Raw genomic sequence first — 144,179 nt, forward strand, 5'->3', positions numbered from 1 at the left:
AATGGGCCTTTTTAATTTTTTTAGCCTCAGGCCCATTTTCTCCACCACTTTTGGGCTGATTATGACCTGGTGCACCCAGAGTCGAATAGGGCTAACATCTGTGCATGTGCCCCTGTGGACGGCACCCTTATTTCTATGGGGATGAGCATGGGGCCCTCAGTGTGACTCACCAGATCATCGGAGTCGGAGTCCATCCCGCTGTCATCCGTGGTGGTCGGAGTTCCCAATTCACCCTGGTTTCGGGGAGCGAACTCAACGACTTCTCCTTTCAGGGCGGTTTCGTGAGCTTTTGCGGGTGCTTTGTCAGCCTTCTTTGGTCCCGAGCCGGTAGATTTTGGCACTGGCTTGGAGAAACATTTGGTGGCCCGATGGCCTTCCTTTCCATATTTGAAACACGTGAAGGGCTTCGATTTTGGTTTGAATTCTGCTCTCCCCGCGCCACCTTTGGCACTCCTTTGCAGTAGAAAGGGGATGACGAGTCCCCTGCATGGCCCCCTTGGAGTCGGCTTCAGGCCAGCTCGATTTCCCCATCCTCAGCTACTACATACCAACTCTGCAAGTCTTCGGGGACCCCCCGTGCTCTACAGTCTTTGTATATGTCTTCATTCAGTCCGTCCTTGAAACTCTCCAGTAGGGCTGCTTCTGACCACCCTGTCATGTAGGGGGCCAGTTCGCGAAATTCTTGAGTGTATTCTGCCACCGATCTCCAGCCCTGCTGGATACCCTTCATTCTGAGTCTCACTTTCTGCTCAGCTAGGTGGTCTTCAAACCGCCTCCTAAGAACCCCCATGAACAGGTTGTAATTCCTCAGCAAGGGAGAGTTATTATTGTGGAGAACCACCATCCATTCAGCTGCTACTCTCTCTAAGACATTTGTGACGCATCTCACTCATGACGCATCTGATAAGTAATCCTCCCCCCAGTCCTGCATGTGGTTCCACACTTGGGTCAAGAAAATCCCCAAGGTCTTTGGGTTCCCATCATATTTTCTGGTTAGGGGGAAAAATTTTGTATTTTTGCATCTGTGGGGTGGGGCCTGCAAGGTTGGGGGTCCCTGGGTTGCTGCATCCCTCGCTTGAGCTCCAGAAGCCTGAGATGTTTCTTCCCCAGCTTCCTCTTCCTCTCCCCCACAGGCTGTCTCTTCTGGATCCACCCTGGGGTAGTCTCCTCCCTTCCCCACAGGGAATACATAAGTCTCACGGCTTTTCCAGCTTTCCTCGGCATCGCGGAGGAGTTGCATCGCCTGAGTGATCATGAGGCTCTCCTTTTGCTCTTGCAGCCACACCGCCTCTCCCTTATGAGGTCTGGAGCTGGTTACTCCTTGGGGGGTCCTCCCCAGGTCCGGCAACCTTCCTACTCCCCTCGACCATCTAGCTTCCTCTGGCTCCTCTCTCAGCCGAATTTTTTCCATCCATTCTGCAGCTTCCTTCTCCACTTGAAATGAAGTTATAGTAGAGCCAGAAGCTCCCATCTGGTTTCCTTCTTTCTCTTGGTGAGACATATCTTGGGTTCAGCCCCCTCGGTGTTTATCCGGGATGGCTGGAGATGTGATTCTGTTTAATGTCAGGTGTGCTTCCTTCAAAGTCCAGGAAAGAATGACCCAAACTCCATTATTTATAGAGAAAGGTACTTTTACTATAAGATGAAGTGAACGCAACCAAAGGAAAGCAGAATCTAAGGCAATACCCGCAAAAATTGCATATAGAAAGCATCCCCTCCCACTGTCCACCATAAATCATCCAATCCAAAGGTCTCCCAGGGGTCAGGTGGAAGCACACATCTGGCAGTGTCATCAATCAGGAATGCCATGACCATTGGCCCAACGGCAGCTTCAAAGATACAGTCCGGTGGCTTAACTATTGGTTTCATTTTCCTCCAGCACGCTTCCCCCCTCATGCTACCTGCTCTCCCCCCTCCCGTTACTATGGCAGCCAAAGCAGTAAAGGTGGAGGCTGACACCATGCTTTAAGTTCTTGTCAATAAAATCCCATAGTTCTCCCAGCTCCTGGGGGGTCATGGGGTAGATTTTTGGCTTTCTTTGCCTCTGGGGTAGTGCCTGCCCTCCTGGGGGCCCCTGGGCTGCAGCAGCAACTGCTTGAGTTCCGGAGGCTTGAGCGGTTCCTTCCCAGCTTGCTCTCTCTCTCTCCCATAAGCGGCCGCCTCTGTTTCATCCCTGGGACGTTCCCCCCCCCCAGCAGAGTATGCATACCTTTCCCGGCTTTTACAGCTCTCTTCTGCTTCCCTCAAAAGTTGCAGGGCCTGAGTGACCAGGAAATTTTCTTTCTGCTCCTGCATCCAGGCAGATTCTCCCCCTCGGGGTCTGGTGCTTGTTACGTTGTGGGGGGGGGGGTTTCTCCAGCTCTGGAAGCCTTCCCACCCCCATCGACCATCTGGCTCTCTCCGAATCTTCTTCCAGCCATAAATTAGCCATCCAGTCCACTGCCTCTCTGCCTGGTTGGGATGATGAAGCTGCTGAGCTGGCAGCTCCCATCTGGTCCAGGTCGCTGTCTTGATCAGACATTGCTTGTTCAGCCCCCATGGTAGTTTTCCCGGGATGGCTGTTAAAAGTGACCTTGCTTAATGTCACGACAGCCTCCTTTCATTACCCAAGAAAAAAAAACCCTGACTCCATTTTCATAGAGAAAGGTATCTTTTACTGAGTATGAACTGAATGCAGTCAAAGAAAAGCAAGGTCTGAAGCAAAGGCGCGAAAATTACATATAGAAAGTATCCCCCTCAATCTGTCCAGTGTCCACCATCCAATCCACAATGTCCCCAGGGCAGGGGTGAAATCTAAATTTTTTTGCTACCGGTTCTGTGGATGTGGCTTAGTTAGTGGGCGGGGTTTGGTGATAAGGTGACTGGGTGGGCGTGGCCAAGTCAATGTCACTTCTTTGCCCTTTTTTAACCTACAAAAAACAACACAACACAACTGGCTCACCCACAATGTAAAAGCAGCTGTGCTAGACTCAAAATGGCCCCGCAATAAGCAGGAACCTCACACAGCCACAAAAAGCCCAAAAAAACAACTTTCACACTTTACACACACAAAATTCCATATACAGCTTTGTGAGATTTTGTGTGTTTGTGTAGTTAGAGTGAAACACTACAGAAACACACTAAATCTCAGAAAGCTGCACAAATATTATTTTATTTTAATTTATTTTTATATAAAAGCAGCTAAATTTAAAACTTCCTAAACTTTAAATAGCTAGGTCTAAAAAAAGAACAACTAAAAAAAAAAAACCAATTAACTATTTTTTTTAAAGCTCCCAAAGGGGAAAAAAACTTACCCAATAGAACAGGGGTCTCCAACCTTGGCAACTTTAAGACTTGTGGACAAGTCTAGGCAGAAAGGCAGGCAGGCAGAAAGAGCTGCTCACCGATGAGCTTGATTGCAGGCAGGGAGATTCAGTTGCTTGCTGATGCATGGATTGCGATCGTCATGCGATCAGCAGCTAAGGTAAGCAAGCTGGAGGCTGTGGGGGGGGGGGGGAGAAAAAAGGAAACTTTTTTTTCTTGTACATGGCTCTGGGGATCCAAGCTGAGTTGCCTGATTAGCAGGCAACTCAGCTGGGATGTCAGAGCTTGGCTGGTCAGAGCCATTTAAAAGGAAAAAAAGGCTCTGATGATCGCGGGGCTCATCTGGGCATGGGGGCGGGGGCAGGGATTTTTGCTACCAGTTCTCCGAACTGCCCGCCACCATCGCTACCTACTCGCCTGAGCCGGTCCAAACCGGGAGCATTTCACCCCTGCCCCAGGGGTCATGTGGGTGCCACGTCTGGTGGTGCCATCCTCCTGCTAAGCCATGACTGTTGACCTTGAGCCGTTATCAACTTCAAAGAAGACGCTGAAGCAAAGTTTTCCCCTTCTTCTTCTCCAGCTCTCTTTCCCCCGCTCAAGAATCCCAATAGCTGCCCCCTCCCCCCGTTTCATGGCAGCCGAGTAATAAGCAATGAAAGAGCAGAGGCTGACAGGTGCTTTTTCAGGAGGCAACTGGACTTTCTGGTTTTTCTTTGAAGACGTTTTGCTTTTCATCCAAAAAGCTTCTTCAGCTCTCCACCAGCCCACCATCCAGTCACAGCTGAAGAAGCTTCTTGGATGAGAAGTGAAACATCTTCAAAGAAAAACCAGAAAGTCCAGTTGCCTCTTGAAAAATCACTTTTGGGACATCCATCTCTAAATAATTCAGGCAACTGCTGGAGGCTGTTTTGCTAGGCAGGAAGACTGGAGCTGGTCTCTGCCTTTAAGAACATGTTTTCTCCATTTCTCCTTTGGGGAAATATAATATTCAACCTCTTGAATATTCCCCAAAAGATTTCATTATCTAGAAGAGAGGGGAGGCTTCCCACAGTAGATTTAAATTTAGGGGCCTTTGTAAAGAAAGAGTTCAATCAATCATTAGAAGTGGCCAGGTTTAGCCTTCAGTCTCCAATCTGAAGTTTCTATATATTCCTCTATGATTCAAAGGCACACAGAATGCCAGTGTAGAAATTGTCATCCCCTTTACAAACATGTAGGAAAGACGGAAATAGTTCTGCATCATGAGATAATTAGACAGAGAAATCTGAAATCTTTGAAAATAAAGTTATGTGCTACAGGGCATAAATGGCACCTCTGAGCTGTTTGAGAACACAGTAGCTAAATTTCAGCAGAACTTTCCTGGAATTCTTTTAAAACTATTTTTTTGGCAGGGGAAGAGCTGGGGAACATTTAATTATTTCCTCCTGCAGATTTACCACTCAAAATAGAATAACAATATTGGTGTGTTCCTGGAGATCCAATTTTTACATTGTTAAATATTAAGATAATTTTAGTATTCCTGAAATACTGTTTCTTGTCTGTTCTAACAGTTTTCTGGAACGCTTTGTTAATTTTTTTCCCTCTTGACTTTGGCTTCTTATCTTTGCTTGACAATTCCCATGGTTTGTTTGTTCTGACATGCAGTTTGCTTTCTTCTGTTTGGTTGTCTTTGCCCGTCTCATCTCACATTCATCTGTAACAGCTTCTATAAGTTCATCCCAGGCTGTCCCTGGTTTTCTGTCAATGGATTTCAGAATTGTTTTTAAAAAATCCCACCCCCCTGATGTTCTTGAAAATGTTGGCTCAAGATTGTATTGTGGAAACTGATTGGTTTTCTTCTCCTTTGACTTAAGTTGAAACAAAGATATATGTAATTCATGATAAAGGAACATACTTTAAAGGCATATTTGAATTGGAGAGCAGCACACCATAAGGTTGAAGCATGAATTGTTTAATGGCAGGTCTGGTACCAGAGGCAGAGCAGAGAAGTCTGATGCCCTCTTTATAGACTTAGGCAAATTATCCTTTTATTAGATAGGTTGCAATTAAAACTGCTCATACTCATGAATCAAGCAATGGGACATAGCGGTCAATGTGAGTGAGAAGATGAACCTTACTGATTGGATTAATTTACATACATATTGGGTTGTGTAATAAAGAGGTAGAGAGGATAAGATAATGCACAATCAATTCTTTAGGTTAAACAAAAGGGTTTAAGAACTGGGGTCTAATGTTATTTCAGCTGAGCTGCTAAGAGAAAACTTTAACCTCCATTCCTTCAGCTAGCATTTTTCTTTCTTTTTAAAGCACCTTTTAACTACCTTTTGAGTACTCCTGGCACCTGATTGCTCTTTTAGCTGAGTTACAATATTGCTTATGCAAAGAATATGCATCACTAGAGCCCAAATAACAGAATAACAATGTTGGAAGAGACCTCGGAGGTCTTCTAGTCCAACCCCCTGTTCAAGCAGAAAACCCCATGCCATTTCTGACAAATAGTTGTTTAATCTCTTCTTAAAAATTTCCAGTGTTGGAGAACTCACAACTTCTGGAGGCAAGTTGTTAATTGTTCTCATTGTCAGGAAATTTCTCCTTAGTTCTAGGTTGCTTCTCTCTTTGATTAGTTTCCATCCATGAATCAGACCCTTCAAATTTTCTCTAACAGAGGTTTGTTCCATAGTAAACTCCTGGTCATATCTTTGTCATTATAACTGACTTAGTTGCATCCACGTATATAGATGTTGTTTTGGTTGTTTGAAGCAAGGAAGGAAATCACTGGATTGGCAGAAATTTATAACTCCTTGTTCTTCTTGTCTCCGGAGCTTCTCAATCATCCAGGTCGTGGTTGTCCCAAAAGTGTTATTCAAAAGATACCTGGACTTTCTTGGGTTTATTTATTTTTTTCTTCAGTTCTGGCTCAGGTTTCCTGCTTGAGCCCCCAGGGGGTTGGACTAGAAGGACTCCAAGGTCCCTTCCAACTCGATCTTTCTGTATTCTCCAGCAAATATGCTTTCTGAGGGAAGGCCTTTGGGGCTAAGTATCAGCCCAGCCAGGTCATCAGGAGAGCTTCCTTTGAGGCTGCTCTTTTTTGCCAAAATTGAGCTTTTGATATTCAAAGATGTCTTTTCCTGATTTGGTCGGGGAAATATGGAATGCTCTGTCCAGGGAAATACATCAGCTCCTTATTTTCATAAAAATGTAGGGGAAAGGCCAGAAGGCATCGTTTCCCCCCAGGCTTTCACTAATTGTTGTAATGTTATTTTGTTGCTCTTGTTTCTAATGTTGATACTGACCTTATGGAAATATTTTGCATTTTGCATCTGGCCTTTGCTTTCATTTGATCAATGGAAGACTCTTCCATAAACAAATGTGGTTATAAATTCAGTGATAAATGCAATTGACAAAACAGAAGATTCATAGAAAGCAGCAAATCCATAGCCCCTGTACTGTTTTCCTACAGACTGTACAATTTTGAAAAAAAACACATCTATTGAGGGATCTTTGGTGCCTTCTGAGTTCAGTTTATTTTTTTTACAGATATTTCATCACCCAACCAAGTGGGTTGGGTAATATTTCATCACTGCTCGAAGAGAGTGGGGCAAATTCAGTGGGTAATGAAACATCCAACAACCATCTTGGAGTCAGTTTCTTTATTCAATCTTTAGGTATCGGATTTTCTGTGCTGCAGAAAGTGAGACTGTCTTCTTTTCTGGATTTTTTTCCTGCCTCCCTGGGTCAAAGAAAACGCTGAGTGAGTTTCCATCAAAAATCAAAGCAGGTTAAAATGTGACACCAATCTTTTGTGTGCCATTCTGAAGTGTTTAGGAACGAGTCTAGGTTCACTAGGCTGTAAAGTAAAAGAAAATTGTCCAGAACACAAGACAGTTTAAAAATAAAAAGTTTTATGCTGAAGAAAGCAGCTCTACATTCTCAAGAGTCCAGGAAAAGATTTTCATTGAGCAAAGACCATCAAATTCCATCAGGCACATTTGGGAGTTGAAAGTTCTCCAAAGACATTCACTTGAATTCAAATGTACCCATATAGCAGCTGCTCCCTGGCAGTAGCTCAAACAACATTCAGCTACGAATACACAGAGGGGGACCTACTATAATCTTCTCTGCTTGTGAACCTCTGAATAGGAAAAGTTAGTATCTCAGGGTTTGTAACTCAATATTTGTAGCTCAGGGTTTAAATTTGAGGTCCTTGGTGCTCTCAGAGCTTGCTTGTTTTCTTGCAGAAATTTCATTACCCAACTATGTAACATCATCAATGCTAGAAGGGAATAGGGTTTGCTCTCTGTTTATACACTAGTGGCTTGCCCTGTCCGTGTTGGTTGGAATGTTCTTGGTGGCTCCTTGATTAGGCTGTTGTTTAGTGTTATTTTTTGTTTGCTTCTTGAAAAATCCGGATGGTTTTTTGAACATCAGTACTGTAGGTGGGAGGGGTAGATATGGCGGGAGCAGGGGGCCATATTGTGTGAGGGGAGTGCGCACTCGCTGTCTACGAGCGGTGGCGTGCTCTGGCCCCCAAGGCTCTACTCGCTCCTCAGGTTGCATAGACCCTCAGGACCCAGGCCTTCGGCTGATACTGTGCAATGCCAGGTCCGTAGTAAATAAAGCCCCCCTCATCTGTGAACTTGTTCAGGAGGGGGATGCGGACCTGGCAGGTGTTACGGAGACCTGGTTGGGCCAGGAGGGGGGGTTCCCCTCGTTGAAATGTGCCCGCCAGGTTTCCAAGCATTCCATCAGCCGAGGTCACAGGGGAGGGGCGGGGGGGGTAGCGGTTATCATTAAAGAAGGTCTGAGACCGAGGGAGGCCACTATTCCTCAGACGGCCGGCTGTGAATCCCTTTTTGTGAAATGGGGTCATGGGGTTCAGATGGGTTTGCTGATCACGTACTTGGCTCCCTGCCACGTGGCAGCAGCCCTGCCCGAGCTACTCAACGTCATCGCCGCGGTGGCGGTTGATACCCCTAGGCTTATGGTCATGGGGGATTTCAACCTGCCATCCATGGGTGAGACGTCTGAGATGGCTCGGGAGTTCATGGCTTCCATGACAGCTATGGACCTGACCCAGTTAATTCATGGCCCTACCCACACAGGGGGAAACACGCTGGATCTGGTTTTTGTCTCTGGACAGTGGTCAAGGGATCTTGAGATAGGGGATATAGTTACTGAACCCTTGTCATGGTTAGATCACTCTCTCCTTCGTCTCGACTTTCGAACCGCTGCACCCTGCCGCAGGGAGGCAGAGCCGGTAAGATGGTTCTGCCCCAGGCGCCTGATGGAACCTGACAGATTCCAGACGGAGCTTGGGCCATTTCCTAAGGTTCTGGCACACGCCTCAACTGGAGACCTGGTGGCTGCCTGGGATAGGGCAGCTGCTGGAGCTCTGGATCGGGTCGTGCCTTTGCGGCCTCTGACCCGGCGCCGATCTCAATTGGCTCCTTGGTTTACCGAGGAGCTGAGGGAGTTGAAGCGCTGGAAAAGACACCTAGAGAGTAGTTGGAGGGCCAGTCTTTCTGAATCTGACCGGACACTAGTAAGATCCCACATTAGGAATTACTTAGTGGCGATAAAAGCAGCGAAATATAGTTATTTTGCTGCTCTTATTGCATCATCAGATAATCGCCCGGCTGCCCTCTTTAGGGTGACCCACTCCCTGCTCCACCAGGAAGCACGGGAGGACCCCTTGGAGGGTAGAGCCAAGGATTTTGTTCAGTATCTGTATGACAAAATCACTCAGATTCGGGAAGATTTGGACTCCGACTGGGTAGTCTCAGGGGGAGAGACAGGGGCAGGTCTTGAGAATGTTATCTGGGATGAGTTTGATCCTGTGACCCCTGAGGACGTGGACAGGATTCTGGGTAGACTGAACGCGACCACTTGTTTATTGGACCCGTGTCCTTCCTGGTTAGTACTGGCTTCCCGGGAAGTGACACGAGGCTGGCTCCAGGGGATTATAAATGCTTTGCTGGGTGAGGGTGACTTTCCCGCCACCTTGAAAGAGGTGGTGGTGAGGCCTCTCCTCAAGAAGCCTTCCCTGGACCCGGGAATATTGGTAAATTATCGTCTGGTCTCCAACCTTCGCTTCGTGGCGAAGGTTGTTGAGAGTGTGGTCGCGCAACAGCTCCCCCAGCACCTGGATGAAACGACGTATCTGGATCCGTTCCAGTCGGGCTTCAGGGTACAGCATGGAAACGGCATTGGTCGCGTTGGTTGATGATCTCTGGAGGGCTCGGGACAGGGGCTGCTCCTCTGTCCTGGTCCTGTTAGATCTCTCAGCGGCTTTTGATACCATGACCATGGTATCATGCTGCACCGGTTGGAAGAGTTGGGGGTGGGACGCACTGTGTTGCGGTGGTTCTCCTCCTTTCTCTCTGACCGGTCGCAGTCTGTGTTGACAGGGGGACAGAGGTCGACCCCGAGGCCCCTCATATGTGGGGTGCCGCAAGGGTCGGTCCTTTTGCCCCTTCTGTTCAACATTTATGTGAAGCCGCTGGGCGAGATCATCCGTGGTTTCGGGGTGGAGTACCATCAGTACGCTGACAACACCCAGCTGTACACCTCCACCCAGGATCACCCCAACGATGCCCTTGAAGTGATGTCCCGGTGCCTGGAGGCCATACGGATCTGGATGGGGAGGAACAGGCTCAGGCTCAACCCATCCAAGACCGAGTGGCTGTGGTTTCCGACATCCCGATATAGTCAGTTGATGCCATCACTGACTATTGGGGGCGAATCATTGGCCCCCACGGAGAGGGCTCGCAACTTGGGCGTCCTCCTGGATTCACGGCTGTCTTTAGAAGAGCACTTGACAGCTGTGACCAGGAGGATTTTTCATCAGGTTCGCCTGATTCGCCAGTTGCATCCCTTTCTGGATCGGGACTCGTTACGCACGGTCACTCATGCCCTTGTCACCTCCTGCCTGGACTATTGCAATGCTCTCTACATGGGGCTCCCCTTGAGGAGCACCCGGAGGCTCCAACTGGTGCAGAGTGCGGCCGCGTGGGTGGTAATGGGAGCGACATGTCGTTCCCATGTAACACGCCTCCTGCGTGAGCTGCACTGGCTCCCGGTGGTCTTCCGGGTGCGCTTCAAGGTTTTGGTTACCACCTTTAAAGCGCTCCATGGCTTAGGACCTGGGTACTTGCAGGACCGCCTACTACCACCAATAGCCTCCCACCGGCCGGTACGCTCCCATAGAGAGGGGCTCCTCCGGGTGCCGTCAGCCAAACAATGCCAACTGGCGGCCCCCAGGGGGAGAGCCTTCTCTGTGGGGGCACCTACTATCTGGAACAAGCTCCCCCCAGAGATACGGAGGATCCCGGATCTGCGCACCTTCTGCCGTGCTTTAAAGACCTTACTATTTCACCAGGCCGGCCTGGCCTAATTTTCCCCCTCTTTTATAAAAGATTTTTAATTTTTAAATATCTTATACATTCAATTTTAAATTGGTTTTAAAAGTTTGGGGTTTTAAATTTGTCGGGGCCAAAATTATTTAATTTGACTTTATTCTACTTTTAAATTTTGTATGTATGTGTTTTATTGTTTGGCTGTGCATCGCCCTGAGTCCTTCGGGAGTAGGGCAGTATAGAAATCAAATAAAATAAATAAAATAAATAAATAAATTGTTGATCTAGTATTAATTTTGGTGTTATTCTCTGCTTATCTGGCTGCTGATTGCTGGAGAGATTGTGTTCTGTCTTTTTGTTGCCTTTTGGGTTTCCTGTTTGTTTCTTTTGATGGTATGTAGATGTTGTTTATCTCTATGTGCTTGTTGATGGCCAATTTGTTTAAGTGCAGTCTTGCAGACATTCTCTAGCATTTTTAGGTTTGGCTTGGTCTAGGATGCTCAACAGTTTCCCAGTTGAAACTCGGGTTGATTCAGTTCATCTGTTGTGAAATTAAGGAGAAATAGGAAAAGTTTAGTATGTGATGGAGACTGATGCACATGGAAAGTTAAAGCTTGGTGAGACTTGTTTCTCACACTAAATGTTGACATTAGATGGAACAATGATCTCCAACAAAAATTATTATCCACAGTTAAGTCTGTGAGAAATATAAACAACTGTCTTTTAGCCAAGTGAAATCATGCTAGGGAAGAAATTCAGAAACTCAGTTCTCATTCTGATGTCTGCTTTGTAAGACAAAGCAACGCATAGATCTGAGAGCCTCCTTAAAGGCCTTATTGGACCATCAGCCATCCATCAAAGATAGCTGTCTTACAGAATTCTACCACTCGGGGTTACCAAACAGATCATACTGATCATGTAGTGAACGAAATAATTTTTCCAGCAAAGCCATTATTTTCATGGCATAGGACCCGGGTACCTTCGAGACCGTCTTCTGCCACCAATAGCCTCCCACAGGCCAGTTCGCTCCCACAGAGAGGGTCTCCTCAGGGTGCCATCGGCCAAGTCATGTCGGCTGGCGACACCCAGGGGGAGGGCCTTCTCTGTGGGAGCCCCAGCCCTGTGGAATGAACTGCCCCTGGAAATTTGTAAGATTTCTGACCTCCGGGTATTTCGCTGCGCACTCAAGACCCTATTGTTCCGCCAGGCTGGGTTAGCAACATAATTTTTAATTGGATGTTTTAAATTTTGGGGGTTTTTAAATTAAGCCAAATTTATTTAATACTTTTAAATTATTTTAAATTGATGTTTATTCTGTTTTTAAATAGGCTGTACACCGCCCTGAGTCCTTCGGGAGAAGGGTGGTATAGAAATAAAATTATTATTATTATTTATTGGTTAATCGTTAGTGAGATTTACAGCCTTTGAGGCTGGTTAATAGCTCAGCAGCTCGAGTCCTAACCAAGGACCTAGGAACTGTTAAGGTATCGTCGGAGGATGTAAGCTGTTCCGAGTAAGGTGGTTTTTTGTAGAGTCAAAATGTTCAAGTCCGGCAAATTTAGAATTTCTAAATATTATTATTATTATTATTATTATTATTATTATTATTATTATTATTATTATTATTATTATTATTATTATTATTCAGAGAAAAACATATAAACTTGATAACATGAGTAGGAATAATAGGTTCAATAGAAAGTCCTGAAGCACTTTAGTAATCTTCTAAAAGTGCTTTTTAGTTGATTATGTGCCTTCTGAGTTAATTCTCAGAAGCCACAAAGATAGACTTTCTACAAGATGATCTGAACCCAATGTGGTCCTTCAATGGTTCATCCATTGTCACTGCAACCAGGTCTGTCTATTTTTCTGCTGTTATCCTGTTCTTCTCTTTCCTTCTATCTTTCCTAGTATCATATATCTTTCCAGAGACCTATGACATTGTATAATCTGTTCAAAATATGATATTAAAAGTGCTTTTAGCAATCTGATAATATCAAAAATAGATTCAAGGTTATATGCATTCACATCTGTATAATGTCGAGCAGTTCTGGGTAGGTGAAAGGACTTTTTCTGCATATCTATTCACATTCATTTAAATTGTAATATTGGTGTGACCCCCTTTCTACCCACTTTCTCTACTTATTACATATTACACAATATTGAAATGATCTTATTTTAACGGTGAAGAAGTTCTTGGAACAAGTTTACCGTTTGGTGACTACCTCTATACACGTTCCCTGACAGAGTTACGCAAGTGGTTTACTATTGTCTTCTTCAAGTAAGGACTTTTTTGACATCCCAGTCTATATAAATGGTTTACAATTCTGGGATTTTCCAATGGCCTGCTATTGAAGTGCTAATCAGGATCAACCTTACTGTATTAAATATTTAAACACACAAACACACACACTTTGCAAAATGGATTCTTCACGTTATCTGAGTGGTTTCACCTTGCTTTTAAATAATTCAAAGGAGCTCAGAGTACCAAATTCCATATTCAGTCAAGGAATGGACTCTAACTCAAGTGCTGACCCGACTCAAGCATGACAGAGTGCCATTTCATCTCACCAGGCTATGCAAGAAACATTTTGAGAGTGATGGGACCAGAAGACAGGAACATTAAATGATAAGAAGAGCTGTTTCAATATCGCAACATGGCAGGATTTTGCTTCATAAAAATGACAAGTCCTTCACTTATGGTTAAGGAAGAAATATATTTAGATCCAGAATTTTGCAGATAAATAACACTTCGCCATTCCCCCCCCCCTTTTCTTATTTAAGATCACAGAATTGTGGTGAAATATATTTTAACTTGGTTTTAGTAAGCGATGAATGGTTAGTAAAAATGATGGGATTTGCAGAGATATCTAAACTGACTCCTTTGATTAGAGAAAAGACAATATCTATATTTATGGCTGACTGGAAACTCTTTATGGTCTTTTTTATATGAACCTGGAAACAAATAAGCTTTTGATTTGTAGTCCTGACAGGAAAACATTCAGTAATAGAAAAAAGAGAGTTTTTTTGAAAACATAAGAGTAAGGGATAATTATGCAATCAAAATTACATATGCTGCAAAGGAAATTGGAAACTTCTTTTTATTTCTTTTTATGCCTTTTTTGCAATTGTGTCATTTCCTTTCTTCCACATTATTTCCTTTCTTCTCTTTTCTTTGTATTAGTTTATATTTCTTTAAGAAAGAAAGAAAGAAAGAAAGAAAGAAGAAAGAAAGAAAGAAAGAAAGAAAGAAAGAAAGAAAGAAAGAAGAGGGAGGGAGGGAGGGAGGGAAGCTAGGGATACACATGGAAAGATTTCTACTAGTAAGAGCTTTTGATCAATCAGGGTCCCACTTCCATGCAGAGGAATTTCATATCCAACACATGCCAAGCATCTGGATGCCGTGGAAATACTAGATTTCTGGAAACCCAGTTTTCATGCATAACTTCCAGGTTGAAACCATGACGATGCCCCATATATTAGAATATCATTGCCCCACCAATGATGTGAATTATGCAACTTCGCACTACCTAATGGTGATGATGTTACAATGATATACATTGATATAGGGGGGCATTCACTCAGGTTCACCTGGTGGCGCCTGTTGCACCCCTATTTGGACCTAGATGCCCTACACACAGTTACTCATCGCGCTTGTCACCTCCCATATTGACTACTGCAATGCCCTCTACATGGGGCCTGCCCTTGAAGACCACTCAGAGGCTTCAGCTGGTGCAGAATGTGGCCTCGCGCGGGTTGTGATGGGAGTATCTCGACACACCCATGTTATACCTCTCCTACGCAACTTGCATTGGTTGCCGGTTGCCCTCCGAGTGAGATTCAAGGTGCTGGTGATTACCTATAAGGCCCTATATGGCTTAGGCCCGGGATATTTGGGAGGCCATCTGCAGCCAGCAACAGCTGCCCATCGCCTGGTGCATTCTCACAGAGAGGGCTTCCTCAGGGTGCCATCGGCCAGACAAGTGTCAGCTGGTGACCCTCGGGGGAGAGCTTTCTCTGTGGGCACACCTACCCCTTTGGAATCAACTGCCCCTGGAGCGCCGGGTGGCCCCCCGACCTCCACTCTTTCCGTCGCAACCTGAAAACATGGCTGTTTCATTTGGCTGGCCTGGACTGATGGGGTTTTAATTTTTAACTTTGTTAGTCTTAATTGCACTTTTAACTGTTAAATTATGAGATTTGGATTTAATTTCTTTTTAACTTTTTCATTAGATGATTTTTACTGTTGTGAGCCGCCCTGAGTCCGGCTGGAGATAGGGCAGCATATAAATCTCAATAATAATAATAATAATAATAATAATAATAATAATAATAATAATAATAATAATAATAATAATAATAATACATGATGTCCTTTGACCCCGTCCTGGCCTCGTCCAGTGCAAGTGGGCTTGATTTTTGAAGGGCTGTTGTGTATCCAGGTGTCAGTGATTTACATGCACAAAAGCTCCTGATCTCAAAGCAGAGGGTCCGGGTTCAAGGTGTGCTTGTGTGCCTTTGTAAAATGCCTTATGGGTGCAAAACTGGATCTAAACTGATCCCCTTATACCTAATGGCCAGATCTTGTTTTGCGGCTGACTTTTGTTTGTTCTTCTAATCAGTGGTGGGTTTCTACTGGTTCGCCCAGGTTTGGGCGAACCGGTAGCAGTGGTGGTGGCAAGAGGCTCCGCCCACCCACGCAGACATCATCACAGACGGTTCTGTGCATGTGCAGAAGGGCTGCACACAAGCGAAGTGAGCGTGCACATACGCGTGTGCTCACAGTTCCGAACCGGTAGTGAAGGTAAGTGAAAACCACTACTCGCTTTTAATGTTTTCCTCCCATGCGTTTTTTTCTGTCGATAGCCCCCTTTCAGGATAGTGTTGGAGGTTGCGGCTGTGATTAATCACCATCTCCGTGTTGTTATGAGTGCAACAATGGATCAATACCAACCAGATCTACAGTTCATTTTCTAATTCCAGGAGGAGATTTATATAGAAGCAAATAAAAAAAAAATGTAGGCCATGATTTTCGGGAACCCAATTTATATCCTTCTAAATTAGAGGCCCACTCTGGATTGTCCAAACATTTCACATTATAAAAAGGCACAATGTAAATGCAATTTCTCCACCATGAGCTTTAGAAAAATATGTTGCATTCTTCCTTTAAATCAGAATAATTGGATTAGAAAGCCAGTTATGTGAGTACAATACTAACTGTACTCTAATTTAATTTTTTTTTTTTTGCAAGCTAGATACTGCCTCTCTAGAGTTTTATCAAGGAGTATTTCCTGTTCCAAAGGCTACAGCCAGAAGCTCATTTACCTGAGAGTAAGCTCCACTGACTTCAGTGCCACTTGGTTCTCAGTCAAGTTTAGAATTGCAAATGCTCAAGACAGTCGCCTATTCATTCTTCATGCATTTTCCTTTTAAATCACAGGGCATCATATACAGGTAGTACTTGACTTACGACCACAATTGAGCCCCAAATTTCTGCTGCTAAGCAAGACACTTGACTTTTGCCCCCATTTTAGGCCTTTCTGGCCATAGTTTGTTCAATGAATCCCCACCATTGTAAGTTAGCAACACAACTGTGAAGGGAATCTGGCTTGCCCCCATTGACTTTGCCTGTCAGAAGGGGGCCAAAGGGGATCATGTGACTCCAGCGGCGGTGCAACCGTCATAAATGTGAAGCTAGTCACCAAGGGTCTGAATTTTGGTGAGGTGACCATGGAGATATTACACGGACATCAGTGTGAAAATGGTCATAAGTCCCTTTTTTCAGGGCCGTTGTAGCTTCGAACTGTCACTAAATGAACTGTTGTAAGTTGAGGGCTACCTGTATTCCTGTCTTATTTTGAAACATTCAATAAAAGGTCTTTACTTTTGCGACTTTTTTTTTTCATCCCCTTCCCTTCCATGTTAAGGAAAACATTGTGTGGGTTAACTTTCCTTTTTTAACACAGGAAAGTGAAAGGAAAGGAAAGGAAAGGAAAGGAAAGGAAAGGAAAGGAAAGGAAAGGAAAGGAAAGGAAAGGAAAGGAAAGGAAAGGAAAGGAAAGGGAAAGAAAGGGAAAGGGAAGGGAAGGGAAGGGAAGGAAGGAAAGGAAAGGAAAGGAAAGGAAAGGAAAGGAAAGGAAAGGAAAGGAGGGAGGGGAAGGGAAGGGAAGGAAGGGAAGGAAGGAAGGAAGGGAAGAGGAAGGAAAGGAAAAGGAAAGGAAAGGAAAGGAAAGGAAAGGAAAGGAAAAGGAGGAAAGGAAAGGAAAGGAAAAGGAAAGCGGAGGGAGGGAAGGGAAAAGAAGGAAGGAAAGGGAAAGGGAAGGAAGAGGAAGGAAAGGAAAGGAAAGGAAAGGAAAGGAAAGGAAAGGAAAAGGAAGAGGAAAGGAAAGGAAAGGAAAGGGAGAGAGGGGAAGGGGAAAGGGAAAGGAAGGGAAAGGAAGGAAGAGGAAGGGAAGGGAGGAAGGAAGAGGAAGGAAAGGAAAGGAAAGGAAAGGAAAGGAAGGAAAGGAAAGGAAAGGAAAAGGGGAGGGAGGGAAGGGAAGGGAAGGAAGGGAAGGAAGGAAGGAAGAGGAAGGAAAGAAAAGGAAAGGAAAGGAAAGGGAAGGGAAGGGAAGGGAAAGAAAGGGAAGGGAAGGGAAGGGAAGGGAAGGAAAGGAAAGGAAAAGGAAAGGAAAGGAAGGAAGGAAAGGAAAGGAAAGGAAAGGAAAGGAAAGGAAAGGAAAGGAAAGGGAGGGAGGGAAGGGGAAGGGAAGAGAAGGGAAGGAAGGAAGGAAGAGGAAGGAAAGAAAAGGAAAGGAAAGGAAAGGGGAAGGCGGAAGAGGAAGGGAAAGAAAGGGAAGGGGAAGGGGAAGGGAAGGAAGGAAGGAAAGGAAAGGAAAGGAAAGGAAAGGAAAGGAGAAGGAAAGGAAAGGAAAGGAGGGAGGGGAGGGAAGGGAAGGGAAGGAAGGGGAAGGAAGGAAGGAAGGAAGAGGAAGGAAAGGAAAGGAAAGGAAAGGAAAGGAAAGGAAAGGGAGGGAGGGAAGGGAAGGAAGGAAGGAAAGGGAAGGGAAGGGAAGGAAGGGAAGAGGAAGGAAAGGAAAGGAAAGGAAAGGAAAGAGGAAAGGAAAGGAAGGAAAGGAAAGGGAGGAGGAGGGAAGGGAAGGGGAAGGAAGAGGAAGGAAGGAAGAGAAGGGGAAGGGAGGAGAGGCAGGAAGGAAGCTCCGGAAAGGGACAGGTCAGCCGGAAGGGCAAGTCGAAAGCAAAAGAAACGAAAAGAAAAGAAAGAAAAGAAAAGAAAAGAAAAGAAACTCGATTGTCCTTTACTCCAACAGCCTTCTGTTCCTTTTTCTATTTTGTCTCTCAATGAAAACACCCAGTTTGTCTTCCTGGAGAACAATATAACATGGTGACTAATGTTAATTACCAGCATGGTTAATTCAGATTTGTAAATGAATAAAGTCATATTTTGTAGACTCGTGTAAGATTTACAATTAAGTAGCTTAAAAAAAAAAACAACAGGAGGGAAAATTGCCAGGAGGGAGTTTACAGTGTGGCTGTTATGAAAAAACTTTTTATCTGTGTTGCTTTTTATCCCTAAAACCTGGCTTGTGTGGGATTGATATGACCTCATTCTAACGAGCACCTTCTCTCTGGGATGTTTTCAGAAACACATCTGTATTCTCTTTTCTTACTCTTCATTTTGATAAATTTGGGGAAATGAAAGTTTGTTGCGGCATCTTTAAACAATGCATTAGAATCAGTGGTGGGTTGCCCCCAGTTCACACCGGTTTTATAGAACCGGTAGTAAAACTGGCGGGAGGCTCCACCCACCGTCCCTGATGTCATGAAAACGGCCCCGCTGTGAATCGGTAGTAAAGGTAAGTAGAACCCACCCGTGATTAGAATGCAAGGATAAGTTTAACTTTAGACTTAGATGGAAATTCCTTGGAGAAAGAAACAGATTTGGTCTTGCTTAGATTTGACCTGACAGGCTGTGATTCTCATCAAAATCACAAGACTGTGTCTCACTTATTTTGGCCATTTCCATGCGGGGGAATTCACTGGAGAAAGCAATTATGTTGGAATAGTTAGCGGTAAGAGGAAACCAGGCTGCCAAAGAACACAGTGAGTGGACACCATCAATGCTGACACCAGCCAGAGCATAGGACAACTCAATGAAGTAGTGCAAGATTGGAAAATATGGAGAGACCACCTGGCCCATAGAGTCAGACACGAATGGATGGTAACCTCAACAGCAGCAGCAACCATCATTCTCTCTCTTTCCTTAGCTTTTGTTCTCTTCCCCAATTTGTTGCATAGACAGTATCGGCCCCACATTCCAACATAGATTAGCCATCTTTGTATTTTAGGCTCTGTTCCTCTTACCTAAATGAACAACTCTTCTCCAGAAGGCCACAGTAACAAATAAAACACAGGGTTAGAATTATCATTTAATTTTCTCCTCCCTGGAATTCCTAACAAAGTCAGAACAGGGGTGAAATGCTCCCGGTTCAGACCAGATTGGGCGATCCAGTGGTGATGGTGGTGGGTAGTTCAGAGAACAGATAGCAAAAATCCCTGCCCCCCCCCCGCCCATGACCACCAATTGCCCGGTCCCCACTTGCCTACTTGGCAGCTTGCTGCTTCTTTCGGGCTCACTCGCTTTTCCTGCCTTGCTTCGGCTGCTGCAATCAATTGCGTCAGCTAGCAACTGAATCTGCCTGCCTGCAATCAATCAATCAATCGGTGAGCAACTCAATCTGCCTTTCTTGTGCCTTCAATTTGGTAAGTAACTGGCGGTTTTTTGTGGGGCGGGGGAGCTTTAAAAAAATAGTTAATTGGGTTTTTTTAGTTTTAGGGGTTTTTTTTAGACATAGCAATTTAAAGTTAAGGAAGTTTTAAATTTAGCTGCTTTTATCTAAAAATATAAATAAAATAAAATAATAAAATAAAATATTAGTGCAGCTCTCTGAAATTTGGTGTGTTTCTGTAGTGTTTCATTCTAACTACACAAACACACAAAATCTCACAAAGCTGTGTGTGGCATTTTGTGTGTGTAACATGTTTAAGTTGGTTTTTGAGCTTTTTGTGGCTGTGTGAGGTTCCTGGTTGTTGCAGGGGCCATTTTGGGTGAAGTGCAGCTGCTTTTACATTGGTGTGAGTCAGTTGTGTTGTATTGTGTTGTGTTGTGTTGTGTGTGTGTAAAGTGTGAAAGTTGGTTTTTGGTACCTCTTATTGTTTTGTGTACTTTGTTTATTATTTTTATTATTTATTATTATTGGCAACGCCCACCCAGTCACCTGACCACCAAGCCACGCCCACCAATTAAGCCACGCCCACAGAACTGGTAGGGAAAATTTTTAGATTTCACCCTGAGTCAGAAGTTGTGTTTTTTGCAACACAAAAAGAAACGATAGATTTTTGCAGCATTTTAAGCCAAGTCTCTTTCAATTGGAGCTTTCATCCATGTTGTTTTTCTGGAAATAGCTTGCCACTACTATCTTCTGGAATTTTTTTTGTTTTTCTTGTCTAGATGACAACCATGGTCATTCCTGAGGTCTCCTATCAAAGTTCTGCCCACTCCTGCTAATGTTTAAGAGTTTAGAGTTTAAGAGTTTATTGGATTTCTATACCGCCCTTCTCCCGGGGGACTCAGGGCGGTGTACAGCCACATTAAAACACATAAATTTATAAAATTTAAAGCCAATTAAAACAAATATATACAATTTGGCCCTCAATTAAAACACACATATACCCACTTAAAATTCATATTAGGCCAGTCCGGCTTGCTGAAACAGGAAGGTCTTTCGGGCACGGTGAAAAGTACGCAGGTCGGGGCTAAGACGAAGCTCTAGGGGCAGCTCATTCCAAAGGGCGGATGCCCCCACAGAGAAGGCTCTCCCCCTGGGTGTCACCAGTCGGCATTGTTTGGCCGACGGCACCCTGAGGAGCCCCTCTCTATGGGAGCGTATTGGCCAGTGGGAGGTTGTTGATGGCAGAAGGAGGTCTTGTATGTATCCCGGTCCTAAGCCATGAGTTTAGAAAGTACATAGTGGGTAAGTTCACATCAAAAAGCAAATACACTTATTTTTTTTTAACTAATTACTAATGTTGACAGGCACCATAAGAACCACAATTTGAACCACAATTTATGAGGCAGCTTGGCAAATCATAGATTATCCACTTCTCCAGAATGGTGCTTTTTTTTCTTTTTCTTTTCTTTTGCTTTTAATTGCTAGTTTTAAATTGTTGAGAGGAAAATTCATTAACAAAGCAAGGGTACTGGCAAACATTAGCATGGCTGCCTTCCACTGAATTCAACTGGGTTGTCTTCAAATTATAAAAGGAAATTTGGAAATTAACACGGTGAATAGGAAGGATAATTTGAAGTATGTGATTCGCGTTTCAGCACAGATAGAAGGGTAGTATTTTTGCAAGTCTACATATACAATAGAAAGTAACAAAATGCTACATTTCTTAGGAGGATAAATATTTAATTTTTAGTCAAATGTTTAATTAATTAGGAAGCAAATTATATTGCGGTAGAATTCATTTTTTTCCAACCTGCACACACAAGGAGTCACACACATACATATATTCTTCATAATGCGAGACCAAACAGTTATAAATAAAAGGCACGGGAAAAACCAAGGTATAGAATATTAATCTTTGTCAGAGAGAAAAAGAGGCAAAATAAAGGAAGTCTCAGCCTGGTGTATTTCTTTAGAAGCACACAAATGCTATTGCATTTCTTTCAATTTTGCCTGCAAATGGAACAACTGTATCTATATACAATACTTCAACCACACCATTGTTGTTTTTCATGGCTTGAAGGAAAACTAGCTCATAAGTGAACTTAGTCAAGAAGCTGAATGCTTCAGTTGCTCGAAATGGATACAAAATGTACTGTAACTTGTGAGTTTGCAGATGTTGCGTCAAGGTGATTTGTTGGAGACTATTCACATTACCAATAAAGGAGAATATTTGTAGCTCAGGGTTGAAATTTGGGGTCCTTGGTGCTCTCTCAGTTTGCTTGTTGAGACGTTTCATTACCCAACTAGGTAACATCATCAGTGCTAGAAGGGAATGGGGTGGTGGTGGAGGAGGAGGAGGACTGTGAGGTCCTTGGTGCTCTCTGTGCTTGGTTGTTTTCTTGCAGATGTTTAATTATCCAACTAGGTAACATCATCAGTGCTAGAAGGGAGTGGGGTTTGTGGACTGGAGGGAGGAGGAGGAGGATTGTTGGCTCCTTGGTGCTCTCTGAGCTTGGTTGTTTTCTTGCCCACTTTTCATTACCCAACTAGGTAACATCATCAGTGTTAGTGATATTCACATTGAAACATACAGTAAAGTGTGCAATTGTGGGAATAGCTGAACGTTTAAAGGTAATGATCACCATTGATCATTTTCTGTTACATTCCTTTTAACCAAGGATTGAAAATTTGTCAGCTACAGTAACTCACAAAGTACAGGTAGTCCTCGACGTACCACCACAATTGAACCCAAAATTTCTGTTGTTAAATGAGATGTTTGTAACGTGAGCTTTGCCCCATTTTACGACCCTTCTTGACACAGCTGTTAAGTGAATCATGGCAATGGATAAGTTAGTCACATGGCTGTTAAGTGAATCTGACTTCCCTGTTGACTCTGCTTGGCAGAAGGTTGCAAAAGGGGATCATATTACTCTTGGGACACTGCGACCGTCATAAGTATGAACCAGTTGCCAAGTGTCTGAGTTTTGATCACCTGACCATAGGGATGCTGCAATGGCCATAAGTGTGAAAAATGGTCATAAGTCACATTTTTAGTGCCACTGTAACTTCAAATGATCACTAAATGAACTGTTGAAAGTTGAGGAATATCTGTAATTTCTGTCTTTCTTGAAATGCAGTGCAAAAGGCAGCCTTGTTCAAAACAGTTTACATCCTGCGATGAGGCATTTAACACAATCAAACAACATCAATGCCTATCCCAGATCCTTGGGAAGGACACAATAGTTTGACAGAAGGGTCAAATCCAGTCAACACAACTTTCTGGCTGTGCAACCAACCCTAATAAAAGCTTTACCTCTTCTAAACTTTTAAGCTAAAGTCAGTTTCCAGTTGCCAAACTAGATAATGTCCTAAAAGCACATTGACATTGGGGTCCCCCCCCATAAATTTCAGCGTTGGGGGATAAATGGAGCAACGCAGATCAAGATGGATGGGAAGAAGCAAAGTTACTTTAATCCATTGTGTTTGTAATTTGTTTGAAATTATGAGGTCCCATGGGTGGGATTGTCAAAACCTTGCAGGATTTAAGCTGTGTTTAATTAACTGAGAGTTGCTGATGCCGTTTAAAAAATAGAAACTCAACAACAATAGTGGCGCGGCAACATTTACAATCTGAAAAAGTGACTTAATCTTGACAAACAGATTGTCAGTTGAACAACCGAGACTGCAGTCTGGAAGGGCTTCTTGCCTTCCAGAGGTCTGAATTGCAGGTAGCCCAGGTGACAAAGAATGTGTTTCCACGTCTATATCTAGCACACCATCTGTGAGTGTTCCTGAGCCAGCCAACCCTATTGGCTATTTTGACCCACACATCCCCTCTTGTGTGCTGTGTTATGCTTTTGGGTGAGCGATTGCTGGGAAAAGTCCAGAAGTTACAACTGGTGAAAAATACATCAGTCACAATACTTGGAACAGGTTATATCTGTGTTAACATATCTGAAATATCTACAAGTGTTTTCTGAGCATGTTTTTTAGTAAGGCAACTAGATCTGGGCTTCAAAAACCCATTTCATAGAATGAATGGAAGGGACCTTAGAGGTCTTCTTATCCAACTCTCTGCCCAAGAGCAAAAATCCGTATATCATCCTGGACAAGTAGCTGTTCAATCTTTCCTTGAAACTTCTAGTGATGGAGCAACCACAACTTCTGGGGGCAAGCTGTTCCACTGGTTAATTGTTCTCGCTGTCAGGAAATTCCTCCTTAGTTCCAGGTTAGATCTCCCGCTGATGAGTTTCCGCCCATTGCTTCTTGTCCTGCCCTCAAGTGCTATGGAGAATAAGTTGACCCTCTATTCTCTGTGACAGCCCCTCAAGTACCAGAAGAGAGCTATCACGTCTCCCCTAATCCTTCTCTTTGTTAGGCTAGACATACCTAGTTCCCTTAACCATTCATCATATAATTTAGCCTCTAGAGCCCTTATGGTCTTCTCTACACTCTTATTAGGGCCTCTGTACCTTTTTCCACTTGGAGAACGAAAACAGAGATTTTTGCTTTCTTTGCTGCCATTGTTTGGCCTTCTGTATTTAAGGTTATGTGTTTCTTTTTAACCTTTAAGATATATTGGAGACTGTTTTCAGGACCACCTAACTCAATACGTTGTGAGATTGGGGAATATCTCTAGCTTGGGTGTAGGATGAGAGTAAAGGTTGGTTCTCTGAACTTGTGGGTTTCGAGCTTGTGGGTTCTAAATCAGCTTCAGCTGGTTCGGACCAGTTTGGGTGAACCAGTTGTTAAGATATTGCACAGTTCGGAGAACCAGCTAATCACACCACTGGCTGGCCCCACCCACCACGCCATGCCACACTCATTCTGCCACACCCTATCTTGCCTCACCAGCCTTGGCCAGTTGCTAGAGTCACTCCCATGCTCAACTACTCTCTGGCTCCTTCACTCACTCGCCCAGATCATGCAGCCCAGCTGATCTCCATGCCTCACCCGCTTGCCTGCCTTCACTGCAGCCTACCACACCATCCACACAGCCCACCTGATCTCCGCACCTCACCTACTCTGCTCACTGCAGCTGCTCACGAAGGTAAGGCACTCAGCCAAAGGGCCACCTCGGAGTGGACACAGCGAGGCTCGCCCACCTTTTGGGCCTGGCTCCTGCCATCCTTTTGCCCACATGCTGCCCGCTCACCCTTCACCTCAGGTCAGGGATGTGCCAGTCCCTGGCTCTGGCCTTTCCTGGGGCCTCAGCCTGCATGCCGCCCACTCGCCCTTCACCTCAGTTTGGGGGACATGCCAGTTCCTGCCTTACTAAAGGGACACCTCCTCCCCACTATCCTGCTTGTTCCCGCAAGTTTCCACTGCGGTCTCACCCTTTTCTACCATGGTCTCACTGAATTGGCTCCCTTACCTCCACCCCATTTCCCCTCCTTCAGAAACCTCTTACTCATTCTCCCTGCTTCTTCCTCCACAACTGCCTCTTTCTTCGTCCTGTGACCTTACCATCCTCCCATGGCAGAGGGGAAGGTGAGCCAGGGCTGGATCATCACCACTCGGCTCCCTGCCAGCCTGCATCTCACCCCCAGCCTGGATTGTCTACAGTTGCCCAGCTTTGGCTTCCGTGGGGCCTTCTGCATGGGAGGCCTGAGAGAAAATGCCTCCCCCGAGGGTCACCTGCTCGCCCATCCACCGGGCTGGCCTGGAAGCGACATGTCCCCTTATCGCAGGCTGGATGTGGGACCCGAAGTGGAGCGGAGGTCGAGCAGGCGGCATCCCAGAGCAGGGATCGAAAGGCAACCTTTCCTCGCCGTGTCTTCCCTTCCATCGAGGCAGCCCTTAGGCTGAGCCCAGCAAGCCTGGAGCGGATCTTCCTTTCCTGCCATCAGCCTTACCTTCCAACCCATGGGGTTCACACCGTTCTCACAGCAATGGCTCGTGCTTGGGCAAAGCTCATGGGCCAGCAGGCGAGCAAGGGAGGGGTGGCTGGCAGAGGGACAATCCGGGTCAGTGACTGTGAGAGAGATCTTGGAATCGTAGTGGACAATCAGCTAAACATGAGCCAGCAGTGTGCAGTGGCAGCTAAAAAAGCCAATGCTATCCTAAATTGCATTAACAGAGGGATACAATCAAGATCAAGTGAGGTGCTAATACCACTCTATAAAGCCCTAGTAAGACCACACCTAGAGTACCGCATCCAGTTTTGGTCACTGCACTATAAAAAAAAAAAAAAAGAGAGAGCAACCAGGATGATTAGGGGACTGGAGACTAAAATATAAGAAGAACAGTTACATGAACTGGGCATGGCTAGTCTAGTGAAGAGAAGGACCAGGGGAGACAGGATAGCCGTCTTCCAATACTTGAGGGGCTGCCACAGAGAGGAAGGGGGTCAAGCTGTTTTCCAAAGCACCTGAAGGCCAGACAAGGAATAATGGATGGAAACTGACCAAGGAGAGATTCAACCTAGAAACGAGGAGGAACTTTCTGACAGTGAGAACCATCAACAGAAGTTGCCTTCGGAAGTTGTGGGAGCTTCATCACTTGAGACTTTCAAGAAAAGACTGGACTGCCATTTCTCAGAAATGGTATAGGGTCTCCTGCTTGAATGTGGGGTTGGACTAGATGGCCTATAAGGTCCCCTCCAACTCTGTTAATCTGTAATCTGTAATCAGCCTTGTCCTCCATGGTTGACCCCACCTGCTGGCAGACGAGGCCCAGCAGTTGCAGAGAATCTGGGCGGGGGGGCAAGATGCGGGCTAGGGGGAGACGATTGGCAACGGCTCAGCTCTGGCTGGCTCGCCTTGCCCTTTGCCACCAGCACGGGAGGAAGGTAATGTTGCAGTCAGTCAGGAAAGCCGAACTGTTGCCTAGCCCAGAGCTGCTGGTGGGATGGGCGAGGCTGCAGTGCACACCCCGCTTTAAGTTCTCAGCCCTTTGTTTAAAAATCTCCCCAAAAGAGGGAGGTGAAGAATTCCCACCACTGGCCCCTTTGTTGGACCTGGAAACCTTGCCTGCTGGCCTTTCTGGGCAACACGGGACCAGGCGTGATCATCCCTTGCCTCCCGATCCCCAAGAGACTGGCCAGGAGCATCTGTGGGCTCGGGCTAGGCAGGCTGGCTGGTTCACGAGGTGGTAGTGGCCGCCAGACCAGTGCTGAGATCGCCGCTCGGGATGAAGTCTGAACTGCCATCTGTCAGAAATGGTGTAGGGTCTGCTGCTTGGGCGGGGAATTGGACTAGATGACCTACAAGGTCCCTTCCAATTCTGTTAATCTATCTATCTAAAGATCTGTTTCACAGATGGATAGAATAAGGTCTTCTGCATGTATAATTTAGCGTATGGCACATCCGATATGGACTAGCAAAATATATTAACATTTCACCTAGATTAGTAAAATACAATAAAATATAAATATTCAAATTTAAAAAATATTATTTTAGAGCAGTGTGGTGACATAGAGGTGGAGTTCTCGTCCTACAATCAGGGGGTTGTGAGTTCGATTCTAGGTAGCGGCAGATATTTCTCCCTTTGGGTGCCATGAGTTATTGTTTGCTGTGAACTCTGCATAGGTGTCAGGAAGGGCATCCGGCCAGTAAACGCTCAGCTCTATTCAGTTGCCTTGACTACGCCCCAATGCAAGGGATTACAAGGTTGTTAAAAGAAAAAAAATATTATCAGCTACTTTAAAAGGCTTCTGGTCAGAAAGATTGAATATAAATTAGATGATGATGATGATGATGATGATTGTATTGGAGGGTGAAAGACTGGAAGTCCCAAGTCTCCTTTACCATCTCTGACTTTGGAGAAGGTTTGGTAATTTTGCTGCCACCATCTATTCTCCAAAGTTGTCTACATTTGTCTGTGAATAAACCCTGTATTGTGTCTGGTAAGTAAAAGATCAACATGCAGAAAGTTATATAAGTTCAACAGTTACCCCCTTCCCATGCAATGGAGAGAAAATGCAAATACTCAATACTGGGGAAAAAAATTACAGAGTTACCCAGATGGCAGGATAGCGCAACTTGTTAAAAAAGACAAATCCAATAAAATTGCAGTGCTCTAGACAGAACTCAAGATGGTGCTAGACTGCTACAAAATGAAGTTCCCTGCTAGACAGCTCCATACAAAAGGACTGGGAGGTTTCAATTTATTATTAGAACATCATAACAAATCATAAACAATATACATATTTATGTTTTTTTTTGTGGAGGGGGGGCTCAGTATCTTCAAGACACTACTGTCAAGGAGTCTTGGGACACTCCTTGACAGTAGGAGATTAATTCTGAGTTCAGGAGATGAACATTTTTAAAAATGGGCCCTTTGTGCATATTTTACATATTGTAAAAATTCTATTATTTTTAACTAATCTGTGACTGGTCAGAAGACTTGTTAAAAATGTACAGGATGAACCCAGGAAGATTTATCACAGCCAATACATTCTATTCACTGATTTGTGGTCTTCCTATGCAGTGATAAGTGTCTATTCCATTTCTTACACTCACTTTGGGGGGGGGAAACCCCACAACTACCATTATTGTCATTTTAGGTAGAACCACTCATGGAGGAGATGGCATGATTCCTCTCACTGTCTGTTTTCAAGCAAAAGCTGGGTAGTCACTTTATGTGTGAAAGGTGGCTGGGTGACTTTGGGCTAATCATTCTCGCTTAGCCCAACACCACTCACTGGGTTGTTATTGTGGGGTCTTGGGTTATTTATAAACTGCAAGATAAAAGAAAAGGTGGACTCTGTGGCATTTCAAATAGGATCCAATTAACAGCTTTGCAAGCTAGGCCATTATTAATATGATTTGCTATTAATTTTCATTAGTCAATCTCGAAACTGATAGCAACATTTAAACAATTGAAGAGAATGGTTCGATCCAAGCGAATGGGAAGTAAAGTTCCAAAGTATTTGGGCTGCAAGTTTTAATTGGTTCAATCAGTAGTTTAATCAGCTTAATTGATGGAGGCCATTATTGATTGGGGAAGGCACATATTTCTAATCAATTGAACGTATTAAGAGCACATATTTTCATTCTGATACACTAGCCCCCAGAAACAGAACAAAATAAAATGTTGCAGATAGTCAATTCAACATAATGGTTTGCAAATGAATAATCCAAAGACATTACACAGCTGTCACTGTCTCAATTAATATACTTTGAGAGCTGAAGTATTGTGAATGCCAAATGTATTATAATCAGGGTAACCTCTTATATTAATATCTGCCTTATTCAGTTCATTATTGTTCACAGTAGTGTTTCACAACCTTCCTTCCTTCCTTCCTTCCTTCCTTCCTTCCTTCCTTCCTTCCTTCCTTCCTTCCTTCCTTCCTTCTTTCCTTCCGTCCTTCCTCCCTCCTTCCCTCCCCTCCCTCCCTCCCCTCCCCTCCCCTTCCCTTCCCTTCCCTTCCCAACCAAATACTCGAGGTAGCAACTTTAGACTCATTATGCAGGTGACTGGGGAACTGGAATGAGATTTGTTTTTTTAAAAAAATTGTTTAGTTGGTAAGTCATGTCCAACTCTTTATGAGCTCATGGATCCCCCGTGTCTCCTGGAGTTTATCCAAACCCATGTCCATTGCATCAATGACATTATCTAACACCTCATCCTTTGCTGTCCCCTTCTCCTTTCGCCTTTCATCTTTCCCAACATCAGTGTCTTCTCCAAGGAGTCCTCTCTTCTCATTCAGTGGCCAAAGTATTTGAGCTTCAGCTTCAGTGTCTGTCCTTCCAAAGAAGGGCTGTTTTCCTTTAGGATTGACTGACTGGATCTTCTTGCAGTCCAAGGGACTTTCAAGAGTCTTCTCCAACACCACAACTCGACAACATCAACTCTTCGGTGCTCAGCCTTCCTTACGATCCAACTCTCCCAGCCAACTCTTCCCATCATTGGAAAAACCATAGTTTTGACTATGTTAGAATAGATTTGCCCTTCATGAAAATATTAATTGTACTTTAAGATTTTAAAGAACAGGTTTCAGTAAGTTTAAAAAAAATCTCATTTTTGGTCATGCCTTTCTGATTTAAATGCAATTGAAACTGCTACTATGTCTTATTTATTTATTTATTTATTTATTTATTTATTTATTTATTTATTTATTTATTTATTTATTTATTATATTTCTATACCGCCTTTCTCCCGTAGGACTCAAGGCGGTGTACAGTCAAGAAAAATATAGACACACAAACATCATAAAATTGCTAATTAAAATTATTACTTAGTTTGGTCAATCAAATAAAACCCAGAATTAGATAACATTTAAAAAATCATTCACATGTTCATATGTTTAGCCCCGCCTGTTGGAACATCAGGGTCTTGAGGGCACGGCGGAAAGCACGGAGATCAGGGATATTCCGTATCTCCGGGGGCAGTTCATTCCAAAGGGTTGGAGCCCCCACAGAGAAGGCCCTCCACCTGGGAGTTGCCAGTCGACATAATTTGACTGACGGTACCCTGAGTAGTCCCTCCCTGTGAGAACGAATTGGTCGGTGGGAGGCTATTGGTGGCAAAAGACGGTCTCGTAGGTACTCAGGTCCTAAGCCATGGAGCGCTTTAAAGGTGATAACTAACACCTTGAATCGCACCCGGAAGACCACCGGGAGTCAGTGCAGCTCGTGTAGGAGAGGCATAATGAGCTGCGCCCATAATCACCCGCGCGGCTACATTCTGGACCAGTTGGAGCCTCCGGGTGCTTTTCAAGGGGAGCCCCATGTAGAGAGCATTACAGTAGTCCATACGGGAGGTAACTAGGGCATGAGTGACCATGCGCAAGGTGTCCCGATCCAGAAAGGGATGCAACTGGTGGATCAGGCGAACCTGATAAAAGGCACCCCTGGCCACGGCCGTCAAATGATCTTCTAAAGATAACCGTGAATCCAGGAGGACACCCAAGTTGCGGGCCCTCTCTGTGGGGAGCAAGATCTCATCCCCTATTGTCAGTGATGGTACTAGCTGACTATACCGGGACGCCGGAAGCCACAGCCACTCGGTCTTGGAGGGGTTGAGTCTGAGCTTGTTTCTCCCCATCCAGATCCGCACGGCCTCCAGGCAACAGGACATCACAGCAAGGGCATCATTGGGGTGGTTTGGGGTGGAGATGTATAGCTGTGTGTCATCAGCATACTGATGAACACTCACCCCAAAACCACGGATGATCTCGCCTAGCAGTTTTACATAAATGTTGAACAGAAGGGGTGAGAGGACTGACCCTTGTGGCACCCCACAAATAAGGTGCCTCGAGGTTGACCTCTGCCCCCCTGCCAACACAAACTGCGAACGGTCAGAGAGGAAGGAGGAGAACCACCGAAGCACGGTGCCCCCTATTCCTAACCCCTCCAGCCGGTGCAGTAAGATACCATGGTCAATGGTATCAAAAGCCACTGAGAGATCTAATAGGACCAGGATAGAGGAGCAACCTCTGTCCCGAGCCCTCCAGAGATCATCCACCAATGCGACCAATGCCGTTTCCGTGCTGTATCGTGACCTGAAGCCTGACTGGAACGGATCCAGATAGACAACTTCATCCAGGTATCGGGGTAGTTGTCGCGCCACCACACTCTCAACAACCTTCGCAACAAAGCGAAGATTGGAGACTGGACAATAATTTGATAATATAGCCGGGTCCAGGGAAGGCTTCTTGAGGAGGGGCTTCACAACCGCCTCTTTCAAGGCGGCGGGAAAGACACCCTCACTCAGAGAAGCATTTATAATCCCCTGGAGCCAGCCTCGTCTAACCTCCCGGGAGACCAGTACCAACCAGGAGGGACATGGGTCCAATAAACATGTGGCAGCGTTAAGCTTGCCCAGAATCTTGTCCACGTCCTCAGGAGCCACAGAGTCAAACTCTTCCCAGATAATGCTCTCAAGACCTGCCCCCGTCTCCTCCCCTGGATCTACCCAATCGGAGTCCAGGCCTTCCCGAATCTGAGCGACTTTATCATGCAGGAATTGTACAAAATCCTCAGCTCGACCCTTTAAGGGATCTTCCCGTACCCCCACCTGAAGTAGGGAGCGGGTCACCCTAAACAGTGCAGCTGGGCGGTTCTCTGCAGATGCAATAGGAGTGGAGAAGTAGCTAGACTTCGCTGCTCTTATCACCACTAGGTAGGTCTTAATATAAGATCTCACCTGTGTTCGGTCAGATTCAGATCGGCTTGTCCTCCAATCGCTCTCCAGGTGTCTTTTCCGACGCTTCATCTCTCTCAGCTCCTCGGAAAACCAAGGAGCTAGACGAGATTGGCATCGGGTCAGAGGCTGCAAAGGCACAATGCGGTCCAAGGCCCCAGTAGCCGCCCTGTCCCAGGCGACCACCAGGTCCTCAGTCGAGTTGTGAGCCAGAGTCTCAGGAAATGGCCCAAGCTCCATCAGGAACCTTTCGGGGTCCATCAGGCGCCTGGGACGGAACCATTTGGTTGGTTCCGTCTCCCTGCGGTGGGTGGAAGTGACTTGAAAGTCCATGTGAAGGAGAGAATGATCAGACCATGACAAGGGCTTGATGTCTATATCCCCTATTCTTAGATCATTCAGCCACTGATCAGAGATAAAAATCAAGTCCAGAGTGTGATTCCCCAAGTGGGTGGGGCCTTGAACTACCTGGGTCAGGCCCATGGCCGTCATGGAAGCCATGAACTCCCGAGCCGTCTCCGACATCTCACCAGCGGATGGCAGGTTAAAATCCCCCATAACAATAAGTCTGGGGCTTTCCACCGCCACCCCGGCTATAATGTCGAGCAGCTCAGGCAGGACTGCTGTTACGTGGCAGGGAGCGAGGTACGCAATCAGTAGGCCCATCTGAATCCCCTGACCCCACTTCACAAGGAGGGACTCACATCCGGCTATCTGAGGAACAGTCTTATAATGCATGACCTTCCTGGGGATGTGCAAAAAAGATTAGTTTACCAAAATGTCCAGGTCGCAGAGTTGATTTCTACATCTCCTTCTATTCTCAAGAAGGCATTCAACTATTATACACAATGTAGCCAAATTCTCTGTGCGTTATTTAAAACCAGGCATGAGCTAATGGCCTGTGATAACTTTAACCATCTTGTTAGTTGCATTACATCTTGTTGGTTACTTTGACAGCATCATTCAGTTGCTAGGCTCTATTTTAGTAGTCTGGGCTTCTTTCATTGCTTCCATTTTTTCCCCCATTTAAGTTTTTCACACTTCACTGTTCCATTTTCAGCTCTTGGTGTTAAAACAGCCGTACAGTTTTACTGCATGGAATAAAATAAGTTGCTGTGAAAGGAAGAACAGAAAATGTTTCCATTCTAGTAAAATACAGAAAGTGGTTTTTCTTTATATACCAGGGTAGAAATTTAATATTTAATTTAATTTAATTTTTTAATTTTTGAAAAGTCTATTACATTTTTACAACTATTACTTTGACTTGAAAAATAACAGAATAACCGAGTTGGAAGGGACCTTAGAGGTCTTCTAGTCCAACTGTCTGCTCAAGCAGGAGACCTTATACCATTTCAGACAAATGGGTGTCCAGTCTCTTTTTAAAAGCCTCCAGTGTTGGAGCACCCACAACTTTGGAAGGCAAGTCATTCCACTTATTAATTGTCCTCACTGTCAGGAAAATTCCTCCTTCGTTCTAGGTTGCTTCTCTCCTTGTTTAGTTTCCATCCATTGCTTCTTGTCCTGCCATCTGTTGCTTTGGAAAATAGCTTGACCCCTTCCTCTCTGTGGCAGCCCCTCTAATATTGGAAGACTGCTATCATGTCTCCCCTGTTCCTTGTCTTCATTAGACTAACCATACCCAGTTCCTGCAACTATTCAACGTATGTTTTCACTTCCAGTCCCCTAATCATCCTTCTTGCTCTTCTCTGCAGTTTTTCTAGAGTCTCAACATCTTTTTTATAGTCTGGTGACCAAAATTGGATGCAGGATTCTAAGTGTGGCATTACTGAGGCTTTATAGAGTGGTATTAGCACCTCACTTGATTTTGATTCAACCCCTCTGTTAATGCAGTTTAGGATTGCATTGGTTTAGGGTTATGTTAACTAACATTTTTCAATTTTCCCTAGGAAAACTTGTAGCAATGGGTGAAGTGTCAAGTTTCTTGTGCCAAACCTTAAACGTATTTACATACTAATTGGTGTATGGACAAGTGGAGAAATGTTTCATTACAGAGAGTCACATTTCATTGGTGTCTTTCCAGATTGCTACAAGGGTCTAAAAGTTCCTCATCAGTACTGATTTAAATCAAGGGTAAAATTCCTACTGACTTTAATGGATTGTTCCTTGTATTATTCATCAAAATAAATGATCTCACATTTATCTGTTTCTCTTAAAGCCCAGCCTTGCCAATAATAATAATAATGATAATAATGATCATCATCATCATCATCATCATCATCATCATCATCATCATCATCATCATCATCTCAAGTACTGTTCTAACACGGCATTGGTTCTCTCACAAGCCCCATTCTTTTGGGGGTGGGCAGGCGGAGCTTAACCCCTGGGCGGAGCCTATCAACTTTAAAAACTCCTTCCAAAAGTGGGAAGTAAATTGTACACCCCTGTCCGAAATTATACGTTTTGGAGCCCCATGTAACATGACGAATAAACAATTTTGCAAGGGTTTTAGCTGAAGGGATTTTAGAACAGAGGATGAAATGCACTTGTTTGGAAAACAGGTCCTTTACCGCCCAAATGACGGTGCAGCCTTCACTTTCTGGTAGGTCCACAATAAAATCCATGGATATTTCTTTCCAAGGGGCATTTGGCCTTGCCACACTCTGAAGCAAACCGGGCGGTTTCCCTGGAGGTCTCTTAGCCAAGGCACACACCGGACAACTAGTTACATATGCCTCTATGTCCTTTTTGAGTGCAGGCCACCAAAATTGTCTTTTAACGAGATGTAGAGTTTTAACAAATCCAAAGTGGCCTGCCGCCTTGGCATCATGAGCGTACTGCAACACTGTTACTCTTAAACTGGCAGGAACATACAATTTCGCCCCAATCCAAGCTAGATCATCACGGAGTGTGCATTCATTTGAGTGGGTTTTAAACCATTCGTCGGTTCTCAAAGCATCTTTCAGTTTCTGAAGTAGCTCACCCGAGAGGGCTGGATCGGTCTTCGCCTGTGCCCTGGTAGTCATTGGCACTGCTAGTTGTGTCGAAGGGATGATAGGACAAACCACTTTCTCCTTAGTGCTGTTGTATTGAGGCAATCTGGAAAGTGCATCTGCCATGAAGTTCTTTCCATCAGGAAGGTATCGTAGAGTGAAATTAAAACGGTTGAAGTGCTGGGCCCAACAGGCTTGTTTTGGCGACAGCTTACGCGGTGTTTTCAATGCCTCCAGGTTTTTATGGTCAGTCCAAACTTCAAAAGGGTGCTTTGCTCCTTCTAGAAACTGTCTCTACGTTAACAACGCCCATCGCACTGCGAAAGCTTCCTTTTCCCATATGGCCCATCTCCTCTTGGTTTCTGATAATTTACGGGACGTGTAAGCACAGGGTTGTAATTCCCCTTTTCCGTTCTTCTGCAGAAGTACTGCTCCCACGGCCATGTCACTTGCGTCAGCCTGTACTACAAAAGGTTCTTCCATGTCTGGATGTTTGAGGACTGGTTCAGCAGCAAACAATAGTTTCCACTACTTTCGGGTTGACTATGCACCTGGTGCACCCAGAGTCTAATAGGGCTAACATCTGCGCATGGTTCCCTGTGGATAGCACTCTTATTTCTATGGGGACAAGCATGGGGTCCTCTGTTTGACTCACCAGATCACTGGAGTCCGAGTCGGAGTCTGTCCCGCTGTCGTCTGCGGTGGTCGGAGTTCCCAACTCACCCTGGTTTCGGGGAGCGAACTCAACGACTTCTCCTTTCAGGGCGGTGTCGCGGCCTTTTGCTGGCGCTTTGTCGGCCTTCATGGGGCCTGAGCCGGTAGATTTTGGTACTGGCTTGGAGAAACATTCTGCAGCCCGATGGCCTCCCCTTCCACATTTGTAGCAGGTGAAAGGCTTTAATTTAGATTTGAATTCTGCTCTCCCCCCCCCCGGCCGCTTTTGGTGCTCCTTTGCGGTAGAAAGAGGATGACGGATCTCCTGCACAGCCCCCTCAGAGTCGGCTTCGGGCCAGCTCGATCTCCACATCCTCAGCTACTATGTACCAACTCTGCAAGTCTTCGGGGACCCCCCTCCCTCTACAGTCCTTGTATATTTCTTCATTCAGCCCATCTTTGAAACTCTCCGGTAGGGCCGCTTCTGATCACCCTGTCATGTAAGGTGCCAGCTCGCGAATCTCTTGTGTGTATTCTGCCACTGATCTTCGGCCCTGCTGGATGCCCTTCATTCTGAGTCTCGCCTTCCGTTCAGCTAGGTGGTCTTCAAACCACCTCCTAAGAGCCCCCATGAACTGGTGGTAGTTCCTCAGCAAGGGGGAGTTATTATTGTGGAGGACCACCATCCATTCAGCAGCTACTCCCTCTAGGATGTTCGTCACGCATCTCACTCGAGCCGCATCTGATAAGTAGTCCTCCCCCCAGTCCTGCATGTGGTTCCACACTTGGGTCAAGAAAAGCCCCAGTGTCAGCCTCAGCTTTTGCCTGCTTCAGCTGCCATAAGAAACGGGGGAGGGATTAGTTATAGGACGAAGGGTGGGGAGATGCAAGATTTGTTTTTTTCCTTGTAGGATGTGTCTTCATGAGAAACGAAAGTGATTCTTCAAAGGGGATGGCTGACCAACTGCCCTACATTCCTGATGAATGACGCTGCCAGACGTGATGCCACCTGACCTTTGGAAGACCTTTGGATTGGCTGATGATATATGGACAAGTGGGGGGGGGGAGATGCTTAGCAGATGCATTTCGCGCGTTTTGCTCACTTCCAGCTTTTCCTGGGTTGCTAATCATTTCATATTCAGTAAAAGTACCAAATTCTTCAAAATGCTTGAGTTTGGGTTTTTCTTTCCTGGATACTGAAGGAAGCATACCTGACACCCAGTGTCTTCGGATTCCCATCATATTTTCTGGTTGGGGGGGGGAATTTTTGGTTTTTTATGTCTGCGGGGTGGGGCCTGCAAGGCTGGGGGTCCCTGGGCTGCTGCATCCCCCACTTGAGCTCCCAAAGCCTGAGATGTTCCTTCCCCAGCTTACTCTTCTTTTCCCCCACAGGCTGTCTCTTCTGGATCCCCCCTGGGGCAGTCTCCTCAAAATTGTACATTAGAGAAAAATGCATGCTAATATTGTGTATGAAAGGATATGGATTTTCACACAGACCTTTTTTTAAAAAATCATAAATTGATTTGCAAATAAGATAGAACGTTTTAGAAAACATTTTGTGCATGAAAGAAATCAGAAGAGACCAGATAGTCCAAGTCAACTCCAATATTCATATCCCATCTTTTTGGTTATTAATCTTAGCAATATCCTTTTTTTTACATTTAAATGCTTTCCCCCCTCTGTTTTCTACATCCTTAACCCATCTGTACCAGTGGTGAAATCCAATTTTTTTTACTACCGGTTCTGTGGGCGTGGCTTGGTGACATGGCTTGGTGGGCATGGTGTGGCTTGGTGGGCTTGGCAGGGGAAGGATACTGCAAAATCTCCATTCCCACCCCACTCTGGGCCATCCAGATGTGGTATCTGCTGGTTCTCCGAACTACTCAAACTTTCTGCTACCGGTTCATCGAACTGCTCAAACTTTCCACTACCAGTTCTCCAGAACCTGTTAGAACCTGCTGGATTTCACCCCTAATCTGTACCCCCATAAAAATAAAAAAGTAAACTATCATTAATCATTATATAGTTCAACTGGAAGAAGAAAAAAATATTTGGCTGGAATGAAATGATGATGTGGATTAGGTTTTTTTCTATGTTGGTTATTGTTTTCCTTTAGTTGTTGTGTTACTGTTGTCTACAGTTGTTATCTATGGCTTCTGCATAAGTGGAACTAAGGAAATGTTATCAAGTCCCACTATTTAACAAAGAGCCATAAAGTTATGGAAATAAATATTTTTTTATCCTAGCAATGAATAATAGTTTATAAATTATACTTTAGCAAAGTGTAATTATAGAGAAAAGGAAGTCTAAGAGATTGAAAGCAAACATGGACTATGTAATAATTATGTCATAACTTTGTGGCCTGCCACAAAGAAGAGGGGGTCAACCTATTCCCCAAAGCACCTGAAGGGAGGACAAGAAGCAATGGGTGGAAGGAGAAAAGCAACTTGGAGAAATTTCCTAACAGTGAAGACAATTAACCAGTGGAACAACTTGCCTTCAGAAGTTGTAGGTGCTCCATCACTGGAGGTTTTTAAGAAGAGACTGGACAGCCATTTGCCTGAAATGGTATAGGGCCTCCTGCTTCAGCAGGGGGTTGGACTAGAAGATCTCCAAGGTCCCTACCAACTCTGATATTTTGTCATTCTGTTATGACTTTAAAAACATCCCAAAGGTGTTTTTTCAAGAGGCAATTGGACTTTCTGTTTTTTCTTTGAAGACGTTTCACTTATCATCCAAGAAGCTTCTCCATGTCAGGGCGTTGATTAATCCCATGTTTGGCTCTGGGACAAATCACCCTGGTTAATTAGAGGATGGATCGTGGCTCCTCCTTGTTGCAATATTCTGAAAAAGAAACGCGAAGAAAAGTTTCTAATAAAACTCATTTATTTGTTATAAAGAAAATAAAACACCTCACTAAGTAAGAAAAGTAATAGCTACATTTTTGAAATAGCTTTTGCCGGCTATCTCAGCCGGACCTTGCTGGCAAGAGAACAAAGGAAAGAGTGTGTGAAGCAAGGTGAAAAGAATGCGGACATGCGTAGTAAAATACTGATAAGGAACTTGGCAAACTACGGTAAGTCTATTAGTCCAAAAATAATGAAGCTCAGCTGGGAAATAAAAAAACGCAGTGACACTCCACCTCTTCAGAAAACCAGAAAGTCCAGTTGCCTCTTGAAAAAGCATCTCTGGGACAACCAAGTGATGACTGAGAATCTCCATAGATGCTTTAAAAACATATTTTTAAACATTTTCCTTTCTGATCCTGTTTTTGAAATAGATCTTGCTTTTAAGGTGTTCTTGTTTAGATTGTTTAAATTAGCAAAAGCAGAGAGATTTGTTTTAGCCATTATAGATCACCAGAAGATTTGGCCAGTGAGAAAGCAAAATACATATTTTAATGACTTAATAACCGTTGGCTACAATAGTCAAAACTCCTGGCTTATTTTCAAGGAATCTTTAATATATATATATTTGATTGCTGGTCACGTTGATTTGCCCTTATCAAAAATAATAACATTTCTTTCGTAGAGCTATTTTCTTTGCTTTCTTCCCTGATTTTCAAATAGAAGCAAAATCAGAAAGAGATTCTGCAAAGCTAGCAGAGGCAGTGATCACGAGACACTATAATTTTACCAAAGGGAATATAAAATAAAATCAAGATAGGAATGGATGGCAAGGGTCATAATTTTCTATGATTTTCTTACTTGCAGTTATCAGAAACATTTAGAGTAGAGAAAAGAGTTGATAATACCAAAAATTGCAAGACAGATTTTGATACAGTAATATATATAAATGATGAACATATAATTACTAAAATATATAAACTTGTATTGAAATTTCAAACAGAAGAAGAAGAACAGGTCTGAGTATGATAAATGGGCTAAAATTGTGGTTATAATATAACAATGGGAGGGCCTTGTAGGGCCTCCTGCTGAGCAGGAGGTTGAACTAAGAAGTCCTTCCAACTCTGTTATTCTGTATAATCTTCAAGAGAATTTTTGTAAAATGATATAGTGCTGGTATGTGACAGCAGAAAATTTATCAAGAATGTTTAAGGGCATTTCAGATTTATGTTGGACATGTCAACAACAAGAAGGGTCATGTTATCACGCTTGCTGGAAGCTAGAAAATAGAAGAGAATTTATGTAGCTCAGGGTTGAACTGTGGAGTCCTTGGTGCTCCCTGACCTTGGTTATTTTCTCACAGACATTTCATTACCTAACTAGGTTACAAACATTTGTAAAAACCAACCAAGTTCAGAGAACAACAAGGTGTCCACAAGCTAGAAAACCTTAAGCTTTGAATACCTCACAGTGATGCAAAGATTAACATTCAGTTAAAAGCAGAACTTTTCCTCCAGAAGCTGATGGATACAAAAGTTATGAAAGAGATGTGGGACACTCGTTTTAATATGAGAATTGCAGTGAGATTATTTTACACATGAAGATAGAAAGATTTGGAAATATCTAAAACAGAGGAAGGATTGTTGAATTGATGACATGGCTAAATTGTCTTGCTTGATTAGAGAAGGTACAGTATCTACATTTATCAGTGGCTGGAGATTCCTCATGGAATTTTTTTGCATAAAAAAAGAAATAAAAAGAAACTTGTGATTCATGGCTTTGATGATTAAACAGGGTAGACTGCAGAAAGGAGTCATGATCTAACCTTTGAAAGAGAGGTTAAAATTTAATTGAATTTATGTAACTAATATGAAGATCAAAGAACAGAAATGATTTTTTATCTCCCTTCCTTCCTACCTTTTTTCCTTCTTCCCTCCCACTTTCTTCCCTTCCTTCCTTGTTCCTTCCTTCCTTCCCTCTCTTCATTGCTTCCTTCCTTCCTCCATCTTTCTTTCCTTTTTTCCTTCCTTCTTTCCTTCCTTCTTTCCTTTTTTTCTCTCTCTTTTTCTTTTTTTGCATTTTAACTTTTTTCTTCATTTTTTCATTTCTCTTTCTTCTTTCTCATTCTACTTTAAGTTTGCATTAGTTATGACTGTTGTTAAAGCTTACACACACCCACACACCCACACACTCACACAGAGCTAGTAAAGGGGAACTGTAAATTGTTAGAGCTTCAAAAAAAATAATAATTTACACACAACTGAGGGAAAACACTTGTATGTACTGTTAAACCTTTACATTTCTAATGCTTGGGCTTCTCAGAGCTTAACTTTAGGATTATGGCATCAATGCAGCTAAAAATCATTTCCAGGGCAATATATTTTCTCAACACTCCTGCAGTTAGTCTTTCATTGATATTACTGTATAAATTATTAAGGCGGCTTCGTACAATGCATCACCTTTATTCATTATTAAGAAGATGGGCCACGGATCTACCAGAGTTTCACTTGGGTGTTTTTAATAGCAAGGAGAGAGTTAACTAAGTCAAGACTAGAGGAAAGGTTGTATGTGAGAATGTGTCAGGGAAAACCTCTCAGGAGAATCTTTTCAGTGCAATTGAAGCATGGATTAATCTTTGGAAGTATCGCAAAAGGTTGTGTCCAAGCTCTTGAACCAGGAATCCCCTACTCCCTCATAAGGATCATTGAATTCTGTTCTATATTAGCCATGAACAATGCTTCTGCATTGGTTAGGGATCTCTGATTTGAAGGGCATAATGCAGTGGTGAAATCTAAAATTTGTTACTACCGGTTCTGTGGGGTTGGTGTGTGGGTTTGGTGTGTGGGGGGTAATGTGATTGGGTGGGCGTGGCCAACTTTTTTTTTTCTTTTAAAACCATTTTTTCTATCACCTCTTTGGCGAAGAGGTTGTAAAAAAATGCTTTTAAAAGGCTCTGACGATCCCAGCTGAGTTGCCTGATCGGCAGAGGATTTTTTTTTCTTTTAAAAGGCTCTGACGATCCCAGCTGAGCCGCGTGAACATCAGAGGGTTTTTTTTTTTACTTTTAAAAGCATTTTTTCTGCCAAAGAGGTTGTAGAAAAAATGCTTTTAAATTTTTTTAAAAAAGCTTCTGATGATCGCACGGCTCAGCTGGGCATGGTGGGGGCAGGGATTTTTGCTACCGGTTCTCTGAACCACCCGCCTCCATTGCTACCGGATCGGGCGATCCAGCCCGAACCGGGAGGATTTCACCCCTGGCATAATGTGATTTGGAAGGACCATATCACACCTGTTGGGAATGCCTTAAAGCAGCTAAATCTTTCTTGGACTATTATGGTTGCTTTGACAATTTGCTCACTAAGAAAAGACCTGTCAACTTATGATGGTCTTGACTGGTGCTGCATATGGGTCCACGTATGCTATGAATTTTTCCCCCCTGGTATCTGCACAGGTCTACTGGACACAAACCAAATGTAATCAATACAATACAATACAATACAATACAATACAATACAATACAATACAATACAATACAATACAATACAATACAATACAATACAATACAATACAATACAATACAATACTGTGCTTTTGTTGCATGGACATATTCACAAGCAAAGCAGTGTTTTTGACTTGCTTTTTGACTGGTTTAGAATGGAAGTGTTCAACTGGAAGTGTGCAGCTGGGGCATGGTTCCCAACTGGTTTCCAGGTCAAATTCAAGATGTTTGCTATCTGTCATAAAGATCTTCATGGTATGGTGCCCAGCTCCCTGAGGAACCACCTCATTGGTCTCATGGCATGGGTTGAACATATAAAGACAGGTAGTTCCTCAGGGAGCCTGGGCAGGTCCTGTGCATTAAGGGAAAAAGAGGAGGAGGAGGAGGAGGAGGAGGAGGAGGAGGAGGAGGAGGAGGAGGAGGAGGAGGAGGAGGAGAAAGAAGAGGAGGAGGAGGAGATACTCAATGATCTTGAATATAATTGCAGCCCATATGTGAAGATCAATGTGGCCTGCCCTTACTGTCAGTGATGTTTACTGATGTATCAAGGCAGACAAAACCCTGAATAATTATTTTTCTTGTCTTTGGATTGGCAGGATGCCAAATAAGCTACTTCATTATTGTTTGGCGGGCAGTGCTGGACATTTTAGACAGTGGTCTGAATAATTTGGCTCTAGCATGGTATTCAAATCTCCACCTAAGAGTTTGGGAAGGGCCAGCTGCCAACTTGGCCATGTCATTTATTAAGTGAGGCCATAAATCTTTGATCTGAAAAAGCTCAAGGAGGAAGGTAAACATTTCTTCCGTGCTTAAATTGAATTAATTTTGTTCAGTGCAGACTTTTCAAAGGCTCTGATGCAACTGTGGGCTTCCTTGTGCTCGCTCCAGATGTGTCTCCACGACATCCTTCTAACAGCTGGATCCTTTGTAGGAGCAACCAATATATTTAAATAATTGCTCATCTTTTCATCTGTAGAGTCAGGTTTCAGCAGGCAACATTGAATGAGATCAAGGTGTGATTGTGACTCAGAATGTGACTCAGTGACCCAACTGCTTCAAAGTTAGGTTTCCCCCCTCATCTTCCTGTTCAGAGCAATTTTCAAAAAGTTTTGATCTGATACCTGAGTTGCATTCAGTTTTCGGAATGAGGGTTGAGACAACATCAAGTACGGCTTAATGGTGCCATGAAAGAGATGCCGAATGCTAAGATTTATGTAAGAAGATTGAGGATAACTCTGTGTTTATTTTATTAATATGTTACAAATTTCAATCAGGTTGGCATTTGGTCATGTTTCATTTGCTCATGTCTAACAGTGAGAACAATTAACCAGTGGAATGACTTGCCTCCAGAAGTTGTGGGTGCTCCATCACTGGAGGCTTTTATGAAGAGATCAGACAAGCATTGGTCTGAAATGGCATAGGGTCTCCTGCTTGAGCAGGAGGCTGGACTAGAAGACCCTCATGGTCCTTCCAGCTCTATTCTGATTCTGATTACATGTTTAAGGAAACAGAAGGATGGATGGAGAAACAGACAGAAAGATGATAGATATGCAGATAGGGAATTGGAGAGAGAACAGAAACCACAACAAATTGCTTTTTTCTCACCCAGCCTTCCTCAATCCAACAAGAGCTTTGGACATCTTCTAGTATAATGAAATCTGTACTCATCTAATACAAGCAGTTGAAACGGTATCCTTGCTATGAAAAAGGAAGTAGTAAATTATCATTAGATTAGGTAGTGCAATGTATAAACTTTTGTTCAATGTAGAAAAAAGTAATAATCTAGGCTTTTATACTGCGGGGTTCATTCCAAGATATATCAGACAGGCTCCTGAAATGATGCTACCTTCAGTGGTAAGTGTCAGCACAGTAAGATTCTAACAATTAAATTATTCCTCTATTTTTTTTTTCTTCACTGAGTTTATATGATCACCAGTTTCATATAAATGATCCTAGGTAGGTCACAGCAATCAATAAAACCAAAAGTGTTCTTTGCACTGTTTTGACTCTTCTCAACTTATTTTGAAGTTTCCTTGTGTGTATTTGTGTGTGTGTGTGTGTGTGATTGTGTGTGGTTGTACTATGCACAGAAGACTTTTCACCCATACTTTAGGATTATAGCCTTAAATGAAGGAGATGCCAAACAGATGCCAGAATTCTGTAGTCACTAAAATTTTCAATGCTTGTTTGATTGGGCAGATGGCACCAGGCTGAAGTTGCTTGGACACCGAAGCTAAGCAAGGTTGGATCTGATGGTTTATCACCATAGACTTTGAGAACTGTAGAGCAGGTTGGGAAAAGGGAAGCACCCCAGAGGAAGCCATCTGCAAAATGCTCCATGTTGCCAAAAATCTAAATGAAGATATTCCTGAAATCATCGGTTCAACTGGTGATGGAGAGCTTGCTTGAAGTGCCTGTAAAATTGCTATCCTAGCTTCACAACCTATGTCCTAATTGCCTGGAGATCTTAGAACTGGACTGCCTTAGAGCTTTATCCAAATTGGCTAAAGTAGATTTATTGGGATTGGTCAGTATTTCATCTCACCAACCACAGTTTCCACACTGCTTTCCTGAATCCTTTATTGTAAGGTCTTTAATGGAACACAAGAAGCTACATTACACTAAACTGGCCCATTGATCTGTTTCATTCACCGAGGTTTCAGAGGGAGTGGATCTCCCCACCCATAGCAGGAGATGACAAGAATCGAATATGTTTGTCCACGGACCTAATGAAAGTGAATTCACTCCCTGTGAGCAACCTCAGATGGTGATAAAATTCCAATAAAGAGGAATATTGAGTTTGTTTGAGGTGATAACAGACCTCGACAGGTATTCGTCTCTACATGGGGTTTCCTTGGCAAAACATTCAGGTCCTACTTGATCACTAAGTCAATGGAGAGGGAGATTTCTAAGCAGAAAAAGACAACAATACAAACCACTGAAATTATTCACACTCCTGCTATTCATTGATTTGATGGAGTCACCTTCAAAGGATAAAACATATATCCTTTTGCAATATAACCTGAGGGAAATGTAGACTATGAAAGGCCTGATATTATTGACAAGTTTCCCAGATCTATAGATGCATTTCATATTTTATAGTACCATTCTCTGTCTTTGCTTCTAAATGTGTTCATTATTCTTTATTACGGAGCAGACCAAATGCTGCAGGTGAAATAAGAAAGAAACATGAAAAAGCAGGCCTTCCTTTCAATTCAACACCCTTTAAAGCACAACACAATTTTGTTTCAAAATTATGTACTGGAGCGATTCAACCATTCCATTGAAATTTAAGATAAGATAAGATATAAACTTTATTGTTACTTTTCTGTGTCCACAATGGCACACATTAAAATGAAATTCCGATGCAAATTCCAAATTCCATTAAAATTTAAAATAAGCTTTGACGTTTCTATTTTAAAAACATAAATTTGGCCAACAGAAATTATGCAAAAAATGACATTTGAAGTCCTAGAAGAGGAGATGCTTTCTGTAATATCTCAATTTTATTTTCAGCATGCTTTTTCTAGTGTGCTTTTACCCATATCCATTTTTATTAAATGTTGACTTTTCATTTTGATATCTCAAAAGTTATTTTTATAAGTTTATTATTTATTTATTTATTTATTTATTTATTTATTTATTTATTTATTTATTTATTTATTTTATTAAACTTGTATGCCGCCCTCTCTCCCAAAGGACTCAGGGCAGCTCCCAACAATAGAAAAAACACATAAAATTCAGTATTCAAATATAAAAACGAATAAAACCCATGTTTTGAGGTCACGGCGGAAAGAGCGAAGGTCAGGGGCCATCCGGAGCCCCAGGGGGAGCTGATTCCACAGAGTAGGCGTGCCCACAGAGAAGGCCCGCTCCCTGGGAGTCGCCAGCCGACACTGTCTGGCTGATGGGACTCCAAGGAGGCCCTCCCTGTGAGAGTGCACCGGGCAACGGGGAGCTGTCGCTGGCCACAGATGGTCCACCAGGTACCCCAGGGCTAAGCCATGTAGGGCTTTATAGGTAATTACTAGCACCTTGAATCTCACCCGGAGGGCAACCAGTAGCCAATGCAGGTCCCGCAGGAGGGGTGTAACATGAGAGTGTCAGGGCACTCCCATCACTACCCGCGTGGCCGCATTCTGCACCAGCTGAAGCCTCCGGGTGGTCTTCAAGGGCAGCCCCATGTAGAGAGCATTGCAGTTATTCTATTATATGTTCATTTGTATGATTAATAAAGAGAAGGTTAACTTCTTTTCAAACTTTGCTTTAATCAAGATGGGTAGATATTAAAATGTCATGTTTATATCTATGGTTTCTATTTACCAATTTTTGTAAATCCATTTTCTTGTGGGTTTATTTCTGCATTTGTGGCTGGACTCTTATCGATCAATTGCCCAACATAACCCTTTGCTGGCTTCCTTCTACATACAGCAGAGATAGACGGCTGATATCTTGAGTCCAGCAGCATCTGAGATAGCCAAAGGGCAGGATTTCCACACCACCGGGGTTCTGTTTTGTGGCTTTTCTCCTGCAAAATGTAGGAAATTAATTCAGTTTTATAGAATGCAAGAAATTGGTTCTTTCTGTCGAGCGTCAAGAAGCACTCGACACCATGCACGAGACCACTGATCCATGGACGTTCGTCCTACCTGCTAGGAGAAGGGATGGGATGGGATGCACGGGTGTTGGTGATGGGGACAGGCTGGCGATTAGGCGTTATAATGCACGGGTGTTTATAGGGGCTCGCGGGGGTGTAACACGCGCACGGAGACAAGCAGTGTGATTGGAGCAGGTCGGAAGAAATGACGGCATTGATGTGCGCGCGTGAAGAGAGGCGGGAAGTTGAAAACCTCCGCGCAGCTGCTTGTCATTAGAGAAACCTCTATAAAAAGACTCTGTGTGGGGCGTGGGGTAGCCGCGTCTTTGAATTGCATTGCAGTCCGACTTCCGTACGAGCTGTTTGTCACAATAAACCAAGTTGCATCAAGTCTCCGAGTGCGTTGCTTGTGCTTTTCGTGAACACAGACCGGGGGGAAGCCGAGAGGAAGACGCGGCTCCGCTTTTTATCTGGAGTCGGAGCTTCGACTCGATGGCCGAAGGCGTGACCGAGGATGTGCTGCCCATAGAGGCGCTGCGAGACGAGGAGGCGCCGGGGGACGCTGCCGTTCCTGACGCACCCGAGATGGATGAACAGCTGGTGGTACGGCCGAAGAGACGGGAGCAACCGAAAGGCAGTGGAGCCGCGGAGCCGCAGCCAGAGACGGGACGTGAGGAACAGGAGTTGCAAGAGCCGGGGCCGACTGGGGCGCGTTCACAAGCCCCACCCTATGCAGGCTCCCAATTCCTGGGCTGGAGGGAACGGCAGTGGGTCGAAGAAGAAGAGGGGGAGTGGAGTTACTCCACGAGCCCAGGGACGTCCACTATGGACGTTTTGCGTGATAGATTTGGAGAGGCCAGCTTTCGCGACGCATCCTCTTGGCAGCCATGGGCACCCGCGGTGGACTCAGCTGGTTCCTGGCCTAGTGGAACGGCGGGAGGCAGCTCAGGCAGCAGATTCCGTCTCGCCAGCCCGAAGTTCAAAGCCGAGCGGCGGGAACAACGCACACAGCGGGTAAGCGGAGAACGCCAGAGCACTAGCGCCGCTCCGACCGTACGTGGGGATGGTGTGCACGCCTCCACGGGGACCGTGGCGCAACCGCGCAGGGAGAGGGGGGTGACCCATGGTACAGGCGACCAGCAGAACCTGCCGGGTCCGGGGCTTAGACCACCACAGCCACCCCAACTAGACCCTGTGCCGATATGGGGCCATGGGCCATGGACCCCTCGCCAGACACCCTGGGGCTTACCTCCCATACAGGCGGCTTTTGATGGTACTGCAGGAAAGGTGGCGCTCTTCCTCAGCCAAGTGATCAGCCATATGGACCTATATGGCAGGCTTTATCCCTCGCAGTGGTCAATGGTGGTTGCAGTGACGGCAGTGTTAACGGGCGAAGCCGCTGATTGGGTCGCTGACCTGCACAGCGAACATGCCCGCGAATTAACGGATTTAGGGCTTTTCCTGGAAGCATTGCGGAACCGGTTCGAGGACGAAACCAGAACGCAGGTTATTGAAGGGGAATTGGTCAATCTTAGACAACGGGGTCGTCCAGCAAAGGACTACGTCAATGAATTTCATAATTTGGCCAGGAAGCTCCGCTCTTGGCCAGAACGCCTCCTAATTCATCAATTCCAGGCGGGGCTTGATAGGGACATTAGACAGGTCTGTGTCTACCGGGGCCTGGGCCCCTGCCTATCTGAGTGGTACAAAGCGGCCGTTAGTTTGGATGTCGGGTTGCGGGAATTCAAGCCCCGCAACGTAAATCTAAATCTGCGACGAGGACCAATGGGCCGGTCCGGTGATAGGAACGTTGCTCGAACAGCCCCATTTTTTGGGTCTGCAAGCGGTGAGGTAGCCAGACGGCCGTTCCGTTGCTTCAGATGCAATCAGGAGGGGCATCGAGCAGCGGAATGTCCAGTGCCGCCACCTCGGATGTCTACTCCATGCCCGCCACCGGCTACCACACCACAGGACCGGTCTGCACGGACACCAGAACGATCCAGAGCGGTTACGCAAACATCCTTGGTAGAGGCAACACCTCGTTCCATCACGGGTGGTCCGCCGGGAACAGCCCGCATGCCCGAGACTCCAGAGGAGACTGACACCGAGGAGGACATACACGATCCTATGGTGAGTGATCCCATTCATCCATTCCTGATTCCAGTAACCCTTAGACACCCCGCAACCAACCGGGAGTGCGATCAAGACGCATTGATAGACTCTGGATGCACCCGTTGCCTTATCTGCCGGTCCATAGCAGAGGCTTTAGGCCTCCGGATACTAACATTACGCGACCCCAGTAAATTCGAACAGGTGGATGGTACTACTCTGGGGGGTGTACCCGCCAATAGCGTAACAGAACCTGTAGTGTTAAAAATAGGGGCCCATCAAGAACGCATCCGGTTCATTGTCATAACACAAATGATAGAACCAATCATTCTGGGTCTTGCCTGGTTGGATAAGTGGCAGCCCCACATCTGGTGGGAGGGGGGTTTCCGTAAAGTAAGGCTTCCGATCACAGGTGAACCTTGTGTTGCACTCCAGTATGAGGCAGCGCCCCAACAGAAGTACCCTTCCGTGTATTCCGATCTTGCTCGGGTGTTTAGCGAGGACGAATGCGATGTGTTGCCGCCACACCGGGATACCGACTGTGGTATCGAGATCATCCCCGGAGCTCGACTACCGAAACCCCGTATGTACTCGATGACTCCAAAAGAGTTAGAGGAATTACGCGCATATATAGACAAAAACCTGGTGAGAGGTTTTATCCGCCCTAGTAGGTCACACCTAGCAGCACCGGTACTGTTCCGCGAAAAGAAGGACGGGGGGCTACGATTATGTGTCGACTACCGGGGACTGAATGCTGTCTGTGTCGAGCCGCTATATCCACTTCCGCTGATAACCGATTTACTGACAACCTTGAGCACCGGAAGGATCTTCAGGAAACTAGACCTACGTGAAGCTTATTATCGGGTGAGGATACGGTCGGGGGACGAATGGAAAACTACGTTCAACAGTCCCCTCGGTAGTTACCATTTCTTAGTGATGCCATTTGGTCTGCAAGGTGCACCAGCTGTTTTCATGCAGCTCATAAACGGAGTGTTACACGAACACCTATATCGGGGGTACTAGTCTACCTGGACGATATACTTATTTATTCAAACACGATGGAAGAGCACGTCCAGCTCGTTCGACAGGTACTTACCAAATTACTGGAAGCACACCTCTTTGTTAAACTCTCGAAATGCGAATTCCATCGGAGAGAAATAGATTACCTTGGATTTCGGATTAGCGATACGGGAATTCAAATGGATCCGAACAAAGTAGCAGCGGTGATGGAATGGCAAGCCCCACAAACACGTAAGCAGTTACAGAGCTTTCTGGGGTTTGAGAATTTTTATCGACAGTTCATCCCGTCCTTCGCGAAGATAGCCTTGCCTCTAACCGAGCTCTTACGAACGAAAGGTATAGTAGCACCCGGAGTAAAACCCAGGCCGGGACATGCGCTACAATGGTCACCCGCGTGCCAACAAGCATTCGAAAGTCTCAAACGTCTCTTTGCTAGGGAGCCGGTGCTTAAACATCCAGACACATCACAACCATTCATTGTGCAGGCAGATGCGAGTGACGTGGCCGTTGGAGCTGTGCTACTACAAAAAGATCCAAATGGTGAGCTACGGCCCTGCGCGTACACCTCACGTAAATTCACGACAACAGAGAGGAATTGGGCCATATGGGAGAAAGAGGCATATGCTGTGAAGCGAGCCTTGCAGACATGGCGACATCTACTAGAAGGAAGTACGAAGCCTTTTGAGGTCTGGACAGACCACAAAAACCTAGAAGCGCTTCAAACCCCTCAAAAGTTGTCCCCAAAACAAATTAGATGGGCACAATACTTTCAACGCTTCCGGTTCTCTCTCGTCTACAAACCAGCAGGTAAGATGTTTTTGGCCGATGCATTGTCACGAATGCCCCAATACAGAAGCAGAAGGGATGAGGTTTTACAGGCGATGATTCCACCCATAAAGGTGTATACGCTGGGGACTCGCCAACCCACTGACTGGTTAGCGACACTACGAAAAGAGCTACTAATGGATAAATGGGTACAGGAAAACCACTCCTCTGTCACCCACCGAAACGGCTTGATATGGTGGGGGGATAGATTGTATATCCCGGTTTCCTTGAGGCATCGGGTGTTGACTCAATGCCATGATAATAAAACCGCAGGACATTTTGGGTTCTTAAAAACATTGCATCTCATCCGGAAACAATTCTGGTGGCCCAAAATGAGAAAAGACGTTGACCAATACGTCCGCGGGTGTCACATATGTGCTATATCCAAACCACGTCCTGGAAAACCGTTAGGGCTACTACAGACAGTGGCAGAGCCAAGCAGGCCGTGGGATGAAATCGCCATGGATTTCATCGTAGAGCTCCCTAACAGCAGGGGATATACAGTCATTTGGACTGTAGTCGATCTTTTTTCGAAACAGGCACACTTCATCCCTTGTAAAGGCTTACCATCCGCAAAACGACTAGTCCGGATGTTTCTTCAACATATCTATCGATTACACGGAGCACCCAAACGAATCATTTCAGATAGAGGGGTGCAATTCACTGCCAGGTTCTGGAGAGGTTTCCTTCATGATATTGGAACAACACAAGGCCTAAGTTCAGCTTATCATCCCAGCACGAATGGAGCAGCCGAACGAGCGAATGCCATGGTGGAACGGTACCTACGTTCCTATGTATCATACCAACAGAGGGATTGGGTGGACTATTTACTGTTCGCTGAGACAGCATATAACAATTCGGTGCATAGGAGCACCGGATGTACCCCTTTCCACGTTGTTATGGGACGGGATTTCCCAGCTATTCCTGACCTGGACCTCCCCACTCCACCATCAATGACTCCCCAGGAGTGGGCGGCTAACATGCGGAAAACATGGCCTCAAATAAAGAAAGCACTACTTAAAGCAGCCGAGGAATATAAAGAGCAGGCCGACAAAAAACGAACCACGTGTCCTTCTTTTCAGGTAGGGGATTTAGTGTATGTGTCCACTAAATACATACGGTTACGGTTGCCCAGTCGAAAACTAGGTCCTAAATATTTAGGCCCATTCCCCATCGTAAAGATCATTAACCCGGTGACATTTATGTTAAAACTACCCTCTCTGCTTGGGAAAATTCATCCTGTTTTCCACTCAAGTCTATTAAAACCAGTTACCGTACCCCCTAAGGCAATACAAACACCCCCAGGGCCAGTAACAGGGGCTCACTATGAAATCAAAGATATTCTCGACACGAAAATACGAAGAGGCCATCTATACTATTTGGTTCGGTGGAAAGGATATCCTGATACAGAGGCCTCATGGGTTCACAGAAAAGATGTAAATGCCCCGCGGTTGGTGGGGAAATTTCATAAGAAGAACCCCCACAAACCGAAACCATTATAAGAACACTAATCACTGTTTCTTTTTTGTTCTCCTTTAGGCGGACACCTGGTAGGGGGAGCCACCTGTCGAGCGTCAAGAAGCACTCGACACCATGCACGAGACCACTGATCCATGGACGTTCGTCCTACCTGCTAGGAGAAGGGATGGGATGGGATGCACGGGTGTTGGTGATGGGTACAGGCTGGCAATTAGGCGTTATAATGCACGGGCGTTTATAGGGGCTCGCGGGGGTGTAACACGCGCACGGAGACAAGCAGTGTGATTGGAGCAGGTCGGAAGGAATGACGGCATTGATGTGTGCGTGTGAAGAGAGGCGGGAAGTTGAAAACCTCCGCGCAGCTGCTTGTCATTAGAGAAACCTCTATAAAAAGACTCTGTGTGGGGCATGGGGTAGCCGCGTCTTTGAATTGCATTGCAGTCCGACTTCTGTAAGAGCTGTTTGTCACAATAAACCAAGTTGCATCAAGTCTCCGAGTGCGTTGCTTGTGCTTTTCGTGAACACAGACCAGGGGGAAGCCGAGACTTTCATTGTTGTTACTGATAGCTGCTGGAAAATCGAAGCTTTCTTCGATCAATAGACATTTAAAATGGGGGGGAACCGCAGAACTGAAAAAAATTAACACAGCAACAAAAAACCTTTAAATGAATATAGCATCAGTCTCATTTGGCCTCTGGTTGTTTGTTTGTTTGTTTGTTTGTTTGTTTGTTTGTTTGTTTGTTTATTTATTTATATAATTTATATGCCACCCTTCTCCCGAAGGACTCAGGGCGGCTTACAGAGAAAACATTCAACAGAACGAAAAATTATATAAAGATTAAAATCCAATTAAAAATTGATTAAAATTATTCCAATGTAAAAATCATCCCAGCGGATCAGTCCATTTGATGAAAGAGCCACGTCTTCAGTTCGCAGCAGAAGGAGAGGAGGTCAGGGGCTGTCCTAAGCCCGGTGGGCAGCCCATTCCAGAGGGTCAGCTCTCCCACAGAGAACGCTCTTCCCCTGGGGTCCACCAGCCGACATTATCTGGCTGACGGCACCCTGAGGAGGCCCGCTCTATGGGAGTGCACAGGACGATGGGAGGATGGCAGGAGATGATCCTGCAGGTACCCCGGGCCTAAGCCATGTAGGGCTTTATAGGTGAGCACCAGCACCTTGAAACGGACCCGAAGGACCACCAGCAGCCAGTGCAGCTCATGCAGGAGAGGTGTCACATGGGAGTAATGAGAAGCCCCCGTAACAACCCACGCGGCCGCATTCTGGACTAGCTGTAGCCTCCGGGTGTATCCCAAGGGCAGCCCCATGTAGAGGGCATTACAGTAGTCCAACCAAGAAGTAACAAGGGTGTGAGTGACCGTGGCAAGGGCATCCCGGTCTAGAAAAGGGCGCAACTGGCGCACCAGGCGTACTTGTGTGAAGGCCCCCCTGGTCACGGCTGTCAGATGATCTTCTAAAGATAGCTGTGAATACAGGAGGACATCCAGATTGCGCACCCTTTCTGAGGGAGTGAGTACCTCCTCTCCTATCACAAGTGACAGGACCACTAGATCACAAGATGCCGGCATCCACAGCCACTCAGTCTTGGATGGGTTGAGTCTTGAGTCTGTTTCTTCCCATCCAGGCCTGTACTGCTTCCAGGCAGCTGGACATCACAGAAAGGGAATCCCCAGGGTGGTCCGGGGTGTTATACTAAGAATGTGATCCCTGGTCAATGATCTCCATCTACATGAATGTCTTTTCAGACAGAAACACGGAATGCGTACAGTAAAATTTTTGAATCTCTCTGAAACTTTATAAATGTAAAGTGCATACTTATATGCCTCAACATTAGATGCTGCAGCGGGGTCAGAAAGGCAAAGATGGCAGTCACAACAACACAGTTGTATGACATAACAATTACGACACAATTGTTTCAGGCAGAAAAAATCAAAGGTACAAATACTTATTAGGTGAAACTTGGCTTAATGCCAGTAACTTTGAGAGGGACCTTGGAGTCATAGTGGACGATCACTTAAACATGAGCCAGCTGTGTGCGGCAGCAGCCGAAAAAGTCAATTCACTCCTTGATTGTATAAACAGAGGCATAGAATCAAAATCACATGAAGTATTAGTGCCGTTTTATAAAATCTTAGCAAGTCCACACCTGGAATACGGCATTCAGTTTTGGTCACCGTATTACAAAAAGATGTTGAGACTTTGGAAAAAGGGCAAAGAAGAGTAACTAAAAGGATTAAAGGACTGGAGACTAAAACTAATGAAGAACTGTTGCAGGATTTGGGTTTGGCCAGTCTAGAGAAAAAAAGGACCAGGGGGGACATGATAGCAGTCTCCCAGAGGGACTGCCACAAAGATGAGGGGGTCTACCTCTTGTCCAAAGCATCTGAAGGCCGGACAAGAAGTCCGGCCTTCAAAGAGAGAAGCAACCTGGAATTAAGGAGAAACTTCTTAACAGTAAGAACAATTAACCAGTGGAACCAGCTTGCTTCAGAAGTTGTGGGTACTCCATCACTGGAGATTTTTAAGAAAAGACTTGTCAGCCAACTGTCTGAAATGGTATACGGCAGTGATGTTGAACCTTTTAGAGACTGAGTGCCCAAACTGCAACCGAAAACCCACTTATTTATCACAAAGTGACAACATGGCAATTTAACCTGAATAATGAGGTTTTACTACCTAAAATGAAAACAATGAAGAGGTCAGATAATTGTTCTAAGAAAAATGTGATAAATGCACTTTTATGCCCCTTCATTTTTTTCCTGCTATTGAAATATTACATTTAGCAACAATAAAAAAAGAAAAACTTTTGTAATACCATTTCTCTTTTCCACCCTCTCTCTCTCTCTTTCCCTCCCCTCTCTCTTTCCCTCCCTGCCTCCCTCCCTCTCTTTCTTTCCCCCCTCTCTCCCTCTCCCTCCCTCTCTCTCTCTCTCTCTCTCTCTCTCTCTCTCTCTCTCTCTCTCTCTCAAACCCCAACAAAGCCAGGCAATTGGAGGACAAGCTGAACTGTTGTGAGTGGCTGCAAACTTAGGAGAAGGGAAGCAAACTGAGTCTCTCTCACACACTCACACAGTCTCTCTCACTCTCACTCACTCTCTCACTGTCACACACACGCACACACCACCCCCGTGATGGCTCCACCGTCCTCATCCCTGCACCGGGTCAGCCAAATCCTTTTGGCGAGGGAAGGTCTCGGCATCTGCGGGGTTCCTACCACCGCTCTCCCCTCCCCAAGTCAGATCTTTTCCAGGCACCCTGCCAAAGTCCCAGGGCAGCCCATCTCTCTTGACCTGCTGCTGCCGCTGGTGTGGGGAGCGGGCGGAGGGTAAGAGGAGGAAGCAGAGCCCTGCTAGCCTTAGAAGGGAGATCAGGCAGGTTCCCGAAAGGAGACGGGGGAGCGGTCCTCCTGGGAATGCGGCAGGGAAGCGGGGTGAGTGTGAAGGTTTGCCGTGGCACAGGGAGGGAGCCGGACTAAAGAAGGGCGAAGCTAAAGAGTCCTCCTCTCCTCCTCTCCTTTCTATTGTTCTGGTGAGGGCTGAAAATTTGCAGGGGTTGATTTGAAAGGCACTCTGCACATGAAGGCACATGATCCAAGATAATCCTGCCACAGGAAAAGAACACACCAAGGGGACCAAGCACAGGGTGAGGAGGTGGGCAGCGTGGGATCCATTATTGCTGCAGAGATAGAGAGTGATGTGCAAGATCCCTCTAGTCTAGTCTTACACACACACACCCCATTCTTTGCAATTAGGTCTCATCAGTACACAGGTTATTTGCTTGTATATCTGTGTAATTTTTGAAAGAAGGCAGGCAAATGACAACTACTCAAGGGAATCAGGGGTGGAAAAAGCAAAAGGCCAGGGAGGGTGGCTAGAAATAGAAGGTGTTGTGACTCCAGCTCCCGAGCCTGTCCTCACAGAGGAAGATGACTCTGAAAGTGATGGGGAGGAATGACAAGGCCTCCCTCTCCAGGACCCTCCTTTCTGGCAAAGCCTCAGGTTCCAGCTGAAGGCCAGGAGGAAAGCATGTCGGGGCACCTACTAATAGGGAGTGATGAAAATCAATCTTGGATTGATTCCAGGCAGCGTCGAAGGGAGAGGCGTGCGCAGCAAAGGAAGAGGTGGGGAAGGGCCAGAGATTGCTGAGTCACTGAGCCATGCCCCACAGGGGATAAAAGTGGGTGGGGTTGCTCTGCAGGCTCTGTGATGGACAAAAACTGCATATCGTGAGCTTCGGATGGGATATTTTTCGGAATTAAGGTTTGGACTTTGTGAATGACTTCTGACTACTCTTTGAACTGTTGGTTGCCCCAGCAACGGACTACAGATACGCTGACTCCTGTTTCTAGAGGTGATAAGAAACTTGGCAGGCATTCGTAAAGTAGCTACCAGAACTTCTATCTGCCAAAGGGATTCAGGTCGGCTTGTAAAAATAAATTACTGGTAGACGTCTTTTGCTTGTATGTCTGCCTATGTGAGGTAGGGGGCCAGAACAGAAGGATAGGAGCGGGTACCATTCAGGGGTGAAATCCAGCAGGTTCTGACAGGTTTTGGAGAGCTGGTAGTGGAAATTTTGAGTAGTTTGGAGAACCGGCAAATACCATCTCTGGCTGGCCCCAGGAGTGGGGTGGGAATGGAGATTTTATAGTACCCTTCCCCTGCCACACCCACCAAGCCACACCGTACCCACCAAGCCATGCCCACAGAACCGGCAGGGGAAAATTTTGGATTTCACCACTGGCGGCCATTTGCAAACAGGCCCTTGGCTGTCTATCAACTTAAACGGGAGGCACAAAAAGTAACCACATCCACCAATCAGAGCCCTGTTCTGCCCATTGCTTGTTTCAGTGCATATCTGGCAGCATTTCATCTGTGCTGGGGCGATGACGTGCATGCCCACACAGAGGGGTCTGCATGCCACCTGTGGCACGTGTGACATAGGTTCACCACCATGGGTATAGGGTCTTCTGCTTGAACAGGGGGATGGACTAGAAGACCTCCAAGCTCTGTTCTGATTGACTTGATTGAATTAAAGCCCTTTTTTCATAATTTTTACTTTTTTGGAGGGGGGAGCATGGCCACTATCTTAACAATTTTGAGCCTTTCCCCCCAGTGCTTCCATACATTGTTTGCAGACCATTGTAATGTTGTAGAAGAGTATGGAGATAGTATTGAGAGAGGATTGCAAGAAATCATCCTGAGAAAAGAGAAGGTATGAGAAAGAAACTGAAAACACCACCACCCTTGATTCTTCTTGGTATAAGAAGGGCAAAAGGATACTCTGGAGAGCTTCAAAATTCTGATATCAGCATTCCTAGAATCCTGAGGTATCCTCCGTGCTCTCTGAGCTTGGTTGTTTTCTTGCAGATATTTCATTATCAGACTAGATAACATCATCAGCACTAGAAGGGAGTGGGATTTTTTCTCTTTTTATATATTCTTGGCTTGCCCTGTCAGTGTTGGTGAAAGTGTTCTTGGTGGTTTCTTGATTGGGATGTTATTTGTCTGAGTTGGTCCTGATGATAATGTCACAATATCAGCAGATACAGTAAGGGTAGGATGCAAGATTTCTAGTTAGACAGGAAGATTTATGTGGGAGAATGCACATGAATCAGAGCCAGATTCAGGGAAACCCCTGAATCTGGCTCTGATTGTTGTTCAGATCTCCAGGTTGAGCTTGTTATTGGTTGCTCAGTTAAATGAATAAAACTAACCTAGAATGACAATTGCATGAATAATCAGCTCAGGTCTGCTGTGATTGAGTGGTATCATTTCCTGAAGAGAAAAGCTGACCAGACCTTCTGATTGCTCCTTACCAAGAATTGGGGGCATGCAGATCCCCTCTTCAGTGCACCATCTCCTCTTGGGTCCTCCCTAGTCTCCCCTTCAAAAAGCGGGCAGCAAAACCACCAAATAACCAGCTTTGGTGGCAAAATCAGCCATTTGTCGGCTGGAGAAAAAGAATTTCCACCCGTTCAGCACGCCATAATTTTGATTGCCATCTTTGATTGAATGAAGACAAAAGGCCTGCGGTGGGGCATTTTCCAATGTGTTGCCACCAGTCCTGGAAGGGACTGCATCTGCTTGACTCTACTCTACTGAGCAGTCAATAAAAGGAAATGAACCACTGCAGGCCACGAGCTATTTGCACCGCTCAAGCTAAGGCATTGCAGCCAATTTATCTGCTGCATTGAACAAGAGCTCAGAGTGGCCCGATAAACTCATTAACTTTGTCAAGTCAGGAGAAGCAGAAGTGGAGGAATAATGCTTTCCCCACCATTGGCTTGGTTGCCAGGGGTTTTCTTCAGCTGCTTCTGACTTAATTTGTGTTCAGAGGCTGCTTAGGCTGGCAGTCACTATAACAGCTTCAAGGTTGTGAAGCAAATCTCATATTGCTTGGTTTCATTGCAAATTGCACTGCTCTGGTGGAAGGCTTCTCTCTACTTGTGAGGCTTGATGGACTGATATACTGCCGAGAGTTAGGCCTTGATGGCAACATAAAAGGGATTTGGACATAATTAGCTCTGGGTGTGTAGCTCACCTCACAATGTTTGCAGCAAAGGGCTGGTTTTCAGATGTGACTTCTCTCTTTCAAGCAAAGTCATGACAAATACAATAGAAATAGAAATAGAAATGAAGAGAAGAGAAGAGACCTTGGAGGACTTCTAGTCCAACCTCCTGCTCAAGCAGAAGGTTCTATACCATTGTGGACAAATGGCTATCCAGTCTCTTCTTAAAAGCCTCCAGGGATGGAGCACCCACAATTTCTGAAGGCAAGCCTTCCACTGGTTGATTGTTTTTTCTGTCAGGAAATTCCTTCTTAATTCCAGGTTGCTTCTCTCCTTGATTAGTTTCCATCCTTTGTTTCTTGTCCTGCTTTCCAGTGCTATGGAGAATAGGTGGACTCCCTCTTCTTTGTGGCAGCCCCTCAAATATTGGAAGACTGCTGTAATGTCACCCCTAGTCCTTCTCTTTGTTAGACTAGACATATCCACTTCCTGCAACCTTTCTTCACATGTTTTAGCTTCCAGTCTCCTAATAATTTTTGTTGGTCTTTCTGCATTCTTTTTAGTCTCAACATCTTTTTGTACCATGGCAACTAAAACTGGATTCAGTATGCCAAATATGCCAGTATACCAAGACATTAGAAAATAATAAGACAAGTTATTAATAACTTATAATAAAACTTGTCTGGATCTAGGAAAATTTATTTATTATTTATTGTTTTTATTTATGTTGCAATATTTTCAGGATCAGACTCAATAAATCATTTAAGAATTAAGAGTTCAAATATATCTCTCTTTATTTACATGAGGCATTCTATATTCACTGAATATTCACAGATAGAAGCAAGGAATGAGAGCGTGCAGCTCCTTATATATACAATGGGTGGAGCTAGATATGGGAGTGGTGAAATATGAATACATTAAGAAGTGAAGAATAAATTAACCCCTGATATCCCGTTCATATACTATTTACATATTGGAGAATAAGGCATTTACTTGTGACAAATCCCCCTCTAAATGCCGATTCGATATGCTACACCAATTACATTCAGATTCAGAACAATACAAAACATATAACTTAGAAGTCAGGTATTTATGTTGTTTAGATGGCAAAGGTTTTGTTAATATGTCAGCTAATTGTTCTGATGTCTCACAATGCACCGCTTTAATAAATCCATCCTGAGATAACTGTCTCACATGTTTAAATTTTATATCTATGTGTCTGGACCTTTGTCCAATGGCATCAGATCTAGATATTTCGATAGCCGCTTTATTATCTTCATGCATAATAAAAGGCAAGGTGGGTTTTTTCCAAATGTCAGAAATTAAGTCATTAAACCATACAAGGTTATTTGCTGCTTTAGATAGACAAATATATTCTGCTTCTGTTGTTGAAGTGGCCACTAAATCTTGTTTGCCAGTGTACCAGTAAACTGGACAACCGTTAAGGAGGAATATATAACCAGATGTACTTTTTCTGCATGAAGTGTCTCCAGCCCAATCCGCATCTGCGTAACATGTGAGGTTTGGCTCCTTGACATTATTAGGCTCTAATATCAAACAAAAATCTAAGGTATTCTTTAAATACCTTAATATCCTTTTGACAGCTTCCCAATGGTACATTGTTGGTTTGCTGACATGTCTGGACAATAAATTGAGGGGTAAAGCGATGTCAGGTCTGGTCCAATTGGAAATGTAAAGAAGGGAACCTATGATTGATCTATAGAATGTGTTATCTTTGAACTCAGGGGATGATTCATCTGCATTCCTTAAAAAATCAGTCTGCATAGGAGTGTCACAGGGTTTAGCATCGCTTAGATTACATTTGTTCAAGAGCTCTATGATCTTATCTCTCTGTGAAAGCTTGAATCCTCTTCTAGTTTTACTAATTTGAACACCAAGATACTTATTTACCTTGCCCAAAGATTTCAGTGAAAAATGTTCATTTAGCTTTGTTACAAATGTTTCTCTTTTTTCTTTATGTTTACCTATGTACAAAATGTCATCCACATAGATCAATACAAATTCTATGGAATCATCACCCTTTTTAACAAAGAAACAGTTATCAGCAGTAGTAGCACTGAAATCCATAGTTTTAAGTACTTTTACTAAACAATCATACCATCGTTTACCAGATTGTTTTAACCCGTATAAACTTTTGTTTAATAACCAAGTCTCATTCTTGTTTGTGTATTGACTGTGGGGTGCTCTTACATATATTTCCTTATCTAATTTTGCGTGTAAATACGCAGTCTGTATGTCATATTGGAATACATCTAGATTGAGTGCTGATGCTACAACTAGAGCTGTTTTGACACTCTCAGTTCTTACTGTGGGGGAGTATGTGTCAGTATAATCCTCGGGATATTTCTGTGCATAACCTTGTGCAACTAATCTAGCCTTGTATAGAGTATTGCCTCCCTCTAAATTTTTAATTTTATATATCCACCTAGTGCCAATGATAGTTTTGTCCTTTGGTGCAATTGCAGGTGTAAATACATCTAATCCTTGTAAACTTTCCATCTCTTTTGTCATTGCTGATTCCCATTTTTCTTTTTCTTTAGGAGGAAGTTTTAACACTTCCTCATATGTATTAGGTGTCATTGATTCTCCATTCATATGCATTATATAATCCTTGTACTTATTTGGCATTTGATTTCTGGTATTTCTAATTGTTTTTTCAGGTTTACTATTATTATCATGCAAATATCTTGCTTCCTTTTTTGTTAATGTATCTGTCTTTATTTTGTGTTGACTGTTTGTCCATGTTTTGGTTTTGTTTCTATGTTTGTTGTCATTTTGCTTTTCTATAGTTCTTTTCTCTTGGGGTTTTGTACCTGTGTTGTTGCTTGGGAATATTTCATTAAGATGTATTTTAGACCAGTTGGCCTGTTCATGGAACACAGCTGTTCTGGAAACTATAAATTTGTTATTATTATCAATGAATCTGTATCCTTTTGTACCTGTCTCATATCCCATAAATCTAAGTCTTCTAGACACATTTTCTCCTTTTCTTCTTAATTGTTTAGGTATGTGTACGTCTGCAGTGACTCCAAATATGTGCATGTGTGCTAATTTTGGTTTCCTATTATACATCACTTCATATGGTGTCTTATTTACAATGCTGGACCAAGTTCTATTTTGTGTGTAATTGGAATATTGTAGGGCTTCTGACCAGAATTGTTTGCTTAAGCCAGCATCTTCCAATGTGCATCTAATCATGGTTTGTAATGTTGAGTTCTTTCTCTCTACAACTCTGTTCTGGAATGCAGAAAATGGGCTAGATGTGTAATGTAACATTCCTTTGTCCTTCAGCCATTGGGAGAATTCCTTAGACATGAATTCACATCCCCTATCTGTCATGATTTGTTTTATTTTGATATTGTGTTGTGTTTCTACGCGTTTGTAAAATTCTTTAAATTTCTGAAAAGTTTCATCTTTATGTTTTAATGTATAAACAAATCCATAACGACTATAATCGTCCACAATGGTTAAGAAGTAACGTTTTTTATAAGTGATTGATGGAGTTAGTGGACCAACCAGGTCCATGTGTACTAAATCAAAAATTTTGTTGGTTGACCTTGTTGATTTTCTAGGCCTGGGACTAGTTTTTAGTTTTGTAGACTTACATACTGAGCATTCCAAATAGTTTTCACAATTTTTTATTTTAACACCTTCTGCGTGTTCAGTCATCTTTTGTACTACAGGAAAACTGGCATGTCCTAACTTCCTATGTAAAACATGAGCACACTCATCATGAATTGGCTTACCTATTTTTGGTTTTTTCTCATTATGAGTATCCTTGTGATTATGAGCTACTTTACATTCATCATTGTCACTGTTACTAATGTTTCCATTATCTAGTTCAATACAATCTTCCATATTTGAATCAATGTTGTGTAACCATTTCTCCTTAGTTATTAAATAAGGTAGGCCTCCTTTAATCATTACTGTACCTATATCTATTTTATTTTTCTCCAAAGTCGCTTTTCCTTTTGAAAACACAATATTAATATCTGAATCTCTGCTTAGTTTTATGGCACTTAGTATGTTATGAGGTATTTCAGGTATTAGTAATACCCCCTCTATTTTTCCTAGGCCAGGTAAGGTTACATTCCCTCTACCTATTACTTGGACTTTTTCTTGGTTAGCTACCTTTATTACAAATTTATCTTCTACAAATGAAGATAATATACTTTTATTATTAGTGGTATGATTAGTTGCTCCAGAATCAATAAGCCAATTATTGTTCTCAGTTTGTTGTATGTTAGTGTTGTCTTGTTTGTTTAGTCCATTCAGTGAACCAGATTTTCTATCTTTTGAATTATCTCTGCCCCCTCTATGCTCTTTATAATTTGGTGGGCTTCTATATCTATGTCTATCAATGGAAGACTGTCTATAGTTGTATTTATTTCTGTGTTCTGACCTATGTCTTTCTTTTGAAATTTTAGGGCAATCTCTCCTATTGTGTTCCTTGGATCCACAGTTGTGGCATCTAAATGTTTCATGATATCTTTCTTGAAAAGCTACCTTTCTATATGGTTTGTGTTCTATGTGATTGTTAGAGCGACTCCTCCTTGAATTGTCTTCAGCTATTAACTTATTGGATAGACTTTCTATGGATAAGTATCCTAGATTGATTGTGTCTAAATGTGACATATAATTATCCCATGATGGGTCAAGTGAGTTGATGATAACACTTTTCATCGTTTGGTCTGAAATCACCTCCCCCCTTAAATGCAGTTCAGCTCTAATTTTGTTTAAAGATATTAAATGTTCACTTATGGAAACCCCTGGTTTTATCCTAGAAGAAAAGAAATCTTTAGACATTCTTGTGGTAGTAGCTACACTATCACTGTGAAACAAATTGAACATGCATTGAATAATTTCTGAAACAGTCAGATTTTGCTTAATGCTGTGATACATTGCTGGAGATACACTAGAAATTATTAAGAAAAATGCTCTATGGTGTAAGCAGTCTAGCTTTAGAGTCCAAGGTCTTTTTGGGGGATTAGTGATAAAAAACAGTAAGTTTTCTTTCATAAAGACAACCTGGAGCTGCTGATACCATTCTTGTAAATTAATGCCATCTATTCTCAGCTTTGGGAAGTCACTGGGTAAGTTTCCGACATTATTGGGTCCATTACTTACAACCGGGGGTAGTCCGTGGTCTCGTAAATGCTGGAAATTACAAAACGGTGTGGGAATGCTCGCAACGAGTCTGCACGATCCTTTCAGCAACTCATGTCTTCCTGGGCCGTCTGCGTGGTCTTGCGCATGCGCGTTGCTCATTTCATTCCTGGAGTCGTCGTGAGAGGTTCTCGTCGTTGCGGCTCGCTCGCTTTGCTCCTCCTCGGATGAATCGGTCTCCGGCTCGATCTTGGGAGTCCTGACGATGGCGGTTGTTCTTTTTCTTCTTTTGAGAGCGTTGGTGCTTGCATCGATCTGCGGTGTGGGGCGGTATCTGCAGGGCTCTCTGGGTTCAGGCGTCAGTGCTCTCGTCGTCAGGATGGGAGCGGGTAGATTTTGAGGCGTTGGCTTGTTCGCTTGCCTTCTAGTTGATTTTTTGGTAATCTTTAGTTTCGGTCCAAATGCAGCAAAAAGCGTTTTCATTGCTGACTTTATTTGTGTGTCTGTTGAATCACCTTCACTTTCCGATTCTGATCCTTCTGAGGTGTTTGACTTTTCTTTTTCATTTTCATTATCTAGTAATGTCTTTCGCGCCAGAAATTTTGAATCAAGTTTTCTGATTGGCTCTGCTTCGCTCACCCTGGAGGTCTGTTGAAACCAAGATGACTGCCATTTGAAATTTTGCGCGGGATCACCGTTCTTCTTCTTCACAGCGTTTTTGTCTGTAATCGTATCACTCACTATTTTTGAATCTTTTGGCTTTTCAGTAGCGATGTGCTTCTCTCTCGCTGCTCTGCTGTTTTTCAGCATATCTTGGAGGTTCGCAATGAGGCTTTCATCGTTCTTCTGGCTTTTTAACAGTTTTAATATCTCTGACCTGAGTTCGTTGTTTTCTATTTTGTTTTCCTCTCGGTCATCATTTTCATTTATTATTTCTTCGTCTTCAGTGGTGTATTCTTCAGATTCTCTCAAAATCGCATTTGCGGATTCATCGATTATTTCTTGATCCATTTCCATTTCTTTGCTGTATGCCCTGGTGTTGGGCCTATCTCTCTTAGACATATTTAAGTTTTTATTGAGTCAATTCAACCATCCTCTGCTACCAGCTTGTTGCAATATTTTCAGGATCAGACTCAATAAATCATTTAAGAATTAAGAGTTCAAATATATCTCTCTTTATTTACATGAGGCATTCTATATTCACTGAATATTCACAGATAGAAGCAAGGAATGAGAGCGTGCAGCTCCTTATATATACAATGGGTGGAGCTAGATATGGGAGTGGTGAAATATGAATACATTAAGAAGTGAAGAATAAATTAACCCCTGATATCCCGTTCATATACTATTTACATATTGGAGAATAAGGCATTTACTTGTGACAATTTATTAGTTCGATTTATATGCCGTCCTTTTCCGGAGACTCAGGGCAGCTTACAATGCATTAAGCAATAGCCTTCATACTTTTGTATATACCTGCTTAGTAGGGCTTTCGCCCCCCCCTAAGCAGTGTTCTTTTTTATACAAAATCAGCTTGTTGCCCTCACAATCCAGGTCCTCATTTTACCTACCTCGGAAGGATGGAAGGCTGAGGAAACCTTGAGCTTGGTGAGATTTGAACTCGCAGTAATTGCAGGCAGCTGGCAGCTAAGTGCTACTTAACAGCACTTTAGTCCGCTGCACCACCAAGGCTCATTCAGCCCATACTCTGGACAGATGTGCGTATGCACACGGCCAGCCATTCACCATTGATCTGGTACTTAGTGCTGCTATGATCAGTGCCTCAGTGCTCAGTGCAGATAGGGTTAGGGTTAGGGTTAGGGTAGGACTTCCAAATGTCTTCCACCTCTGTTATATGTAAATGCTACATCCCACACAGGGTCTTGTCTTGCCATACATACAATCAAACACACACACACATATTCCTGGTCAACTCCCCACAGCCAACTCCCCACAAGACATCTCGCCATGAGACAAGAGTTAGACTAATATTGAAAGAATGGTGGAATAGAACAATTAAGGAAAGGATGCAAAAGAAAGGATAAAATGAAATGTGAAGGACAAAAATTAAAATATTTTTTGCTATCATTTTAAATTATTGCATTGAATTGTTGAATTGTCCCCCAGTGAGTTGGCCACGGCAAGTTGTCCCTTTCTGAACTCTTGAACCGCATTACATAGTGTTATTACCTTTAAAAGCAATGCAACTCAGAGCTCCATAGGCTGTAATATATTTGTTGCCTTTTTTCCTCTTTAAAACAGTTTGTGAGTGTTGGTGTGATTGATCTTTAAGCCCTTATGAAGTGCAGCCAACAATACTTAAAATCAGCCTGCCCTTTCCAGCCAGGCAAGGAACAAATGTAATATACAGTAGGTCAGTCACTGAATGCTATCACAAACATGATGCAGAACTGCATCTACTGTATATCGTGACACACGTAAAGATCTGTTTTAACAAAAAGGGAGTAGAAGTTTGTATGTATGGAAATGTGCTTTATCATGCAGCAGCCTGATGCATCTGTCTTGAGGGGAAAGAAAGAAAGGGGGAAAAAATCTAACTCCATAAAGATGCTTTACAATCACCCGATCGATATGACACATGATCTTAATGGATTTGAGAGCAATCTGTTCATTTCAAGACAGAGATTTCTTTGTCAGTCAGGTTTTGCTGCATCAGATAAGATTATCCACAAGAGTATGGGGGTGGATGTCAGAATTGTTGCAAAAAGCTAATCAGAGAGTTTGCCATTCCTGATTAATGTTTTGGTAATCATGTTTATCAGTGTTGTTCCCCCCTCCAAATCTTTGAAAGCACTGCTACTGTGTGTATGAACGCTGCAGTCTAAAGGTTATGTTCTGAAGCGTGAATTTCAATTGGACTTTTTTTTAAAAAAAAAATGTTGGCATAGACTTATCCCCCCCCCTTTTTTTTCTGGAAACATTTGGCAAAATAGTTAGGTTCAATAATACAGAGCAGGATTAGAGATGAGATGGGTTAATTTCATCAGTGCTCCTCCCTTTCCAAAGGAGTTCTTCATAGTCACTGAAGAAAAGCAACAGAGCTTTTAAGGTTGATTGAGCACCGTTGATAGAGACAAAATCAGGCTGACGATCAAAAGTCATCTTGAGTTGGTCCAGCAATGGTAATTAGATCCTCAACCTTCAGAAGAAGAGAGGCAATGCATTTGAGGAAGATGCCACTGACATTCAACCCGTGCCAGTACTTAGGAATATGAAGTTTAAGAAAACCATGGAGCTGCCCAATTTTTTGAGGATATGAAGTTGTTATTTTAAAAATATCAGGATTTACCGTTCTTTTTTCTTTTTCTTTTGGCTGCCAATGTTTCAAAACAAACTGCACAGCACCTGTTCATTTTATATTTGGGTTGCCCCAGGAGGCAGATATCCTTTTAGGTAGCTGATTTGCGAAATTTTGAAGAGATTGCCAATTTTTCATTGATTAGCTTGTTATTACTATGACAAGATTTACTATTGCAATGAGAAGGTGAGTTTGTGAGCTTCCCTACTTCAGAGAGGAAAATATTTCTCTTACATTCCTTACTTGCTGTAAAATGCTATTTATTTGCCTTGCTGTTTTGTAGTATGTAGATAGATATATATATTTTTCCCATTCTGGCTATCCAGTCTTTCTATTCTTGGAAATCTTTCTTTCTTTCTTTCTTTCTTTCTTTCTTTCTTTCTTTCTTTCTTTCTTTCTTTCTTTCTTTCTTTCTTTCTTTCTTCCTTCCTTCCTTCCTTCCTTCCTTCCTTCCTTCCTTCCTTCCTTCCTTCCTTCCTTCCTTCCTTCCTTCCTGAGCACCCACAACTTATGAAGGCAAGCCCTTGACTGATCAATTGTTCTCAATTTTAGGAAATTTCTCCTTATTTTGAGGCTGCTTTTCTCTCCTTGATAAGTTTCCATCCATTGTTCCTTGTCCTGCCCTCTGGTGCTTTGGAAAATAAGTTGACCCCCTCTTCTTTGTGGCAGCCCCTTAAATACTAAAATATTCCAGGTGTAGTCTTACTAAGGATTTATAAAGCAGAACTTCATGTGATTTTGATTCTATTTTGGCTCTGTTTATACAACCCAGGATTGTGTTAGCTTTTTTGGCTGCTGCTGCACATGGCCAGCTCATAATTAAGGGATCGTCCACTAAGACTCCAAGGTCCCTCTCTTATCCCAAGGGTAAGATCCCAAATGTTTCATTACCCAAACTAGATAACATCATCAGTGCTAGTCAAGCTGCAGCGCAAGTTCCATTCTTCAAACCTTTCCTCCAACCTAGCAGATAAACTTATCCAGGTGAAAAACAAGCTGGTAAATTCCAAATCTCATTCTCACTGGAGTTATTATAGTGGCTAAAAATAAATGCCTGCCAGAGGATTGCATTTATATTTATGCAAATTAAGCTTATGGTTGTTTCTGGATACTGATTTAGAACACCCACTAGTATAATGCTATCTCAGTGGGTGCACATCTGTGTGCAAATCCAAATCTATTTAAAGCCTCCCCAATTTGAAACGATGGGGGGAAAATCCCTAATTTAATACACACTTAATTAAATTTAGTCCAGTGGATCGTCACTTTTCACTGGCTATCTATTTGCAACTAACTTTCCAATCTTTTAAAGACTGATTATTCCTGGTGCCAAGAGGACAGGCTAAATAATCGCCCAGCATTGACCAGGTAAAATAACGACGGTCTCGTTAAAGAAAATAGCTTTCCATCAGATACCGATGCCATTTCAATTAGAATTCATTAACACCTTTGGTTTTGATAGAAGCATTGAAATAAAGACAGAAGATCAATTTATCCCAAGCCTTGGTTTTCTTATGGTTTCCCCACTCTTACATTCCATCAGAAGGAGGGTAAAATTGCAAAATGGCCCTTCAGGACCGACAAGTGAAGCCTTTTCTTTTAAGCTATTACCTTTTCTCAGTGAAACTGAAATTATTGATTTAGCAATGTCACTCCTGCAAATGCTTTTAGAAGTTTAGGCTATCTGCACAATTTCAGGCAAGTAGGTAAAATTTCTTTGCTAGTTGAAAAGGTCTGAGAGAGGTAAGGAAATCTATGTAAAGTTATCTGCTACTTTGGGTAGTGAAACATCTGCAAGAAAACCACCAAGCTCAGAGAGCTCCAAAGACCCCTCATGTATGTCTTCCTATATATGTAAGTTTTTGTAGATATATGTATAGACACACATACATGTTCCTTGCCACCTAGAGGTAACAGAAAGTTCATAAAAAAGTTCATTAAAAAATTAAAATGATATTTGTAGCTGAAGTCAACAACATTAATAGGAATAGCAGAGTTGGAAAGGACATTGGAGATCTTCTAATCCAACCCCCTGCCTAGGCAGGAAACCCTACACTACTTCAGACAAATGGTTATCCAATCTCTTCTTTAAAACTTTCAGTGTTGGAGCACTCACAACTTCTGGAGGCAAGTTGTTCCACTGATGAGTTGTTCTAACTGTCAGGAAATTTCTCCTTAGTTCTAAGTTGTTTCTCTCCTTGATTAGTTTCCATCCGTTGCTTCTTGTCTTGCCTTCAGGTGCTTTGGAGAATAGCTTGACTCCCTCTTCTTTGTGGCAGCCACTCAAATATTGGAAGACTGCTATCATGTCACCCATAGTCATATATATGTATATATGTATATATATATATATATATATATATATATATATATATATGTATATGTATATGTATATGTATATGTATATGTATATGTATATGTATATGTATATGTATATGTATATGTATATGTATATGTATATGTATATGTATATGTATATGTATATGTATATTATATGTATATTATATGTATATGTATATGTAAAATATGTTAAATTTTGTATGCTTTGTTTTTATCTTGGCTGTGCACCGCCCTGAGTCCTATTTGGAGAAGGGCGGTATAGAAATTTAATTAATAAATAAATAAAATAAATAAATATGTATATGTATATGTATATGTATATGTATATGTATATGTATATGTATATGTATATGTATATGTATATGTATATGTATATGTATATGTATATGTATATTAAACTAGATATAACCATTTTAAAAAATAAAATACTTAAATTCCATATTCCAATTGGAAAATGTTTATCAAGATAATTTAGCTTAGAGATAAAGAGTGAGAAGGGATAAAAGGGCTAATGTCCCAAATAGTCCATTCCAAAGAGTATCAAAGAGAGATTTCAAGAGTCTCCTTAATTGGATCCAAGAATCAGTTGAGGAGAGTATAAGGTTGAATAAAATCATTTCTAAATCTAGTATTGTCACATAAAATATCTAACTTACATGTGCTCCTATTTTCTCTATGGTCTAACAAGGGTTAACCCAACTACACAACCCATCACTCCCACAATCCCACCTTACCTTTAACTCCTCCCCCTGGGTACAAAAGACCAGCCACATGGGGACCAAGCCAGTTCCAACTACATACTTGTGAAGAGAAGACAAAGGTCAGTTACAAGTGTATATTTAGGCCTATGTCATATTTATGCTTACAAATAAATAAGCTGCAACAACCATTACTTTGTATTGAAAGTTATTGGGCTAGATCCCTCAACTTAACAAAATGGTAGCAGAGGATGGTTGCCCATAACTCCAAGCCATGTCTGAGCAAGCTGCATACTCAACAAAGAAGAACAGAATAAATACCAGAGCTTTTACCAGACAGATGGCAGCGCAACTAACACCCACCGGAGCCATACCAAAGGCCACTCTGACTGGAAATGTGCGCACCATCGACCTGAGCACACCATCCATGGGTGAGGAACAGCAGGAAGAAGAAAATGATGACCACAGAGACACATCACGAGAGAGTGATGACCTCAGGCAAGCCATACTGAAAATAATGGAAATGCCTGCCCCCAATGAGGACCTCGTCGTGAATCTCCAGAGCCTACTTGAAAGCCGTGGAGCAGCAATCGAAGGACCGGAATCAACCCAAGAAGTCACCACCCTGGTAATAGAGGAGCCATCTCAACCTGGCACACCAGAAGCAGCCGAGTCTTTTTTCGTGCCTTTTTTGCGGCAGCCATCTTTGAACAACCAGCAGTCAATGGGAGGCCTGGATTCAAACCTCTTGGCGCAAACTAGCCCCAAACTCAAAACAAATAAGGGGCCATCTAAAAACAATGAAGAAAAATGGAATCAAGTCACCAGGAGCTCGCCTACTGAGCTCGAAATAGAAAAGGCCATTGAGACTCTTGCGGCGGCATTCGGTCCCGCTTACAAGCCACCAGCACTTCCTCTGAACCACAAAACGACCCCCAAGGTCTGAAGAAATACCCAAACGCCCACCAATGCCGAGACACTGACTGTGACACACCAGAGGAATGCGACATCAGCCACCAACAAGCCTCAACCACCTGCCATCAATACACCGGTCCCATGGCGCGCCGTGAACCAACCAACTACTTCACTACCAATACAAGACCCCAGGCCCAGGGGTGAGTCCGACCTCCCCCTGGCAGGGCTGGGCCTCATTTCAGGAGCTGCGGCCGCAAGCTCCGCACCCGACGGTTCCCAGCAGAGAATGAGCCTCGTGCATGCTCAGTTTCCCCCTGCTGTAAGTGAAGGAAAAAAAATGACTGCCTGTTTTTTTTAACCTGACATCAAGTATACCAACTCCTTACTGTGAGTTTCCACACATTCAGGACCATGGACAGCTGCCTTTTGTAAGTAGCAGATCTTACAATTCTGGGACTTTACCCAATGGGTTCCCCAAACTTCAATTAGATTGGAAAAATCTCCTGGAGTGGAGCCAACAACTCCAAATAATATTTATGAGGGAGAATGTACTTTTTCTGATATCTAAACCACCCAAGAAGCCATGGTCCTTTGAAATTGACTGTATACACCACAAAGCGTTTTGTTTGTTGTTAGCAAGTATCTCACCCACCATGTATCCCAGCATAGGCAATCACCTGACTGTATATGAGGTTATGCATAAACTCTATGGCTTATTCTACAGTATGAGCAGGGCCACCACCACAAGAATATCAAGAGATTTTCACTCTGCCAGACTCAGGCCAGGGGTGTCCATGAGTGAACATTTACTAAAACTCAATGCCACCAGGGCTGAATTACTACAGAGAGGTGAGACCATCACAGAAGAAAGCATGATGAGTATAAACATAAACTTGCTAGATTCCAGCTAGGACAATTTTGTCACACAGTTAGACAGCCTGAGCATAGGGCACATATCATTAGATAGCCTCACCAACCAGTTGATTGCTGAGGATAGTTTAAGAAGGGACCGCCACCTGTCCAGAAAGGACCTCAGACCAACCAAAAGGGTTGAGTTTCAGGACAGAATAAATAGCATCCCTGAATGTTTCTCATGTGGTTCCAGGAACCATTTCAAAAGGGACTGCCCCAGGAATATCAGGGACAGGGGGTACAATGAACGCAGGGAAAGGCCTGAATCCAGATGAAGATACCAAAGGAGACACTCTCCAGATCACAAACCCACAAAGGAACGAGGACGCGGATGGTCTCCCAACCCCAGATGAGGTAGAGAGCGCAGGGACAGCTCTGAGACAGCAACACGGGCTCTGTATATGGTTTCAGGTATGGGGGACCAACTCTCAGTCAGGAAGAGAAAGAGAATATCTGGCTCATAGATTCAGGAGCCACCAATCACACAGCATACAATGCCAAATTATTCACCACTTTTTACTGAGGTGAACTTTGAGATAAAGGTAGCCAACCAGAGCAATGCCAGAGTAATTGGAAAAGGGAGCGTATACATCCCAGGAATAGAAGAAATAGAGGGAGTGCTGTTCGTACCAGAAATACCATACAACGTACTGGCCACCATAAAGTTAAGTCGGGACACTAACATTGAGGTGGTATTCAGGGAAGGTAGGGTATACATGTCCAGTAATGGAGAAAACATTGGGGAAGTAACAGTACTTGATGGCTTACCATACTTCACACCGAACGAGGGCAATCAACAGTGTGTAAATGTAAGCATGACCAGTGAGGGAAGAGAGAATGGAGAAACAGAGGGGGTCAATCAGGAGACCACCAGTTGTAAGTTATCCGGGGGTGACACAATTTCCATGGGGAAGCCCGTTCATGACAATTGTGCCCACCTCCTCCATAGGAGACTAGGCCACATTGGGTTCCCGGTTGTCAAAAAAATGTTTGAATGTACTGAAGGTTTGAAAGTAAAGAGTTGTGAAAATTACCTTGAGTGCTCTGTCTGTAAATGCTCAAAAATCAGGGCTGTTACAATACAGATTAATGGAATTTGCCCTGAGGCTGAGAGGTTTGAAAGAAAAGAGTGGTGAAAATTTAAAAGATGTTTGTTCCAATGCTTTAGCAGAGCTGATTTCAGAAAGGCCAGAAGATGTGGCAATTCAAATGGATAAAATTTACAGGGTTAATTCCTGGCTGGCAAAACAAAAGCAGCTACCAAGAGATGTGGTGATTTATTTCACAACAAGGAGAATTAGAAATGACATTTTGCAAGCTTCTTATAGAAACAAGATTAAAGTGGATGGACAAGAGCTGGTGGTCCTGAAAGAGCTTCCTCCTAAAATGTTAAGAGACAGAAAGCAGTTTGGTTTTTTGGTGAATGAACTAAGAAACCAGCAGCTCCAGTATAGATGGGATGTCCCATTTGGGATAATAGTGACATACGCTGGGCAAAGACATTGCTTAAACACAGTTGGAAAGGCAAAAGATTTTTATGTCAATGTTTTAAAGGCTGGAAGGCCACCCTCACCAGGGGGTGCTAGAAAGCAATTGGAAATGACACAACAAGAGAAAGATGGAGGGCAACCACAAACTTACGCTCAAGCACTAGTTGGAGGAGCCAATTTGGAAGAAGATTTACTGTTGAGTGGGGGTCTACCACCAACCCTTGAGTCATTAACGATGATACAGCTGCCAAAAGATCAACAATTGACAAAAGCTACTTACAAACAACATCTGGCACGACAGCCTCAAGATTCAACCCAACAAGTTGTGACAAAATGGGGTTGAGGGGTACCCCGGACCGTGAACCAGCTCATGAGTAAACACACTGAGACTGAAATGATTCTGACAGAGGCGTCTTGTGTAAAAATATAATTTACTTTAAAACATTTAAAAAGCACTATGTCTTTAAGAAAACACATTAAAAACAAAGTCTTATCTGGGTATGTGAAGCAAGGCTATCTCCCTAGATCCCTCTCCACAATACCGAAACAGTTCACAAAAGAATAAAGCTAGCATGAAGGTAAGCAGCTTCGGCGTCGATACATCATCAAGGCCATCATAATGGGAGCAGCACGAGCTTCACAGCTGAAAGTCACCTGAAGTAAAAACAGTTCAAACAGCAAACATTTCTTGAAGCTTGTGGGAGGAAGAAGGTCCAGCAACAGCAGTCCCAATGATAGCTTGCGTGCTACAAAACAGCAAAAGGCAAGCATCCGTGGGAGTCTCTCTGTAGCGACGTCTGGAGTCCTTATCTGCATTCTTCTCCCATCTGCGGCATTGCACCAAGCTTCCTGCAGGAGCTGTGCATTTAGGCCTAGAAGACTAGGCCCAAGTAGCAAGCAAAAGGTCCTTGCTTATATAGGGAGTTAACCTGCAATTAACTAGGGCGGGGAAGGCTTGCAGGTAATTGGCAACAGTAGATGGCTTGATTAAAACCATACTGTTTGTGAGTAGGCAGATAGCCACAGCAATCCTGGAAACACTCGTGACACAAGTCCAAAAAACACAAGCAGTGGGAGGAGCTAAGTCTAAAATGGTGGAGGAGGTTCAGCTGATGCTCTCAAAGCTTGGAGCGCCCAGAGATGGCAAATAAATTCTTATCTTGGAATGTCAACGGTTTAAATTCTCCACAAAAAAGAAAGAAAATATTTCACTATTTGAAGCAATTTCAGAATGATGTTATTTGTTTGCAAGAAACGCATATTAAATCTTCAGATCAAAAGTATTTGATAAATTCGAAATTAGGTACACATTTTGTGGCATCAGCACCAGAGAAGAAAAATGGCCTAGTTATATACGTTAAAAGAGGCTTAGTGGCCAATTTAATTGAGGCTGATACTCAAGGTAGATATATTGCAATTGAATTAACAACACAGAATGGGAAGCTGCTTGTAATTGGAGTATACGCACCTAATCAACAACAAGATAAATTTTATAAATTTTTATTTAGATATGAAGATAACTTGTGTGAGCTTAAAAAACAAATGAAAGAATTTTTTGTTAACAATATGAATAAAGGAACCTCGATGGAGATGGTATGGGATGCGAGTAAGGCATATATGAGAGGAACATTAATTTTCTTGAACAATAAATATAGACTAAAACAACAAAACAGACGGAAAGAGATAGAGGAGGAAATTAAAAAGAAAGAACAATTGCTTATAACTAACCCGGGAGATAAAAAGGCAAAAGATATGATTAATATTTTAAGAGAGCAATTTAATATGTTAATGGCTGGGCACGTAGCAACCAGCATACAATATGCCAGACATAATACATTTTGTAATGCTAATAAACCTGGGAGATGGTTGGCTTATACGATGAGGAAAAAACAAAAATCACGTGTTATAGACAAGATAGAATTTAGAGGTAAAGAGATTTATCAACAGAATTTAATAAAAAAGGCTTTTTTGGAGTTCTATACAAAGTTATATGCTAAAGATGTAATTCAAGATGTTGATATTGATAGATATTTAAAGATGGAGATTCCTGAATTAACGCTGGAACAGAGAGAGAGATTGAATCAGCCAATAACTTCCGAGGAAATTGTTGGGGCAATTAAACAATTAAAAATAGGTAAGGCTCCGGGAACAGATGGACTAACAGCTGTCTATTATAAACATTTACAATCTGAAATGTTAGAACCACTCAAAATTTTATTTAATAAAATACAAGTAGGAGGAGGAGTACCACCTTCCTGGAAAACAGCCTTTGTCTCACTAATTCCAAAGGAGGACCAAAATTCCATTAAATCTGAGAATTTCAGGCCAATTTCACTTCTGAATACTGATTATAAGATTTTTGCTAAGATATTAGCTAATAGATTAATGCCAGTTATGCAACAAATAATTCATAATGATCAATCAGGGTTTATAAAAGGGAGACAAATGAGATATAATGTTAGACAAATTGTAAACTTACTGGAATATTTGGAAAAAAATAATCAAGTCCCTGCAGCGTTTATATTTTTGGATGCAGAGAAGGCATTTGATCGTTTGAACTGGCAATTTTTGTTTAAAATAATAGAGAAAATGCACTTTGGGGAATATTTCACACAATCTATTAGAGCGATATATCAGCAGCAAACAGCACAAATTATAATTAATTGAGGTTTAACAGAGGCTTTTAAAATTGAGAAAGGAACAAGGCAGGGGTGTCCTCTGTCCCCACTACTTTTTATTTTGACTTTGGAGGTACTATTGAACAAGATACGTGACTCAGAAAAATTGAAGGGTATTGTAATTAGACAACAAGATTATAGATTAAGAGCATTTGCAGATGACTTGGTTATTACCTTATCCCAACCTATAGAGTCGGCTCCATATATATTGGATATAATTGATCAATATGGGAAAGTATCAGGATTTAAAGTTAACTCACATAAGACAAAGATGATAGTTAAAAATATGACTATACTTGAAAGAGATAAACTAGCAAGATTAACAGATTTTGAAACAGTTAAAAAGGTTAAATATCTAGGGGTATACATAGCAGCTTCAAATACAAAATTATACAAAAACAATTATGAGGTTCTTTGGCAGAAGGTACAGAAGGATATGGAAAATTGGAAAAATTACAGTTGTCCTTATTGGGAAGAATTGCAGCAATTAAAATGAATGTCTTACCTAGATTTTTATTTTTGTTCCAAATGATACCTGTGCTTAAGAAAGATGAAAATCTGAGAGAATGGCAGAAAGGTGTTAATACTTTCATTTGGGCTGGGAAAAAACCCAGAATAAAAATGAAAATTATACAAGATACACGTGAAAGAGGGGGTCTCAAAATGCCTAATTTAAGATTATATTATGAAGCAGCGGTTTTATCACAAATTAGTGATTGGTTTAATTTAACTGAGGGGAGAATTTTGAATTTAGAAGGTTATGATTTGTTATATGGATGGCATGCCTATTTGTTATATGACAAAAAAGTGGATAAAGTATTTAAGGCTCATATATTAAGAAATGCTTTGTTGAGGGTTTGGAAAAAATATCAATATAAGTTAAATTATAAGATACCTGTATGGGCAAATCCTAGACATGCAATAGAAAATATAAGTATAGAACAAAAACAGGAGGTGATTACCTATAAAGAGCTTCTTATTATGGAAAGGGGGGTAATGTATTTGAAATCTTTAGATACACTGAGAGAAGAAGGTATAATTTATACATGGTTTCAGTACGGTCAACTTCAAGCTAGATGGAAGGAAGATCAAAAAACTGGCTTTGTGCAAAATGAGGAGAATTTGGTAAAACAAATTAGAGATCAAAAACAAATGCATATTAAAAGGTTGTATAATGCTTTATTGGAAATAGATTCTGAGACGGAATTGGTTAAAGACTGTATGATTAAATGGGCACAAAATTTTCAAGAGCCAGTAATGATGGAGACTTGGGAAAAGATTTGGATTAGAAATGTGAAATTTACACAAGCACAAAATTTAAGAGAAAATTTTTATAAAATGTTTTATAGATGGCACTTAGATCCCAAAAAATTATCATGTATGTATCCTAATGTGCAAGCTAAATGTTGGAGATGTGACTGTGATGATGCAACTTATTATCATATATGGTGGACTTGTAGAAAAATCAAAGCATTTTGGATAAAGATTTGGTGGGTGATGCAGAATATTCTTAAAAAGAGACTGAAATTTACTCCACAGTTGTTCTTACTGGGTATAACTACGGACTGTACAGTTGCAGAGACTAAATTGATTTTGAACTTGATAACAGCAGCAAGATTGTTGGTAGCACAACACTGGAAGAAGGACTTTTTGCCTACTATTGATGATTGGATATTGAAAGTAACTAATTTAGCTGAAATGGCTAAAATTTCAGCATATCTGAAGGATCACACACAAGAAAGGTATATACAGGACTGGAGAAGATGGATTGATTATATACAAAATAAGTATCAGACCAAAAAATATCAAATAGCTTATGAATGATCTCTTTTATTTGTATAAGCGCTATATAAGTGATATTAGAAGTATTATGTTTAAGAAATAGGATTTTATATATGGGGGGTTAAGAATTTTTTTTTAGGGGGTGTTAGTTTAATGATTGGTTATGCAATTTAGTTTATTGTTAAAGGTCAATAGAAATACCTTGTGTTCTGCTCTGGGAAGTCGGGGAGGGGGAGGGGGGGTTGGGAGGGAGGGTTGTGGGGAAATTGTGTTTGTTTTAAAACTTTTTCAATAAAAAAAAAATCAGGGCTAGGCCGAGACCAAAGAAATTGGGGCGAACCACTGAGTCCACTTTTCAATTAATACACATGGACCTGGTAGGGCCATTGAAACCATCTATCAGGTACAAGGAGAGGTTTTTCTTAACCATTGTGGATGACTTCAGCTGCTATGGTTTTGTATACACACTTAAACACAAAAACGAGGCGTTCCAGAGATTCAAACAATTGTATAAGAGGGTAGAGGTTCAACACAATACCAGGGTCAGACAGATAATGACAGACCGTGGTTCCGAGTTCATGTCCAGGGACTTTTCAAAATGATTGAAGGAACATGGCATACTGCATTTCACCTCCTCCCCATTTTTGGCCTTCCAGAATGGTGTGGTAGAATGCAAAAATGGCATCCTCCAAACCATGATGAGATGTGTTTTAGAAGATGCAGGGATGGGCCAAGCCTTCTGGTCAGAAGCTCTCCATTATTCAAATTACACATTAAACAGACTATGGTCCAGCGTAATTGACAAAACACCATATGAGATGATGCACAAAAGGAAGCCCAACCTGGCACATCTGCACGTGTTTGGTGTCCCAGCAGATGTCCATATACCCAAACAGTTAAGAAGAAAAGGAGACAGGGTCTCCAAGAGACTAAGGTTCATGGGATACAAACCAGGGACAAAAGGGTTCAGATTCACAGACAGCAACAACAAATTCGTGGTGTCAAGATCAGCAGATTTTCATGAACACTCCAACTGGTCAAAATTGCACTCCAATTACATCTTCTTTGGGGGAGACATATCCAAATACAAGCAGAGAGAAAGGAACCAGAACGCAGACAAAACAAGAGAACTCAGAACCCATAAATCCAAACACCATGGACTCAAGATTGAGGAATGGAAGGAAAGACAATGCACACTAAGTTTTGACAAACTCACAGATAAAGAAGCCAAATGTCTACATGAGACAGACACACCACCAGACAGACCAGTCAGAGCAAACAGAAACAAAACACCAAAAAGACTCAAGGATTACATCATCTCCATACAGACGAACAACATTACTCCCAACTCATATGAGGAAATAATCAAACTTCCTCAAGAAGAAAAAGAACAATGGGAACAAGCCATGGCAAGGGAGATGAGGAGCCTCAAGGACCTACAAGTATATACACCAGCCAGAGTACCAGAAGATAAAAAACCAATTGGGACTAAGTGGGTATACAAGATTAAACCCCTATTGGATGAAAAGGGTGAACTTAAATTGAAACAAAACTTAGAAGATCAGGGAATTAAGATAGATTGGTTTTCATACATGCAAATACTTTCTAGATATCGAGAAGATTTTAAACAAGAAGGTATTTATAGTATTTCGACTGGTTTAGATAAGATATTAATGGGTTCGGATGACCATGTAATTAAAAAGTTATATGGATATTTACTTGAAGTAAAATTGGAAGAAGAACAAGTCAAAGAATCAATGATAGCATGGGGGAAAAATTTTGGTTATAGTATTAATTTAGAGAAATGGCAAATATTGTGATTACATAATTATAAAATGACAATGTCAACAGCATATAAAGAGAATTTGTATAAGATGTTTTACAGGTGGCATTTACTCCTGACGAGAATAGCCAGGATGTTTAAGAATAAATCGGAGAAATGTTGGAAGTGTCATCAAACTCAAGGATCGTACTACCATATGTGGTGGACATGCGTGGAAGCAAGGAGATTTTGGACTAAAATACATACGTGGTTAGAAAAAATGACAAAGAGACATATTGACTTTAAACCAGAAATATTTTTATTAGGAATTTTACCAGAGACATTTAACAAAGAATTACAATACTTTATTGTGAACATTTTAACAGCGGCCAGAATTGTATTTGCCAAAAACTGTAAAGGAGAGAAGATAATTACTGATGAAGAAATTATTATGAAAATGTTGGATTGTGCTGAAATGAGTAGATTGACATTTGAAATAAGAGAACAGGAAGATAAACAATATTATTTGATATGGGAGATATTTTATCAGTGGTTTGACAAAAAAAGTATGGTGATGAGATAGCATATATGAAATGCTTAAATATTTATCTTCAGTTTAAGTAAAGAATAATTGTTATATGATGAGATCTGGAAAATTGTAAGCACGAAATGATTTTAACCGATTGAGATGCTGTCTATAATTGTTTGTAAGGATGATGTTTTTATGTTGTTGTTGTTGTTGTTTTATTTTATTTTTTATTTTAATCTAAAATAAAACTTTTTTCAAAAAAAAAGATTAAACCCCTAGAAGATAATAAAGTATTATACAAAGCAAGACTGATTGCCCAAGGTTTTACTCAAAAATACCAAGACAACTACACAGACACCTACTCCCCCACAGTCAGAGCCGAGAGTGTCAAGAGTGCCCTAGTAATAGCTTCCATCCTAGGACTAGGGGTTTACCAATTCGATGTACAAACAGCATACCTGCATGCCGATTTAGACAAGAAAATTTATGTCAAGGCTCCATCGGGAATTGACGATGGGAAAGGTAGCTCCTAAACAACAGGCTATACGGTCTCAGGCAGGCTAGCAAAAGATGGTATGACTCCCTAGCCAGGGCCCTCAAATCAATGGGTTTTACAGCCGCCTCAACAGATAAATGTTTCTTCATAAAAAAGGAAAAAGGCTCAATCGAAAGTGTCCTTGTTTACGTAGACGACATATTATATATAGGGAAACAGAAATCCAAATGCGATAATTTTGCTGCTGAACTAAGAAAACATTTCTCACTCAAATCACTGGGGACAGTAGATAAGTACTTAGGGGTCCACATAATCAAAACAGATAAGGGTTTCCGATTCTCCCAAAAGGAGAAAATTGTAGAGCTGTTATACCAATGTAACATGTCAGAAGCCAAATTCAGCGAAATTCCCATGCAACCGGACTTCCTAAAGAATATGTTCAATGAAGCGGAGCCATTCACAGATAACAAATTATACAGGTCCACCATAGGCTCACTGCTATATATAGCTAACTGGACAAGACCCGATATTGCATTAGCAGTCAATCTATTATCCAGACATGTCAGCCAACCCACAATCTACCACTGGGATGCCATCAAGAAAATACTCAAATATTTAAAATACAGTGCTGATGCCTGCTTATGCCTTGAACCCGACATATCCACAGAACCAAAACTATTGTGCTACGCAGATGCCAATTGCGCAGGAGACATCAAAAGCAGAAAAAGCACTTCTGGGTATGTTTTCTTCCTCAACAACAGTCCCATACACTGGTATACAGGTAAACAAAAACTAGTGGCTACCTCCACCACTGAGGCAGAGTTTGTCTGCATGTCCAAGGCCGCCAACAACCTAACCTGGTTCGATGACCTACTCAATGACATTTGAACAGAACTGTTGTACCCTATAGTCATCTACGAGGACAACAAAGCCGCCATTGAAATATAAAAAGCTGATGCCGTTGGTCAAAGATCACGCCACATAGATATAAAATGCAAACACGTCAGGCAGCTCTCAGAGATCGGTTTCATCAAGGCCGTACATTGTGACACCGAGGAGCAAACAGCAGATATACTCACCAAACCATTACAACACAAACAACATGCATACCTTATGTCAAAATTATGTGTATACATGTAAATCATATATGTATGTATATATACAGAAGCCATATACTTACCACCAGTTAGACATTTAGAGGGGGTTTTGTCACGTAAAATGACTAACTTACATGTGCTCCTATTTTCTCTATGGTCTAGCAAGGGTTAACACAACTACACAACCCATCACTCCCACAATCCCACCTTACCTTTAACTCCTCCCCCTGGGTACAAAAGACCAGCCACATGGGGACCAAGCCAGTTCCAACTACATACCTGTGAAGAGAAGACAAAGGTCAGTTACAAGTGTATATTTAGGCTTATGTCATATTTATGCTTACAAATAAATAAGCTGCAACAACCATTACTTTGTATGGAGAGTTATTGGGCTAGATCCCTCAACTGAACAAGTATGGAGTGGGATGAAAGGATTGGGAAGTTGTCCTAGTAAATTTTGACAGAGATCTTTGTTATATTAATGAATACAAAGAAAAGAAGTGTCTAAAAATTGGCTGATTCAACATTTTTCAAATGAGGAAGATGAGAGATAAAAAAAATATGAAATGGGATTTTTCTTTCTTTCTTTTTGTTTCTGTTTAAGACAAATTTTTCCATCAAGAAGAAATTCATATGGAAATGGGGCAGCTCATCTCTCTGAAATTAAGCCATTATTTTTGGATCGGAGGCATGGGATGTTTAAAGAGATAGCCATTTTAAACTCATGTCTTCTCCACAACCATTTCATCTTCTCTCTCTGCCTCAAGCATTTTGGTTTCAACAGTTGAAGAAAAAATGAAATAAAATCCAGGGTCATTTCTGCCATTCTTTGCAAGAGAAGAAATCAGAGTTAGATTCCACAAGTATTAAAATATCACTTCTCTCAGATGGAAAAGAATATTTTCTTCTTTTCTTAGTTTTTCTGTTATTTCACTTGAATGAAAGCTCAGGTTAAGGAGGAAGATAATACACTGGCTTTGCTTCCTTCACAAAAGGCTTAAAAATCCCGGGGTGAAAGCATTGTATAACAGAGCTACATCAAGACAATCAAGAGCTGTAGAAAGGAAGAAAGGGAGGGAGGGTGGGAGGGCGGGAAGATGAGACAGAAATAGGTAGGTAGGCAGATAAATAGATAGATACGGATAGATAGATAAAAGAGAGAGAGAGCTGAAGAAGCTTCTTGGATGAAAAGTGAAATGTCTTCAAAGAAAAACTTGAAAGTCCAGTTGCTTCTTGAAAAAGCACCTTTGGGGAACAACCATGACCTGGATGACCGAGGATCTCCATAGACTTTTTTTTTTTTAGTTCTATCTTGCTTTTAGTCTATTCTCTACCTTTAGTCTATTTCTCTACCTTGTTTAAACCCTACATGTCCTTTTTTTTGACCCTACTTGTGGTTTCTACTGCTTATCTTCCTCCTGTTAAATCTTGTAACTTTCTATCTAATTTTGAATATGTGTTGTTAGATTTCCTCCATTTCAAATGGACGTGTCATGCAGTTACATTCTTCTAAGTTATCACTCCTTCCCAAAATGGGCATCCAAAATGGATCACCCACTATTGTTTCTGTGTGTGATCCATCACATGAAGCTTGGCCCTCCTATTACATGTTGACTGTAGTTCTCAATTTTTTTTCCTGGAATATGATGAATTTTGCATCTGGATCTCTCCTTCTGCAGGATGTTATCCTGTCCCTTCTTCTCTTCTACTCCTCCCCACCCCAAAGCACCGATTGCTCTTTGAAAAAGAAAAGCTTAGGTACTTTTAATGCTGTAATACAATTTGCTTCTTTTTTTCCTGGAGGTGTTTAATGTCAGGCCAGGTAGCATGGCTAGGTGGAGCTTCATCAGCAGCCACAGTAATGGAAAAATCAATGTGGCATAATTAACTCTGAATGGAATAACTTTGAAACCTGGGAATGATTTTCATCCTTAATTGTAATTGTTACCACTGAAAATTAAATGTTTCCAGATGATTTTTTTCTTTATTAATATTTTAAGTTGTCATGTGGGAGGCAGGTTCCACAGAGGCCCCTGTTCTTCTGCAAAGCCATAATCTTTTTAATCTTTGTGCAGATATACTAATCATTAGCTTAGACAAAAATGATCAAGTGAAATCATTAACCATTGCTAAAAAAAGTATGTTATCCTAATTTACTTCTGTCTTTTTGTCCTAGTATCTGAATGCCGAGAAAGAAAAGGAACAAAAACTGAATATTGGATTATTGGATTTTAGAAAAGAAAATGCAATTTTGTCAGTGGTAGAACAAGCTTCGATTACCACTTTGATGTAATAACAGCTATTTTTTTTCTTACATTCTATTTTTCTCATGTAATCCTAGGATTTAAGAATTCTAAGCCATTCCTGCAAGAAACACAGAGAATGTCAAAAGCAAATGCCTGGAAGTGTTGATTGATTGATTGATTGATTGATTGATTTTTGCTTTGTTTCAAATATCACCGATGATGCCTACCAAGAGGATAGCCTAGGCCATCTTGCTAAGTCCTGAGGTCAATCATCTACAGTACCTTCTAGAGTGGCTTCTACAGATCTGGACTTCAGAAATGTAGATGATCATGAGATTGCATCAAATAATGTGAGGTTACTCTATGGTTTTGCTGACATCTCTTGAATCCTGCTCGGCCGAAGGAGTTGTAGAAAAAATGATTTTAAAAGTTAAAAAAAAAAACCAGTCACATTACCCCCCCAAGCCACGCTCACAGAACCCATAGTAACAAATTTTACATTTCACCACTGCCCCACAGCTGGATTAACACCTGTCTGGAAAACTTTGGAATCAGCAAAAATATTTGTACATTTTTGAAAGTAAATATTTAAAAATGGAAAACAGTTCTAGCAGCAAATTGGGAGAACATTGGTGAAGTCAACATCAGACGAGGAATCTTCCAGGGGGACTCACTTTTACCACTACTGTTCAACATCGCATTAATTACATTGACAATAATCCTACAAAACCAAAACTGGGATACCAAATCTCAAGCCAACATGGCAAGATAAACCATCTAATGGATGACTTAAAAATGTATGCGAAAAGCCCCACTGATCTTAAATCAATACTCAACACAGTTCAATTGTTCAGCAGCGACATCAGAATGAACTTTGGACTTGAAAAATATGCTATCTTATCCATGCAGCAAGGAAAAATGGAAAAAATAGAAGGAATAGAACTATGTTTACTATGGAAAACATAGTAAAAGCATTAGCAAAGAATGATGGTTACAAATACCTAGGCATATTGGAAGCAGATAACATCTTGAATGGAAAAGTCAAAGAGTCAACGCAAAAGGAATACATCAGGAGGGTCCGCAAAATATTAAAATCAAAGCTGAATGCTGGAAACATAATTAGAGGCATTAATACATGGGCAGTTCCAGTGATACACTACTCACCTGGAATCATCAACTGAACTTTGGCTGAACTGGAAAACTTGAACTGGAAAACGCGCAAACTTTTGAATATGTACCACACTTTATATCTATGAAGTGACATCGACAGGTTGTACCTGCCAAGGAAAATAGTGGGCAGAGGACTAGTGCAAATCCATCAAACTGTAAAAGAAGAAAAATGAAGTTTGAATGATTATGTGAACCAAAGTACAGAAAAATTGCTGCAGGCTGTGAAAACAGAGAACATTATAAAAACAACAGAAACAAAAGCAGAATATAAGGAAAAACAGTTGGATGACAGATTAAATGGATGGAAAACCAAAGCTTTGCATGGACAGCACTTGAAAAACATTGAAGGAAAATGTGATGACAACTCTACATGGGCATGGCTTAAGATGGGAACCATCAAAAAAGAAACAGAAGGTTTAATACTCGCTGCTCAAGAACAAGCACTACAAACTAATGCCATGAAAGCAAAGATACAAAAATCCACCGATAATCCAAACTGCCGACTTTGCAACAAAGTTGAAACTGTTTCACATTTAATATATGAATGCAGCAAAATCACATAAACTGATTACAAAGCTAGACACGACCGAGTTGCTAAATTAATCCACTGCTCATTATGTAAAAAATACGACTTACCTGTATCCAAAATGTCATGGGAACATAAAGTGGAAAAAGTTATAGAAAAGGAGAAGGTGAAGATCTTGTGGGACTTTTGAATACAGACAGATTGTCACTTGGAACACAACACACCAGATATCACAGTTGTCGAAAACCGAAATGTACAATTTATTGACATCGCTGTACCAGGAGATGCCAGAGTCGAAGAAAAAGAACTGGAAAAAATCATGAAATATCGCGACCTGGCCATCAAAACTACATGATTATGGATGAAACATGTAACACTGATACCCATTGTCATCGGGGCACTTGATACCATCTCCAAGAATTTTATAAGATACATCAATAAATTGGTAGTACAGCCTTGGTAGTACAGTGGTCTAAGGCACCCTGTTATTAAGCTGGTTATTAAGACCAGCTGCCTGCAATTACTGCAGGTTCGAATCTCGCCAAGGCTCAAGGTTGACTCAGCCTTCCATCCTTTCTAAGGTAGGTAAATTGAGGACCCAATTGTGGGGGCAATAAGCTGACTTTGTATAAATATACAAAAGGATGAAGGCTATTGCTGAGCACATTGTAAGCTGCCCTGAGTCTCCGGAGAAGGGCGGCATATAAATCAAATTAAAAAAAAAAATAAAAAAAATTGCAGCTTCCTGCAATAATACCAGCGGAACTGCAAAAAACTGTGCTACTTGGAACATTGTGCATCTTAAGAAGGTACTTGGGTGATATCTAGGATGCTGGCAGCAACCTATATCAACCAATAGCACCAGTCAATGGTATTTGTGATGCATTTTTGAATGTTCAGTTGACTGAGTTTCATATTTAATGAATAAAGTAAACAACAACAACAACAACAACAACAACAATAATAATAATAATGTAATTCCTCAATAGGAAGACCTGAGTGCTTTTGCTGGACCATGTCAGGTTTCACTAGGCATTTCTGAGGAATGAATAGCATAATCCTGCTCTCTGGGGACTTGCTGCAGCAGGAATTGTGAGCCGTTTGCAATGTCACATTTCTGCAAAGCTTCTCAAAGCATAAAGATGCGGTGAAGCTTTGTGTGATATGAGCCTGGAAATGACTTGCAAATTGCAGGGCTGCTCTGAAGGGTGTTGTTTTGGAAATAGTAATAGGAAGATCCATATTTACTATATCTCCATCATTTCTTCCATTTTACAAATAAAAAGTTAGATTTCATAAATGTCAGACCTGACAATCTCAGCTGGGGCTTTGCATGACAAGCCATACTTTTTCTGGCTAGAGAAGTGCTGGAAAATAACAACTTTGGCATGGAGCCAGGCTGATACACACCCCTCTGTGTCACTGCATTAAGCTGATTGTGTATAAAGCTTGTTGTGCACCTTTGGAACCTTAGTTGCCAGGTCTATAATCTATAGGTGGTAAGGTGAAACAGCAGAATTTACAATTCTTGAATTTAAATTCTTAAATTTCTAAAACCACTCCCTAAAAACTCAGACCTCCTCTTCCAGTGGCACCGCAGGTGCTGAGGACGCTCTTTTCTTGAGTGCCAGCCCCGTGATCTCGTAAAACCGCTAGAACAGTGCAAATCAGCTGTCTAGCGGCTTGAAAACTTTCTCCCTGGGAAAAGGGGAGGAAGAGAGCAGACGGGCATAGGTAGAACTCCCCAAGGAGCCCCAGGAACAATTCTGGGGCTTGAAGGGTGAGAGCTCCCTGGAAGCCCGACAGAGCTCCGGATCCAGGACGTTTCTGCTTCAAGCAGAAGAAGATGCCGCGACCACCCCTGCAAACAGCGCTTGGAATAAACATCATTCGGAAGCAGGCTGAGCAAATTCAGGAGAGATTAGATCTGCAAGTACTGAACTTTAACTCCAAATGTGTATTACTTCCTTCTGACTTATTAAAGGGAGAAAGTGAAACCAAGATGGTGATTTAATGAGACGTGAAAGCGAAAGTTAAAAAGGAAAGGTTCTTTTAGTGTTGGCAGCCCCTATTCAAAATTAGAGATTTGTGTAAAAAAAAAAGGAGAAGATCAAAGATTACAGCAGTGATTTTTTTAAAAAAGGATTGATATTATTTAAAGTCATTGGCCCCCACGGAGAGGGCTCGCAACTTGGGAGTCCTCCTGGACTCACAGCTGTCTTTAGAAGAGCACTTGATGGCTGTGGCCGGGAGGGCGTTTTATCAGGTTCGCCTGATATGCCAGTTGCGTCCCTTTCTGGATCGGGACTCATTAAATACGGTCACTCATGCCCTCATCACTTCCCACCTGGACTACTGCAATGCTCTCTACATGGGGCTCCCCTTGAGGAGCACCCGGAGGCTCCAGCTGGTCCAGAATGCAGCCGCACGGGTGGTTATGGGAGCGACGGGGCGCTCCCACGTGACCCCCCTCCTGCACAAGCTGCACTGGCTCCTGGTGGTCTTCCGGGTGCGCTTCAAGGTTTTGGTTACCACCTTTAGAGCGCTCCATGGCTTAGGACCGGGGTATTTACGAGACTGCCTTCTGCCACCAGTAGCCTCTCACCAACCAGTACGCTCCCATAGAGAGGGGCTCCTCAGGGTGCCGTCGGCCAAACAATGTCAACTGGTGGCCCCCTGGGGGAGAGCCTTCTCTGTGGGGGCACCCGCCATCTGGAACGAGCTCCCCCCAGAGATATGGAGGATCCCGGACCTGCGCGCTTTTCGCCGTGCCATCAAAACATTTCTTTTTCAGCAGGCCGGCCTGGCCTAACCTCTCTTTTAAACTTTTAAACTTTTAAAATTTTTAAATTTTAAATTTGTCTTAAGAATTTGGGGTATTTTAAATTTCGTTTTCCGGGCCAAATTATTTAATCGTATTTTAATGCTTTTTAACATTTGTATTATATGTATTTTATCTGGCTGTTCACCGCCCTGAATCCTTCGGGAGTAGGGCGGTATACAAATTCAAATAATAATAATAATAATAATAATAATAATAATAATAATAATAATAATAATAATAATAATAATAATAATAATAATAATACTGATTTCTGGATTTGGTGGATCAGTTCTGGCAACTGATTAAATTTAAATTGGAAACTAAAAATGGCTTCAAAACAAATTAAGGCTATTGTCCCCAAAAGTGCTGGGACTTCGCCAGCTCAAACGTCCAGATTGCAATCTCTCTCTGCTCCAACGGAACCAACAATATTAACATTTGAAATGTTGCAGGAAGCCCTCAAAACACAAGCCTCTGTTACAGAAAAAAAAATTGCTTCAATGTTTCAGGAGCAAACTAGAGAAGTTGCTGAAGAAATAGCTCAGGTCAAAGAGACTATTCAAAAATGAAATCAAGAAATTAGAGAAGATATTATTATGGCAGTACAAGGATTGGCAGGACACATTGAAGCAATAGATGAAAAAGTGGAAGAAATTAAGCAGTCTAATGAGAACTTGGAAAATAAAATGGGGGAGGTCCAGGACAAGATGGAAAGAGCAGATGCTGATAATGATACAATATACAGAATTTGCTCTGAGAATAAGAGGCCTCAAGGAAAATAAGCAAGAGAATTTGAGAGAGATCTTTTCAGAAGCATTTGCACAGATAATGGAAGATCAAAAAGCAAATTTTGAATGGCAAATTGACAAAATTTATCGTGTCAATTCATGGGTGGCCAGACAGAAACATCTACCAAGAGACATTGTAGTTTATTTTACAACAAGGAAATTATGCAATGAAATCCTACAAGTCACTTTTAAAAATAAATTTCAAGTGCAGGGGTAGGAGGTTTTAACACTGAAAGAAATTCCCCCCAAAATGTTGAGAGCCAGAAAGGATTATGCCTTTCTGGTGGAAGAACTGAGATACTGTCAGATACAGTATAGATGGGAAATTCCAGCTGGTCTAATGGTGAATTATTCAGGAGAAAGATACCGTCTCAATTCAGTGTGGAAGGCAAGAGATTTTTATACCAATGTATTAAAGGCTGGATGCCCTCAGCCCCAGGAAGCTAGAAGGAAGACGGAAATAGAGGGGGCAAGAAAGGGGGAGAAAGAAGAATTGTTGGCACAGGCCCAAAAGGCTGATTTGATTATTCAAGAAGAATTAATACAATTTTCGACTACTGTTCAAGCTTTGGAGATAGAAGAACCTAAGGATCAAAGACAGACTCGAGTGGCAGCCAAGTGTCAAGAAGAATTAAGAGTGCAGCAACTTCAAATGATTCAAGATACTACAAAAACAGAAGCAGTGGGAGGAGGAAAGCCAAAAAGTAAAATGCATGGAGATTTCCAGCAGATGCTCCAAGTGCTTCAGGGGGCCAAGAATGGCAACTAGATTTTTGACCTGGAATGTTAATGGCCTAAATTCACCACAAAAGAGGAGAAAAATATTTCATTATTTGAAACAGTTTAAAAATGATGTAATTTGTTTACAAGAGACTCATATCAGAAGTAAAGATCAAAAATACTTAATAAATGCAAGGTTAGGTATACAATTTGTTGCATCTGCTCCTGAGAAGAAGAATGGTATAGTTATATACCTAAAATATATAGGTATATTTTAGGGGGGGAAATTGTTGTAATGATTGTTAAAACTTTTTAAATAAAAAAAAATTCAGACCTCCTTGGAGAAATAGCTGGTCCACTTGTGACACGATCCCCTTAAATACATTCTTAATGTCAGCCTCAGCTTTTCTGCTTTAGCTGCCATAAGAAACGGGGAGGGATTAGGTATGGAGCAAAAGGGGGGGAAGAGAGCAGGAGGGGGTTTGTCTTTGTAGGAGGGGACTTCGTGGGAATCGAAACTGGATTTCAGAAGGGGATGGCTGACCAACTGTCTCGACATTCCTGATGGATGACGCTGCCAGACGTGTTGCCACCTGACCTTTGGAAGACCTTTAGATTGGCTGAGAAAATATAAACACGAGGGGGGGAAGAAGCTTAGTAGATGCATTTCGCGCGTTTTGCTCACTTCCAGCTTTTCCTGGGTTGTTAATCTTTTCATATTCAGTAAAAGTACCAAATTCTTCAAAATGCTTGAGTTTGGGGTTTTCTTTCCTGGATACTGAAGGAAGCATACCTGACATTAAGCTGGAAGTCATCCCAGTCATCCCGGACAAAACCCGAGGGGACTGAAAATCCAAAGTATGTCAGATCGAGGGAGTGATGAAGAAGGGAAGATGGGGGCAGCGAGTTCAACCGCCCTCCAGTCGGAAAGAGAAACTGCAGAATGGCTGGAAAAACTCCGTTTGGAACCGGAGGAAGCTAGATGGTCCAAAGGAGTGGGGAGACTGCCGGACTGGGGGGAGAATCCCCGGGGAGTGACGACTTCCAGACCCCGAAAAAGGGAGGCAGTGTGGATGCAACAGCAGAAGGAATGTCTCATGATAGATCAAGCCTTGCAGCTTATCCGTGATGTGGAAGAAAGCAGAAAAAACCGTGAGTCTTTTGAAACTCCTGTGGAGAAGGGGGAAACAGACCCCAGGGGGGAGGCCGAAGAGACAGCCTGCGGGGGAGAGGAAGAGTTTGAGGAGGGAACATCCCAGGCTTCGGCAGCTTGAGGAAGAGATGCAGCCGGCCAGAGAACCCCAGCCCTGCAGCCCCCCCCCCGCAGACGTAAAAAGCCAAAAATCCCCCCCCCTTCCTGGGAAGTTTGATGGAAATCCTAAAACCTTGGGATTTTTCCTGACCCAAGTGTGGAACCACATGCAGAATTGGGGGGAGGACTACGAAACGGAGGCGGCTAAAGTCAGAAGCGTTGCGAATGCCCTAGAGGGAGTGGCGGCTGAGTGGATGGTGGTTCTCCACAATAACAACTCCCTCCTGCTGAGAAATTACAACCAGTTCATGAGGGCCCTTAGAAGGCATTTTGAAGACCATTTAGCTGAATGAAAGGCGAGACTCAGAATGAAGAGCATTCAGCAGGGTCGGAGGCTGGTGGCAGAGTATATCCAAGAGTTTCGTGAACTGGCACCTTATATGACAGGCTGGTCAGAAATGGCTCTTTTGGAGAGTTTCAAGGATGGATTGAATGATGAGATATATCGAGATTGCAGGAGCATGGGGGTCCCCGATGATTTGGATAGATGGTACATAGTAGCTGAGGATGTGGAGATCGAGCTGAAACGGAGCGAACTCCGAGGAAGGCGGATGGGGGACCAGTCATCCTCTTTCTACCGTAAGGGGGCGGCCAAGATGACTGGCGGGAAGACTGAATTCAAACCCAAGTCAAAGTCCTTCACCTGTTTCAAATGTGGGAAGGAGGCCGAATGTTTCTCCAAACCACTGCCAAAAGCCACCGGGGCCAGCCAAAAGAAAAGCGATAAAATACCCGCCAAAACCCGTGGCACCGCCCTGAAAGGAGAAGTCGTTGAGTTCACTCCCCGGAACCAGCGTGAGTTGGGAACTCCGACCAACGATGACGACAGCGAGACGGACTCCGACTCGGACACCGATGAACGGGTGAGTCACACGGAAGAACCCTTACTCATCCCCGTAGAAGTAAGGGTGCCCTCCACAGGAACTCACGCGCAATTGTTAGCCCTGTTGGACTCGGGGTGCACTAGGTGCATAATTAGCCCCAAAGTAGTGGAGGAAATGGGACTGAGACTGAAAACTTTAAAAAGACCCATTGCATTTTGTCAATTAGATGGGTCGATTGCAGGAGGGGGCCCAGCTAGTTTTATGACCGAACCCCTTGAACTACAGTTGGGGAATCATATAGAGAAGCTCAGTTTTATCGTAGCACCTGGCATGGAAAGGCCCCTGATTCTAGGACTGCCCTGGCTTCGTAAATGGAACCCACGAGTAAATTGGAAAACGGGGGTCCTGCGCATCCGTACGGCAGAACCAACTCCGGAAAAGGAAGGCCCCTCCCTAAGGGACGACATAAGACCAGAAGGGGCCGCAGTAGCCATTAACTATATTGAGGGAGAAGAGAAAATTCCGAAGGAATATTGGGACCTCAAGGAAGTGTTTAGTGAAAAAGCATCTGATGCTCTGCCTCCCCACAGGGCCACTGACTGCACCATTGAAATACTCCCAGGGGTGAAGCTTCCCAAACCAAAAATATACCCCATGACACCTCGAGAATTGGAGGAATTGCGAAATTTTATTGACAAAAACTTAGAACGAGGATTTATCGAACGAGCCAAACCCAAGGTAGCAGCGCCAGTAATGTTCCGCGAAAAGAAAGATGGATCCTTCAGATTAGTTGTTGATTATAGAAACATGAACGCCATTTGCGTGGAAAATGTCTATCCCCTCCCACTTATGAAGGACATGTTGGCCCATTTAGGAAAGGGAAAATTTTTTACCAAACTTGATTTAAGAGAGGCATACTACCAAGTGAGAATAAAAGAGGGAGATGAATGGAAGACAGCATTTAATTGCCCACTGGGGTGTTTCCAATTTAGAGTACTCCCTTTTGGACTACAGGGGGCCCCGGCCGTATTCATGCAGTTGATCAACGAAGTGTTGCATGAGCATCTATATAAGGGGGTGTTGGTCTATTTGGACGATATTCTAATTTATTCTGACAACATGGCCGACCATATAAGATTGGTTCGAGCGGTCTTGAATAAACTCAGAGCAGCTGAACTCTATGCCAAACTTTCTAAATGTGAATTCCATCAAGACAAAATCGACTATCTTGGATATCGTATATCGCATGAGGGAATAGAGATGGACCCGGAAAAGGTCCGGGCAGTAATGGAATGGGCCGCACCACGCACCCGTAAACAGTTACAGAGTTTCTTAGGGTTTGCTAACTTTTATAGACAATTTATCCCCTCTTTCGCAAAAATCGCACTGCCAATTACAAACTTGCTCAAAACCAAAGGGGAAGTAAAACCCAAACCCTCGAAACCACTAGAATGGACTATGGACTGTCAGGCCGCTTTCGAAAAACTGAAACGGTTGTTTGCAGCTGAACCTGTGCTCAAACACCCCGACATAGAACAACCTTTTGTAGTACAAGCGGATGCTAGCGATGTTGCCGTAGGAGCAATACTCTTGCAAAAGAATGAGAATGGAATATTACAACCCTGTGCTTACACATCCCGTAAACTATCTGAGACAGAAAGGAGATGGGCCATATGGGAGAAGGAAGCGTTTGCAGTTAGATGGGCGCTGTTAACATGGAGACAATTTTTAGAAGGGGCGAAACACCCTTTCGAGGTGTGGACTGACCATAAGAATCTAGAAGCATTAAAAACACCACGCAAATTGTCACCCAAACAGGCACACTGGGCCCAACATTTCAAGCGTTTCAATTTCACTTTACGTTACCTTCCTGGGGGGAAAAATTTCATGACGGACGCACTTTCCAGATTACCACAGTACAACAGCATAAAGAAGGAAGTGGTTCAACCAATGATCCCCTTAACGCAATTGGCAACACCTGTCACTACCAGAGCGCAGAGTAAAACCAATCCAGAACTCTCAGGGGATTTACTCGAAAAGTTACGAGAAGCGCTAAAAGCTGACGAGTGGTTTAAAATCCACTCGAATGAATGCACACTTCGCGACGGACTAGCTTGGGTTGGATCAAAATTGTATGTTCTGACCACATTAAGACCAACCGTATTGAAATATGCGCATGATGCCAAAGCCGCAGGACACTTTGCGTTTGTCAAAACTTTACATCTTGTTAAGAGACAGTTTTGGTGGCCTGCACTAAAAAAGGACATACAGGCATATGTGGCTAGCTGTCCAGTATGTGCCTCGGCTAAAAGACCTCCAGGAAAATCCCCTGGATTACTGCAAAGTGTGGCTAGACCGAACGCCCCATGGAAGGAAATATCTATGGATTTTATTGTGGACTTACCTGACAGTGAGGGCTGCACTGTCATTTGGGTAGTAACTGATTTGTTTTCCAAACAAGTACATTTCATACCTTGCTCAAAGATCCCTTCAGCAAAAACCCTCGCAAAATTATTTATTCGGCAGATTTACCGACTACATGGGTCTCCGAAAAGAATAATTTCTGACAGGGGTGTGCAATTTACTTCCAGTTTCTGGAGAGAATTTTTAAGATTGATAGGCTCCGCACAGGGGTTGAGTTCCAGTCACCACCCTCAGACAAATGGTGCTTGTGAAAGAACCAATGGGGTGCTCGAACAATACCTTAGGTGTTACGTGAATTACCAACAGGACAATTGGGTAGACTTGTTGCCATTTGCAGAAGTGGCGTATAACAATTCTGTACACAGTAGCACCGGATTCACCCCTTTTAAGGTTGCATCGGGCCATGATTTTGTACCCATTCCCGAGTTACCTCAAGATGATCCCCAAAATCCCTCTTTGATAGATTGGATGGAACAACTAAGGAGCACCTGGACAGTGACTCGGAAGGCATTAGATGAGGCACACCGAGCTCATAAGGCACAAGCCGATAAGAAAAGGTCCCCAACTCACATTTATTTGGGGGATAAAGTCTACTTGTCTACCAAATACTTACAAACCACCCAGAGATCTAAAAAGCTGGGGCCTAAGTATGTAGGACCATTCCGTGTGATTAGACTGATAAATCCAGTGACAGTTGAATTGGAATTACCAAAAACCTTGAGACGGATATATCCTGTATTTCATGTTAGTTTATTGAAACCTGAACACTCATCTCCCCTAAGGGTTGATCATAGCAACCCTCCAATTCCCATCCTCATAGAAGGGGAGCAACATTTTGAGGTTAAGGAAATCTTGGACTCTAGAAAACACCATGGTAAAGTCCAATATCTAATTGCCTGGAAACATTTTCCACTATCTCAGGCTGAATGGGTAAATAAACGGGATGTCCGAGCTCCCAAGAAAGTACAACAGTTCTATGCCAAATACCCTGATAAACCTTGATCATTGTATGTATTCTGTTTCTCTTTCTCTTTTTTCCTTTTATTTAGGACTAACGTCTCTTCTGCAAGAGGGGCCGAATGTCAGCCTCAGCTTTTCTGCTTCAGCTGCCATAAGAAACGGGAGGGGATTAGGTATGGAGCAAAGGGGGGGAAGAGAGCAGGAGGGGACTTGTCTTTGTAGGAGGGGACTTCGTGGGAATCGAAACTGGATTTCAGAAGGGGACGGCTGACCAACTGTCTCGACATTCCTGATGGATGACGCTGCCAGACGTGTTGCCACCTGACCTTTGGAAGACCTTTAGATTGGCTGAGAAAATATAAACACGAGGGGGGGAAGAAGCTTAGTAGATGCATTTCGCGCGTTTTGCTCACTTCCAGCTTTTCCTGGGGTGTTAATCTTTTCATATTCAGTAAAAGTACCAAATTCTTCAAAATGCTTGAGTTTGGGGTTTTCTTTCCTGGATACTGAAGGAAGCATACCTGACACTTAATAATATTCAGCTATCATTTAGGGAGCTCCAGTCTCTCTTTCCCCCTCTCTTCCATCTACCTGCCTACCTGGTATATTTCAATAGAGATGTCACAAATGTCCTTTTTCTCCCACAACTACAATTTACAGGTATATTTGGGAACCAATAGAAAACTCTTTTTTTATGAAGCTGGAGCTGTGCTATGGATTAGCAGAATAATAGAGCTGGATGGGACCTTGGAGGTCTAGTCCAACCCTTTGCTCATGCAGGAGACTTTATACCATTCCAGACAAGTGGTTGTCCAGTCTTCTTGAGAACCTCCAGTGATGGAGCAACCACAACTTCTGGTTCTCACTGTCAGGAAGTTTCTCCTTAATTCCAGCTTGTTTCTCTCCTGGATTAGTTTCCATATGTTGCTTCTTGTCCTGCCTTTGGGTGCTTTGGAGAATGGGTTGACCCCCTCTTCTTTGTGGCAGCCCCTGAAATAATGGGTGACTGCCATCATGTCGCCCCTAGTCATGATAGCAATGTTCTAATCAGGGGTGAAATGTTCCCGGTTCAGACTGGATTGCCCGATCCAGTAGCGATGGGGGTGGGTGGTTCGGAGAACCGGTAGCAAAAATCCCTGCCCCCGCTCCCCATGCCCACCTGAGCTGCACAATCATCAGAAGCTTTTTTTTTTTACTTTTAAAAGCATTTTTTCTACAACCTCTTCTGCCAAAAAATGCTTTTAAAAGTAAAAGAAAAAAAAAAGCCTCTGATGATCGCGTGGCTCAGCTGGGATCATCAAAGGCTTTTAAAAGAAAAAAACCCTTTTATTTCTTTTAAATGCCTCTGATGATCCAAGCTGAGTTTTTTAAAAAGCCTCTGCAGATCAGGTAACTCAGCTTGGATCGTCAGAGGCATTTAAAAGAAAAAAACCCTTTTTCGGCAAAGAGGTTGTAAAAAACTGCTTTCAAAAGTCTCTGACGATCCCAGCTGAGTTCAGGCACACACACACACACCAAGGCACGCCCACAGAACCAGTAGCAACAAATGTTAGATTTCACCACTGGTTCTAATATTTGATTATTGACAGTTTTTTCACCCTACCCTGAGGGATAAAATGGTAGATTGTTGCAGGATCTGTTCTTTGTACAGAGCTCCCAAACAAGAAAAAAGAGAATAAGAGAATTGCCTGAAATCAAACAGGGATGCAATTTGTGGGGGGAAATAAATCCTGTAGAATACCACATGGTTGTGGTTTGGGTTTGTTTGTTTTTTCCCCTTCTCTCTTCAGCCCTCTGTTTTATATCAAGGTCAGCTTTTATTGCCAGTGTCAGCATGGCTGGTTAGCATTCTTTATTCAACCATAAGAAAGAAATCAGGTTTGTTTGTATCATTTCAAAATGAGGAGATATTATCATCCGAATGGCTAAGCAATTCAACTGCAGAATAATATGTTGCAAAATGCGTCAGTCACATTCTGAATAAATACAGGGGGAAATGACATCTACTTGTTGGTTTCAAGAATAGACAATGGATGAGCTCTGACGCTCCTCAAAGTCTTTCTCTATTCCATCATTTCAATCACAATCTAGGTTAAGATATCAGGTTTGCTATGTAGCAAAGAAACAGTTTCCTCAGTCACAGACTTGATATCCTCGAGTTGTATTTGAGTTGTCATCTTTTCCAGTCAGTATTGGCTGAGACCCATGTGTTGTGACTCCGGCTCCCGAGCCTGTCCTCATGGAGGAAGATGACTCTGAAGTGATGGGGAGGAACTGACAAGGCCTCCCTCTCCAGGACCCTCCTTTCTGGCAATGCCTCAGGTTCCAGCTGAAGGCCAGGAGGAAAGCATGTCGGGGCACCTACTAATAGGGAGTGATGAAGATCAATCTTGGATTGATCCCAGGCAGCGTCGGAGGGAGAGGCGTGCGCAGCAAAGGAAGAGGTGTGAAAGGGCCAGAGATTGCTGAGTCACTGAGCCATGCCCCACAGGGGATAAAAGTGGGTGGGGTTGCTCTGCAGGCTCTGTGACAGACAAAAACTGCATATTGTGAGCTTCGGATGGGATATTTTTCGGAATTAAGGTTTGGACTTTGTGAATGACTTCTGACTACTCTTTGAACTGTTGGTTGCCCCAGCAACGGACTACAGATACGCTGACTCCTGTTTCTAGAGGCGATAAGAAACTTGGCAGGCATTTGGAAAGTAGCTGCCAGAATTTTTATCTGCCAAAGGGATTCAGGTCGGCTTGTAAAAATAAATGACTGGTAGATGTCTTTTGCTCGTGTGTCTGCCTATGTGAAGTGGGGAGACAGAATACCATGGGAGCATCACAGTGTGATGTAGCAGTGAGTGTGTGGGATAAAAATTTGGATGTGGTTATGACTCAAGATAATTTGAAACTCCTCCACATTTGTAACTATAAGGAAGATGTGATCTTGTAGCTACATAGCTCAGAGTCTGTGGTTCTAACAGAGCAGGGGTGTCAAACTCACAGCCCATCGGCCGGATGCATCACTCACTGGCCACACCCATGCCCAGTTTAGCGAAGGGGGGGGGAGTCATGATACGTGACGATGCCATGATGATGCAAGTTTTACACCCCTGTAATAGAGTATCTTTTATTGGAATATCCATGCTAAACTATGTTATATGAATGTCCAGATACCCACTTTTCCTCCCAGTCATATTAAGCTCTAAAGATAAAGTTTTTCCTTTTCAGTCATGGCTGACTCTAGGGACAGTGGTTATCTCTGTTTGTCTGCCAAGGGAGTCAGTGTTGCCTGAAGACAATTTCCATGGTCATGTGGCCAGCATGGCTATACACCAAAGTCACGTGGAACTCTGTTACCTTCTCACCTAAGTGGTACCTATTAATCTACTCACATTTGAGTAGATTAAGCTGACAAGCTCAACCACTAAGCCATCATGCCCCCTAATTAAGCTCTAGGAAATGGGGAATTTAGACATGCTGAAGTCTGCTGCTTCCCCTGCAACACAGAAGTGCTACAAGATCACTTACCGTAACTATGTTTTTTTAAGTTGTTGTTGCTGCTCAGTTGCTAAGTCATGTTCAACTCTTCGTGATTCCATGGACTACAGCATACTGGAGTCCCCTGACTTCAACTGTCTCCCTGAGTCTGCCCAAATTCATATGCATTGTGTCAATGACACTATAAAACCATCTCATCCTCCTTCTCCTTTCTCCTTCCATCTCTCCCAACATCAAGGTCTTCTCCAAGGAGTCCTTTTCTCATTTGATGGCCAAAGTAGTTGAGGTTCAGCTTCAGTGCCTTTCCTTCCAAAAAAGAGTCAATTTTCTTCAGGATCGACTGAATTGATCTCCTTGCAGTCCAAGGAACTCTCAAGAGTCTTCCCCAACACCACAATTCAAAAGTATCAATTCTTCGTGCTCAGGCTTCCTTATGGTCCAACTCTCACAGCCATACATTACTACTGGGAAAATAATAGCTTTGACTATATGGACTTTTAGGTGATGTTCTTTAAGGCAAATGCCTAAATAATCCCTACTTCCAAATTACATTGACCAAATAGCAAAATCTTGGTTTCTTCTGGTCAAGGACCACAGTTAACCTAAACCAGCAATAACACACTTGTATAACACTTTATGCTTAACCAAGTTGCTGGAGTAATGTTTTTCATTTTCTCTGCTTAGAAGAAGAAATTGTCGGCAACAAATATGGGCAACAAAAACTCTTTGGATGTGTTTGCACTAACTTCTTACTTACTTTGACATTCCGAAATTTCAAAGATGAGTAAGGGAGCTGTTTCAGAGAGGCTATGATACTAATATTAATAATAAAAACAACTGTTTGCAGGAGGTGAGATGCAATATGATTAAGAAAGAAATTCACAAATTTACAAATTTAGCACAGTCTTTCCCAATGTTGAACTCTTCATTGGTCCATATTTTTGGCGAACATACCAATTTTTCGTAGGAGAGATAAAGCGATCCAGCACACCAATCTCAGTGTGATCCAGATTTTGTGGTGTTTTATACAAACCAAAGCCTTTGTGTAATCAAGAAAGCAAACCTAATATTTTCATTATCCCTTGGATGTCAGCAACATGATATAGGGAGCCTCTGAATCTTCTGAAACCAGCTTGGATGCCTCTCAGTACATCTGAAAGTTAGATCGCAATATCTGGAGCCTTTTCTTCTAGTATATGAGATCAGTGCAATTGATTGCTGGCTTGAAAAGGCTTTGGACTGCTCCCTTTTTTTCCAAGTATTGGAATATAACTGCATCTTTTTCAATGCCACTCTTGTGTCTTCCAATACCTGCTTACAAAGTGCAAGTGGAACAGTGGTGAAATCTAAAAATTTTCCCTACCAGTTCTGTGGGCGTGGCTTTGTGAGGGGTTCCTGTGACTGAGTAGGTGTGACCAACTTGATGTCACTCACAGCCATGCCCAATCAGTTACATGACCACCAACACCACCAAGCCACGCCCACGGAACCCGGTAGGAAATTTTTTTAATAGAATAAAATATAATTTTTTATTGGCCAAGTGTGATTGGACACACAAGGAATTTGTCTTGGTGCATATGCTCTCAGTGTACATAAAAGAAAAGATACATTTGTCAAGAATCATAAGGTAGAACACTTAATGATAGACATAGGGTACAAATAAGCAATCAGGAAACAATATCAATATAAATCGTAAGGATACAAGCAACAAAGTTACAGTCATGCAGTCATAAGTGGAAGGAGATGGGTGGTGGGAACAATGAGAAGATTAATAGTAGTGCAGACTTAGTAAAAAGTTTGACAGTGTTGAGGGAATTATTTGTTTAGCAGAGTGATGGTGTTTGGGAAAAAACTGTTCTTGTGTCTAGTTGTTCTTGTGTGCAGTGCTCTATAGCATCGTTTTGAGGGTAGGAGTTAAAACAGTTTATGTCCAGGATGCAAGGGATCTGTAAATATTTTCACAGCCCTCTTTCTGACTCGCGCAGTATACAGGTCCTCAATGCAATTGTTTTTTCTGCAGTTCTAATTATCCTCTGAAGTCTCTGACTGTCTTGTTGGGTTGCAGAACCAAACCAGACAGTTATAGAGGTGCAGATGACAGACTCAATAATTCCTCTGTAGAACTGTATCAGCAGCTCCTTGGGCAGTTTGAGCTTTCTGAGTTGGTGCAGAAAGAACGTTCTTTGTTGTGGTTTTTTGATGACGTTTTTAATATTAGCTGTCCATTTTAGATCTTGTGATATGGTAGAACCTAGACATTTGAAGGTCTCTACTGTTGATACTGTATTGTCTAGATTGTGAGAGATGGAAGTATGGAAGGATTTCTCCTAAAGTCCACCACTATTTCTATGGTTTTGAGTGTGTTCAGTTCCAGATTGTTCTGGTCGTACCATGAGGCTGGTTGTTCAACCTCCAGCCTCTATGTGGATTCATCATTGTCTCGAATGAGACCAATCACTGTTGTGTCATCTGCGAACTTCAATCGTTTAACAGATGGATTGTTTGAGATGCAGTCATTGGTATATAGAGAGAAGAGAAGTGGAGAGAGCACACAGCCTTGGGGGGTCCCTGTGCTAATTGTACAGGTGTCTGATGTGATTCTGCTTAGCTTCACCTGCTGCTTCCTGTCTGTTAGGAAGCTTATGATCCACTTACAAGTGTGTTCAGGTACCTGTAGCTGGTTTAGCTTAGTTAGAAGAATGTCTGAAATGATGGAATTGAATGCTGAACTAAAGTCTACAAAGAGGACCCTTGCATATGTCTTTGGAGTTTCAAGATGTTGTAGGATGTAGTGCAGAGCCATATTAATAGCATCATCTGTTGATCTATTTGCTTGGTATGCAAATTACAGGGGGTCTAACAGCAGATCTGTGGTGGTTTTCAAGTGAGATAGCACTAGCCTTTCAAAGGTTTTCATAACTACAGATGTTAGAGCAACTGGTCTGTAGTCATTCAGTTCCTTGATGGTGGGCTTCTTCGGCACTGGGATGATAGTAGAGCATTTGAAGCAAGAAGGAAAATAGCACATCTCTAGTGATTTATTGAACATACAGGTGAAGATGGGGGTCAATTGGTCAGCACATTAATTTCTATTTTCTATTCTAAAACCCTATTTTCCCCTGTCATGAGATGCCTGCAGCCACAGCCTGTTTTTGTTGTGACTCCGACCCCCAAGCCCATCTTATCGGAGGGAGAAGGCTCCGAAAGTGAAGGAGAGGAGTTGGCCAGGCCTCCCTCTCCAGGACCCTCCTCTCTGGCAATGCCTCAGGTGTCTCCTGAAGGAGAAGAGATTGGCCAGGAGCCAGGTCTTGCTGAGTAGTCACAGTTGGACAGTGACGGAGATAAGTCTTGGCTGGATCCACGCCAGCGTCGGAGAGACAAGCGCATGCAGCAGAAAAGGAGGCATGCCAGAAATTAAACTGAGTCACTGGACCATATCCCACAGGGGATAAAAGGAGCTGTGGCGGCCATTCAGGCTCTGTGACAGACAAAACTAAAAACTAGCGAGTCGCATTGTATCTCTGAAACTACGTTATCTGCCTGCCTTGGATTTAATATGGACTGGACTTGACAATTCTGTGGCTTTGTGTATTTGTTTTGGTTTATCTGACAGAGGAGGAACACTCCCTCTGTGAGTAAAGTTCTTGGCAAGCAGCTACTGGGTTGCTGCCAATCCTGTTATCGAAGGAATTTATTGTCTGCAAGTTTTATTTAACCCCTGGATGACTGTTTGTGTGCGTGTGTGAGACGGGGACAGAATAGGTTTTTTTGGTGCACCTGGAGGCACTTCTTGTGCCGAAAGATGCAACAGCTGCAGGCTTCTTCTGGCAAAACTTACTGGAGCCATGCTCCCCTTTGTAAACCCATGTGCTTTCCCTTCAGCCTGGGTGGTGGCGCTTGCCTGGCTGGGCAACTGTGGGTAGCCCTTCATCTTGCCAAAGACCAGGTCACCACACTTATAGTCACATGGCCGGCCAGAGCGGGACATGGCATGGGAGGAGAGGAGAGGCCAATACATCCCCCACCGAGGCCGCCCTGCCCGAGCAATCGCAGTGCCTCTGCAGCAACTGGTGCGCTGTGGCCACTTTGCCTGCCTTCACTGGACTCTCCTGCCGAATTCCTGGAGTGGCACCAGTGGTCAACAAGAGCAGACAGGTGGCCGGGTAGGAAGCCAGTGGGCTGCTTTGGAGCCCCAAGCCCCGCAGAGCCAGCCGGCCCCGGTTGGAAAGCAGCCTTTTCTGCAGCATCCCCCTCCCCTCTTTGGATCACCCTGCAGTGGGGGGGTTCTGCCTTTGCAGAAACGGGGCGGGCACATGTGCAGCAGTCCAGGGATGTCCATTTGCCCTCCTAGAGCATCACCGCCACCTCTCTCAGCCCCAGCTCAGCTGCATTTCCATCAAGGGCCACCCACCCACCCACTGGCTGGGCTGGGCTGTACACCGACCTTGAAAGGCAAACAGGCATGGGGGACCACTGGGAAGGCAGCATGGAAGGCAGGCAAGAATGGCAGGGCTGCAGGGAAGGGAGTAGGCCACTAGCTCCCTTCCCTGCAGCCCAGCCATGCTTACCTGCCTTCTGCTTGCTTGCCTTTGCAAGCAGGCCACAGGGACGCCGGGAAGGCAGCGTGGAAGGCAGGGAAGCATGGCAGGACTTGCGGGCCATGGACCGGTTCAGGGGCATGGCCAGACAGCAGCTGCTACCGGTTCGGCAAACCAGCTCCATTCTCTGCTACCCGTTTGCCCGAACCAGTCCGAACCAGTAGCATTTCATCCCTGAAGTCAAATTGAAATTGTATTCCACCGTGAGATTTTGAACATTTCAGGTGGCATTGAACCCTGCAGCTTTCTTGTTAGCAGGATTCTGCAAGGCCCATTGAATTTCACTTTCCATAATGTCAGACTTAAGTTTGTAAAATCATAGAATCACAGGGCTGGAAGGGACCTTGGAGGTTTTCTAGTTCAACCTCTAGCCCAAGGCAAGTGTCCTTATACCATCCAGATCAAGTGGTTGTCCAACCTTTTCTTGAAAATCTTCAGCAATGGAGCATCCACAACTCCTGGAGACAAGCTGTTCCATTGATTATTAGTTCTGACTGTTAGGAAATTCTTCCTTATTTCCAGGATGAATCTCCCTCTGACGAGCTTCCACCCATTGCTTCTTGTCCTGCCCTCAGATGCTCTGGAAGCAGGACATTGACCCTCCTCTTCCCTAAGACAGCCCTTCAATTATTGGAAGATGCTGGAACCAGAAGCATCGCAGCGAGACCGGCTGGAAATTAGTGGGCTCCAATGAGCCTAGTGAAAATCCAGCCAGACAAACCGGTGTCAGGGAGTCTTCAGACTGGAACCATCTTGTAGCAACGGTGAAGAAGGAGAGGTGCCTCAGACGACCAAGAGGAACAGACAAGTTCCTCAGAAGGTCGGAGGCAGCTCTTCGATCCGGTGGTGGAGGTGGTGGCCATTAAAAACAACCACTTTGAAGCTGGGGCAACCAGGATAAGATTTTGTGCAGGAGTGGTGTTTGGACGGAGTACTGGTATCGGGTGAGTGATTGGCCAACTCACAGGTAAAAAAGGAAATTTAAAAAAAAAAAACCTTTAAAAGATCCTGGCAAGGAAACAAGCGGCTAATTGGCACTTGGGAATTTTAATGGAGGGAAAAGAACAAAGAGGAAGTCAAACTATTAAAGCCCAGAAAAGCAAACTTTATATTTGGATTTAAAATTGGAGTTGGAGAAATTAAAACCAATATAAGAAAAGGAAACCTGAGGGAAAATACTTTTTAATGAAGTTTTTAAAGAATTTTGACAGTTTTGAAGTATGAAGGAAGAACAAAGAGGAGGTTAAAATATTAAAGCCCAAGAAAGGAAATTTTACAACTGGATTTAAAACTGAATTTAAAACAATAAAAGGAAAAGCAATTTGAGAGAAAGTATTTTCTATGTGGATTTAAAATACTTTTGTAAACTGGATACTTTGTTGTTCTGAGAAATATGGATTGGAGAGAGACATCTACTGGTGGAAAGAAAGCACTACAAAGACTGACCTGAAAATTCAAGGAAATTACAACAGTGACCTTGATCACTACAAGAGCTGTGAGAAATTTGTTTTGTTTTAAGCTGCTTGGTCTCTACTTCTAAAGGAGGTGGACAATAATAAAGCTTAAAGTTGGAGTGGATTGGACAACCATTTGTACTGAATATTATCTAGAAATAAAAAAGAGACTATATGGACTAAATTTTAATTAAATAGAAATAGAAATACTAATAATCTTTTAAACTAATAAAATGGAGCCTTGGATGTGTAAGGAATTAATTGAGATGCTTAAAAACGGATGTGAATCAATAAAGGGCAATAAAAAGTCAGAAACTTTGTTAGAGCACACAAAACAGGAAAAAGAGAATATAAATGAGAAACAAGAAAATGATATTGAAGGAAAAAGAACTGAAGGCAAAATGTTAGATGATTGCATTGGGATTGACAGTGGCAAAAAAATGGGCAGGGGGGAATATTTTTTTTAAAAAAAAAGCAATCTAAGGGAAGAGAAGGGAATGGGAAAAGATTAGGTAACAGTGGGGGCAAATTATGCGAGTGATGGACTCAAAAGTTAGAGAAAAGATTCAGAAGAAAAGATATAGTAAATATAAAAAGAAGAAGAAGAAGATAAGAAAATGGGATGAAAGGAGAAAATCATTAAGAAGTGAAATTCTGGGGAGACCAGGAGAAAATGATTAAAAGGGGAAGAATAGTGGAAAGGAGGAAGGGAATTAAGATATATATTAGTAGATCTAAGGGAATTGTATTAAATAATAATAATTGTGAATGTAAAAAGTAAATATGATGAGGTTTATTGTGTATTGTAAAATGGAACAGCAGATGAAATATTATATGGTAATTAGGTTTAATTATGAAAATAATTGAAATTAAGATACAAAATTGAAATGTAAAAAAAAGTGTGATAGGAATTTTGAAATAATATGTTGTAAATGAGGAAGTAAAATAATTAATTGATGCTATAACAGAAGTTAGGAATTAAGGGCAGAAAGTGATATTGCTTATTATGTATTAAGAAGAGATAAGATAAGATATGGAAGATCAATTAAGTTAAAGGGTTTCAATGTAAGAATTGGATAAGATGAAGTTTATTGTTTATAACCAAAAAAATGTGATGGGGATTATAAGAAATATATTTTATAAATGGAGAAATAAGATAATTAATTGAAGCAATGCTAAGAAATTAGAATTTGAAGGGCAGATGGTGATACTGTTTTCTTTTAAGTATTAAGAAGAGATTAAGATAAGATAAAAAAAAAGTAGAGGAAAAAAGAATATTATGGCAGAAAATGAAATTTGTAAATTGTATCTGGAAAAAACAAAAAAGAAGATTGGAATAGATTATAAAACTCAATATATTATTATAAATTGTAAAAGATGTGACCCAGTCACTACTCTGTTCATAAAATATGCATGTAAAAGAAAAAATTAATAAAACTTGTCTAAAAAAATAAATAAATTATTGGAAGATGCTATCAAGTCTCCCCTAAACCTTCTCTTTGTTAGGCTAAACATATCTAGTTCCCTTAACTGTTCCTCATATGGTTTAGCCTCTTATCATAATTGTTGCTCTTGCACTCTTTTTTGTATCATGGTGAGCAGAACTGGACGCAGTATTCCAAGTGTGACCTCACTAGTGCAATATAGAGTCAGACACTCACTTCTTGTGATCTTTATGATATTTGATCATTAACCAAAGTTTTATTTCTCTCATTAAAATTAAGGAAGGGATGTTTCTTGTAAAGTTTTTATGCAGCATCTCTTCTTTCGCCAGTAGATTTTTTTTTTTAACTTTGGGGTTTTTATTCTGCTTGATTGCCACATTTCCTTAAATGCAGCTCTTCTTTCTTCCTATCTTTTTGCTGTCTTCAATTTATTTGCAATCCAGGTTTATTGCTTATTTAGATAACACCTATCCCCCCCCTTCTTCACCCTCCTCCAGCTTTCCTGTTTATATTGCTTTTTACAGCCACTTAACTTTCCTCTTCTTTTGCATTTAGGTATATTGTTATTTGTTCTGTCAATCTTTTCAATCCAGGTTTAGTCAGACACTCCACCTATCAAATCAAATCCATGAAACTCATTCTTCACATTCACTGCATTCACATTCACAAAGGATGTTTCTGAGGTCCTTTTTGTTGGTCCAATGATTTCATTTTCTTTAGTTTAAGCTGCAACTTGGCAAGAATCAGTCTGTCATCTGAGCGCCAGTCCTGCTTTTGCTGACTTTGCCATTGCTTCTCCATTTTTGCTCACAGCATATACAGTCAATTTAAGTTTTGTGTTTTCATTCCAGTGATGTCCGTATGAGGAGCCATCTCTTACATTGTTAGAAGTTATTTGCTCTACACACTTAATCTTCTTTAGCAGAACTGTATTAGATGGTTGTCTTCTGAGGCCAAATTTTGCATTGTTCCATAAGAGTTCTCCCTTCCAGCGGTAAGCATTCTAATTTCCCATAGCTAATATGATTTTTTTGGGGGGGCGGGGGGCTATTGTATCAATGAGGTGTTGCAAAAAGCAATAAAACTGTTCAGCTTTAAAATTGTGATTGCATTATAGATGTGTATCATTGTAATATTGATTGTCGTGCTCTTTACTTGTGTTGAGATAATTCTACCATGGTTTGGGTTGCTTCCAACTTTGATACAGTGATGTTAATAATGTTGAATAATTCATTTCTTTTTTTGTTGTTGTTTTCATGTCCAAGTTAGAAAATCTCATATTGATGATCCACAGTAACCTACTCCAGTCCATTTTAGTTTGCTAATTGCCGGAATGTCAATAATAATTATCACATTTTTTACTCTGAGGACAGCACGGAAATGGCATTGGTCGTATTGGTTGATGATCTCTGGAGGGCTTGGGACAGGGATTGTTCCTCTGTCCTGGTCCTATTAGACTTCTCAGCAGCTTTTGATACCATCGACCATGGTATCATGCTGCACTGGTTGGAGGGGTTAGGGGTGGGGGGCACCATGTTGTAGTGGTTCTCCTCCTTCCTCTCTGACCGGTTGCAGTTTGTGTTGATGGGGAGGTCAGAGGTTGACCTTGAGGTGCCTTATATGTGGGGTACCACAAGGGTCGGTCCTCTCACCCCTTTTGTTCAACATTTATGTGAAGCCGCTGGGTGAGATCATCCGTGGTTTCAGGGTGCAATATCATCAGTACGCTGATGACACTCAGCTGTACATCTCCACCCCAGACCATCCCAATGATGCCCTTGACATGATGTCCTGGTGTCTGGAGGCCGTGCGGATCTGGATGGGGAGAAACAGGCTCAAGCTCAACCCATCCAAGACCGAGTGGCTGTGGTTTCCGGCATCCCGATATAGTCAGTTGGTGCCATCTCTGACTATTGGGGGCGACTCATTGGCCCCTGCTGAGAGGGCTCGCAACTTGGGTGTGCTCCTGGATGCACGGCTATCCTTAGAAGAACATGTGACGGCCGTGGCCGGCGGGGGGGCTTTCTATCAGGTTCGCCTGATTCATCAGTTGCATCCCTTTCTGGATCGGGACGCCTTGCGCATGATCACTCATGCCCTCATCACTTCCCACCTGGACTACTGTAATGCTCTCTACATGGGGCTCCCCTTGAAGAGCACCCAGAGGCTCCAACTGGTCCAGAATGCGGCCATGCGGGTGATTATGGGAGCATGTAACACCTCTCCTGTGTGAGCTGCACTGGCTTCTGGTGGTCTTTTGGGTGCGATTCAAGGTGTTGGTTACCATCTTTAGAGCGCTCCATAGCTTAGGGCCTGAATATTTACAAGACCGCCTTCTGCCACTGAGAGCCTCCCACCGGCCAGTACGCTCCCACAGAGAGGGACTCCTCGAGGTGCCGTCGGTCAAACAATGTCGACTGGCAGCTCCCAGGGGGAGAGCTTTCTCTGTGGGAGCACCTGCCCTCTGGAACGAGCTCCCCCCGGAGATATGGATGATCCCGGACTTATGAACTTTTGCCAGGCCCTAAAGACTCTCTTATTTCACCAAGCCGGGCTGGCCTAATTTTTAAATTTTTAAATTGTTTAATTTTAATCTGAATTTTAATGGGGTATTTAAACTGTTGGGCTTGAGGAGCACCTGGAGGCTCTAGCTGGTCCAGAATGCGGCCGTGCAGGTGGTTATGGGAGCGATGGGGCGCTCCCATGTGACCCCCCTCCTGCGCGAGCTGCACTGGCTCCCGGTGGTCTTCCTGGTGCACTTCAAAGTTTTGGTTACCACCTTTAGAGCGCTCCATGGATTAGGACCGGGGTATCTACGAGACCACCTTCTGCCACCAGTAACCTCTCACCGACCAGTATGCTCCCATAGTGAGGGGCTCCTCAGGGTGCCGTCGGCCAAACAATGTTGACTGTCAGCCCCCAGGGGGAGAGCCTTCTCTGTGGGGGCACCCGCCATCTGGAACGAGCTCCCCCCGGAGATACAGAAGATCCCGGACCTGCATGCTTTCCGCCGTGCCATCAAAACATTTCTTTTCCAGCAGGCCGGCATGGCCTAACCTCTCTTTTAAACTGTTTTTTAAAACTTTTAAAATTTTAAAATTTTAAATTTGTGTTATGAATTTGGGGTGTTTTAAATTTTGTTTTCCGGGCCAATTATTTAATTGTAGTTTAATGGTTTTTTAACATTTGTATTATATGTATTTTATTTGGCTGTTCACCACCCTGAGTCCTAGGGAGTAGGGTGGTATACAAATTCAATAAATAAATAAATAAATAAATAAATAAATAAATAAATAATAATAATAATAATAATAATAATAATAATAATAATAATAATAAAATTTATTTTAAATTGCTTTTAAATTTTGTATTTTGTGTTTTTACCTTTGGCTGAGTCCTTCGGGAGTAGGGCAGTATATAAATTTAAAAATAAATAAAAATAAATTTTAAAAAATGATTTTCATATTTTTGCTGGCCACACTTCCTTTTGGGGCACAATCTTCAGAACAATAAACCAAATTCTCCATCTCACCTTTTCTTCGTGCCTTCTGCTTAGCACTAAAATGCCTTTGGGGTCCTTGGTGCTCTCTGAGCTGGCTTGTTTTCTGGCAAACATTTCATGACCCAAACTAGACAAGCACTGATGATGTTATCTAGTTTGGGTCTTGAAATGTCTGCCAGAAAACAAGCCAGCTCAGAGAGCACCAAGAACTCCTCTTGTCAACCCTGGGCTACAAATATTCTCCTTTACTAGTACTAAAAGGCATCAATGATCTCTATAACACACTAAAAAAAAGTTCACTTTTTAAATTTTCACTACAGCATTAAAAACAAAAGTCCAGCGGCCAGGTTCTGAAAATTTTGCTGATGCTGATTACTTCTCAAAATTTGAATTGGGAAAATAAGTGAAAGAGCTCGTTTAAAGTTATGTGTCACTAAAGTTATCTCTGCCACCTGGGCTTTTTTCTTCTGGCAGCCAGCAGGCCCTATGCTGCCCAAGACTTTTGGCTACGGCTAGGGCTGTAGAATCGAGTGGATGTGACTCCACTGAGCTAGGGCTGTAGAAAAATCTTGGCTACGTAGGAAAAACCTGGCTAAAAGAAAAACACACATATATATATATATATATATATATATATATATATATATACACATGTATATGTATATGTATGTATGTATATATGTATAAATATAGAGCATATATATATATAATCTATCGTCTATCAATCAGTCTATCTTTTTGTTGATTTTTCTGTTATTCATTATCTCTCCAACATTATCTGTCTAGCTTCTATCCATTTAATCTACTGTCTATCTATCTTTCTGTCAATTCATATTTCTGAATTATTTACCAGAATATGCCTCATAATGACATTGAAAATCAGGGAGTGAGGGAAGGAAGGAGGGAAGGAAGGAAGGAGAGAGAGAAAGAAAGACAGAATGAGAGAGAGGAAAAAGTGAGAGAAACAAGAGAGAAAGAGAGAATATGAATCTGACATTGTGCAAAGTTCTTTGTCCATGTTCTATCATATCTGAAAGAAATGCAGAATTAATTAATCAGATTCTAAAAGGACATGCCTAAGGATGGTTACCAAAGGAAGAAAACAGCATTTTCTTCCTGAACATGAGAATTTAAAGGCATATTTTACAACTTCCTGAGCGTCTTTATGAAAGCCATCTCCTGCTTGGCTCTAACATCTGTATAATCAATTTAACGAATAAATATCTATTGTGTAAACCTTAAATTGAGCTAATCTGTATCCAGTTTGTGTTCGCTTTCGTCAATGAAAATAATCTCCTCTATTGGACTCGGTGTGTGTGTGTGTGTGTGAATACATTTGCATAATTTGGATGCCTTTCTTGTCTGCCCCATTTTCTGCTATTTCATTTGTCCTCCCAATCCTGACTCTCATTTTTCATAGCCTGACATTTAATCGTATTGGCTATTAACTGTATTTTTCTCTGTCATGGAAAGATTTGAAAAGTAGGGGGCAGGGGAGGCACAGTAACAGGGAATTAGAAAGATCAGAACAGATTTAGGAGAGGATGAAAGTAGTGATCAGAACTGTCCATTTTACTTCTATCACAGAATTCATGTCTTGCCATCTCATTGTCTGGCTCATTAAATCGCTCTCTTTTTAGAGAGAGCGATTTAAAAATTCTTCAAAACAAACTCTGGTCTCTTTTCTTTATAAAATACAGGTAGCCCTTGGCTTACAACAGTTCATTTAGTGACCGTAATACAACAGTATTGAAAAAACTGAGTTATGAACATTTTTCACACTTATGACCATTGCAGTGTTCCCCTGGTCACGTGATCAAAATTCAGATGCTTGGCAACTTACTTGCATTTATGAAGCTTGCAGTATCCTGGGGTCACGTCACGTGATCCCCCTTTTCCAACCTTCTGACAAACAAAGACAATGCAGAAGCCAGATTCACTTAACAACCGTGTCACTAATTTAAGAACTTTAGTAATTCACTTAGTAACGGTGGCAAGAAAGATTGTGAAATGGGACAAAACTCACTTAACAAACGTGTCACTTAGCAAAGGGTTTTCTGGCTGAATTGTCATAAGTCAAAGACTATCTGTACTTCTTAACTGTATCTTATTTCTATTAGCTATGCTGCAGTTGTGGAACAGGCAGAGAACAATATAGATGTTGCTAAATTGCTATAAAAAATGATGCAGTTCTTAATGTTTTTTCCTTAGGCTGACAAAGTCAGTTGGCTCATTAAGAATTTACAGGAATACAATATTAAGAGACTGTTGCTAAATGCCTGACTTTTTTACACCCTGTCGAAAAATAGGTTTTCGTGACCAGATTACCAAACTCTTTAACTTCTTTTATTGTCTTTTTTTTTTCCTTTTTAAATGCTGCTATTTTTTTTTATGTTTACTGGCGAATAATACAGAGGGAAAAACTGATACTAATTGCACAGCTAAATATTGTCTTTATTTTTGTGGAGGGGGAAACAAACAATTGTTAGAATGTCAAAGCCCCATTTCATTTCGAGAAGAAATGACATATAATAATATATATTTTTAAAGAAATGTAGAGAAATCCAAGTGCAAAGCTGTTATTACAGGACTAGAAATAAGACCAGTTTTTCTGCTGAAAATGGGAGAAAGAATTCATCAACTTTTGACATTTACATGATATGCTGTTTAACTTATGATCACCCCTAAAAACAAGTTTGTACAGAGTTCAGAATATACATCCATAATCTCAGTACATTGACCAAAAACTCATTCCCGAGTGGTTTAATTCAAGGAATGTCGAAGTAAAAGTGAACAGAACTTTAATCTGGTAATACTATGCATCTTCCCTTGAAAGCAAAGCCCTGCCAAAATAAATGGAATTTATTTCTCAGTAAGCAGAAAGCTGAGTTGCAAAACCCATTTGTCTTTAAACAGGACTTTGGCTCTCTGTGTGATAAACACTTTCTTGGAGATGAATTATGTGAACAGGTAATCCTTTACTTACAACCAGAATGGAGCCCAAAATTTGTCTTGCTAAGTAAAACAGTTGTTAAGTGAATTTTGTCCCATTTTATGACCTTTCTTTCCACAGTGAATCACTGTAGTTGTGAAGTTAGTAAAACGGTTGTTGAGTGAATCTGACTTCTCTATTGAGTTTGCTTGTCAGAAGGTCACAAAAGGTGATTGTGCAAATATGATAAATATGAGTCAGTTGCCAAGCATCTAAATTTTGATCAAGTAACCACGGTGATCAGTGGTGGGATTCAGCCTGTTTTCACCGGTTCACTAGAACCAGTTGTTAATTTTATGTGCAGTTTGGCAAACCGGCTGTTGGGAGAAATCTCCTTCCAACAGCCTTTTGTTTTTCCCACTTTACGGGGTTAATCCTTACAGGAAGGCAGGAAGGAGGCATTCTGGTGTACCTCTGTGTGTGGTTTCTAGCCTAATCCTTATCTTTATTATTGCCCTGCCCTTTAAGTGTTTTTAGAAACTGCCTCTGCATTTAGCCTTGTTACATTGTAACAGCTGTTAATGCTTCTTAGTAGTATGCCCAGACTTTCTGTAGCCTGAGCTGCTTCTCTGAATTTTTTTTCCCCCTTTGCTGGTACTTTTATATTGGGGCTTGACTTTCTTAAAGGGGAAGGGTTGTTTTAAGCCTTTTACACTGCTTTAGTGGGTCCTGGTACTGTCCTTTTGGGATGTACTTCCAACACAGCTGAATCCCCTCCCAGTTACTCCTTGCCTCCTCCGTCCCCAATTAAGGATGGGAGGGGGCGACCGTAGGCCTCTTTCTTCCCTGGATTGGTAATCTTCTCTAAATGGAGCAATCTGGTTAGTCTTTGGCTTCTTTGTTTGTTTGTTACAAAAAAAGGGCTTTGGGAGGTCTCCCCCCTCCCCCACATACACCAACTGATAGGAATGAGTAATTTTTTCAGACCACAGCTGCCTGCCTGATCAAGTTAAGCAATGGCTAAGAGGCAAGCTTGGCACTCTGTCTGATTTTTTTTACTGCCTTGCTGGGGGCATGTGGCTGCCGGCGTCCCGATATAGCCAGCTAGTGCCATCGCTGGCTATTGGGGGCGAGTCATTGGCCCCCACGGAGAGGGCTCGTAACTTGGGCGTCCTCCTGGATGCACGGCTGTCTTTAGAAGAGCATATGATGGATGTGGCCAGGGGGGCTTTCTATCAGGTTTGCCTGATACGCCAGTTGCATCTCTTTCTGGATCAGGACTCCTTATGCATGGTCACTCACGCCCTCGTCACTTCTTGCGTGGACTACTGCAATGCGCTCTACATGGGGCTCCCCTTGACGAGCACCCGGAGGCTCCAGCTGGTCCAGAATGCAGCCGCGCAGGTAATTATGGGGGCAACATGGCGCTCCCATGTAACACCACTCCTGCGCGAGCTGCATTGGCTCCCGGTGGTCTTCTGGGTGCACTTCAAGGCATTGGTTCTTATCTTTAAAGTGCTCCATGGCTTAGAGCCCGGGTATTTACGAGACCACCTTCTGCCACTGATAACCTCCCATCGGCCAATCCACTCCCACAGAGAGGGTCTCCCCAGGGTGCCATCAGTCAAGCAATGTTGACTGACAACCCCCAGGGGGAGAGCCTTCTCTGTGGGGGCACCCGCCCTCTGTAACGAGCTACCCCCAGGAATACGACTGATCCCGGACCTTCGTACTTTACGCCGAGCTTTGAAGACCTTCTTATTTCAGCAAGCTGGGCTGGCTTAAAATTTTAATGGGCTATTTTATGGGTAAATGGTTTTTAAAATTTAGGGGAGCCAAATTGATTTAATTCTGTTTTAATTTATTTTAATTTTTATACTGTATGTATTTTAACCTTGGCTGTTCACCGCCCTGAGTCCTTCGGGAGAAGGGCGGTATACAAATTTAATAAACCATAAACCATAAACCATAAACCATGTGATCTTTCCTGAAATTTGAATGATTTCTTGTAAGGTGAATGAGACCAGCCGGTATCTTTAAGTGGTGCAAATGGATCTAAGGATTGCTTCTCCTGGGTGGAAAAGGGTGCTTTGTCACTTCACTGAGCACAGTGAAGTGAATCTCTTGTCTATGGAGATTCTTTAGTCATCCAGGTCATGGTTGTCCCAAAGGTGCTTTTTTCAAGAGGCAACTAGACTTTCTTGGTTTCCAGAAAGTCCAGTTGCCTCTTGAAAAAGCACCTTTGGGACTGGAGTCTCTTGCATTATTTATTTATTTATTGAATTTATATTGCCGCCTATTCACCCATGGTGACTCAAGGCATTTTACAGAATATAAAACCACATTTTAAACAATAAAAACTGACAAAAACAATCAAATAAACTAATATAGTACAATATAACAAAATCACCTCCCACCTCCCACCCCCTCGCCCCAGCGATAGCAGATCACACCAGCCATTTAATGGGCTCCATCCTGCTCTGGGTTCCCCAGACCCATTGGCAGAACCAGGTCTTCAGTGCCTTCTGGAAGAGTATTAGAGTGGGGGCCACCATGAAGAAGGCCCTTCTTCTGGGTCCCACCAGGTGTATCTCTCTCGGGGATGGGACCCGCAACATTCCCTGCCTCCCCGCTCTGATGGGTTGGGTAGATGTGACCAGCAAGAGACAGTCCCTCAGATAACTGGTCCCAAGCCATGAAGGGCTTTAAAAGTGATAACCAGTACCTTGAATTGCTCCCGGAAGCAAATCAGTAACCAATGCAGCTCCCGCAGGAGTGGTAATACATGTACACACCAGGGTCTACACAAAATCATGTGGGCTGCTGCATTTTGCACCAACTGGAGCTTCCAGACTCTCTTCAAGGGCAGTCCCATGTAGAGCACATTGCAATAGTCAAGACAGGAAGTGACTCGGGCATGAGTGACTGTGAGTAGGGACTGTTGGTCCAGGAAAGGGAGTAACTGGTGCACAACCTGCAGTTGCACAAAGGCTCTCCTGGGCACGACTGCCACCTGCTCTTTAAGCAGGAGTCATGAGTCCAGGAAAACCCCTAGATTACGCACACCCCATCCAAGACCAAAGGTGGAAATTCTCCCTAAGCCAACGAACCCCAAACCCAGAGCCACTTGGTCTTGCAAGGGTTTAGTTTCAACCCATTGCTCCCCATCCAACCCCTAACAGCCTCCAGGCACTGCAAGAGGGAGGTCACAGCGTCACTTAACTCACCACAGGCTGAGACATACAGCTGAGTATCATCAGCATATTGGTGATACTTCAGTCCATGGTGACAGATGATCTCATCCAGCAATTTCATATAAATATTGAACAGGAATGGAGAGAGTACCGAGCCCTGCAGAACCCCATAAAGCAGTGGGCAAGGGCTGGATCTCTCCCCTCCTATCAACACTGACTGAGGGTGGCCACAGAGGAAGGAAGTGAACCAGGATAGCACAAGGCCTCCCACTCCCATCCCCCGAAGCCACCCCATGGTCGATGGTATCGAAAGCTGCTGAGAGGTCAAGTAGAGCAAGGATGGATGCACTACCCCATCTCACGCCCACCAGAGATCATCCAAAAGTGTGACCAATGCCATTTCTGTCCCAAATCCAGGTCTGAATCTTGATTGGTAGGGGTCGAGATAATCCGTTTCATCCAGAAATCTCTGGAACTGCCGCACGACCACCTTCTCAACAACCTTCCTCAAAAAGGGAAGATTGGAGACAGGTCGGAAATTATCCAACCGGGTGGAGTCCAGCGATGGCTTCTTAAGAAGAGGGTGAACCACAGCCTCATTAAAATGCTAGAGCACTGCCCCCTCCTGTAGGGAATCGTTATTCACCACCAGAGTCACTGCCACCTCCTGCAAAGCTTTCACAAGCCAGGAGGGACATGGGTCCCTGATTGCTTACATGATTGTTCGCTGATAGTAACATTTAAAAAAAAAAAAAAAAGGAGGTAGGGGTGTGGATCCTCCCTCCAATTGGTTTTAGTTTTCTCTCATGATAATAAGGCTTAGGCACCAGGCTAGAAGCTTATTTAGATATCTGTGGCATGTACTAATTTTATTGTGATCCTGACAAGCTTGGGAGGGCAGAGACTTAAACCTGGGTCCCGTATATATTTTTTAAATTTGTCTCTTAATTTGTAGCCCAAGTATGTTCACCTATTTTCTGGAGAGCATAAATGATCTCTCTGCAAAAGGGTTTCACTTTATGACCAAGAGTTGGCTGCTGATAGTTATTGTTGCATTTTAACTATTTTAATTCCTCAAGGTGCTCTGACACCCTGCCTGATTTGTAACTCTGGATTGCAGGTGTTGCTGATGAAAAGGAAAGTATTTGGACAGAATGGTTACCTTTCCATGACAGCTGTGACTCATTGATCTTCAGTGTGTATTCCCCCATTTCTAATCTAGTGATTGGTATTTAGGGCAGCTTTTTGCAAGCAAAGTAGCTTTTTGTATTTTTGTACAGGTAATCCTTGACTTACAATAGTTCATTTAGTGACCATTCAAAGTTACAATGACACTGAAAAAAGTGACTTATGACCATTTTTCACTCTTATGACTATTGCAGCATCCCCACGGTCATGTGATCAAAATTCAAATGGTTGACAACTGTCTCACATTTATGATGGTTGTAGTCTCTCAGAGTCATGTGATCCCCTTTTGCAACCTTCTGACAAGCAAAGTCAATGGGGAGGCCAGATTCACTTAACAGCTATGTTACTAACTTAACAACTGTAGTGATTCACTTAACAAATGTGGCAAGAAAAGTCATGAAATGGGGCAAAATTCACTTAATAAATTTCTCACTTAGCAACATAAATTTTGGGCTCAATTGTGGTCGTAAGTCGAGGCAAGGCCAGGCAAGGCCAGGCGTGACATGGAGTGGCTGGGAGGGGAGGGGAGGGGTGAGGTGGGGCCGGGCGAGGCGAGGCGAGGCACCCTTTGACATGAGTGACATTGAGTTGGCCAGACCCACCCAGTCACATGCCTACCCAGCTGGTCATTAGGGCAGAGAACTAGTTGTTAAATTATTTGAATCCTACCACTGACAGGGATGCTGCAATGGTCATAAAAAAAGTCACTGAAAAAAGTGACTTATGACCATTTTTCACACTTACGACCATAGCAGCATCCTCATGGTCACATGATCAAAATTCAGCCACTTGGCAAATGACTCCTATTTATGACGGTCACAGCATCCTGGGATCACGTGATCCTCTTCTGTGACCTTCTCACAAGCAAAGTCAATGGGGAAGCCAGATTCACTTAACAACTGCAGTGATTCATTTAACAACTGTAGCAAAAAAGCTTGTAAAATGGAGCAAAATTCACTTAACATCTATTTTGCTTAACAACATAAATTTTGGGCCCAATTGTGTTCGTAAGTTGAAGGCTACCTGTAAGAGAGGTAGAGCCTCTCGAAATTTTGCAATTTTGCAAAAAAACCTTTTGCAAATTTTGCAAAAAACAAATAATTTGATCAAACCATCACCTCCTTATAACACAGTGTCCTTCATTGTACTAAAATGTTAGACATCTCCATGACCCAATCATAATTGAAGTGTTTTGAACATTTGTCTTAAATATCAGGAATGATGGGACCATCCAGCTTTCCAGGAGGAGACTATTCTACTATGGAAAAAATTAGTTTTTCGTTTTTTTATATATATTGGATTTCTCATGTTTCAGAATGTCTCATGTAGGTCTGAGAGATTCCTTGCTTAGAGCCAAGTGTGAATGTGTGAGGCTGTTATTGAAAAGGTTCAACAATTATTTCACTGCTGTTGACTGCGGGTTTTTTTGAAGGACAGTCAGAATTATGACACTGCTGAGGCTCAATTGATCTAGGCGCCACTTGGTACTGGAGTGGCATTTCAGTAAATCCATGGAAACAGAGAAAAACAAGAAATTAACCCAAGATCCTTATTATCTTCCGTTATCTCCTCAGGCTTTTGATTTCTACAGCCTGGAGCTCATCAATTATCTCTGGCGCTCATAAGAACCCCTTGGATTTGCCCTTCCCAAAACTTCCAATAAGAAACAGAAACAAAAGCATACGAGAGTAGATTTCTGGTCCCAGTCTGAAGTGATGGTTATTCCTTCCAAAATCCTAATGGCGTAGGTCACAGGTGTCAAACTTGTGATGTCATGTCATCATGTGATGTATCATGACTTTTCTCCCCTTCGGCTAAACAAGGGGCAGGCATGGCCAGTGTGTGATGCATCCAGCCCACAGGCCGCGAGTTTGACACCCCTGACCAGTGGTGGGTTGCTACCGGTTCGCCCCAGATCTGATGAACCGGTAGCGGCGGTGGCAGGAGGCTCCGCCCACCCACCCGGACATCTCTGTACATGCGCAGAAGCATTGCATGTGCACATGCCCACAAAGAAACCAGTTGCGATGGGATTTGAATCCCACTACTGCCCCTGACATAGGTTGTTTCCGGCAAAACAACCTTGACCAAAGGAAATCTGAGTAAACAATAGATCTTTTCCATAAGTGGTTCCACTTTTTGGGAATTCATTCTTCTCAAGAGGTAGCTATGGATCCTAGCTAATTAACATTCCATAAGCGAGGAAAATATGTGCCCTTTCAAAACTGCATGATGAGGCGAGCTCCTGTCCTGGCCTCCACTCCTGCCAACCTAGCCACTCGAAAGCATGCAAATGCAAGTAGATAAATAGGTACCACTTTGATGGGAAAGTAACCATGTTCCATGCACCTCGGCGTATAGTTATGCCGGCTGCATGACCACAGAAGCATCTTCAGGCAATACTGGCTCTCTTGGCTGAGAAACAGAGGTGAGCACTAGCCTGAGAGTTGGTACACAACTGGGCAAGAGAAAGCTTTAGCTTTTTTTTTTTTATTGAAAAAGTTTTTCAAATACAGATTTCCCGCCCCTTTTTTCCCCCTCCTCCCTAACCCTCCCTCCCGCTCCCCTCCCCCTGTGGCTTCTCCAGAATAAAACCCAAATTAATAACAGATTATATAATACTTTACCATCCTTTTTGCTCCACCCCGCATATGCTGACCCTTTCTTTCTAACAATATTATTATATCCCCCTTATACTATACATTCCAAAGCAACATTCAGCTGTAAAATTATATAATAAATCCTAATTTAACAATTTCAACTCATAATCTATCCATTTCCTCCTCCCCCATGCATATATCTCTTGATTCAAATCTTTTACGTATATTAATATAACATAAAATCCCTTTACCTAAACTAAACAATCAGTAAGCTAACCTATCTCCACCCACTTTCCTACAGGTCTACCATACATAATATTTTCAATATCTTTGTTCTTCTGCCCACACCACTAAAAAAATATTTCCATATATAAATAAAATTCTCAAATGACTTTAAGCTTGTAATCCATATAATATCTTCTGTGATGTCTTTCAACTGGATTGTTAATTTCATCACCCATGTTAGGGTAACATCAAATTCTAGTTCCAACAGTATGTTCAGTATCTTCAATTACCATCTGCCCCCATCAATAGTAAGTATTTTTGTATAGCAAACAACCACCCGAGTGACTTTATATTTGTATTCCATATAGTGTCTTTTGTAATGTCTTTCATCTAGATTATTCATTCCAACCACCATGTTAGCGTAACAACCAGATCTTCTGCATGCCCCAATCCCATAATTCTCTTGCCTTGTAGCTCAGCATAAACGTAATCCATTTGTCAAAAAGTCCAAAATAGAAAGTTCCAATCCACTCAATTTAAGGCCATCTTCCACATCCCAAAAGTACAGCACTGCAGAGATCTGTCACTCTCCTCAAGATAATATAAATCAATACTTTGCCTCAACTATATTTTCATATATTCAATCGTCTCTTAAGTAACTGGCATTACACTGTTGTTTAGTCTAAAAATTTTTATTTTTGTAGGACCTGCTTCTTCTTTTCTTAACTTTGTGATCTCCATCCTAGTTTCCTTTCTATGAGTTGTATATCAACTGTTTGATTTCCATGCTGGTCTGTAGCTTGATAAGTCATCAAATTAGAATCCAAAGCCGCCTCTCTTGTATTTATAGGTAATCCAACTATAACCTCTGAAGGAGAATCCAGAAGTGGCTCGTCCACAAAGGCCTCTGTAGCTTGTTGTTTTTCCGTTACCTCCACCACCATCTGCTTAGCCTGAATTTCAATCTCTTGTTGATTTTGCTTTTCTTTATTCCCCTCGTGTGTTATACATGGAGATGTTGAACCCATTTTAAAAACCTTATAGTAAAATTCTTCCGCTTTTTCAACAGTATTTAGTTGATATCTTTCTCCTTGATATCTCAATATTATACCAACTGGAACATCCCACCTAAATGGGATGTTTTGTTTCTTTAGCTCAGTCACCAAAAATCCAAAATCCTTTCTATCTTTTAACATCTTGGGCGGCAGCTCTTTAAATATCCGAATCTTCCTTCCATGCATTTCAAGAGTGGAGTTAAAAGACTTTTGCACAATATCATTTCTTATTTCTTTATCAGTAAAGTAGATCACCACATCTCTAGGCAGCTGCCTTTGCTTTGCCACCCAAGAATTAACTCTGTAGGCCTTATCAATCTTGCAGGATACCTCTTCAGGACTAACCTTTAAAATCCCAGCCAGAACTTCAGCAGACATCTTTCTCAAATCTTCTCTTTTATCTTCCTGTATGCCCCTAATTCTGACCGCAAATTCCATAAATCTGAATTGCATCATTATGACTTCATTTTCAATCCTTTGTTTTATATTATCTGCATTGTAAGTTTTGTAGTCTGCTTCCTTTATTTTTGGCTCTACTTCTGAGCTTTTTTCTTGAATCATTATTAAATCATTTTCAATTCTTTGTATTTTATTATCCAAATTATGAATCTTGTAATCAACTTCCTTCATATTAGACTCTATTTCTGAATTAAACTTTTCATCCATCTTTATCATTGCGTCTAAGAAACTTATCATATGTTGCTTGAATTTATCATACTTTTGTTGAACCAATTCTTTAATTTCCTGTCTAAATTTTTCAAGGTTCTGGTTCACAATCTCATCATGTCTTGCCATCTCCTCCAATACAAATTGTGTTAGATCTTTAAAGCCATTCCTCTGCATTTGCAAACTCAAAACTTGTTCTTGTGGTTTGTGAATAGGGGAGCCCCCCCCCCCCACAGCTTGGTTGTCTGGCTTTGTGAGTTTTAACGCCATCCTGCCACACAAGCAGATTTTATTTTTTTTTCCTTTTTTCCCCTTTAAAGAAGAAGACTTCTCTCCAAACAATATCAATATCACGTCTCTAAGAAGGAAGAAGCATGAAATAAGGATTTTTCTCTTCACTTCTAGCCAGCGCTGTTATCTCAGTTACTTTGTAACATATTAAACTAGTCAAACGGAAGGACTTTCGCTTTCAGCTCTTCTCAAGCCTCAGCCAGTCACCATTTTAAACTTTCTTTTTTTTCCCCCTTCCACTCTTCTTTGTTTTTAAAATCAATCTTAGGATTGTTAGAAGTACTTGCAGTTTAGGGTCCCAAATCCAGATTTCATCCTTCTTATTCAGAAAGTCTGTTAGTTTTCATTGGTTGATCTGGTCCCATCGCCTGGCTCTGCAAAGCGCAGAGTTCGCCCAAAGCCCAGAGCAGCGGCGAGGAGAATAGGGAGCCTCATCCTGCTTCCTCCCCAGAGGTAAAAAGGAACTCTGGGGACTTCACAGAGGGCTCTACCTGCCCTTGCCGGCTCTGTCTCACGTTTCCTTATGGAAACGGAGTTTTTCGAGCCGCCTTTCAGGTGTAAAGGCGGCTCTTTACGGGCGACGGGGCTGGCGATCTCAAAGGACCATCTGGCGGCGACGGAAGCCAGACCGGAAGCCCAAAGCTTCGTGAAAAATTCGTGAAGCGTTCCAAAAAGAAAGCTTTAGCTTTTTATGGTGTGACTCTACACAGAAAAAGTTTTCAGTCTAGCTTCTTTCAGAGCCTTTGGATAAAATTAGTTTTCAGAAGAGTCTGTAAGGAAAAGAGATTATGTAGACTCTACTGCTGCTTAGAGGTAAAGTCAAGAATGAAAAACGATAATCAAAGTAGAATATTTGGTAGACAAAGGACAGTCACACATTTTCTCTTTATATAAAAATGAATCAAAATTGTCAAACTTGGAAGGGATTCAAGAGGAACTGTGCACAGCCAAGGAACTGATTTGAAATTTGATTTATAGAATGTGCACATCATGTCAGATTGGTTTCTTGCAGCAATGAAAAGTTAAGTCCTAAAAAAGCTGATATTTGTCTCAGCCCACAAAACCTTAACAGAATTTTAGATGAACCTCTAAGGTGTTTTGGAAATTAGTGGGTGAGGAGACATGGATGTTCCATGAGATCTTATTCATGCATTCTAATTCTTATTCTCGACCATTATTTTTTCCAATTTATGTTTGCAATGATAAATTGGCCTTTTAATATCTATGATTAGCACTGCATTTCTGGCCAGGTTACATAAAAGAAAGAATCATAGGTTGTGATAACAGTTATTTCTAAGAGAAATATATTCCAAAATGCATTCTTTCAATTTTTTGTAGATATTTTTGCTATATTCTAACAAATCTGCCCTTCCCCAAATACTGCAGGGCTACATCTTCACGGTGAGGAGGTGTTCCTGGGACAGGTGAGTGAAAAAGGCATGGTTTTTTTTCCCCCATATTTCATTATATATTATATATTTTCCAGAAGGGTCACAAAGGCATGAAGGTCACCTTAGTTGCTCAACTGAGAAGCGAGGAGGGAGGATGAGGATGAGGAGAATAATAATTTATTTTATAATTAGGAAGAGTTTAGCTCTGACAATATCACCTTTGACAGCCATTTGAACAGTGACAAAAGGGTATCCAGCTACCAAGAATGAATTTCCATACTGAACAGGAGCTGATTTTCATGGAGACTTTGATGAACCTTTTGATGAACCGGTCCTATGATTCTATTAAAACAACACACAAAAGTTGGATGAAAATTCACTTACTGGGGGAATTCTGTGGGATAGGCAAGTTCTTACATCGCATGAAAGAAACAATGGGTTCAAATTCACCATGTTTCAGCAGATTGATTGAACTCTATGGGCCAATTAGTTGTCACTAAATCAAGTCCCATAGATTACAAAAGCTTAACTAAATCTGAATCTAATCAGTGGAGCTCTTTTAATCCAGAATGTATGCAATGTTTGTTATTCTCTGACATTGTAATGCTACATTGTATAAATTATCCCCTAAATAAAATTACATGTAAGGGAAATATCCTTTACAAGAAAGGTTTAGGCTGTAATCTTCTACTGAGTTGGGAATAAATCCCACTGAACTTCTGAATACATTTGGATGGTTAGCATATTTAAGAATAACCGAAACCTAGGAGGTAAAATCTTAATAATAGTGTTAAGGGAAAATAAATGTGATCAGGGCCGGATTTTCCTATAGGCTAACTAGGCTTCAGCCTAGGGCCTCAAGATCAAGAGGGGCCTACATTCAAATTGTTAGCAAAATTAAAATTACATTTTCACTATAGGTGTAAGGGCCTCATAAGTGGAATAGCCTAGGGCCTCTTTTCATCTAAATCCGGCCCTGAATGTGATTGAGAGCTGAACAACAGAAACACATTTTTAAAAAGATACATACATGTTTGGTGGAGATATTCTATTTTTTTTTATTTATTTTTTTTTGTTCATCAAATGTTCTTTGTCTTCCTACTGAGTGAATTGTGTTCGATTCTCAATGCAAATAAATTCAGTTCCAATTCATTTCATAGCCAGCTTTTACTTGTTCCTTTCCCGCAGAGTCCCTTTTTTTCAAATCCTGTAACCAGATATTGGTTTCCTTTACTTCATTGCCTTTGAGATTTTTATTTCTTAATGTTTCCACTGTAGAGGTGAAGGAAAATGTCTTGTCTGCCAAAACTGTAAATTTGAATAGACAGTGTGGCTACAGTTCCAGTCTGTCTTAGATATGGATCCAGATGGTTGATTTTGGGTCTCTCTATTCTCTCTCAGCCCAACAAGGTGAAGTTAAACTAACTCCAAAACTATTGCCCTGAGAACGTCATGAAATTATCCCTGCTTCCCATGTTTATCATTTTTTCTATATTTATCATCACAAAATTACTTCTGAGCACATTATGTATCAGAACCTTGGAGAGAAGCTAACTAAAATGGTGTGCTTAGAAATAGTAGTTAAATTCATTTTGTAAGTAGGGATTATGAAGCTATCATTGAAGCATTCATTGATCTAGCTGGAATAATACTCAGAATGATGACCACAATTACTATTGACACTTGATTATGATTAAAAGGTAAAGGTTTCCCTGTCTAGTCATGTCTGACTCTAGGACATGGTGCTCATCTCTGTTTTTTGGCCAAGGGAACCAGCATTGCCTGAAGACGCTTCCATGGTCATGTGGCCAGCATGACTATACACCAAAGGCAAACGGAATGCTGTTATCTTCCCACCGATGGTGGTACCTATTTATCTACTTGCATTTACATGCTTTCGAACTGCTAGATGGGCAGGATGAGGATTAGACAGGATAAATTATAGAAATATGAGACCCATGATGTCATGTTAGAGAGAGAGGTTAAAATATATTATATTATATTATATTTTAACTAATATAATATAATATCTTATATTATATTTTATAATATAAAATATGCATTTTAAAGTAATTGTTCTATAACTTATAAATTGTACTTTTAACTAGAATAGTTTAGAAGTCATTTCTGTATATTTTTATCTTTCTTTTTTATACCTTCCCTTTTTCTTTTATATGTCAGTTTCAATTTGTTTGGGGCAGGAATGGTAGGTATTTAGTATATTATTGCTACATCTTTTTAAAGTGGGTTATTAGAATCTTAATGGTTGGAGCTTTGTGAAGTCTAGAGGTGGAGCTTTTGCTTCACAATCAGGAGGCTCTGAGTTCAATCCTAGGTAGCGGCAGATAGTCCTCTCTCTGGGTGCAATGAGTAATTGTCTGCTGACAGGAAGGGTATCTGGCCAGTAAATACTCAGCTCCATTCAGTCTCCCCAACTCTAGCCTGATGCAAGAGATTACAGGGTTTTTAAAAGAAAAAAGTATATTAGTGGTTTCCACTATAATAATCAGAAATAGTCACTAGAGATCCCAACATCATCAAGAAGCTACTACTCTCAGGAATTGGCAAATTAACACTCTAGGCAGCTTTCCTGACCTTCACCTTAATTGGCCACTGTTAGCAATTAAAGAATAGCTTTGATCAAGATATCATAGAGAAGGAATCAAAAGTTCCCTCCTGCAAACAGTGTTGGGTAAATCATTTCTCTTTCATGCACAAAACGATGTGAAATTGACCAAAATAATTCCTAATAAAACCAATCCAAGGCATGTCTTCTTTTCAGGAAGGATATCTCTGATGCAGTTACACCAAATGTTTTTCAAACAGCTTCTAGGGTAAAGTTCTTCCTTGCATTAACACAATATATCTGGGGAGGTGGTGGGAGAATGTGCATTTTTCAAAGAATCTAACATCAGTTGAACATCATTACAACATCGGGTTTTTTTTAAGAAATTCAGGGGAATCCTATTTGTATAGTTAGTATAAGGTTCAAAGCAATCCTGGAATTCTGAGGGTCCCCCCCCCTTCTGATTATCCTTTTGATGTAATCACAAGTCAGGGCCCTAAAGGGAATAAAGAAAGGAAAAATGTTGAAATTACTTGCCTGGTATCTTGCATTAAATAGTCCTCAGTTGAAATAGCTCACCGGGTGCTTTAGATACCTTGTCTACCCTGATAGCTTTGAAAGACTCCCATAAATAAGTAAATAACAGTGAAAGGGGTCTAATTTAGGAAAACGGAAGGAAAACAGCAATCAAGGGAATTGCAAATGAAAATACTACACTTGCAATCCTATCTATATGGTAACTTTAAATACAATGAAAAGATGGAATAAACCACTGACCGCTGAGGCTGCAGCTTTTTTAGGCCATGGTTTATTTTAAGACAGCGTTTTTACATTTTAAGAAGGGACTGGACAACCATTGGTCTGAAATGGTATAGGATCTCCTGTTTGAGTAGGGGGTTAGACTAGAAGACCTCCAAGATACCTGCCAACTCTGTCATTCTGTCATTCTGTTTTCCAGACCAGATGAAACAAAATACTTTCTGTTCATTTTGCAGCCAGTGTCAGCTTTGGAAGCCATATTAGGCCAGAAACTTCCATGCTGCCATCTTCTCATGTGTGGGAAAGTAGAAGGGGGGATTTAGTAGAGGGGTTGTCTGTAGACATAATAGCATTCTTTCTGTCAGTCAAGGTCAAGGCGATCCTGCATCTGGAGAAGGAGTGGTCAGAGTGAGGTCTCGAGATGGGACGGCGGTTGATTGGAGCATGTGATCGACTGAGGAGTGAGGGGATGGTTTGGGGGGTTTGATTTACTGAGGGAAAACCTGGACCTCTCAGATTCGGGTTTTCCCAAATATGCCAGTTTACCTATTCTAGTAAATAGAACTTTGAAAAATGCTTGCTTCAGAGTCTTTACTAGGAGTTGGGGTTTTTTCTGGAATGCTGACAGCCAGTGCTAGTGTTTTATCTACTTAGAGTAGTTAAAAGTGACAAAAAAAAATTATACATCATCAAGCAAAGATAACAACAATGATCCTGAATTCCTTTTAATACAGAGATATAGCAGCAATCTATAAAATATCTTAAAGTACTAATGTTCAAGATGCTGAAAAAATCAATTTTCATAAGATATGCTCCTCTTGATTTCACCTAAGACATAATGAATTATCAAATGTAAATAACGTCATATTTAAAAAGCTACAATATTTCTCTAGACACATCCAATCTAATCTTCAAACTCCAGAGTCAAAAATCGATTTTATATTGTTTTGTTATTCCCTTTTGCCTTTACGTTAGTTTGTATTTTAATGTTTAATGTTGAAATTTAAAGAAAATAGTGTAAAAAGAATAAAATTAGAATCTAGACACACATCATCATATATATATATACATACATTATTCTCCAAAGCCCCTGAGGGCAGGACAAGAAACAATGGATAGAAAATAATCAAGGAGAGAAGCAACCTAAACCTAAGGAGAAATTTCCTGACAGTGAGAACAATTAATCAGTGGAACAACTTGCCTCCAGAAGTTGTGGCTGCTCCAACACTGGAAGTTTTTAAGAAGAGATTGGACAACCTTTTGTCTGAAATGGTACAGGGTTTCCTGCCTCAGCAGGGGGTTGGACTAGAAGACTTCCAAGGTCCCTCTTCTATCCTATCCTATCCTATCCTATCCTATCCTATCCTATCCTATCCTATCCTATCCTATCCTATCCTATCCTATCCTATCCTATCCTATCCTATCCTATTATTCTATTCTTCTCTTTCTTTCATGTTTAATGAATAAAAAAATAATAATATAATATTTAAGCTTCAATTCGATTCACAGTCTGGGACTGGTAAAAACAGTTCAAGTCCTAACCAAGGACCTAAAAGAGCTGTTAAAGGTAAGGTCTAAGTATATAGGCAGTTCTGAGTAAGGTGAGGTTGTTGTTGTTGTTGTTGTTGTTGTTGTTGTTGTTGTTGTTTTTGCAAAGTCATGATATTCAGGTCTGATAAGTTCAAACTTTCCATGTACCTAGGCAACCCTTTTGGGTATTACTCCAAGGACTCCTTGATACAACCCTTGGTTTATTCCTCTAGAATTGCTCAACTTCAACTTGCAGATCACGGTATATCATTATTTTTTCTAGCTGTTTCTCTTCAATTCATGCACCACCTGGTAACCTCAGTTTTGCAGATATTGGGTGTTAGCCTCCATATTTCAAAAACTTATCCATTTCTTTTAAATCATATCTCAAGACTTAAAATGGACACCTAACATCAAAAACGTCATCAAAAAAGCACAACAAAGAATGTTCTTTCTGCGCCAACTCAGAAAGCTCAAACTGCCCAAGGAGCTGCTGATACAGTTCTACAGAGGAATTATTGAGTCTGTCATCTGCAGCTCTATAACTGTCTGGTTTGGCTCTGAAACCAAAAAAGACAAACACAGACTTCAACAGATAATTAGAACTGCAGAAAAAACAATGGCTACCAACCTGCCTTCCATTGAAGACCTGTATACTGCACGAGTCAAAAAGAGGGCTGTGAAAATATCTACAGACCCCTTACACTCTGGACATAAATTGTTTCAACTTCTACCCTCAAAACGATGCTATAGAGCAGTGCACACTGGAACAATTAGACACAAGGACAGTTTTTTCCCAAATGCCATTACTCTGCTTAACAATGAATTCCCACAACACTGTCAAATAATTTACTACGACTGTATTACTATTATTCTTCTCTTCCTTACTAGTATCTATCTCTTTCCACTTATTAGTATAACCATATTTTTTGTATCTTTCAATTTATATTGTTTTTATTTGATTTCAAAAGGAATCTTTTATTGAAAGGGATGAAATCAAGTCAAAAACTCAAAGCAGGCTCTGGGGTCCGTCAGGGCATGCAGTTCAGGATAAAGGAAATTAGGAACCCCTGCCCACCTTCTGATGTGGATTCCAGCCAATCCACAGGTGTGAATACGAATTGCATCAGCCTCTCTGAGAAACAGATACAAAGAGTTTCTCAGGGTTCTTTTTACAATCCACTTGTTCCCCCTTTTTCCTGAGGTGCGAGATTTCTTCAGGGATTCCTGGCACCAGGCAATGGTTATAAATCAGGGTAAAGTTTATACAAAGAGGATCAGGCAAGAAATTGGATACTCAGGAAAAGAACTAAATGTGACACTCCAAATCCCCCCCCCTTCTTCCACGAAGAATGGCATATACTGATAGCATATACACCAAAGACAAATTCCTTGTGTGTCCAATCACACTTGGCCAATAATGAATTCTATTCTACTATTCTACTCTATTTTTGAGAGCTTTTTTTGGAAGTATTGAAATCTTCAGATTGTTTTATCAGTGCAACATCATCAGTGCAATGTTATCAGCATATATGAGCTTTCTTGCACATTAGTAAATGTGATGTGAATATGTTAAAAAATATTGCAGCCAGTAGAGAACCTTAATCCACCATTTAACCTATACTAAACATATCTGTTTGAAAGCATATTGTTGAGGTACATGTTCTTCAGCCAGACATTTAATTCTGTTTAAAATGAGTTTCTCCAGTAATTTGTAAGAATGCTTAAGAGCACTATGGGTCTAAAATCTTCTGAAGATTTCTCCACTTCACATTGTGATGCAGTGCGGTCTAGTCTCCTTGTGCAATGTGACTTTGTTACAGCTGAATAGTCCACACATTCCAGTTGCTGGACCTCACAAGGATCTCCCAGTAAGAAGCAGCAGCATGAATACCATTTATTTATATTTATTTATTTATTTATTTATTTATTTATTTATTTATTTATTTATATACTGCCCTTCTCCCGAAGGACTCAGGGCGGTGAACAGCCAAGATCAAATACATAAATATAAAAATTAAAAACAATTTAAAACCAGATTAAATACTTTGGCCCATAATTAAAAACATCCCAATCAAATCCAATTTAAAATTTAAAACCATTAAAATTAGGCTAGCCCGGTTTGCTGGAATAACTAAGTCTTCAGGGGACGGCGGAAGGTGCGCAAGTCCGGGATCCTCCATACCTCCGGGGGCAGCTCGTTCCAGAGGGCAGGAGCCCCCAGGGGGTCGCCAGTTGACATTGTCTGACCGACGGCACCCTGAGGAGCCCCGCCCTGTGGGAGCATACTGGCCGGTGGGAGGCTGTTGGTAGCAGAAGGCAGTCCCGTAAGTACCCAGGTCCTAAGCCATGGAGCGCTTTAAAGATGTTAAAGAAAGTGTGGTGTGGTGTTCTCACATCTTTAGATGCTTCCTGGTCTTCTAACTTTTCCACTACCATCTCTGTGCAAGTCATAACTTCCAGATAGAGATTAAGAGACAACCTGTCCTCAGAGCCTCTGAAGGCAGATGGACCAGAAAGAAAAGAGAATTACCCCTTCAAATGGAGCAAATATCAATTCCTTGGACCTCCTAAGTGAAGCAACAACCAGCATGCAGTTTCTTTTATGGTTGTCCCTAAGGTGCTTTTAACAAAAGGCAACTGGACTTTCTTGGTTTTTTTTCTTCCTCTTTGAAAACATTTCACTTCTTATCCAAGAAACTCCTTCAGTTTATCGTTTTCAATCTTCAACATGCTTAGGGATTGCTCCAAAGCAAATTGTGGCTCTCTCAGGTCCAGAGGTTCCTAGAACTTGGGAATGGAGGGCAGGTTTCTAGGAACATCTCTTGGTCCATCTTATCTTCTTAAGTCAGGAATTCTGCCTCTATTGGTTCTTCTGAGCCACAGTCCAATGATCGTTGCCTGTCATCATCTAGAAGTTCATCAGAATAGCAGAATAACTAGGCCCTGAAGACCTGGTTTTGCCTGCGGGCCTGGGTAATGCAGAGCAGTATGGAGCCCATTAAATGGCTCATGTCATGTGTTGTTGCTAGGGCAGTGGGTTATTATATTATATTATTTTATTATATGATTCTCTCTTTTATTAGTTTTATTGTTTTTTATATGAGGTTTTTATATTCTTGTAAGATGCCTTGAGTCACCATGTGCGAATAGGAGGCAATATAAATTTCCTAAATAAAATAAATAAGTAAAAATAAATAAATAACAGAGTTGGAAGGGACCTTGAAGGTCTTCTAATCCAAACTCCTGCTTAAGAGGGTTGGACAGAGGAGGCATGATAGCATGATAGCTATTCACTTCCTTCTGGTGGAAAGGAGCATGTGCCCAGGCCATTCTCAGAAGGATCGGAGCAGCCAAGTAACTTTGGTTCTGCCTTTTGCTTCGAAGTAGATGTTTTGATTAAAAGATCATTAAAGTGAAGCATGGAAATTGTGCATAACCTGATTAATTTATGCACTGAGCAAGGGATGATTGCCTTGTGTAAAAGCAACAAAACAAAGAGATCAGGATTTCTCCTTAACACACATACACACACAAACACAAACAAAAACACACAAAAATATTATATATAATCATAAAGAGTAGGAGATTTTATTGATGCTGATTTCATTATCTGAGTCTAGCAATGTAGCTGTTTCAGAAAGGATTGCACACACAAAGAAAAAATTATTTTCCCCTGAGGGCAATTTCTTTATAATATGGAGCAGCGTTACTGCTGCTGAAAAATCGAAAGTTAAAAAGAAGGTGCCATTTATTCAATCAGCCCTTTAAAATAACAACCTTAAGTCGCCCAGATTTCAATCTAAGAAAGGAATGGGGGAAAAAAACTGCAGCTGGAGCCTTTACCTAGCCTGCCAGAGTCCCTTCTGTGAGTCACATTTTTTCTCTTCATATATCTTAATTTGGAGAGAATTTAAAGGCAAGTTCATGGCATGCATTTACATTACTGAAGCCACCTTCAATAGGAGGGAGAGAAGGAGGGAGAAGGGAAAGGGGAAGGGGAAGGGGAAGGGGAAGGGGAAGGGGAAGGAAGGAAGGAAGGAAGGAAGGAAGGAAGGAAGGAAGGAAGGAAGGAAGGAAGGAAGGAAGGAAGGAAGGAAGGAAGGAAGGAAGGATCTCAGATCAACTCAAGTTTCTGGAGCAATGCTAGCCTGTATAACAGCTTCTCAGGTTTATAAAGGGACAACTTTTAGGTCTCTTTATTGGCCAGCACAATTCTCAAGGAGTCATTTGGGAGTGAACTCAAATCTCTAGAGGTTATCTCACATTAATTCAAACTTCTAGAACAATGCTGGCTTGCACACCAGCATTCAAGGCTTATGTGGGGACAGCTTCTAGAGTAAATTTATGGCCGACTCAAGCCTGCAAGTGTTGTTGGGGGATTAAATCAAGCCTGGAGGTTCATTCAAGGCTCAGCCCAAGCCTCTAGAGGTCATTTCAGGTCAACTCAAGCTTCTGGAGCAGTGCTGGATTTGCGCACCACCTTCCATGAGTTATCTGTGGCCAACTTCTAGAGATCTTTGTTCTCCAGCTCAGCCCTCAAGGAGTCATTTGAAGATCAAGTCAAGCTTGTAGGGTTCATTTGGGGGTCATCTCAAGCCTCTAGAGGTCATCTCAGGTCAACTCAAGCTTCTGGAGCAATCCTGGCCTGCACAGGAGCATCCAAGGGTTTTGCGAGGACAGCTTCTAGGGCAATTTTGTCACCCACTGAAGCCTCGAGGGGTCATTTGGGGTCATCTTTTTTTTATTATTGAAAAAGTTTTACAAGTACAAATTTTCCCATTTCCCCCCCCCACCTTTCCCTCCCTAACCCTCCCTAGCCCTCCCCTCCTCCCATGACTTCCCCAAGGTGAAATCCAAATCCACATCATATTATATCATACTTTACCGCCCTTCTAATCTCCCCCCTGTGTACTATACATTTCTACATAACATAGAACTATTCTACCCCCTATATACTATACATTTCTACACAACATTCAACTAAAAGCTATCTGATACTTCCTAGTTTGGTATTTATTCTGCACATAATCTATCCATTTCTTGCACTCCCATACATAGGTCTCTTGAGTCCGGGCTTTTAAGTATGCTGATATCTTCGCCATTTCTGCAAAACTGGCCACCTTCAAAGTCCATTCTTCAATAGTAGGCAAAACATCTCCTTTCCAACATTGACCAATCAGTAACCTAGCTGCTGTCACCATGTACAATATCAATTTTGTTTCACCCATTGAAAAACCCTTAACTATAACCAATAAAAACAATTGAGGAGAAAATTGGAGTTTTTTCCTCAGAACATTTTGCATAACCCACCAAATTTTTATCCAGAAAGCCTTCACTTTCTTGCAAGTCCACCATATATGATAATATGTAGCATCCAAACAATCACATCTCCAACATTTTGGTTGAACAGTAGGATACATGCATGACAGTTTCTTAGGATCTAAATGCCACCTATAAAACTTTTTATAAAAATTTTCCCTCAAGTTCTGTGACTGCGTAAATTTAACATTCTGAACCCATATTTTTTCCCACGTTTCCATCATAACTGGTTCTGCAAAATTTTGCACCCATTTTATCATACAATCTTTAACCAGTTCATTTTCTGAATCTCTTTCTAACAAAACATTATAAACCCTCTTGATATGCATTGGGCCTTTCTCTTTTATCTGTCTAACCAATTCTTCTTCATGCAACATTAAATCAGTTTTTTTATCTTCTCTCCATCTCAGTTGAAGTTGATTATACTGTAACCAAGTTAGATTAATCCCTTCTTCTAACAGTGTGTTCAATGTCTTTAGTTGCCATCTGCCCCCATCATTAAAAAGTGCTTCTTTGTATAACCCCCCCCCCAAGTGACTTTATATTTATATTCCGTATGATAGGACCAAGATCCAACCACAACGGTATTTTATAATCCCATTTGAGCCGGTGCTTCTTCCATACTCTCATCAAGGAGTTTCTAAGCATATGGCTGTTGAATACTTTATCCACTTTATTTTCGTAGAATAAATATGCATGCCAACCAAATTCAAGATCATAACTCTCTATATTCAATATTCCAGTCTTTGTCCTTCCAAACCAATCGCTTGCTTGTGTCAACACTGCTGCTTCATAGTACAGTCGCAGGTTTGGAAGTTTAAGACCACCTCTTTCACGAACATCTTGCATAATTTTCAATTTCGCTCTTGGCTTTTTCTCATTCCAAACAAACTTATTCACTCCCTTTTGCCATTCCATCAACTGTTTGTCACTTTTAAGCACCAGAATCATTTGAAACAAAAATAAAAATCTAGGTAGAACATTCATTTTAACTGCTGCTATTCTTCCAAATAAAGACAGCTGCAGTTTTTTCCAAGTTTCCATATCCTTTTGTACCTTTCGCCACAACACCTCATAATTGTTTTGGAACAGTTTTATATTTGAGTCTGCAACTTGAACTCCTAGATATCTCACCTTTGATACTATTTCAAAGCCTGCCTTCCTTTCAAGTTCTTTCTTTTGATCAACTGTCATGTTTTTAACTATCATCTTGGTTTTTTTCTGATTCAGTCTAAATCCTGATACCATACCATATTCTTCTATAATGTCTTTCATCTGAATTATTGATTCCATCGGCCGTGTTAGGGTAACAACCAAATCATCTGCAAATGCCCTTGTTCTGTAATCCTCTTGCCTTATAACTATTCCATTCAAAGTACTCGAGTCCCGTATTGTATTCAACAAGACTTCTAGAGTTAGAATAAACAACAACGGGGATAACGGACAACCTTGTCTTGTGCCTTTTTCTATACTGAAGTTTGTGGTTAAGCTTCCATTAATGATAATTTGTGCCATTTGCTCTTGATAAATTGCTGAAACCGCCCGCACAAACTGCTCCCCAAAGTCCATCTTTCTTAAAGTCTTTAATAGAAAGTTCCAGTTCACTCGATCAAAGGCCTTCTCCGCATCCAAAAACACCAGCACTGCAGAGGTCTGTTTATTCTTCTCAAGATATTCCAATAAATCTATAATTTGCCTCACATTGTCCTTCATGTATCTGCCTTCTATAAATCCTGCTTGATCATGATGAATCACCTCTTGAATAACTGGCATTAATCTGTTGGCTAATACTTTTGCAAAAATTTTATAATCCGTATTCAGGAGAGATATTGGTCTAAAATTCTCCGGTTTTGTAGAACCTGCTTCCTCTTTTGGTATCAAAGAAACAAAAGCTGCTTTCCATGAAGGGGGTATTTTACCCCCTTGTTGTATGCTACAAAATAAATCTTTAAGATGTTCAATCATTTCTACTTGTAAAGTTTTATAGTACACTGCAGTTAAACCATCCGTTCCTGGAGCTTTAGCTGTTTAATAGCAGCAATAATCTCCTCAGCTGTTATTGGTAAACTCGTTCTTTCCTTTTGATCACTAGAAATTTTCATAACTCTCCTTTCATCTAGATATTTATTTATAAGTTCATTCTGTATATCATCTTTAGCATACAATTTGGTATAATAATCTAAGAAGGCTTCTTTAATTAGTCTTTGTTGAAAAACTTCCTTTCCTCCATACTCAATACTACCAATAGTCCGAGTACTCTGTTGTTTCCTCAGTGTGTAAGCTAACCACCTGCCCGGCTTATTAGCGTTGCAAAATGTATTATGTTTCACAAATTGTAAATTAGTTGCTGCTTGTTCCGCTGTAAGCATTTGAAATTGGTCTTTCAAAAGTTTTATAATTCCTTGTAATTTTTCATCTGTTGGATTTTTTATAAGCATCTGTTCTTTTTTCTTTATCTCTCCTTCCAATTCTAATCTTTTTCTTTGTTTATTTGATTTATGTTTAGAGTTCATATAAATCAGTACCCCCCGCATATACGCCTTACTCGCATCCCAAACAATTTCAATAGGGGTACCCTTATTCAAGTTCATTTCAAAAAATTCCTTCATTTGTTTTTTAAGTTCTTTTACATTCTTTTCATATCTAAACAAGTTTTCATTTACTCTCCACGATCTTCTCTCATTCTTTCCCATTTCTATTTCTATCCATACTGGGCTATGGTCAGTTAAAGTCCTCAGAAATATTTTTGTTTTCTTTGTTTTTAAAAGTAAATCAGCTGTAAGTAGAATAAAATCAATCCTAGAGAAGGATCTATGTCTATCTGAAAAAAAAAAGTAAGTCCAATTCTTTTGGGTTATGCATTCTCCATATATCTTTCAATTCCAAATCTTCTTTCATATCAAAAAAGATCTGTGGTAATTTAACACATGACTTTGCCAAACTCTTTTTATCTTTTTTGGGATCTATTACTCCATTCCAATCTCCCATAAGTAAAACAGATCTGAAGTCCCACTGTAATATTTTAGAATACAATATTTTATAAAAAAATTCTTGTTGCTGATTAGGCGGATAAATTCCAATCACCAAAATTGGACCATTGTCTGTAGAGAGTTCAATTGCTATATATCTTCCACAGTCATCTGCTTCTAAAATTTTTGCTGGCAATCTTTTATTTATATAAATCACTACACCATTCTTTTTCTCCAAATTTGAGGCTATAAAATGTGCTCCTAATCTAGAATTTATCAAATATTTTTAATCTTGTGTTCTAATATGAGTTTCTTGTAAGCAAATAACATCATTATTAAATTGTCTCAGATAATGAAATATCTTCCTTCTTTTCTGTGGTGAGTTCAGTCCGTTCACATTCCAAGATAAAAACTTAATTGTCATTTGTAGTCTCCTGAAGCGTTAAGAGCATTTGCTGAAGTTTCTGTTCCAGACTAGTAACTCGGTTTAGACTCGGCTTAGCTCCTCTCATAGCTTCGGATTTTTGTGCTTTACCATTGACTCCCTGCTTATCTTGTGGTGGCTTAGACCTCTGCTGTTGTTGTTTCTCTAGAATTTGTTTATAAGCTGCTCGAGTTATACGCTGGTCTTTAGCGTTGTGCAACATCAAATCGAGATCCGCTGCCACTTCTCTTGTATTTTTAGGTGGTCCACCTATAACCTCTAGAGGAAGATCCAGCAACGGTTCATCTAAAAATCCCCCTGTTGCTCCTTGAGTTTCCATTGCCTCCACCTCCGTCTGTTTCCGCTGCTCTTCAAGCTCTTGTTCAAATTGCTTCTCTTTCTCACCCTCCACTATACCTAACACTGAGGATGTACGTGGAGATGCTGCACCAGTTTTAAAAACATTGAAATAAAATTCTTCCGCTTTTTCAACAGTATTTAATCGATATCTCTCTCCTTGATACCTCAATATTATTCCAACTGGAGCATCCCATCTAAATGGAATTTGTTGTTTCTTTAATTCAGTCACCAAAAATCCAAAATCCTTTCTATTTCTTAGCATCTTAGGTGGCAGCTCTTTGTAGATCCTAATCTCCCTTCCATCCACTTGAATAGTAGTAACAAAAGACTTTTGTAAGATATCATTTATTATTCTTCTATCTGTAAAGTAGATCACCACATCTCTAGGCAGTTGCCTTTGCCTTGCCACCCAAGAATTCACTCTATAGACCTTGTCAATCTTGCACAAAATCTCCTCAGGGTCAACCTTTAGCATCACAGCCAGGGCATCAGCACAAACCCTTCTCAAGTCTTCTCTATTGTTCTCTTTTATTCCTCTCAATCTTACAGCAAACTCCATGAATCTAAATTGCATCATTGTCACTTCATTTTCAATCCTTTGCGTTTTATTATCAACATTAGAAATTTTATAATCAACTTCCTTCATTTTAGATTCTACTTCTTCCACTTTTTTATCAGTCTGAACAACTGCTTCTGACAAGCCAGTCACAACCATCAGTATATCACGCTTCATCTTATCATATTTTTCTTGAACCGCCTCCTTAATTTCCTGTTGAGATTTTTCAAATTTCTGGTCCAAAACTTCATTTTGATTCAACAGAGCCGCAGCAATAAATTCCTTCAAATCTTTAAAACCAGTCTCCTGTGCTTGGCTTTGAGTCTGCAAACTTAAGGGCTGCTCTTGTGGCTTGTGAGTGGGGGAGCCCCCCCCCTGCAGCTTTAGCAGCTGGCTTTGTTTGCTTTGAAGCCATTCTGCCACGCAGATTAATCTTTCTAAGAAGGAAGTCCTCCCTCCCTTTTCACCACAGAATCCTTTCAGAAATTTCCCCAGCTTTAGTCAAATCTCAAGGGAGAAGGAACAGATCAAGATCACTTTAAAAAGAACTTTTCCCTTTTCTTCTAGCCAGCACTGTTACTTTTGGTTACTTTGTAGTGTATTAAACACTCAGGCAAATCCACTTTCGCTTTCAGCTTTCCCTATCGCTGAAGCCGAATGCCATTTTAGCAAACTTTTACTTTCTCAGTTCTTAAGCTCATCACAGGGCTAATAAAAATACTTGCAGTTTGAATTTCAAGTCCAGATTCCACCCTGTTTATTTTTTGGTAATTCTCTTGGCTTTCGCTAGTTACGTTGGTCGCGTCGTCTGGCTCTGCTGAATGCAGAGTTGTCCCCAGAGTCCAGAGCCTCGGCGAGCTGGAAAGGGAGCCTCTGTCAGGGCATTGATTAATCCCATGTTTGGCTCTGGGACAAATCACCCTGATTTAGAGGATGGATCGAGGCTTATTCCTTGTTGCAATATTCTGAAAAGAAACGCGAAGAAAAGTTTTCTAATAAAACTCATTTATTTGTTATAAAGAAAATAAAACAGCTCACTAACTAAGAAAGATAATTGCTACATTTTTGAAAGTAATTCGGGCCAGCTGCTTTCCAGCAACCGGCACCCCCGTGGCAAGAGAACAAAGGGAAAAGTGTGAAGCAAGTGAAGGAATGCAGACATGCATAGTAACTTTTGATAACAATTCTTGGCAAGGTACGGAAAGTCAGATAGTCCAGAAATGATGAGTTCAGCTGGCAAATAAAATAACGCAGTGACATTCCCCTTCTTTTGCCAGTTGAGCGAATATCAGTACATCATCAAATAAAGCACATCTTCTTACGCAGATACTCGTGTGGAGCTGCTGGAAGTGGTTAAAGCCAATGTGGTGAGTGGAGTTTGTGGATCACGCCGGGGAGCATGATGACCTTGTCTTCCGCCTCTGCCTCTGCCTCTGGAATCTGTTCCTCTGGGCTGGTATGTGACAGGAGCTGGAACTCGTTGGGGACAATCCCGGGTGGCATGTCCCACACGAGTTCCAGCTCCTGTCACATACCAGCCCAGAGGAACAGATTCCAGAGGCAGAGGCAGAGGTGGAAGACAAGGTCGTCGTGGTCCCCGGCATGATCCACAAACTCCACTCGCCACATTGGCTTTAACCAATGATCCACAACCTCAACCAGAGTACGACAGACAACTCCTGTGGACTTTGGTTGAGGTTGTGGAGCATTGGTTAAAGTGGTGGGCATCTTGGCATCCTTGGAGCATAGGTCCTTCCTCGGAAGGGGTGCCTAGCTGGAGCTTTTGATGCGGGTGGTCCTCTCAAGTGTGGCATGGCCAACATGAATGCCTCTTCTTCAATTAAAAGTCTACAGACATTGTCCACTGTGCGTTGAGCAATTGGGACTTGGTTAATTTTTGTAAAAGCATCTTTCCATTCATAATTCAAAGAGTTAATAATGATGCTGATCATTTGAATATCTTCAATGTTATGGCCTCTTTCTCTCAATTCTGTTCTCAGACCTTTCAGTTTGGTCAAATGTCCTCCAATTTGTTCACCGGGTTTCAATCTCGAACCGTGGAGTTCAGACATGAGTAAACATGAAGATTCAATTGAGATAGGCCTGTAGCAATTTTCCAATTCAGCCCAAATTTGTCAGGCTGTTGTATTTGGTGGAAATGTGACCTGCAGTTCAGTATCCATGGACATCAATAATGTCGTGCGAGCCCTTATCTCTAAATCTCTTATTGCATAAATCCAAGGTTGAGCAGGAGGATTAAATACCATGCAGTGAGTGCCTTCTCTAAGAAGCAATAGTGTAATCTCACTGACCCAGGCTTTGTAATTGTGTCCTGACATTTTTAGTTTTGACTCACGAGTTAGTGGAGAGACAGAAAATGCCTGGTAAGGAGCCTGCATTTGATATGCTGGCTGTGCTGGCAGAAATGCCTGTGGTATTTGCTGTGCCTGTTGTGGACCTAAAAATGGTCTTGGTTGTGCCATTGGAGGTGGGCCAGGAGGTGGCCCTATTTGCACTTGTGGCTGGGGCACATATGCAGGCATTTGTGCTTGAGCTGCAATATTGGCATGACCTGCTGGAGATGCAGTCATTTGCCTTTGCTGCATAAAGCGTGCCTGTGTTCCATCTAAAAAGACACCAACACCACCAGGGGGTTTGAGTTCGGGCCTGTGGAAACACTTGTGGCATTTGAGCTTCCTGTAGTAAATTACTTTCGCCAGCAGATGGTGCTGCACCTTTAGCTTCGGGCAGCCCAGTTACAAGGAATGATTGCGTGGCAGGTTTATATGTAACTTGATCAGGGAGACTTTCATGTGATGTATGCAGTGCCCTCTGTCTTAATTGGCCTGACACAGGATCCACCAGGGGGAGTGTCTTTGACTCTGAGGAAGAAGACAATATGGCGCTTTTTGAAAATCTTAAGTTATCTCCCTTATCTTGCTCAAGCATAGATATAGCCATTTTTGCCTGGGATAGCTCCTGTTCATAGAATTTTATACGGTCACGATAGGCTTTCATAGCCAGCTCATCCAGGGTGAGCTTAGAGCTTCGAGGAGAATAATGAATTGTTTCTCTCTCTGCGTGGGAGTAATTTTGCTTGGCAGTTTGCTTTGGCCTTGCACCGAGCGTTACAAATTCAGAAGGTTCTGAGGGGACTTTTTGAGAGCATGCATATTCAGAAGAAGACGTCACTGACCTCAGTTCCAGTACGTTATCTTCAAAAGCAATTTCTGTCTTATCTCCCTCCATTTCTGTTCCCACGGCTTCTTCTTGTTCCAGGCGTGTGGCTGTAGTAAGGGGCTGGAAATCTGAAAACCTCCTTTCTGCCACCTTCTCAGCAAAATACATTTTGTATTTGTTTTTCTTCTGTTTCGGCATCTTAGCAAAGATAATTAGCGTACCTCAGTAGCTAAAAACTAATTGTCTATGCGCTCTTATCAGAAATAACAAAACAAGGAAAAAAGCGATAAATCAACCATCCTCTGCTACCAGATGTCAGGGCATTGATTAATCCCATGTTTGGCTCTGGGACAAATCACCCTGATTTAGAGGATGGATCGAGGCTTATTCCTTGTTGCAATATTCTGAAAAGAAACGCGAAGAAAAGTTTTCTAATAAAACTCATTTATTTGTTATAAAGAAAATAAAACACCTCACTAACTAAGAAAGATAATTGCTACATTTTTGAAAGTAATTCGGGCCAGCTGCTTTCCAGCAACCGGCACCCCCGTGGCAAGAGAACAAAGGGAAAAGTGTGAAGCAAGTGAAGGAATGTAGACATGCGTAGTAACTTTTGATAACAATTCTTGGCAAGGTATGGAAAGTCAGATAGTCCAGAAATGATGAGTTCAGCTGGCAAATAAAATAACGCAGTGACATTCTCACCCTGCTTCCTCCCCAGAAGCAAAAAAGACAGTCTGGGGACTTCGCAGGGGGCTCTACCTTGTCTCGCCGGCTCTCCGTCCGATTCTTCAAGATTGCGGAGTTTGATCTGTCCCCGTCCCCACACACACACACACAGCCAGTCGAGGGTTAAGGAAACACTTTGGAATGCACCCAGTTCTTATCTCCAACTTGGCAGCGATAGACACACCGTCTGCCAAGTTACTTTATTTTCACAAACAGACAGATAAGATACGAACGTTCAAGAAAGTCCAAACAGAAATAATATTCCTCCCAGCAGTTCCGGACGAGGCTTTAGTGACTCCAAGGTTTTGCTTTGTTCGTCACAAAAGATCCTTGACCACCACTCTCTATTATATAGTCTCTGGGGTGTGGTCTCTGGGGTGTGGTCCAGTGACTCAGTTCTAATCCCTAGCACGCCTCCCAAGCTGCTGCAAACGTTTATCACGCCTTCGGAGGCGTGCGTCCAGGAATGATGTGTCATTATCACTTTGACTCGAATCAGCTGTCTCCTCTCCCTCGGCCGGCACTTGAGACAATGCCAGAGGGGAGGGGCCTGGAGAGGGAGGCCTGGCTGACTCCTCTTCCTCATGCTCGGAGCTTTCTTCCTCCGATGGGACAGGCTCAGAGGGCGGGGCCACAACACTATCCCCCACCGCAGGGCCCTTCCCCCGGGTCTGACGGTCAGGATGGGGTCGGGACGGGAACTGTTCGTGGAAAGCCCGCACCAGGTCAGGGGCCTGAACGGCAGACGCGTCCACCCAGGTGAAATCCTCGGGCCCGTACCCCTTCCAGGCGATGAGGTATTGGAAGCGCCCCTTCAGCCAACGGGAGTCCCGGATACTGTCCACCTCATACGTCGAGGCGTCGTCCTCGTCGGCTGCGGCTGGGGGGGCAGGCGTCAGCGGGCGGCGGAGATGGCTCGCGGGGGCCTCAGGGACCAGGAGGGACCGATGAAAAACAGGGTGGAGCCGCATGGAGCGGGGAAGAGTCAACCGGTAGGCCACCGGGTTGATGACCGCCTCGATAGGGAAGGGACCGATAAAGCGTTGGGCCAGTTTCCGTACCGGCCGGTCCGTGGGGAGGTGTTTCGTGGACAACCACACCCGATCTCCTACTTCCAGCGGTGGCGTCGCCCGGCGGGCACGATCGGCGAACCGTTTATAATCCTCTTTCGCCCGGATCAGCTGCCGCCGCACCAGTTGCTGCACCGCCTGCAGCTCTGAGAGGAAGTCCCGGGTCTCGGGAACAGGGGAGTCCATGATGGTCAACGGGAAAAGCTGTGGATGGTATCCGACGTTGGCATGGAACGGGGTCATCTGGGTGGAGGTGTGTTGGGAGTTATTAAAGGCGAACTCCGCCAGGGGAAGGTACTCGGCCCAGTTGTCCTGCTGCTGATTGACAAAACAGCGGAGGTACTGCTCCAGTATGCCGATGACCTTCTCCGTGCCCCCGTCAGTCTCCGGATGGTGCGACGACGACAGGCACACCTGCACCTCCAGCGCGGCCATCAGGCTTTTCCAGAAGCGGGCCGTGAACTGGGCCCCGCGGTCCGAAACCACCCGGTCCGGCAGGCCGTGGAGGCGGAAGATATGTTGCAGGAACAGGCGAGCCGTGGTGCGGGCCAAGGGCAGGCCGCGGCACGGGATGAAATGTGCCATCTTCGTGAGTGCATCCACCACCACGAGGACGGTCGTGTACGTAGCGGACAGGGGCAGGTCTGTCAGGAAGTCCATGGAGATGGCTCCCCACGGTCTCTCCGGTGTCGGCAGCGGCTGGAGGAGTCCAGGAGGGGGGCCGGACGCGGCTTTGGCCTGTCGGCACGTCACACAGGACGTCACGTAGGCGTGCACGTCGTGCCGTACCCGAGGCCACCAAAAAGTCCGTGTCACCAGGTTCAAAGTCTTAAAGAAGCCGAAGTGCCCCGCCGCGGGGTTGTCATGACACTGGTTCATGACGAGGGCTCGGAGCGGACTCGTGGGCACATACAGCCGACCCCGATGTCTGAGCAAGCCCTCCTCCACGGTCCATGGGGACGCGGGGCCGACGTCCGCTCTCCGCTGCTGCGACCAGTCGTCCCGTCGCTGCGCTTCCAGCACCTGAGCCCGCAGGTCCACCGGTTCCTGGACCGCGGCCAAGGAGTCCGCTGGCAGCACCGTCCGGGGGGGAAGGGAGTCCTTGGGGCAAAAGTATTCCGGCTTACGGGATAGCGCGTCCGCCCTCTGGTTGAGGTTGCTCGGAATGTAGGTGACGTGGAAGTTGAACCGGGCGAAAAACAACGACCACCGGATCTGCCGCTGGTTCAACTTCCGTGCCGTGGTGAGGTGCTCCAGGTTCCGATGGTCCGTCCGCACCTCCACCTGGTGTCGGGCCCCCTCGAGGTGATGTCGCCAAGCCTCGAACGCGGCCTTGATGGCCAGCAACTCCTTTTCCCAGATGGTGTAGTTGCGCTCGGAAGGGTTGAGTTTCCGGGAGTAGTATGCGCAGGGAAAAAGAGTGCCGCCATCCACCGGAGCCTGTAGCAGCACCGCCCCAATCGCCACGTTGGACGCGTCCGTCTCCACCACGAACGGACGGTGTGGATTGGGGTGCCTCAGGACTGGCTCCGTGAGGAAGGCCTGCTTGAGGACCTCGAATGCCTGCTGCTGCGGGGGCCCCCACTGGAACGGGACCTTCTTCCGAAGGAGCTGGGTCAACGGCAAGGTCAGGGTGGCGAAGCCCGGGATGAAGGTCCGATAGTAGTTGGCGAATCCCAACAGACGCTGGACGTCCTTCACCCGACGCGGGGGTTCCCAACTGCGCAAGGCCTCCACCTTGTGCGGGTCCATCGCAA

The sequence above is a fragment of the Pituophis catenifer genome, unplaced genomic scaffold (assembly GCF_029215685.1).
Source record: "Pituophis catenifer annectens isolate HBS135680 unplaced genomic scaffold, rPitCat1.0.hap2 SCAF_6, whole genome shotgun sequence".
Classification (NCBI taxonomy): domain Eukaryota; kingdom Metazoa; phylum Chordata; class Lepidosauria; order Squamata; family Colubridae; genus Pituophis; species Pituophis catenifer.